Genomic DNA, 110,318 nt, shown 5'->3' on the forward strand with positions numbered 1-110,318 from the left:
TTCTTTTTTTTCTAATGCCATTTAGCGTAATGTAAAACTTTACTGACCAAGCGACCCACCGGCTCCACCTCCTGCACCTTGGACCGGCCCAACAGCACCTCCTGCACCTCCTGGAAATCAAATACAAAATATGTTCAGCGATGTAGTATGTCCTCGGTCAGACCTTAAATTGGTCGTCTTGAAAAATCTTAGGACATACCTGGACCTCCAATGACACCTCCTGTACCTGCACCTGCACCAGGAAGCCCTCCTGCGCCACCTGAACATGAACAGGTTGAAGAAGAAAGATTTGTTTTTGGGAAATGACACTTTCCTGCACACTAAGTTTGCATCTAAGACATTTAGCTATCAAACTACCTGCAAAATGCAAATATCATATGGTCATATGATGTCATCTAAGTTTTAAAGGCAAGTGTCAAAAACTTCTTTGATTCATAGGTGTCCGTGAAGAATTTCACCTTGTCTATAGCCGGTTCCTCCCAGCAAAGAGCCATAGCCTGATTTGTAAGGCTTTCTGTTTCCAAGTGCTTGTCCCCCTGGACCATAACCACCAACACCACCAGCTCCATGGCTCCCAGGGCCAATTCCAGTTCCTCCTCCTGGGCCAAAACCACCAATTCCAGCTCCTCCTGGTCCATAGCCACCGGTTCCAGCTCCTCCTGGTCCATAGCCACCGGTTCCCGCACCTCCAGGTCCATAGCCACCGGTTCCAGCTCCTCCTGGTCCATAGCCACCGGTTCCCGCACCTCCAGGTCCATATCCACCAGTTCCAGCACCTCCAGGCCCGTATCCACCAGTTCCAGCACCTGCAGGCCCAAAACCAGAGGGGCCTACGCCTGTTCCAGTTGGGCCATATCCTCCAACTCCACCAGAACCTCCTGTTGTGTGTCCAAGTACTCCTCCTGCATAATATATGAATATGATTCAATATCACCATAATGGTAGTATAAAGAAGTCCAGTTGTATTTCATATGTTTCACACATTACCTAATTGTCCAGTGCTTCCATAACCTTGAAATTGAAGTTCCGTGAAGAGGAAGTGCAAATTAATAACGTACTCTTTATTTCAGCTAAAAAATACCAATAAAAACCTAAAAAATGTATATTGCAAAATCAATACTTACCAGATTTAGGCTTTACTTTTCCTAAACGCTGGCCTCCTGGTCCAAAGCCTCCAGTTCCTGCACCAGCACCTCCTGGTCCAAAGCCTCCAGGTCCTGTGCCAGCACCACCCGGTCCAAAACCTCCTGTTCCTGCACCAGCACCACCTGGTCCAAAGCCTCCAGGTCCTGAACCAGCACCACCTGGTCCAAAGCCTCCAGGTCCCGTGCCAGCACCACCTGGTCCAAAGCCTCCCGTTCCTGCGCTAGCACCACCTGGTCCAAAGCCTCCAGGTCCCGTGCCAGCACCACCTGGTCCAAAGCCTCCTGTTCCTGCACCAGCACCACCTGGTCCAAAGCCGCCCGTTCCTGTGCCAGCTCCACCAGGTCCAAAGCCTCCTGTCCCAAACCCACCAGGACCATATCTTCCAGGTCCAGTTCCTATTCCACCAGGTCCAACTCCTGTACCTAGAAAACAGCATAAAGCAGGCACAGAATCCCAGGTTGGTGCAGGAATATTTAGCTGGTTTAACATTAACTGAGATTGATCATAAACTGGAGGAAGATGTCCAGGAATTTTCCAATTGAACATTGAATTTAAAACATAGCTATTGTACCTGATTTGGGTGGTTTTCTTGCACCCAGTCCTTGGCCACCGGCAGTATAAACACCAGGACCACCTTGTCCATAACCAAGTGGTCCTGTGCCAACTCCACCTGGTCCAAAGCCGCCTGGTCTGGTTCCAACACCACCTAGTCCTGTCCCAGTAGAGCCAGGTCCATAGCCAACCTGTCCTGTGCCACCAGTGCCGTAATTACCAGCACCAGGACCGCCAAGCCCACCCGGACCAAAACCCCCAGGTCCAGAACCAGTGCCTCCTGTACCAGTCCCATAGCCACCAGGTCCAACCCCAGCGCCTCCAGCTGCTGCTCCATAACCTGGAAGATGTTACTTGACATTATGTAAATGCATAATGGTTAGAACTTAGAACTTTAGATCTGTCAGATTTATCCTACTTTTTGGTGGTTTGATGTTTCCCAGACCTAAGCCAAGTCTTGAGCCTGAAATATAAAAATGAACAGTAATTAAACTATCAATTATTGTCACGTATTTTAACATTAGTTATTATGTTGTATTTATTAATTGTTTTATTTATAACAAAAAAGGACGTACCACCTGGACCAACTCCTCCACTATATGCCCCAAGTCCACCAGTGGCGCCACCTGGACCTGCTCCTGCTCCAAGTCCTCCACTGACAGACCCAGGACCAACACCAACACCACCCCTAGTTCCATAGCCTCCTGGTCCAGCTCCATACCCACCGGGCCCGACTCCATAGCCACCTGGACCAGTTCCATACCCTAATGGTCCTGTGCCATAACTTCCAGGACCGGCACCATAGCCTCCACGACCAACTCCGTAACTGCCAGGTCCGACTCCACTTTGGCCTCCTGCTCCAAGGGACCCATACACTGACAGAAACACAATAATTTAAAATTATGTTTTCTTTTTCATTGTTGGGTCAAAGAAAAAAACAAAAAACTTTTAGAACCTTTTCCAGGTTTTCCTGCTCCCTGTCCTACTCCAGCTCCAGTTGAGTATCGTATGCCTGACAAATCAAAGATGATATGTTATTAACAGCTACAGCATTCACATATTTTGTCACCACCTTGTTGTAACTTCTTCTTCTTCTTTTTACATACCTCCACCTGGTAAAACTCCAAATCCACCAGCACCGTAACCTGTTGAGCACACACAAGATGTGTCATTATATTTTGGGCTGACGGACTGAGTCTATTAAAAATGTCCTAACAACATACTTTTTCCAGGTTTAATGGCTCCTGTTCCAACTCCACCGGGTCCACCAATCCCAGGTACCAGACCTGCTCCTCCTGGACCCACTCCAGTAGCCCCACCAACCCCGCCAGTTCCTCCACTTACACCTCCTCTGACAGTTCCATCAGTGCCATCTGCTGTGTTTGGTTATTTTCAAATACAAACATAGTTCAGACGGTGGATGAACATTAAACTGAACTGCAGATGTAGACTGAAACATTACTTTTGGGTGGTTTTGGTGTTCCTCCTACTCCTCCTGGTACTCCACGATCTCTCTCTCCATCAGGACCTCCTTCTCCATCTCCTTCACCGGGTGTGTCACCTCTGGGGACACCTGCAAGTGGGGCGCAAAGACAAGAGTTACTCTAGCAAGAATTAAGAATGGAGCCAACTGCAAAGTCAGCATATGCAAAGAATCTCGTACTCCAGCAACATTTATTGTCACAGTGTTAGATACCTGCTTATTTCTGTACTTATATATTTGAATGGGGTGCTCACAAAAAACACCAAGTCCAGGAACGTTACAGTACACACACTAATTTCTTCCTTCTTCTCACTTTTGAATGAACATGTGCTAATGAAAAAAGAAAAATGAATCACCGGTACCAACCTACCACTCCCGTAGGTTGCAACACTATCAACAATTTGAGAACAATTCACCTGGGGGTTTGAGAGGTTTGGCTCCAGGCAGTGTCCCACTGGCAACATCTCCATCTGAACCTGCAAAATCAACTTGAGGTTAGCGCCAATCTTATTTTATCCATATATTTTTAAATACGGTTAACCTACCGCTCGGCTGTACAGCTCCACCGCCAACTACAGTGACAGAAACACAAATCATTCATTAATAGTTTTGCAATATTTTAAACGTATAAGTTTGCATGCATTTATAAGTGGTTTCAGTCATTTTAAGAGATTGGTGGGCCATGCAGTTTACTCTGATGCCAAATGGGTGATTGGAAGTGCACTTCGAAAACACTCACGCTCAGGTACAGGTAAACCAGTGATAACTGTAAAAGCATTTGAGTGAAAACAGAACTGTGATCTCAAAAGTGAAAGCATTTGTGATAGATTTAAAGTGCTAGTCTCATTTTAGATTTAAAGTTCATAATGTTGCCATGCCAGGTTTTCTTTAAGCCTGCCCTTTGGTATAAAATAAGTTGGGAAGTGATAACCTAGTGTTAACTTACCACGTGAATCTCCTGTAGGACCTGTGGCAGTGGACAATAAAATATGTTTGCTTACATGCCTGTCAAGCACTTTCAAATTAATAATAAATATGTTCCCCTTGACACTGACCTGGAATCTCTGTCCCATTGATTCCTGTTTTGACAGAAAATTATGGGAAGGGAAAGAACAAAGCTAAATAATCGAGTTATTTTTCCAGTCTTATATTTTTTGTTCTTCAATATTTCAAAAACCCTGGTAAATTAACTAGCTGCATAATTAGAAGAAATGTGGACATCTGTATTTAACATTTATTTATTTGTTGTTGAAAAAGAAAAACCTGGTTTTGCTCCAATGATGGGGATTCCTGTCCCGGCCAGGCCTCCATCTCCACCTCCTGCACCAACTGGCCTGCCACCAATGCCTCCTGTTTTAAACAGTGAAGGACATATAGTTTAATAAGGATTTGACCTGTGACCATCAGATTCTTGCAATATGAAATGTAAGTGCTGTACAGTGTGTGGAAATGTTATTATCCATGCAAAAAAAAAAAAAAAAATTCTGTGGCCCTCAGATGCATCACTGCGATAACGGAAAAGGCATTTCAAGAATCTACAAAATAAACCTTCTCCTCCAGAGGTTCCAGAACCTTCAATGATGCTGCCATCACCTGGAAAAAGAGCGAGATATTAATAATTGCATGGTATGCTTAGTATTCAAAATACCAAAACTAATTAACACATTTAAATCTATGATTGGAAATTGAACATGGCCAAACACAAGAGTTACAAAGAAAGTTATTAACTATTAGTTATAGCAACAGTTTTACTATGCTCAATACGTACCTTCTGATGCTGGAGCTGGTGTTCCTCTTCCTCCTGTTACTCCGGTTCCTCCTGGTACAGCAGAAAAACATGCACACAAAGATCATTTTTTCAACAGTTTGATACAAATGCTAATTTTGAAGCCGGAGCTCACCACTGGGTCCAGCTGTTCCACCTGCACCGCTGCCAATGATTGTGCCGTTTCCTGCCACACCTGTCCCTGTCCCACCAGCAGTTCCTGTCCCTGCTCCTGCTCCTGTTCCTGCTCCAGGTACAGCTCCTCCGGGTACAGCTCCTCCTGGGGTTCCTGTAGTTAAAAAAAGAGCAAAAATACAATAAGCAAAAGAGTCTCTCATAATCACTTTTGCCTGGAGGCACAAAGTCAGAGTACACCTTACCGTACTTTGCAGCTTTTGATCCAGCTGTGCCATAGCCTGAAGATCACAAAAATAAAAACAAACAAGAAGTGGATGAAATAATAAATGATAATAAGTTTAATATGGTAATAACTTTTTTATTTAATTAGTTCAATGATAATATATATTTCTAATAACTGGCAATACGGTAGTTTTTAGGTTAGTGCTGTCGCCTTGCAGAAAGAAGGTTGTGGGTTCAATCCTGGGCCTGGGGCCTTCCTGCGTGGAGTTTGCATGTTCTCCCTGTGTCTACGTGGGTTCTCTCCGAGGTGTCTAACTTCTTCCCACAGTCAAAAAACATGCATGTGAGGCGAATTGGAAACTCTGAACTTTAGGTGTAAGTGTGTGTGTGAGTGTGACAGCGTGTATGTTTGTTTGTCATTCTGTGTGGCCCTGTGACAACCTGGTGACTTGTCCAGGGTGTCACCCTGCCTTTACCCCATGACAGCTGGCATAGGCTGCGGCAGAACTGCAACCTTAAGTGTAGGAGCGTGTACAGAAAATGGATGGATCAATCAATCAACTTTTACTTGTACAGTGCGAAATCACAACCAAAGGCGTCTCAAAGCGCTTTGTACAATCAGAGAGAAAAAAAAACTGGGCTGGGATGGGATTGGATCGGTTGGATTTCGAATGACTTGCCTCAAGTCTTCTTTGTAATTGTGCCCCCTTGTGGTGCAATGGGAGAGAGTCAGTAAGTAGTCTGTGTTCAGGGACATTATGTTGTTGTTCCTACTAACCATCAGCAGAGGTCAGTAAAGGAAATGTTCAAACCAAAGTGGTATGATATGATAATAATAATATAATAATAGCCTTATTTTCTTTCACCATGTTAAAATACAAACCTAGACCTCCAGTGCCAGTCCCAAAGCCACCTGGATAAAAAAAGATAAAAAAAAATAATGTGTGAGTGTTGCAATTTCTCAATGTATGTTGATGATTTGCAAAAGAAATATACAGAGCAACCATATACCAATACAAAAAGCAGTAATTGACAAAAACAATTACAATTACAATACCTCGTGAAATTCCACCTCCTAGTACACCACCTGATCCTGCTGGTCCATAACCTATATTATGATTGTATTAAATTATTTCAGTTTCACTAGAAACAATCTGTGGCATGTTTTTCAAAAAGAAGAACTGGAATCAAATACCATATTTAGCAGGTTTTAATCCAGCTCCATAACCTGTGGGTGAGAAATTTCAAGGGACTGAATAAGTGCAATAAGTGAAAAAACAACAACTGTATAATAATAGATTCAACTTATCTGACTGCAGCACCTGTTCCATATCCAGCCCCTGGTCCTGCAGCATAGCCTCTTCCTGGCCCATAACCAACTCCAGGCCCATATCCACCAGGTCCATATCCGGTCCTGCCTGTGCCACCACCACCACCAGGAAGTCCTGCATACACATATTGGAAGGATTTAAGAATGAATCTTAACTTGTCAGAAAACAAATAAAATAAGTGGAGGCTGAGGAATGGTGTTTTCATCTGTACCTGGTCCAAAACCAGCTGGTCCACCACCTGTTGCGACACCAGCACCGGGTACTCCCCCAGTGCCTAGTCCTGCTCCCAGTCCACCACCAGTTGACAGTCCAACACCTTGCCCAGGCAGCCCAAATCCACCACCCAGTCCTCCTGCACCTCCGGGCAGTCCTACCAAAGCAGTATGTAGAGCTCATAATCTATTATTAAACAAAAGACTGCTGTTTGGCAAACTAAGGGGGTTAGTATAAGTTGTTTTAAAGTTGTGCTATATCTACTAATTGCAAATATATGAAATTTGAGGTTTATTGTGAGATGTATTTTTGTTAACACCCCTTAATAATTGTTTCCTACCATATTTCCGTGCTTTAGCAGCTGCATAACCTGTAAAACGTCAAGTGAAGATTTAGAGAAACATGTCATCTTAAATATGTGACAAATGTTATATTTTTAAAGTGTGATAAAGTGTTAAATATGTGAGCATGTGATGTAATGCTCAGTACCTGATCCGCCTGGTCCAATTCCCCCTGGTCCATAGCCTGTACCAGCACCACCCGGTCCATAACCAGTTCCTGCACCTGCTGGTCTAAAACCTGTACCAGCACCGGCACCACCTGGTCCGAAGCCAGTGCCAGCACCAGCACCACCTGGTCCAACTCCTCCAGGTCCATAGCCTGTACCAGTACTACCAGGTCTATAACCGGTTCCTGCACCTCCTGGTCCAAAGCCAGTGGCAGTACCAGCACCACCTGGTCCAACTCCACCACCTGGTCCAAAGCCAGTGCCTGCACCACCTGGTCCAAAACCTGTGCCTGCACCACCTGGTCCAACTCCACCACCTGGTCCAAAACCAGTGCCTGCGCCTCCTGTTCCAACTCCACCTCCTGGTCCATAGCCCGTGCCTGCACCTGTGCGACCACTCAACATGCCTGTGAGAAGTAAAAGCAGTACCATTTTTTGGTTTAGACATTGTTTACCAAGACAGTAATAGTGCAACACAGTATGAATATATATTCTTACCATATTTCCGAGCCTTGGCATTGGCATCATATCCTAAAATACAAACAAATGAATTACACATTTGTACTTACTGATGCCTGAAAACACAGAAACTAAAACTTGAAATGTTATCGCTGTATAAAAACTGGATTTGATAAGTTACCTGCAGGCCCTGTTCCCACTCCGGCAGGGCCAGTACCGGCACCTCCTGGGCCGTAACCAACACCTCCTGGAATGGTTCCGGCACCACCTGGGCCGTAACCTACACCTCCTGGACCAGTTCCGGCACCACCAGGGCCGTAGCCTACACCTCCTGGACCGGTTCCAGCACCACCGGGGCCATAACCAACACCTCCTGGACCAGTTCCGGCACCACCTGGGCCGTAGCCTACACCTCCTGGACCAGTTCCAGCACCACCGGGGCCGTAACCAACACCTCCTGGACCAGTGCCGGCACCACCCGGGACGTAGCCTGCACCTCCTGGACCAGTTCCGGCACCACCGGGGCCGTAACCAACACCTCCTGGACCAGTGCCGGCACCACCGGGGCCGTAACCCACACCCCCTGGACCAGTGCCGGCACCACCGGGGCCGTAACCAACTCCAGTTCCTGGTCCAACTCCAGTGCCAGGGCCAACACCTCCAATGCCTCCAGAGGGACCAGTACCTGCACCACGTGGAGAAATAAAAGGTATTTTGAGTAAGCTTTATTTATAGATGGTTTGTCCAAACCTTCAGAGGAATTATCTAATACCAGGGCCAAGTCCGCCTCCAAATCCAGGAGTAAGCCCAGTTCCAACTCCCAAAGCGCCCCCTTGACCAAGTGCACCTCCTCCACCTGGTCAAAAAAACATAAACATTTTCAAACAACATAATGTGCCACTAGCTTGAGCACCTGCTTTTGTTTTAGTCAATACAAAGTTAAGCATCGTATTACCATAACTTGTTTACATATGTTATTACCGTATTTAGCTGCAGCTTTGGCTGGGTTTTTCTTAGATTTTCCCACCCCTGTAATAGAATTGAATAGATACATATTTTCCATTGTTGGAGATATCTTTTGAATTATTATGGTTTAATTTAATGTTTATCTATCATTGTTGTGTACCTGATTTTGGTGATATGAGAGGATATCCACGGAAAACACCAGGCAGCTGTTGCCCATGACCAGCTGAAATAAGAAATCACATTGGTTTTAACTGAGTAAAAATACAGTTTTGCTTTAGAGAACTTACTGTCTGTTACTTATGACACTCACTGCCTGGTCCTCCTGGTCCGACACCACCCTGACCAAGGACTCCAGCTCCTGTTAAGAGAAAGACACATTTTTTCGCCATCATTTTCCAACATTTCATCGTAATCATTAACGCATCAGCCCACACACCTGTTTGAGGTCCAAGTCCTGTTCCTGTGGCAACACCTGGGAGAACACCACGACCTCCAAAACCTCACCATGAAATATTAGACAGATTGTTGTTGTTTAATGCTCAAAATCTTGTTAGAAAAGTTTAACATTATTAAAAACAAATATTTTTAGGCAATTGAACATACCTTGGCCTGGCACATAGCCTCCTTGATAAAGTCCAGGTATCCCAACTCCTGCAAATAAAAAGGTGTTTTTTTTTATATTAAATGATATTCCAACAGAATTATGGAAATAATTTTGTATAAAACAAAACAAAAATAAACTAAAAGTCATGTGCTGGAGTTTACCTGGAACCTGTTTTGAGGCTTTGCCCGCAGTCTTCCCACCAACTCCAATTCCAGTGCCAGTATGCGGCAGAACTACAATTTTAACATGAAAATTGTTTTATTTATTCTGTGTTTCTTAAAGATACCTTCAACAAAAATGCAAAAAAAGAAAATAAAACATTTTGATCCTTAAAATAGGAAACTGATGTGAACAAAACTTTTAGGTTATCTCGGGTCAGGTCAGATTAAGTGATAATATAATACGTTTTGCTATAGTACAGCAAGATATTCAATCAAATTTGACCCAGTTTATGTATCTACCTCCAGGTACAGCAGCTCCACCTGGACCAGCGCCTGTCCCTCCAGGTCCAACCCCTGCTCCACCTGGGCCAAATCCAGTTCCACCAGGTCCAACACCAGCTCCACCTGGCCCAAATCCAGTCCCACTGGTTCCAACCCCGGTTCCACTAGGACCAAATCCAGTTCCACCGGGTCCAACCCCAGCTCCACCTGGACCAAATCCAGTTCCACCAGGACCAACCCCAGCACCACCTTGCCCAAATCCGGTACCACTAGGACCAAACCCTCCAGGCCCAACCCCAACACCACCTGGCCCAACCCCTGACGCACCAGGTCCAAATCCTGCACCTCCAGGCCAAAAACCAGTTCCACCAAGGGCAGTTCCTACCCCACCTACAGTATTGAGAGACAAGGATAGCTGTATAAATAAAAGAAATGCTTTAAACCATGTGCCGTTAATTAATCAAACAAATACCTGTTTTTGGAGGTTTAGGGCCAGTTCCTCCTGGGTATTGGCCAACACCACCTGCTCCATATCCACCTAAAAATATTTAAATGTTAGTATGTGGTTTGTCAAGGCAGCAATTTCCTTGTGGTTTTTATGAAAGTCTGTCAACGAAACCCCCTGCCCAAAGGCACAGAGAAGCAGATAAAGAGCAATACTGCACCCCACACTTGCTCTGGTGATTACAGCACACTACATCATGCATTAATGAATCCAGTGTGTCCCTGTGCAACCCCACCCTTTGGTAATATTATACCTATATGCTGATAGCCTGAGAGGAATCTTGCAAGGATTAAGTCATTCTTACAAAATGTTTTTGGTCTTGTGTTTCGAAGTGAACAAGTCTGACATTTAAATCTCCTATAGGGCTAAGCTAATAGCTCATAAAAGCTTTTGCTGAGGAGATGAACTGCTGCGACATAGAACAATGAATTAAATTCAGTCCCTTTTTTAAATTAGGACAGATGCACATAATCATGTATCATATCATGACATCCTCAAAATCTGAAACAAGTGTGTCTCTGGCTGTTTAAATCAATCATTTTTTTCCTCAACTCATTTCGGCTCACTGCGCACATGCAATGGTCAGTATGAACATACCTCATTGGGTTTGTGCATTGTGCATTGTCTTAGCATTCAAAAACATGTTCAACCAGAAGGCCAACCCTAGGGCAAAGTGGAAAATTTGACGAGTGACTCATAGTTGATTTGCTTATGCTGACCCCATTTTCCACCCACTCACGGGTAAAATTCGAAAGGTTGTATTGTGCCATGGCCTCTTTAACATCATTCGGATATTATCACTGACTTTCCTCATCCTGCAAAGCCAACATGCACATTCAAGGATAAAAAGCAGAGAGGCACTAAAATTCCAAAGCCAATCCGTCTTTTTGACTGATGTGACGACTTCCGCCGCTTATCAGGGAACAGCCATGTCTAATACATTAGCCTTTTTCTTTGTGTGTGTGTGTGTGTGTGTGTGTGTGTGTGTGTGTCTGCCTGTGTGTGTGTGTGTGTGTGTCTGCCTGTGTGTGTGTCTGTTTGTGTGAGTGCGTTGAGTATGTATGTTTTCACAAGGTTGGGTGCCCCCTGAACAATGGCTTATATCCTTGATGTAATGAGGAAATAATGGTATGCACTCTTTACCCAGCTGCTTTAAATCGACCCTTTGAAAAATATTTACAGAAAAGAGGCTGCCTTTAGTACAAAGGAGGGAACTTCCACGTATTCTAAAGGTCTCATTATGTATGTAGATCTCCAAGCATAAGTGCAGGTACCTGGACCAATGCCTCCTGGTCCGAATCCACCGGGACCAACTCCTCCTGGACCAGTTCCATAGCCTCCAGTTCCACCTGGTCCATATCCTCCTGCTCCACCTGGTCCAAAAACTCCTGCTCCAGCCCCACCTGGTCCAAGTCCTGCACCCTGTCCTGTGCCAAACCCACCAGCCACTCCTCCACGACCACCAAAGGCTCCTCAAAAAGACAAATCCAATACAGAAGAGAAAAACAAGATTTAAGTTTGAATTTTATCAACACATTGGCCCTTATGTAGTAAAAGTAGGCACTTCTGACAAAGTTTAATCCTTACAATCAGAATCTGTAGATGGCCTTGGAAGTCTTACCTGTTTTTGGAAGCTTTACGCCTGAAAGAATAAGAACGTAACAGTCAAATTATAGATGAATAGTTTGACCTATAAGCAATTTAGTCATTTGACAATTAAGAGGTTCAATTCAGTAACTTTTACCAGCCAAAACACTTTGGTGGCCATACATACCTGGTCCAAAACCACCTGGTCCAACTCCTCCTGGTCCAACTCCACCAGGTCCAATTCCACCAGGCCCAAATCCTCCTTGTCCAACTCCACCAAGTCCTACTCCACCAGGTCCAAATCCACCTGGTCCTACTCCACCAGGTCCAACTCCTCCAGGTCCAACTCCACCAGGTCCAAATCCTCCAGGTCCAATTCCACCAGGTCCAAATCCACCTGGTCCAACTCCACCAGGTCCAACTCCTCCAGGGCCAACTCCTCCTGGTCCTTGACCACCAAAGCCACCTAATAAACACAGCCGTCAGCCAATTGTAAGTAATTATACACAGTGCATAGTGAGTGTATATATATATATATATATATATATATATATATACATATATATATATATATATATATATATATATATATATATATATATATGTATATATATATATATATATATATGTATATGTATATATGTATGATGTCTCCCAGTTTTATACACACACACACACACACACACACACACACGTATATATACATATATGTACTTTTTTTTTTCGTGAGATGAAAACACTATTTGCTACCACCTCCACCTGCTCCTGCTCCAAAGCCTCCTAGGCCGGTGCCAGCTCCTCCTGCTCCTGGTCCGACTCCTCTCCCAGGTTGAAATCCTGTCCCAGCTCCACCAGGGCCAAATCCTGCACCAGCCCCACCTGCTCCAAATCCAGTTCCTGGTCCTCCTCCAACTCCAACTCCCCCAGCTGCTCCACTAGAGGGTATATACAAACCTAATAAACACAGAAATACATGTATGAGGGTTTTTTTTTTCAATAGTTGTATCTTGAATTAATGACGAAAAACGGTTTGTTGAAGCGTTGTAGGTGTAGATCAGTTCTATAGACAGAACAATTTAATGGTGATAGATTTGTTTCTTGGGTAAAGAATTTATGAGTCACCGTTCAGGGCTAATAGCGTTTAGTTTTCTGCTCTCTGCCATTGCTCTATAAAAAACAATTTCATCTAATACCGTGGTTCACATCTTGCCAGTGGATTCTAAATAACTCTAAATAAATGGTGTGCTGTTGTTTCAATGTGTGTGTGCGTGTGTGTGTGTGTGTGTGTGTGTGTGTGTGTGTACTCTGATTACAAGCTCAAAAGTCATCTGTCCGCGACCATAATTCTCACCCTTTGCTGCACCTACGTCTAGTTTTACAAATCAAAATAGCCAAAAATAGAAATGCATGGAGTGCACAACTATAAAAGGAAAGGTTTTTCAATATCCCACAGTACAGATGTGAAACAAATAGGTCTGTTGGGATTCCTGAGGAATGTAAGTTACTGATCTCACTTAAATGTCATCTAAAGCTGATTAACAGGACACACAGAAAAACAACTTCAACGTTCATTCAGTTTCCTCTGTTGGTAGCTCTATAGAAAAATCCCATCACGGCAAAAAAACAAACAAACTTCTGAGTGTTGACTGCTTTTCAATGATTAACATTTATGCGATTCCAAAATGAGTAGCATTTGTTCAGTGTCTCGCAATAGCGGTTGTATTTAATGTGCACAGTGACTGAGAGAAGATGTGTTGCAGGTTGCGCACCACTTGTGCACTGAATTATCTCAAGTAGATATTACTGAAGTTAATTACTCACTAAAAACTTTAAAGACCTTGTTGAAAAGTTGCAGGCTCGTCTATGATCAATGCATGTTTTTTAAACTCGCCTGTGGACTTTAATTTGGACTTCTGTGTATGTTTGTGTATTTACAAACTGGCAGAAAATGCAGTGAGTCTAACGGCCATGTGAAAGCAATCAATATAAAACAGACGTAAAAGACTTGATTTTTAACTCGTAATAAGGCTTCTAATAAGTTTTCAAGTCTTAAATTTAACTGAGCAAAACTTGCAGGAATTTGTTTTACAAGCATGAAACTGACAAAGTGCTCTGATTGTCAATGTCATGCAGTCTTTAGGAAGCTTTAATGGCTGCATGAGGTTTTATTCCAGTTAAAAAATAAATTCAGAGACAGGTTCCCTGGTTCGGCTGGTTCCCATTACAAATAGCTGCATTACACAATCTGAATGGTACTTTTACAATTTGTTGTGTTCGCTCAGTCCCATTGTAAACTCTGGCTCTATAGTCAAAAGAACACCAGTTGCAAAGATTTATTTAGCCATTAGTAATAATCACACATTGGTTCACTGTTATTAGTAGGAAAAGATTTCTGCATCGCTTTTGTTTATTGGGTCAGTGTCAGACTTTATACAGGGAAGGTAGAAGAGATGTGTGGAGGTCATGTGTGCAACTGTTGGTTTTTTATCTTTGCTTAATTGTTTAATATCTTCTACATCTCACCTCATTGGCAACCTGTTTTTCTTTTCAGAAAGAGGTGTGGTCATAATTTGCCATAATTTGAGTGCAATAAAATTCAAAATACACATTAAACAGCCTGTTTATCACGGGGAGAGCACAAAGTCCAAAGCCAGAAACTCTGAGATTGCAACAACAAAATGTTGTACATCAAGCTTGTGATATCTTTAATCTCAGCTGGGAGGGCCAGAGGCAGTGAAAGTCTGACTTTGTTGAACTTGCTTCACGGACTCCCCTCAGGTGGGCATGAGGTCCGGAGCACACTGTTTGCATCAAAGCCTTTAATAAGGTGCAGCGCCTCGTTAAAGGCTTTAACTATCCTCAGACTCAACTCTTGTCCTGACATCATGCCAAAGGAGGAGGATGCGCAGGAAAACACATCTGGGCTTTGTAAAGTCACTAAGAACATGCAACGCTATTGGCCCGTGATCTCGCATGGGACGCACACTGAAGTGCTTCTATCCAGACAGATACCTGGACGTTGAATGTTAGATCACAGACTGGGAATCAGATGCACAACTGGAATCATTCAGCAATAACACATTTTTTGTTACCAAGGGGATTAAACAAAAAACAACAACAACAACAACAACAACAACAACACCCCGACTGCATCTCCGTCTGAGAGTTGGCAGCGCTGACGGAGGTGTAGGAGCGGTGACAACTTTCCAACATGAGCTCAGTCCACAATCGCCTTCTTAATCAGACAGCGAGACCAGAGGCAAGTTTGACCTTTTGGTGTGGAAACTGCAAACCCACATTTGGGACACACATTATTTCTTCCCCCCTCACTCTTAAACTCTACCCTGGAGACACAGAGAAAATATTAAAAGTTGCATAACAGCAGGGATGAAATGATGCTGTAACTAAGGACCACTCACAGAGCTGGAGGAAACACAGCCTCTTACAAGGATTTCAAGAGAGCTGAGGTTTGTTGTTTTTTTTTAAACAACCCCTTGCAGCATGCATGTTTGAGGCTATCAATTTGCAGCCGCCGATTTCCACCAAGCATGTTACCTCAGTTCGCCGTGCACATCAAACTATCACACAACAGCTGAACAAAAAAAAGACAACGGGTTCACGCTCTCTGCTGCTATCAACAGAGGAGAAGGGAGCTGAGCAAAACATGAACCTAATCTGACACCTGAGACACAGGTGCAACCTGGTTGGATGCTGCAGTATATGTAAAAATTCAAGAAAGGGAAAACCCACCTCCTTGCTTCGATGGCTTCCACAGAGCCAGCAGAAGGACTCCGAGTAGGTATGTGGCCACCATCCCTCTCGCCATCTTGCTCCCAAATGTCCCTCACGTCTCCAAAGCTCCAGGTTTTATCCCCAGCAAGCCTATCAGGGCTCAACCAGGCCTTAAGAAAGAAGGAGGGAAAATGAGTGCAAGGAAAAAAAAGGGGTGGGGGGCAGGATGCAAGACAGGACACTGTATAAGAGGGACGGAGAGAGAGAGAGAGATCAACAGAGAGAGAAAACACACTGGACCACCTCATTAAACAAAACAGGGTTGTTCTACCCCCCCGCTGAGCACTGGCCAGCATTTATTTGCTTCCCGCTGCCAAAAAGTGGGAGTATAAGGGTGGGTGGGCAGCTGAGGGAGAGTTAGTGAAGATGTATGAGAGGGGGGTATCCCTCTACTTTTCATTACTCCTAAAGGAACCGTGAGCCAGAGGTCCCTCATCACTTTCAAAACAGTGTCACAGCAAAGTGGAGGAGAAACACCCAAAAGTCAAAAAATTAATTTCTGGAGGCCACGTATGAAGCGTTTGAAGAGACGGGAAAGCCAGGAGCAACATTTCAAGATCCCTTTGACGCCTCATTTATTTGACCAAATCCGAGTGAAAAACCCCTGATGTGAGCCACATTCATAATATTCAAATCATTTCGACAGACTCGGTTTGTTTTTCTCGCGTCACTCAGCTCCTCAACTCGAGAAAGCTGTTAACACAAGTCTTCTGTGAACGGCGGGGCTTAAAATGAAGTCATACAAACCTAAATAGTGCAGTTGAAATGCTCACTAATGTGTAAATATGGATGATGGAGCCTGCTGTGTGCGTGTGTGCGTCTGGCCAGCGTCCATGTGAGATTACGTCACTCGGAATAAAACGTAAAGTTTCAATCTGTGCTATGCAGACCGTTGAAAGAATGTCTGAAAAACGCAAAAACCCCTTGACAACATGAACAGTGAGACGCCGCAATCCAACCGAGAAACCACGAAAACAAGACGGCGCCGCAGGTAATTTAACGTTGACTTGCACCTGCCATTAATGCCCCCTTTAAGTCCCAGTGACAATAAAGACAATAAAGATCAGCATCCCTGGAAGCAATCAGCGGTATTTTTTTCTTCCTTTTTTCTTTTCCTTTTTCAAAGTGGCGGCAAAGCTGTGCGTTTTCTCCATGTTTGGGCAGTTTGGTTCTGTCCCAGTTCTTGAAGGCTCCCGTCTGATTCTGGCAAGAGTGAACACCCCCCACCTCCCCTTCCTGAACCATGATACAGATGAAATTAATAAGCTGAAGTAACGGCACTTTCATACTGAGTGACCGTGGTCAGAAGAAGCTGACCACGGTTGTAAGTTTTTCTATCAGCTCTTCATACGACGAATGCTAAAGTTAAGCTTAACTTAAAAAAGTTGCACTTAGATGTCAGTGAACGTTCCCACTTGTCCAGGTAAAAAAAAAGCCCTTAGGAGTCGAGTTGCTGGCAACTTTCTGAGTCATCCATCATCCAAAAGGCTTCTTCTCACCAGGGTTGTCCCACCGCGTCAACAGGTTAGATTATTTTTGCGTGTTGATGCAGATTTCTGGCTGAGCATTGGAAAAAAAAACCAACAACTGCTGTGTGAATGTGTATCACTGTGAACACAATCTCCCCCCACTAATGCACGACATGACAAGCGCTGACACGATGTGCATGTTACACACAAGACAAGACAGAGGGACGCGGCGGCAGATGGCGGCGTGAGCCTCGCCGGCATCTGCTCAAAATGTTTCTGGGATGCGGTCATGCAGAAAACATCTTGGCTCCGTCCAAAATGACTCAATTAGAGGCACTGCAGAGCATGTTTGCATTCCTGCGAGCCACGCTGGGTGCAAGCGCTAGCGCGCGTGTCAGCTTGAGACAAAGGGAGGGGGGAAGTGTGTGTGTGTGTGTGTGTGTGTGTGTGTGTGTGGTGGGGGTGCGGGGCAGTGCTACCTGAGCACCCATAATTGGTCCTAAACTGTAGTTTTTATTGCCTGGTTTCCAGACCCGCTGTGCCTTTTTGCGTTTAGCTTTGATTGAACTGCATAGCTATGCAGTGAAACAGCAAGTTTGCATGAAATTTAAGCAACAGCGGCAGCATGTTTGGTTTTGACCCCAGAGGGATGTAACTCTCGCTTACTATCACTTACCCTCACTTAATTTATACCCATGTTTGTCAGGTTCTGTAGTTGATATGTATTTCAGAGGGATTCCATACATCTTGATCATCCCTTCTCCTGTTACACTGTGAGTCTGAAAACAGACTTTTGTTATTTGTTATTTTCCATTTCTGTGTGTCAGCCCAGTCGTCATTTGCTACATATTTTAAAAAACGGTTGCAGACTTTCAGATAGAAAAGGAACAAATTAGTGAAGTATTTTGACAGAAATTATCATTGAACCGATGTTACTTTTCAATTAACCTGAATTTGACTCTCTTGTCGTTGCCATTGAGGACTCACTCTTTGCGCTGCATGTAGCTGTGAACATGAAAAGACAAGAGACCGATGAGATGTGGGGAACGGTGCACATGAAGAGAAGCTGAAAACAATGAGAACAAATTCTGCTTTAGCTGCCGTAAAATCCGCTGGAAGCGTTTAGATGCTTCACCATTTTATATAAAATTCTCTGGGCCGCTGTTCCAGGGGATTCTTGTAGACGTGACATCACATCGTTTGAATTTGGAGATCCAGGAGCAACGGGCAGCTGCTGCTGCTGCCAGCATTCACCCAGACAAGGTTCCGGCCTCTCTAAATAGCTGCTACATGCGTTGTGGTGATGTTTGTTTGTAAATAATGTAGGTCGTGCACACACTCATCCACCCGCTGTCTGCTTGCCCCACCCCCCCCCACACACACTCACACACTCACACATACACTTGTCCGCCAGCTCTGAAATGCCAATCAGTGCTGAAAATAAAGCAACTGACCGCATCACAGCCTGTTTTGCGTTTACCTAACGTCTACCTAGCGTTTACCTAACGTCTGCTGCCTATATATGGGCGTACTTGTTCTTAACCCCACCACACTGTTAATGTATCCCTCTGGGTGGGAGGGAGAGCCAGTGATGGACAGTCAGGCAGAGGAGGTGGAGGGGAGGGGCGACGCAACCATTCAGACGGACAGACAGACAGAAGTGCACTCGCTCAACTCAGCAAGCTGGCTCACTGTGTATCTGGTGAATGTCTGTGTGTTGCACGGCAGTGCAGCATCAGCTCGCGCTGCGATATCTGCAAGACACACACACACACACACACACACATACACACACACACTAACATGGAGTTGACATGGAAATTATTGCCCTCCCCTTCTCAATAACCCCCCCCCCCCTCCCCCCAACTCGTTTGGCATTGCAGCCAGGTGATCTGAGTGGGAGCGCAACTCACTTAGTAAAACTAAAGTCAAGCACATGTTAGACAAGTAAAACAGCAAACACTCATGTTTATATAAGGCTTTGCATAAGTACTTTAAAATAATTGCTTTAGCACCTCAACTTGCACAAAAAATGCACATATTAATGACCAAAGAGCAAAACCTTCTATCTTGTTGCATTCTTTTTTGGGGATGATGTCGCTATAGTGTGTGTTAACAACACTGACTTTGTATTTGTGACTTGGCAAAGTGCAGATAAGAGATTTTTCCTGTCCGCTTTTCCTGCATCATTTTGCACATTTGCGTTTTGGCCATTGATTTGAATAATGTTTTTGTCCAGCATAATGATCTGGAACTGAAATAGAACCAGTTACTGTCAGCTACATCAAGAATATCTTGCAGGGAACCGACCAGAGGTAAGCCATTGCATAGTGGGCCAAGTTCACAACTTTTCTAAGGACATATAAAACTGAAATGCTAATGCAAGCTTGGCTCCGGCAAGCAATAGGCTGTATCAGCAGTGCAAAACCCAAATGCCGATGTTGATCTTGTTTGCGAAACACTGCAAAAAAAAACTTTTGCTGGGTTTCTCTTTTTAGTGCGGCGCAAGCGAGCTGAGTCACCGCTGCTCCGCTAGCAGCTGCTCGCAACATGGGCCTCGATGCTGCGCAGTGCCGCGTCGTGCCGGACGGCGTGAGCGGCCTGACGTGAGAACCTGCCAGGAACAGAATTCCTCCGTCCTCCAAGCTGTTGTGTGCCGTGTCAGATGTTTTTTACCACTTTCTGGCTGCCCCACAAAAAACAAACTAATTACATGCTTCCATTCACGTTTCAGGTTGCCGCATTAAAAAGGAAGAGAGGGAAAGGTGCCAAAGTCCCCAGTCTGTGCTTTCAGTTCCTCGTCGGAAATCATGCACTTCCATCTCGAGGAGCAATCGAAAGCATTTATATGTTCATGCTCATATTAAAGAGCCAATCATCTTCAATGGTTATGAAACTCAGAAGCGACTGCTGCAAACCTTCTCAAATCCCATAATAGGAGACTAAACATGGGAAACAGCAGTTTTATCAGGATCCTATGCCGTTTTGAATCAAAGGAAGAAACGGAGAACGACACTGAAGATATTTTTTTTTCCGGTGGGAACGATGTTTGCTTCTTACTCCTGACCTTCTTTGGAGAGAGTTTAGTGAAGCAGTGTGGTTGGCTGTCTGGGACTTTCATTGCTAAAAGGCCTCAAGCTGTTGGCGACCCTGCACCATCGTCAGTATGGCCTGGCTGGTTAACTTTAAATGTGATAACAGGTGCAGGGGGTTGGCCAATAGCCTTCCAGGTGTGATTCATGGGCTCTTTGCCAGATGAACCTGTGCAAAAAAGAGGCAGCAGAATGATGGCAGAATGACACTGAAATAGAGGAGTCAATGACTCGTCCCGGTCTACGACGGTCCCACATGAGAGCCACCACTTAACGTGAAGACGGTAAGCATTTTGCAAAAGTGGCTTAATTAAGTCAGTGAGGGAGAGTTACATCAGGCTCGCATGGGAGCACTTACGGTCGCCCCTCCATCCCCACCCAGGTGTCGTGTCCTCTGCCTTGTAGATACAGAGTGCCTTTGGAAAAAGCGCACTGGCTGAAATGCACGGCAAAAGATTTTAGCGGCTAAGGAGCTGGACGTCAGATGAGTTATGCGGTACGATGTCGGCCGTTACACACTGGCCCTCTTCCCATGACTCATAGCATGGAGGGGCTGGAGGAGGGAAGGGAGGAGGAGGAGGAGGGCAGGTTTTCTCATTCTCAGGAGGGTTGAAACATTTCCAAACAAGCGGTGCCTCAGAATAACATGGCGGCGCTGTGACACACAGAGGAGGCCATCCATCAGTGGGTGGGTGGGTGTATGTGGGGCAATAACGTGAGTTAAAGGCGAACAGGAAAAAGCAGAGTTGGGAGGTCCGTCAGAGCGGAGTCAGAGAGGTCAGCGTCCACCGTGAGCACCTTTAGATGAAACGAAGTTTGCACAGGAACGCGACTGACCGATGCTCTCCGTGTTTTCTTTTCATGCACGAAAGCGACAAGAAATTTTCCACAAATCAATTGTTAACATTGTGTATTTGCCTTTACGTGTGTGTGCATGTGTGTGTGTGTGTGTCACTCGCACGTCAGGTTTCTCGAGACAAACTGATGTAATTGGAACGATGAGGTCAGTGTTTTACTTCTTGCCAGACAGGATGCACGTACACACACACACACACACACACACACACACACACACACACACACACAGACGCACGCGCGCACACACCGCCCGCACGCACACGATAATGTAAACCCTCACTTTATTCAGACAGCACTTATGCAAACGAACGTGTGTCTGCACGCGTCACAGCAATTATGACTTTATAAATATTGAAAATGCTCAACAGATTTCAGGGGCCTTGTTTCAGCACCGTTATTGGCCTCCACTTTGGGTCTGATACCGTCTAAAGCCGAGTTGACGCCCAGCGAATCCTCAAGTCTGTCAATTGCAAACACAATTGCTGAATGAAATTGATGTTTCGCAAATCAGTCACTGTGTAAGCCTGCTTTAGCAGCTGGCATGTGATGGTCCCTCTCTGAGGAGAAAAAGAGTTCCAACAGGTCAAAGAAGAGTGTTGATAATCACATTTGTACTGCTCATAATCTCTAACGGGCCTTTCGGGGTTCGTCAAGGCAGCTCCCACAAAGACAGGCTGTCTGTCTCCATGCACCCCTCAGGTCGTTGCTTTCAAAAGCAATGATCTCATAATCGAGAGGACTCATCACACAAATCCCTCTTATTGAAAACACAATAAGAACTATGGGACGTAATGCATTTAATGATTCTTTAGAATCCAGTCCTCCTTATCCTACACAGCACCCCACCCCCCACCCCCCAACACCCTAAAATAACCAGGAGGCTACAAAGAACGATGGCAAAAGAATAAAGAAAAAAATAAAGCATTTGAAATTTGTTTGTGGTTCATTCAGGGATGTGTGTGGATCATGCACATCATGCATGCAGTCCCAGCTGAAATCTAACACTCCTGAGCAACCCCATCATGCGATCTGAGGTCATCCGGCTCCCTGTAAGCGAAGATCACCCATTAACTGTGATTGTGCTGATGGTCCTGTGTCTGTCATCACCACAGTATCATGACCAGGCCAACCACATGGAGGCAATTGGGGCAAGGAAGTCGCCCCAATCCCCTGATGACATCACTACAGGGGACATGTTTCAGGGTGCTCAGCTGTCGTGTTGCCATATCACACTCATTTCTGCAAGCTATAATAATCATAATAATCATAATAATAATAAAAATAACAATAATAATAATAATAATAATATGATTTTGCATGATCTTGTCTTCCTTGTCTTGCACACTTGTTGTAGATTCTTTATTCTTTAAGTATTGGATTGTCTGAAATTACATCAGGGTTGCCAGCCTCCGGCCGAAACATTTTCAGCCCGCCTTAAAAATGGAACCGGATTCTGACTGATCTGCTTGCTTTTAATTGTGCTGCAACTGAAGCAACCGACATATAAAACCGCCAGAAGGCGATGAAAAATGTTTCACACTTTTTCATGCGCTTTTTACCAGATGGAGGCAGGAAATAAATCTAAAGGATTTAGAAAAGGTTCTGTCGAGTTCAATCCAGCAGTTCAGACAGAAACTAGTAAAGTTCACATCCATCCATGATATTGTTGTCTTGTGGCGATGGTAGATAATAACCAAGGTAATAACGAAGTCATAATCAAATGTTTTTTGTCAGTGTTAACAAACCAAGTGTGTTTGAATTACAGTTCTCCCCCTCAGTGTTTTTTTTTTTTTTTTTCGAATCTGCATTTGGTCAGGGGCTTAAAATACCACTCAGTGTGCATCCACCCCACCTGAGAGCACAGCTCGTGGTCTCAGCTCGTGGTTCCCATCTGAGTGACCAGTGGGAGCGTGTCGCACAGTCGCAGGCAATTGGCCTCAAATGTGCCGTTGAACAGATGTCGAGAGGCAGCGTGACATGTGATAGCCAGGTATTACTCACACTTGGAAAGTCCTGCGTAAAATGACTCATGATGCTTGTGTTACTTTTATGTGAGAACACCAAGCAAGGTAAAATATCAGAGGGAGGTCAAAGGGTGACTGACGCCGTGAAGTGATGGGTTAATCCGTAGGCTTCAAATTCCAAAGCATGAAATGGAACAACCAAATTACGTGTTTATATCGTCACAGCCAGTCCAATGCTGTCAAGCAGTGAAAAAAAATAAACAGAAACACACTCATATGGTTTTGAAATGTCCTGCAGAATTCAGCCAAGTTTAGGATATCCTGGAAGTTTTGCATAGACACTCCTGAAGTACATAGAGTCAAAATCAAGGAACTGCTTTGTCGAGTTTTCCATAATGTAAGTGCAAGTGTTTTTTTGAACACAGAGTTGACATAAGTCAACTCACCAACATTTTTGAGGATTCCATTGCTTCCCAAAGCTCTTTTATTTATATAGCATTTATTATCTAATGGACATTTATTTATTTCTCAAGCCTCTTTATCACAATAAAATCTCATAAAAGTTTCAAAACAGGCCAAAGCGTCAAATGAGACGTCTCAGCTGTTGTGACCTGCCGATGGAAAATAAGCCATGTGTTCAGTTTTGGCCGGCTGGTTGCGATACGGCGAGAGGGTTGCGCGACTGTGCAACGTCACATGCGACAGGCCCGCAGGCACCGCCACCTGTGTGGTGCTGCTGCAGCGGCGTGCGCGATTCTCAGCATTAATCATGGCGATAAGAGGCTGAGACTGGAGGTCACAGAGGCCACACTGCGCCGGAACAGAGGAGGGAACGATTGGGTTTCTGTGGAAGGACTCGCGGAAGAACCTCCGAGGTTTCAGTGTGAACATGTAAAAGTTCTGATTTGATTTGTCCTGATGAGCTGCGTGGACCCCTGGTGATGAACTCTAATAGGTTTATGAATTCCTGGACCTTCTTCAGTCTGGCAATATGCTGCCAGTTTTTTAGGACTGCTCACACTTTGTTAGAATCAGCAGCTAAAGTGAATCTAATCAAATGCTTTGCAGTTCTTGGGAAAGGATGTATGTGATTATGCCGCTGCAAACAGAGTAATTAGAGCCATTACTGAGGCTGCACAGAGCAGCGCGCTGCGTTTTCAAGTGCTGTGTGGTCTCTGCTGAAGCATCTGCCAGCAACGTGAGAGGACGCTGAAAGAGAGCATTAAAGATGGCTTTAAAGATTTGAAAAAAAGGCCGCGTAAGGTCGTGACGATGACCTACATTTTGAATTTAAAACAAGTGCAAAAACCTTGAAGCAGAAGTGATAAAAGAAAATGTCTAATAATTAGTACCTCTGTTTCTCTGCAATGAATACGTCTGATGAGGGCAAAACACAATAAAATAAAATCTGACACACATTGCAGCTGTGAAATTTTCATTAACTCATGCGCCAAAGGGGGAGGGGGGGTTGGCACGCAGAGAACACAACAACGCATGAATGTTCATGAAATGTGATTCGATAAACAACAAATCTGCCTTGCAGATGTGAACAGGTGAGGAACACCGAAGGAATCTCAGCACATTTTCTTCCCATTTGTCTGAGAGTTCAGTTCATGTGTCTTTTCCCCAGAGGGGCCAAATGCAAATACAGACGTGTAAATTCTGACGTCATTTAATAGTGGGTTACGTTCCTGTCGGCTAAAATAGATTAATTGCTAGTCAGATGACTTAATGCGGCAATTACAATTATCTCTTCCCACTCTGATTGCCTGCGTTGCACTATAAGAAGGCTGAGAGTGCAAACAAGGACCTCGCTTGTCTTCGGCACTCTGGTGTGTGTGTGTGTGTGTGTGTGTGTGTGTGCAGCCCTATCTGAAGTCCCTCCAGCCTGCAACACAAGAACTTAATCAGTTTTTGTGCAGACGTTTAAATGGGCACAGAGAGTGCGAGCCGCCACTCAAACTCTGGCAGCAGGATTAATGAGCTGTGTACTTGTGAAACACACCTACAACGTGTCCTTCCCTCATGACCATACATAGAATCAGCTGCAATCGGACCAGTCGCGATATAAATATTCGGCTTGAGATGTTTTGGCAGCTCGAGTCGTGATCTAAATGTTGAAACCATGAGCAACGCCGGCGGGTGTTGCCTGGAGGCGAGCAAAACCAAAGAAGTTAGGGTAATCTTTTTATAGACTGTCTGGTCTGGGCCAGTCTGGTGCTGGTCTGGGCCGTCAGTCAACAGGGGACACGAGGCCTGCAGCAGCAGTGTATGGAGATGGTTTGCTGCTGTTTCTTTGGGTGTTTGTTGCGTGTGGAGAGATTCATGCATTTTCTGCGATCAACCTGCTGGAGGTGAAATTGTTGCTGGAAGCTTCGCTTTCATGGTCTGTAATGGGCACAAAGACTTTACGGGGATGTCATGATGTCGAGATGCTCTGATGAGTGACAAAATCATGGATTTGACTAGTTTGGTTTCCACCCTGGTGCTGCTTATTTGGGCTTGTGTGAGGGCAGTAATCGAACTTGGATTCGAGCCCAAACTGTTTGACAGCAGTTTTTCCATAGGAATTCCATGTGAATGGAATCGTAAGTTGTCATCATAAGCTACCCGACATACCTCTCAAGTCTGAGTGAAGGCGGCTCTCTGCACTCTCATTGTAACGGCCTCACAGAACCTTATTTAGTGAAGTCAACGGTGTCTCCACGCCGCACAGCGGCCCTCATCTGTCAGGGGAACATGGAATCGGGTGAAATGCTTGTGGCAGAATATCAAGAGTCAAGTTCAGCAACGCCTTTCTAAACAATATTATTGAAATAGGAGCTAAGATTTGGCCTTTGTGTCGTTAATCTTAAAAGTAAGTTAACGCTGGTTCATCAAATTAACTAAGCTCAAATTAACTAAACTGTTGACGTGACCTGGTTAAATAACCAGGTCACGTCAACAGCTCAGACTGATCAGTCTAACAAGCAGGCTAAAATACATTTTAGATTCCATGTTGAATGAATCTAAAATCTGATGAAACTAATAAATGTCAGCCTGTAATCTTTGCTGTCAGGCCAGGAGGAGTGAGTGGGAGGCAGCTTTATAAAAACGAATTCTAACACCTAACACCTAAAGCAGAACTCAAATTCTGCTTCAGGTGTCTAATGCTGTTTTTTTTCCCGTTGAAAACTTTTTGAAATTTGAATATATACTTTGTGTATGTGTCAAGGATTAGTAATTTTCCATACTAATGTGACAACAGACCAATAATGAATTATCATGTAGTTGTCAATGACTCCCTTCACAAAGCCATAATAAAGAAAGAAATGCAACAGAGAAATAAGTCGTCTTGTCCTTCATACACTTTTTTATTTTTTATTTTAGCACTCTTTGTATTGGAGTTGAAAAGGCTGCCTCCATAAATGCACTTAATATTTTCTTCAGCGGGTTTGGGCTGGGGTTCATAGCTGGTGGAGACCACAGGCTTTTCATCATGTGTTCAAGAGACCGAACCCAATTATCTGCGGAGGTCCCGACAGAATCGGGCCAAGAACCATGAGCTCACTGCACTGTGGGAAATGTTCCTGCCCTACCTCCATCACTGTTTAATTCAATAATGTTGTTTCTCTGTTGGGGTGCAGCGACAGAGATTCAAATGGCTGGATGGATGGATGGATGGATGGATGGATGGATGGATGGATGGACGCTGGAGTTCCAGGTGACCCGTCATGGAATGCACAGCATAAAACTGATCAAGCAGCCGTTTAAGGTTCACAGGGATGTTTCTTATATTGATTAGAAAAACAAAAAACATAGGGACCAAAGATGAGAAGTACAAGTGCTGCACTAATCAGATTAAAGCCCTTCTGGAATTTGATTAATCTTTTCCATCCTATTAATTTGGCATCTTAGAATTAGGATCTTTGGGTCTCTAAGGCCGTTGTGTAAGGACTGTGGCTGGAAATTCAGAGCCAGAATCATGATCATTTAAAAAACAAAAAACAAAAAAACAAACCTGTTGAATATCAAAATACAATGGAAAGCTCAATAAAATTAAACTTTTCTCCAGATAATTCCTTGGTAAAATGAGTAAAATTAAACTGCAACTATAATTTTGCCTGTGTACAGGTACAGAACAATTGCAGCATGAATGCTTTGGGATTTTTTTTCAATGTGCAATATTTTTGCATATAAGAAGTTGTACTTCATTCACACTGTTTGTGTTATGCAGACATTACCCAGATCACTTGGCGGCGGGGGCTTAATAAACCAAATCAAATTGTTGGACCAAGAGTTATGACTTGCAAATATGAACCACATTGCTGGCACCACATCTTATAGCAGAGGGATTAAAGACAACATGCCTGCCTCACACAGTCAGCAATGTGACACGTCGCTCCAGCGTGGACACCCGCTGTGTTTTTTTTCCCCTGCCAGGTGTCAACAAGACGATCACCTTTGTGTCGTCTCAGAGTCTCGCCGTAAAGCCTGGATACCGGCAAAGTGTTTGATGTTGCATTTTGAAGGAATATTGTCTTACAAAGTGCTCAGCACAAGGTCAGGGGGTTGCCAGCGCAGTCCGGAAGGGATGATGTCACTGTCCAGGGAATATCTCTCAATCCCTCCTGACTTGGATATTTAATTTACGGCACACTGCACAAAGTGATACCACATTGTTACCTATGACCTACTAAAATGTAAAATGCTCGCACTGGGACCAACATTCGGCCCTGGGCATGTCTACGGTGTCTCTATGTCTAGGGTGACATAACTCAGCTGCCCCTGTGTTGCTTCCACTGAAAACCTCAGCTTGTTAGCGTTGGAAGCCCCGTGGACTAAGGAGGCATGACTTGTGTTTACTCAGGTATTTCACGTCATACAACAAGAACAGTTCAGAAGAAAAGCGCAACTCAGACACCTCAGACAACAAAGTTTATATTGTCTGCCCCGTTTGTGGAAGAAAAAAAGTGAATTAATATTGTCATGTCTCAACTCATTGCAGACATTTCACTTTAGAGGAAAGTAAATTTGTGAATAATTGGCGCAAAAGTGGAAGGAGACCCAGTATGGTTTTAGGAATTGTCTCCACTGGGGAGAACATACAGGGGGAAAAGTATCGGCCCAAGGACAGAACCTTGGGGGACACCACATTTTTGTGGTGCAGATGGAGCAGTCAAGGAAAGTTTGCCAAGTGTCACTGATAAACACCCAGTGTTTTAAGTGAGATCCAAACAAGTGGTGGTAGAAGCTTCAAATTGTCAAACAGCAGAAGCTGTTGAAGGCAACTGAGGTGAAGATCCAGTGTGTGCCCTGCCTTCGCTCCATGACAGCTGGGATAGGCTCAAGGAGAGAGAGGGGATAGAGATTATGGTATAAAGATTGGGAGGGATGGATGGGTGGGAAATTCAAGGTGGTCTTTGTGAATTAATCTTAAATTGCAGGAAACATCTTTGAAATACCTTGTTATCAGTCTTTTCCATTTCTATCCTGCTCTTTGCCTGCAGCTAGACTTTGATGTTATTTTTTTCAAAGATATAACATCGTGCCAACACAAGGAAGCGCAACAAAAAGGAAAAATCCGCTGTGGATCCAAGAACAACTATGACCCAACACACCGACGTTCAACGTACATTGTATTTAGCCCCTCAGTGGAGTATTAGGAGATGTCACATTGTTTTTGTAAATCAGAAACATACACACGCCATCCGCTTATCTATGCAAAAATCACAGATGGGCAGCGGCACAGGACGCATTATTGTTTTCTTAGCGTGTGATCCAGGATCCCTGGATATTATTTTGGATCACTATGATTTATGCTGCTCTCCCTGAGGACGCTGTGGACTATATGTTGATGTCATCACTGCACGTCTGCCACGGCACAGACGGCGGCTTGTGTGCACACGTGCACCCCTTGGCACACAAGCTTCATGTTCGCTCGCAGTCACATTGCAAACCACTCACTTTTAATGTTGTTAAAGGCGGGAGAGTAAGAAAACAGTACCCTTTTAATGATCATCATGTCTGAAGGGCTGACTGGTGGACGGGAAAAAAAAAATGTTGTGGCAGGATCAACTGTAAAAACACGGTGCTCTGTTATGGTTCAATAATAAATAACACCTGACATAAGAATCCACCAGTGTTTGCACCTTCATGCTCAACACTGCACTCCTTTTATAATTCATTTTTAGTCAATAATTGTTATTTGACCAAGGTTTTAACAGCAGCCCCATTTTCCCTCTTTTTTGCAAAGAATTAGTTCAACGTGTTTGAGGAAGAATGGTATTCCAACATTCCTCTGTAATTTGTTTATTTTGAAATCCTCACAACATCCTTTTAACCCTTTATGCATTTACACCAGACTGGGGGCATTGTACAAAGCTTGTGTTTTTTGACCAATCAGATTTGATTTCCAAAACAAGTAAAGATGTCAAAAATATCAAACAAAGCATTGTAAAGCAAGAACAGCAAATGTACCAAATAAAATTGTGCTATTGAAGCATTGATATGGAAACAGACTTGTGAGGACCCAATTAAAATAAAACCCACCAATTTCTGCAATAAAAAAAACGGATTTGAATTGAAAGTTTTTAAGGATTTTAAAAATATGCTGGAAAAATACTTCCAAACCCCTAAGCAGAGACAAAAAATGATTCAAAGAAAGAATATACAGTATGTAAATGAAATGTGTCACATCTGTCCTCTTCTCGTGAAGACACTTAAACCTTTAGAGACTTCAAAATCCTGCATGAGTTAACGTTTCACGCAGCAGGAGATCGCATGGATCCCACTGATACCTTCCAGTTATTCTACTTGACATTTATACCCAGCTCCTCATTCCAAACCAACCTTGTTAAGGTCCAAGAACATGTCTCATGTGTTACTAGCTGGTCATAGATCTCCAAAAAATAGAATATATATAGGATTTAGTTGAAGGCCTTGATATTTCTCTGAGTTCTTTAGATAAATAAAGACTATATTTGCAAAGATCACAATCTAATTGCTTTAACAGTGGTGCATGTGGTGGACGTCTCACATTCAATACATAACAGATACTGTCCTCATATAGAAAGCATTAGTGGAAAAATCTGATGAATTTCGCTCGTGAATTGGCTGTAGTCGGCACGACCCGATCTTAAGTGAGGGTAACTCAACTCTGCAAAACACTTTTTATCAAACCCAGAGTTGAAAAATTCCCAAAAAATATTCATCCAAGCTATTGCCTGATTTTAATTATTTGCCTTTTTCTTCTGCGACACATTAACTGTGGAGAACTGAGCTGCCCCCCCGAGGTGTTTTGTTCTTGATCAGTCAACTCAGAGATGCGAGCTCAGAGCATGAAACGAGGAGTCGACCGTGGTGGTCAGGTAATTTAAATTGTCCCCGATGACGAGTCTGAAGCATGGTTTCAAGAAATCCTCCGGCAAGAACAAATCCTTCCTGCACCATACTAGGAAAAAGGGGGAAGAAAAAAAAAAAAGCTTTGATACCATGAGCAGTTGATGTCGGTTTTCTTACGTAATGCACTAAATATGTCTAATCTTTGTAGGAGACTGATGGACTTCAGAGTGAGTCAGTCACTCAGAGCAATTGTTTAGAAAACTCCGATTAGGAGCATGGTGATATCATGATTCAGTCATGACTTCAGCCTTTTGAGGGATAAAGCACTTCTTTCATTCCTTTCTCTCCGCAGTTTGACTCTGAAGCCTCCAAGATGCTGTAGGGTGGCAACTCAACTTTCTAATCTTATTCAGTGTAATCAGCGGGTTAATTAAAAAAATAAAAATAAAAACTCCCTTACCCCTTAGCATTACGGGGATCACTTCAGAGCAGCTGGCCCAAAATACACATGCTGTATGCTGTGCAGTGTGAATTTGTGGTGAGTGCCTACAAGCATGGGAAACTCACCAGAGCTCACCTGAAAGGAACAGTTACATCAATAATACATTCCAGCATAACATGCTGTTCACTTTTTGTCCACCATTGATTAAAAAAAAAAATACAAATACAAATAAACTAACGAGAACCAAGAGTGGTACATTGGATATTAACATATTTTTATTCACATTCACAATAGCTTTGTCTGAGACCTCCAGGTGGTTTTAGAGTGATTCTTGTTTTTCTCTGAGAAGAAAATGCGTTGCAACAAAGTGCGCTATAGAAGCATTGATATGGAAACAATAGGTCTAGATCAGCATTGTAGGTTCACGTGACACTGAAAATGGGAGCTGTATACTACAGCGTGCATGTGTCCAATGGTGTGTTCAGGACGTTCACGTGCATTGCCAAAAGTTCATGTTTTTTAGCTCATATAAGATGTGTTATTTATTTTATGCATGGCAAAATAATGTATATAATAGTGCGATTATACCTTTTAGTCCCTTTTCATCTAGATTTTTGTGACTTGTGAGTCAGTGGCAAGGCTTAAAGGCCAATAGGATTGAGGTAAAAACGTGAACTGGGATTGGGCTTTAGATGAGCAGAAAGGAGTGATGGAAAGTGGACAGACAGTTGGCGGCAGACTGGGCCTCGAGGATCCTACTCTTTGTCTAATCATAACCAGCTCCATAAGAATGTTGGCTGCAGCCCAAAAGGGGAACACTTACGTTAGCTCTGCAGTCAATCTGCCATGATAACAAACCACCCTCTCGCATTAGCCACGAACGTTAGCGCTGCCAAGTCTTTGTCCTGTTTGCCCTGCCTCGCCCCTTCCTGGATCGGAGGTGCCACCACTGCACTGTCTCGTGTTCAACTTTTAACCCGTGGTGTTGCAGGATAATTGAAGTGGAGAGTGTCGGCCCTTATTGTTTTCACAAAACCAGCTTCAGACTGATACACTTTGTGTAGAGGATGTTTTCATGAATGTCTTTAGTGTGACGTAGCCTTGCCTTCTTTTTTTTTTGCTTGTTATTTTAAGATAATTGACTGTGCTCTAAAATAAAGCCATACTCTTTATAATTGATTTTCCCTTCCTGATTTGATTAGCAGCACATTTCCTACTAATTCTTACCAATATTCCAATCTTGACATACTTACAGGTACTGTAAGTACTTACAATATACAAACAGGGTTTTATCCAAAAGAAGAGAGAAGGTAAGTCCAACGCTTAAAGAATAATGACTTTGACCAGAAACCTGCCGCCCCATCTGCCAGAGGGAAAGTAGGAAAGTAGAGCATTTAAAATGAAAGAACCTTTAAACTTAAAAAATGCAGAACCTGCAATTGGTGGCCCCTGAATTACAGAATTCCTTAGTTTGTTCAACAGCCTCTGAACGTTTCCCAGCTTTATCACTACCCCCCGCGCAGATCCCTGGGGCTGATTTCATTCAGTGATACACTCAGTCACAGCCATACACAAACACTCCAGCCAATCTATTCAAAAATATCTGGAGACTAATAACACACAAAGGAGGATAGAGGCTAACATTATTCCAGCAAGCTAATCTGAGGAATATAAAACTTTCTGATTAAGAGGTCACTGTGTTATCATAGAAAACATGCATGTGTTGTGGCACAGTCTATGTGCTATCAGGCCTGTTTTATATTGCAGCAGCTGCACTTTCACATGCTTCAGAGCTGATAACATTTCAGCTCCATCGTATATAAAAACACTGGCTGCCTTTGCAATTAGGCCTGTGTGTGATTTATCTCTATGGGTAAATATTGTGTCAGTGCCATTGATTTCAATGTGATCTGCACTTGTGAGCCAACACACAGATTTGATGAGTGATGGAAGATATGTTTCTGTACCCTCCCTTTTTTAAGGATTCACTTAAACGCTGTTCACGATTTCTATCTCCTGTTCAATGCACAATCTATAATTTAACTTGTGTATTTTCTTGTTTAATTGCCAAAACTGATTTGAAATGTGCTAAACTTATGCCGCGTTCAGAATAAAATTGGCTTAAGGACTGGAATAGCATGAAACTCAGAGAATATTTTTTCATGTCCAAATCAGCATCCAAATCTGATGTAACTGGTGACTGGATGTGGTTGTGGAATGTTTGCGCTGTCCTATTCAAGCCTCTGGTTTAACAGGTAAGAAGAGAGAAATATCTGAATAAGTTGTCTCACAGACAAAAGTTGGCTGTAGTTAGTATGAATCTGGCAGACGTATGCCAATGCTACACTGCCTTAAATGGGAAACAGAGAACCAGACCTCTGCATTACTGCAGCACGGCTTTGATTAAGAGCAGACCAGTCTGCCTGTGGTTGGTTCTGAGCCACAGCCAAGTCCAATTCGGGGATTACATTGTTAATACTCTGTTATGATGCGTTTTTGTTTTTCCTCACTCTTGCTGCTCCAGCTAAGGGTTTTAATTAACAAAAGGCAGGATGCATTGATAAAAGTGTTGTGTTTTCTCTTACATTTATAAATACATTTACAGTTACATTTTTTGTTAAAGTCAATGGTGAAGTGAGCCAGTCACTCTTTCACCATTTTTCACCCAATCACCATTTCACCATGTCCTGGTGAGATGTTAAATGTACAGTACAAAAAAAACGTGTTTTTCTTCTTTTTTTTCTTTTTGGAACAAAAGTTAATTGGGGCTCTCCCCTAATCTGCTCCTCCTTGTTTAGGTTCACTGCTACCATCTTTTGGCCAAAATAGAAATTGTATTCAAGATTAAAATGTTTTGTTTTGTTTTTTTTGTTTTTTTAATCTTAATCAAAAAGAATGTGCTGCATTACAATTATAATTATTATTATAATATTAACAACAGGTTTGATAATAGGATTAACTGAAATAAACGTTTTTAGTTTTCACTTAAATTGATCTTTAAAGATTTCTTTTAAAACTACCAAGAAATGATAGAACTTAGTCTCATAAAATTAAAAAAATAATAATAATTAAAAAATAATAATCAAGATTTCGTTAATGTTCGGCTATCAGCATCAAATTGCTAAAAAAAAACAAAAAAAAAAACAACAAAAAAACACGTCCGTTTTCTGAAAACACGAAGAGGGTGAACGGCGAGACAAATTGTCCTTCTTTACTAGCCGTAAGTGACGTCATCAAAACAAGCCAGCCCGAGCAGCATGAAGCTGCTGCCACATTGGGAGTCTTGACCTTCTCAAATAATTCCTTTAAAATTGTGTTGGTGAGCATTTTATGCACGTACTATCTTTGATGGCCACTTGCGTAACTGTCAGTTAAATCTGATCGTCTGTTTAATTCTATATATATTTTAAATCTACAGTAAAGTTAGAACTATCGTTAGCATCAGTTAGCTAACTGAAGCCCCCGGTGAATTCACATTTACTCTGTTTGCCTCCTGATTGAGAGAGATTTTTTTTTTATCTTCTATAATACAAATTTTATGGATAAATTGATGCTGACATAACACACACCAGGGAGACACTGTTATTATGCGAACATTTGTTCAGTTCAGTGTACACGCGCTCACTTTTACACAGTTAATTTACTAATTAAGTCTTATCCGCAGTTTTGGATATTAACTTGCAATTACAATTGCATTAATGCCTGTTTGTTTTTCCTTCTCAGACTTTAGACGACTCAGTATGTCAGTCAAACACGCGTCAGTCCATGCGAAATGGATCATCGGCAGAGTAATAGGGACCAAAATGTGCAAGACTGCCAAAGTGCGAGTTACCAGACTGGTTTTGGATCCTTACCTGCTCAAGGTAAAGTTTTATCTGCGAACGTCCACCGCTAATGAAGTATAAAAATTAAACTAAAGTGTTCGTTCTGCTCATTCTTGATAGTGATTAAAAATCTTAGAAAGATTCTAAATTTGTCCTTGGACGATCATTTTACAAAGCAGGTTTACCATAGACATATGTTTCAATGAATAATCTGCCATTTTAAAATACATCAAGTTTTCATTCTGAGAATATGCTTCAGGGTGCCAGGTTAGTCGGTATATATTTATAACACCTGCCTGTTACTTTGATAGTAACAAAGTATGTAATTGATAAATTTCACCCTGAAAAGACAGGCAATATTTTACTTTCAAATTAAAGTTTTTAAAATATTAAGTTGAAAACGGTGTTGTTTGCGCTATGATTTTGCAAATTTACAAGTTTTTCGGGACTTGATGGTTCTTTCCCCGTATCTTGTGTTATCTTTTCCACTCAATTGTGTTTTGCTAACAATATTATTTACTACTTGTACAGTACTACAACAAGAGGAAGACGTACTTTGCACATGATGCTCTGCAACACTGCACCGTGGGAGATATTGTCCTTCTCAAGGCTCTGCCTGAGCCAAGGTCCAAACACGTCAAGCATGAACTTGCAGAGATAGTCCACAAAGTTGGTCAGGTGGTCGACCCGCTCACAGGAAAACGAGTGGCAGGAACTGAGTTTGTGGAGTCTTTGACCGACTTTCCACTCAGCCCCAAAGAAGATATGAGTTTATCTGAAAAACTGCAGGAACTCAACATCTCTGCTGGGTCCAGTGACCTTGATGGCCCTGCAGCACAAAACCCCTGATCGTCATGGACCAGTAGCTTGTGTTATTTTTTTCTGTACATATGCTTTTTTTTGGTGTAAATTAACCACCCATCCATATGCACAGACAGCCAGAACGTGTTTGCCTCACACAGAATACTTCCGCAGTTTCATATTCATGACAAGAACTGTACAATTAAAGAAAAGAAGTGCTGTGATTAATAAACTATATACGTGCATTGTTTTCATTTTTTATTATGGTCAAACCATCTTAATGCTTCACTAAATCATTTTCGATATTGCAAGTGATGAGAAACTTTTTAATTAATTTAACAAGGTAGTCCATCATTTATCTGGCTTTTTTTTTTTCTCTTTGTTTTCCCAAGTTAGCAGAGAACATATGCTATTCGAATATGGCCAACCTGTATGTGTTTACTGAGTAATGGGACCACTTTTCCCCCACGCAAATGAATAAGTTAAAAGGTAATTTAATGCATATTTTATTCTGATTTAATCATGTAAAAACAATTGTTGAAAACGAACGGGTGTTTTTACTCACACTATAAGAATTTAAACTGACGTACGCTGTGGATATGATAGTAAAACACACGGTAGGTGACATTCACAAAGAGCCGCAACCCGTGCTAAGTTATCACGGACGTACGTCAGCTCCACCAGGAACTGCCTGGCTGGTCCTGCAGACCTTTCAAACAACCTTAGCCTAAGCTGACAGCGGCTAACTGGGGAAAGATGGCGACCCGGGTCCTTCAGAGAGTAGGCACTGGCCTCAAACACATGAAAAATGGGCTTCAGGCGGACGGACAAGTTATGGTGCTCACAAGGTCAGGATGACACGTCATGAACATCTACGGCCCGTGGAGGGGAAAGTGTAACCGAAAAGTATTGGAATCGCTACGCGGCTAATGCTAACGCTAAAGCTGACGCCAGCGTCAGGACGCTGGCTACGTTCACACCTCGGGGTAAATAACACAGCTAGCCTTTAGCTGTTTTGCACTGAACTCGCTAACTTTTCATCCACACTGACGGACCAGGGAAACAAAAACTAGACGTGACGCAACTTGTTTTTGACCCTCGTCCTGCCTGCGTGCCTCGAATTCGTGCGTGTTTTAATTGTGGTTGCAGCGTGCACTTATGGATTGTACAGATTTAACTAAGTTTCTGCATGAATAAAACTTGAAGGTCAAGTTGTCATGAAATACAGCCGAAGAGCGATGCTTTGTGTTTTGATTAGCGTCACACCCTGCGACTGTGTCGTATTATGTTGCATGAGACGGAACAGTTCAAGTGCTGCAAGTATAGCGGTAATATGCGGGGATTACGTTTCCAGTTTGAGCCCAAGTGCGATACCAGCATTTAAACTATTTGCAAAGTGACAGTTGCGTCTGCAACCGCATGAATACGAATGACTGCTTGTTTTCGTTTTGGTTGCTGCACCTTTTCTTGAGTTTGTCTGGTGAGACCTATTTCCAGTTCATGTAGGCGCGTCGTCTGTCTGCTAATCCTCGGGTTATGTGCTGTTAACAAATCTCACAGCCCTCTTTGTTGTAAACCCCCCCAAGCTAAGTTTTCTATGCAATGAGTCTTGGTTAGATATAACAAGGTGGTGGTGGGGGGGGGGCGCTCGTCTTCGGAAATACACACAGTCGAAAAAAGGTGACTCAATTTGCTCTGCATGTAGCAAAGAAATTGGTGTAATTGGACTAGAGAGACTTATTGAAGTACACATTGTAAGGCAACGAGGGGGAATTGTGTCCAACCTCTTGTTTCTCCTCTGCCTCTCTCTTCTGATTGCAACAGGGGCCTTGTGGCGTTCCGTGAAGACAGCTGGTTCAAGTCTCTGTTTGTCAGGAAGGTCGACCCCAGGAAAGACGCTCACTCGCATCTGCTCGCCAAGAAGGAGGACAACAATCTTTACAAAATACAATGTTGGTATCGATCCAGCTGTTTGTACCAGTGTTATAATGCTACACTGGAACTGTGACTGTTTACACTTTTCATAAGGGTACAGATGTTTGTTGCCCTTCTTCAACATTTTCCAAGGCAAAGTTTAATGGTGTATTTCTTCTTTGTACTTGTATCGGTCCAGTTCACAATGTCAAGCCAGAGTGCCTTGATGCCTACAATGAACTTTGGTGAGATTTGCTTGTTTAAAAAAAACCTAAAGAACTTCATTCGGACACCAGGAACTTTTGTTGGTGACTTGTGTGTGGCTGTGTTTTCCTTCTTTAGTGAGGATGTTTTGCCTTCAATTCACGCTGACCCTGAATACCCCTGTGAGCTTGTGGGCACATGGAACACATGGTACGGAGAACAGGATCAAGCAGGTGAGACTAAAAATCCAGAAAAAAAGAAATTGCAGCTCGACTATACAGTGGTTGTTATTGTACCTTCCTGGTTTATTTTACAATAAATATGTGCTTTCCAAATTTAAAGTATAATAGTATTTGTATAGCATTTATTATCCAAAGTAATCCTTCTTTTGCAGTTTAAATCTTTATTGTAACATGAGCCATAGTCCATCATAGTTAATTATAGCCGCGTTGCCTTTTTTCCTGGCTGCTGTCCATTTTGTCCCTGTGGTGACATTTATCTGTCCTCATTTGTAAAGTGAGTCCAATGTTTCATCCTGGTAATATTAGAAGCCTCCGTAAAAAGAATCTTAAATACCCACATGTACAGCTCACACGTATTGAATCATACAACATTCTGTATTAGTGACCACACATCAGAAGGTTTACAGTACACATCCACCAGATGATGTTTGAGAAATTAGTTCAGTTCTTCCTCATCTGTTACAGTGCACTTGTGGAGATATCGGGGAGGATATCCGGCTCTCACTGAAGTCATGAACAAACTCAGGCAGAATAAGGTAGCGCCTGATGACATGGGTTTTTGATTCACACATTATCTGACACGGCATCTCATTCATTGTCATTCATCATTGTTTCTTTGGGACTGAACTCGCTTAATAAAGCATTGATGTTGTCCTTGTAGAAGTTCATGGACTACCGAACTGAGAGAGGGAAGATGCTGCTGTCTCGTAGGAACCAGCTGCTGCTAGAGTTCAGTTTCTGGGACGAGCCGGTCCCTCGCTCAGGATCAAACATCTACGAACTGCGCTCCTACCAACTCAGGGTAAGGTTGTTCTTGTGTAGTTTATATTTGGTATATAAAATTGATTTAATTGCACTTTTGATGTGAATAATGTCCTTCTCTGCATTAAACAATTCCTTTGCATCTTTTTTTTTTTTATCATTCATTTCCCAGCCAGGGACAATGATTGAGTGGGGAAATTACTGGTGAGCTACATTTTGTTTTTATTTAAAGTGTAACAATAATTTTGTGGTGTTTATTTTGTCATTCATTAGGTCTTATTATTCTTTCTTTTTTTATTAACTTTGAAGCAACCATTTTAAATTTCCTCTCAATTACGTTATTGGTTTTGCAGAATGTATCGAGAGAATATGTCAACTGTATGCCTCTATCTGATTACTTTTAATGAATGGGAATTTATTTGTGTTGATGAACTCATACCAAACCTGCTCTGAGGATTAAAGTATATACAGGTTGAACTTGAAAAATTAAATATATTCTAATTTCAACAAAATTATTCTGCCAATAAATTTCAGTTTCACTTTAATTTGCTGCTTTGTTTTAAATAGCGAACGCTACGTTATCCACGGTTTGTTGACCTATTAGTTTAACACAATTTTTTTGTTGCTGTGCTGTGCAGGGCGCGTGCCATTGAAATTCGACAGCAGAACCAAGAGGCTGTGGGAGGCTTTTTCTCCCAGATTGGAAGTCTGTACACGGTTCACCATTTATGGGGTGAGAAATTCTTCCACCTTTTTATTGAGTTGTGAGTGTCAGTTTCTTCTCAAACTCTAATCCACGTCATTTAATGCATGTGATTTTTTTTTTTTCCTCCGATCAAAATGCACCACCACAGCCTACAAAGACCTTCAGTCCAGAGAAGACACCAGAAATGCAGCCTGGCAACGTGATGGCTGGGATGAGATTGTCTATTACACAGGTCAGTGTTTATGTAACTGATGGCTTTTAGGACAATATTGGCATAATGATGCAGCATCATCAATAGCATGATGGCATGAAATGAAGAGGTGCTACACTTAGTTGGTTTTGAAAGGCCACTTATGGAGCAAATACCTCAAGGAAAGATAAGGAATTTAACTCAAGGAAAATAGAGGTGCACAATGCACAGCGCTGCAGGCTTATGTGGGCTGGTTGCCACGGCTTGCAAGAGATCAAGGGCAGTTTGTTTTCATGCCACAAATGAACCACACTACAGTTCATTGTGAGCGCACCATGGCGACCTCTTCTAGGAGGTCTCGACCTGGTTGTTTTGATCCAGGTGCATCTATTGTATTATACTCAAGCCCAAAAAACTATACTGATGTTTAATATGATCCCTTTTAAACCAGACCAAACAGTTTAAAGTTGCATAAAATTAATTTGGTTTTATTTCTGTTTCTTTTTTTCACATTGGTACCTTGAAATGTAAGACTGTTTTCTTGTTATTCATCCCCGCAGTCCCTCTTATTCAGCACATGGAATCTAGAATAATGATTCCCATGAAGAATTCACCCCTGCAGTAACCAGAATCTCCTGAGGACCTTCCTGAACAACTGCAGAGCGTTACCAACCACTAGGGGGCGCACTTACATGGAAAATCTCCATATCAACAAGCTCTTACAGTTTTGGTTTTCTTTCTTTTAGTTTATTTTTTCCTGACTTTCTTTTTGTTTTGGCCTAGATTGATCTGTGTCAGATGATGAGCTTAATGATTCTCCCGACATGCTGCGGTTACTGTGTTACTGATTAATGAATGCAAAGTGTTCAGACGAGCATTTCATTTGTCATGCTCTTACTTGTTACTGTCCATCATTGAGTCAGATTTTAAACGGTTTGGCTTTTTTTTTTTTTTTAGTGTAAGATCAAGACTTCTTTTAGCTGTGGTTAAATGTAGCGATACGAGTTGGAGATGTGGATGAAGCATTTAGCACTACTAGTGCTGGTCACAGGGGGCTAAATGTCATGTGATCAAAGGTTACGAATGAAAACTTCACATGACTCATTTGGCCTGCTGAATTAGCAGTCAAGTCAATCCAAAGGTCCCATTTCATTCAATTTTTCAATTTCATTCTATCAATCAATCGACCAATTAATTTAAAGACAAAACATTTCAAATGTGAAAGGTGATGGTCAGTTTTTCAAAGAGAAACGTGACGTTTACAAGTGTGTGCACAACATGCAATAAAACAGGTTACGGAATTTTTATTTCAACATGATTTGGATGTCGGTGGTGTTATTAACTCAGTTGTGAGGACGCACAAATATTTGCAAGCGTCACGCTGTCAGACCATTTTGAAACAATACGATGAATGTTGTCAACTTACCTTGTGAAGGATCCCTTCAAAGATGAATGCGACTCGTTTGTTTTTTTCCCTTTAGGAAAGTGACCATGCGGCCTCATAGGCAGTGCTTCTGTCTGGGTGATTGTGTACTCTGAGATTCATGTTGGCTTTTGGTTTGGTCGGATTGTAGAGTTAAAACTTATTGGCCAAGCCTGAGCAATTAGTCTTTCATGTCTGTAAATGCAATGAACAGTCTAGCTTATTTCATGTGGATTGGATTGGAGAGGCATAGTATCTCAATGTGGTGAATGTGAATCGCAGAGGTTTAATAATGACTAGTAGCTGTACATAACAAATTAAAACTGATGAAAATGTTTGCCTGTGATTTTTTTTGGTGTGTATTTTTGTTTTTGAAAATGAAAGAGTTGCCTGTCATAATTATTATTATTTTCGTATTTTGCAGTGTGTTTACCTTGACTGGGAATGTATATTGTCTAAATGAAAATCGTGATGTAGCATTACATAGAAGCAGATCATGAATAGGCGCGCTGCGTAGGGCGTGACTTGTTACCTTCATGAAAATCGGTGGCAGTAAACTTTCTGAAGAGGAGACGCAGACGACTTCACACAGTCTTCTTTCCACCGATAAAATATCGTCAAGATCAAGCTGAAATAGAAAAACAAAGGATGTATCTGCCGTGTCCCCAGTCTTTAAATTCTGAACAGCAAAAAATGAAATAAATAAATCTAAATAGTAAATCTACGTGTTCGGGCTAAAGTACAAAGCATGTTCCATTCATTTTTATTATTCCTGAATTATTGCGTCTAAATTCTTTATCTCGCGTTATTAAACTCCAAAAATAGTGGCTAAAATCACACCAGCTATGACTATTTTGTGTATACATAAGCACGGGACGCGGGAAGCTGCGGATACTAGAATGTCCGAGTGTACACGCCTTACGTGAACATATCACGAGAACACGTGTTGGAGCCTTCTGGAAGCGACTTTCTTTCCGGGCCCGACCACAGTGCCGCCGGTACTTTATTCTTTTACTCGGCTGCTCGTGCTGCATCACCATGGCTGCGGTCAAAGCTCTCAACCCGAAAGCGGAGGTAGCCAGGGCCCAGGCTGCCTTGGCAGTGAACATCAGTGCCGCCCGGGGGCTTCAGGATGTGCTGAGAAGTAACCTGGGACCGAAGGGGACCATGAAAATGTGAGCGCCGCTACAGCCCTTTGTGCAGCACGCCTGCTAAGCTAACGCTGCTAATGGCTAACGGGTAGCTGCTGTTACCGCTAGTGTAAATATAGTCACGCTGACGATGCCTTATTCTGCTGCTAGTACGTAGAAGTGTGGGAATGATCATGTTTACCAGTCTCATCGCACCGAACGTGAAAAGAAAAAAAAATCCCTGACTAATAAGACCATAGTTGGATATTGTCTTTTTCCGGTGCACGTTGCCATCCATGCGCAGTCATCGTCGCAGTAGGGTTGACAGCCACCTAGCTAGCGCTAGCTTCTTAGTTTTAGCGAGGCTACCGGATTATGATAATTCTGACACCATTAGAAACCGTTCCATGTATCCCCTTTATCAGATTAATATTCCCTTTGCATTTAATTTGAGTTTACACGACTAGTGGTACGAAGAATGATAAGGCTTTTGACGATCACGTTATTGCTCCGCCTCAGAAAGTTGAGACTGTAGATTCTGTTTTAAAAATAAATATTATTTATATGAATCTTTAAATACAATGTTTCATACTTTTAATACCTATTGTTTGTGGACACGAAATGACGACTTCACCTGTGTATTGATGATGCGCAAGTGATATTTATAGTCTTAACTGTTTTTTTGGGGTGGGGGTCTACAGGCTGGTGTCTGGTGCAGGAGACATAAAGCTGACCAAAGATGGCAATGTCCTGTTACATGAAATGGTAAGAGGGACTTTACAGTCAAATGATCCTTCTTCCTCTTCTGTTCTCTCCTCCATATTGTTGTGGTGGGTTTCTTCTCAAAAAGATGGCCACACCCCTATTTTGTGTCACTGCCATTTAGCCTGAATTATGTTCCAACGTCAGTAAATGAGCCAAAAACTCTACTATTGAAATAAACAAGACAGTTTTGTTGACTGTTGCAACAAAATGGTAATTTGAGTTTTTTTTTCCATATAATTTGCTTTTTGTAATTGTTCTTTCGTCCATTTTTTTTTTCTTCTTTTTTTTTTACAGCAAATCCAGCACCCAACAGCATCTCTCATTGCCAAGGTGGCCACAGCACAGGATGACATCACTGGCGATGGGACCACTTCCAATGTCCTCATCATTGGAGAACTGCTTAAACAGGCTGACCTCTACATATCAGAGGTAAATCATGCACCCCTTACCAGTGATCCATGGGTTTCTCAGATTATCCACTACTGTGTCTTTTAGAATCCAAAACTGACAATTTATTCGACATGGAATTTACATGGCATTAGTGAAGGAGACTTCATATTCGTAAAATAACTTGTTACCTCTCACTGCAGGGCCTCCATCCAAGAATCATTGCCGAGGGTTTTGAGGCAGCAAGCCATAAAGCCGCAGCTGCTCTTGAGGAGCTGAAGGTGGCTCGGGAAATGGACAGAGAGACACTCATCAGTGTAGCACGCACCTCCCTCAGGACCAAGGTCCACAAAGAGCTGGCCGACCTGCTTACTGAGGTGAGACATGAGAAAACGGCTCGGTGAATGTAGATCTTAGAGTTAACATCTGGTCATGTTGTTCCGAAATATTTAGTCTTAAATGTTTTTTCCCCCAAATGAATGTACTTTTAAATCTTACATAATTCTGTGGAAGCCAGTTGCAGTTGATTATTTTTTTGATTTTGAATTCTGTTTCAATAGGGAGCTCATTTCTAAGTCATTCTAATGGTTGTTAATGTGACACATTTGTCTGCAGGCTGTAGTGGATGCTGTGATGGCCATTGCTAAACCCAATGAGGACATTGACTTGTACATGGTTGAAATCATGATGATGAAGCATAAGACCGACTGCGATACACAGTGAGTCACACAGTGAACGCTTAAACCAAGGCATAAATATATTTTCTGGTTAAGTTCTCAGGAGGAATGTTTTGGTCCCAGTGCGTTAAACTTTGCTCCTCTTCTCACCTTTTCTCTTAAGACTGATAAAAGGCCTGGTGTTGGATCATGGTGCCCGACACCCAGACATGAAGAAGAGGGTTGAGGATGCCTACGTGTTGACCTGCAACGTCTCTCTGGAGTATGAAAAGACGGAGGTCAACTCTGGCTTCTTCTACAAGAGTGCCAACGAGAGGGAGAAGCTTGTGAGTGCAGAGAGGAAGTTCATTGAGGATCGCGTGCAGAAGATCATCGCACTGAAAAACAAAGTCTGTCCAAATGACGATAAAGGGTTTGTCGTCATTAACCAGAAGGTATGTCTGACAAATAAAGTCAAACAACAACAGTGGACATTGCTGAGCGCTGCCTTTTCTTTTAATTGATTAAGATTGTAAAATGCGCTGCATCCTCCACATTTGCACAGTGAACACCCAAGGATGCCAGTGTGGCTCCCCCTGGTCACTTTGATCTGTGCCAGATTAAATCAGATTTGTACCTCTGCATGAGGGGAGTTCTTTCCTCCGTTCACGTATTCAACAAATCAGGATAGACATTGCACAGAAAAATGCAATAAATAGTTTATGTTGTTTGAACGGATTATAAATAAGAGGTGCCTTTGTCTTTATCATCCAGGGTATCGACCCATTTTCCTTGGATGCGCTTGCCAAGGCAGGCATTGTTGCTCTGCGCAGGGCCAAGAGGAGGAACATGGAAAGGTAAAAAAACGGATTAAATGGTCACAGGTTTTCAGCTCAAAGGTGTCGCTTGCAGTTTTGAGGAAGCTGAAATGAGTTTCTTTACTGTTGATCTGCTCATCAAAATGTTAAGCAAAATTAAAACACACCTAAGTTGAATGAAGATGTTACTCAAACCTGGCTACATATCAAGGATGAAGTGCAGTTCTCCGAGAGCGCTGAAAATGAGTCAGGAAGCACCAATTAGAAAATGTTTAAAATTAAAAAAATAAATAATTTTCATTTGTTTATAAAATAACATAGATATGGGGGAATGTGGTTGTGATGTGTGCACAGAGAACACCCAGGGATGCTACTGTGGCTCTCTCTGGTCTTTAATGTCTGTGCAACAGTAATTCTGGTCATTTCCTCTGCATTATGAGAGCTTCAGTCTCTCCTACATGTATTCAGATGACCAGAACAAGTTGCGTCTCTTTCCTCAGTTTGGTTCTAAAACGTTACAATAATGAGACTAATGGATTCCTCTGCTACTACTTGCCAGGCTCTCCCTCGCCTGTGGAGGCATCGCCATGAATTCTGTTGAGGACCTCACACCAGAGTGTTTGGGGAAAGCTGGTTTAGTCTACGAACACACACTGGTGGGTTTGCCAGTAGACGCAACCGATGAGCACTTTGTATTTACAGTGTCTTCAGAATGTTTGAATGCATTATTGTCAAAAATGCCAAGGAAGAATTGTTCATTTTCTCTAAACCGTTTTACAGGGAGAGGAAAAGTTCACATTCATTGAGAAGTGTGGGAACCCTCGTTCAGTCACCCTGCTGGTGAAGGGACCCAACAAACACACCCTCATGCAGATCAAAGATGCCATCAGGGATGGTTTACGGGCAGTCAAGAACGCCATTGAAGATGGTGAGAGCAGTGATAATGGCTCATATATTGCTTTTTATTTTATGTTGTCCTTCCTTCCTTAATATCCATTTTTACATTTTAATATTTTTTTTGTAGATGACCGACTCGGATTATTATATATATATTATATTATTTTTTCTTTTGTAAAATAGAACACCGAGGCACACTAGTGTGGCTCTCTGGCCTCTCTTGTTGAATCTGGTCTTTTCCTCCGCATTTTGGGAGTCTCCCTCATATATATTCAGTTAATAAGAACGACATCTACTGAGTAAACTTTTGAAAGTTAGTGTCATAGGCCTTGTTCTACTCTACGCTGCCTGTGTTGTGTTCTTACCATCCCTGTTTTTCATGTCGTCAGGTTGCGTTGTGCCTGGAGCAGGAGCTTTCGAGGTGGCCGTGGCAGATGCTCTGGTAAAACACAAGCCCAACGTCAAAGGCAGAGCTCAGCTGGGAGTCCAAGCATTTGCAGATGCTCTCCTAGTTATTCCCAAGGTTAGAGCATTTTCCAGCCTATGTTAACCTGATGTATTCTCTGTAACCAATGTATCTTGTAAAAAAATTAGGATCCTCTAAACTAACAAATCGACTTCCTTGTTATTTTTTTTCAGGTTTTAGCCCAGAACTCTGGCTATGACCCACAAGAGACACTGCTAAAACTGCAGACGGAGTACAAAGAGTCTGGTCAGCTGGTCGGCGTTGACCTTAGCACAGGTCTGAACCTTTGCACAAACACACAACATTAACAGGTTTATGCGCCATATGCATTGATGCTTTAAGTTGAAATTTCCTGTTTTTCAGCCTCAACACAAGTAAAAGTTTTTTCTTATGTCTGTGATTTTCAGGAGAGCCCATGGTGGCAGGAGAAGCAGGTGTGTGGGACAATTACAGCGTCAAGAAACAGCTCCTCCATTCATGGTAGGTTTTGGCATTGACTAGAGGTGGAAGTCGTCTTTTTCTTTTTCATGAGTTTTAAGAGACGGTTGATTTCTCTTACAGCACGGTGATCGCCAGCAACGTCCTGTTGGTAGATGAGATCCTGCGAGCTGGAATGTCCTCACTGAAAGGCTAAGTGAAGAAGCTGTAGCTGTCATCATACTTACTCCTTGGGATTGTTGTTACCTGGAGATTTGGTCAACATGCTCCCACCGTCGCAACTCCGAAGCACCCCAGTCCGATCGAGAGACTGCTGTGAACACCTTGCCATCATTCACAGCATTTGTCAGAAACCATTGTCATCCATTGTTCGTCATGGTTTTTTCATGGATTTGTCATTGCCTCCCTCTGATTGGTTTATTTATACCCTTTGTTAAAAGCACTGACCTCTGCAACTTAGTTTTGTTTCTACCATTAAAAGGGTTTCTTGGCTTCTGAAGTATTCCACTTTGTCTTTTTCTCTGCAAACACTGCACCCCCTATTAAGTCATGTTAATGTTACTTAAACTATAAGTAGACTGTCTACATAAAAGCAATTTTGAGTCTTGCGTTTGTGAAGAAAATACTATCAAGATTTGCAAATATATATTTGGGCAGATTTTACTAATATGCGAAACAGTCATGTAAGGTAATTATAATTTGTAGTTAATTATTTAACATAAACAACTTCTGTACCAATAAGTAGGAACTCAAGTGAATTATTTGCTTAATCTTTCGAAGACGTACTGTCTTTTAAAGGTGATAAAAAAAAATCACAGCATTAAGTGGCAGTAATTTAATATTCTTTTACAACAAAGTTGTCTTCGTGTTTGCTTTTGCTACGTCTGCATTTCCGTCACTTTAGTTGACACTAAATTGTGGTAGAGATATAATTTGTCTAACCTTTGATAAACTACTGGATTTTAGAAACGATGTACAAAGACGATAGGGGAGCGGTCGGGCAAAAGCGGAACTAATGTTATCGCCCGGAACCTTTCTTTCATCGGACATTTCCGTTGCAACGAAAAACTATGTATCCTAGAAACAGTAGTAAATTTCGCCCTTTTGGCTGTCAGAAGGTATGAAATGTGTCTCCTTAAGTAGCTCACAAACGTATATTTGTTAGTTGTGTTGAGTTCGTTGTTGTTGAACTTTGCTAGTCAAAAATGAACGTTGAACTGGTCACCCTGCTGTGCACTACGTGCTTAGTGGCAGCAACGGGTAAGAAATCCCGACTTTTTAAACTCATTAATACTTGATGGTCATGAAAACGTTTCACCGTGTCACTGTGTTAAACATGTTCCTTCCTGTTGAGCAGCAGCAGATGAGATGGTGAACATACCGGGTGGAAAGATGTTAATGGGAACCAGTGCAGCCGATGGAAAAGATGGGGAGTCCCCCACCAAGGAAGTGAAAATAAAGCCTTTTAAAATTGACAAATACCCTGTCACAAATGCTGATTTCAGGTAAAATAAAGTAAACATCTGATCGGTCCTGGAATGTGCTTTACAATACATATCCCATGAGTTCTCTCATAGAGCTTTCTTCTCCTTTACACCACAGGGAGTTTGTGAGGGACCAAAAATACAAAACAGAAGCCGAGAAGTTTGGTTGGAGTTTTGTGTTTCAAGACTTCGTGTCAGATGAGCTGAAGAGCAAAGTCACACAGACGATTCAGGTTCTGGGATTTTGGAAAAATTAATCAAAAAAAAAAATATATCATCAGTTAGTAGCTCCTGTTAGTGTATTTACATGAGCATTAACTTAATTATACAACACTGTATTTGTAATTGTTTTGCTAATTTTCCAGTGTTTCTAACTTTCAGTCTGCTCCATGGTGGTTGCCTGTAGAGCGGGTGTTTTGGCGACAGGTGAGTTCTTTTTTTTTGTTTTTTTATTTTTATTTTTATCTCTTCCATCTCTCCCAGCATGTTATCCACTGATCTTGCTTTCCTTTGACCTCCAACTGCTCAGCCGGCAGGACCTGGTTCAGGAATCCGGGAGCGGCTGAACTTCCCCGTGGTTCAGGTGAGCTGGAACGATGCTCAGGCCTTTTGTGGCTGGAAGGGCAAGAGACTACCCACGGAGGAAGAGTGGGAGTGGGCTGCACGTGGCGGCCTGCAAGGTAGAAATCATACACACTAAACTCACAAAACACACATGAAATCATCAAACATCTGTGCCACCATTAAAAATTATTTAACGTTTAATTTTAATGTCGACTGGTCTCTCACTGTGTAGTCTTGCCTTTTTTTCTTTTCTTTTGTTGCCTGTGTGTCTTGAAACTTCTGCATTTCAGGTAGGATTTACCCTTGGGGAAACAAGTTCCAGGTCAACAGAAGCAATCTGTGGCAGGTCAGGCTTCTGTGGCATGTGGCTTCATCATTTGCTAAGCTTATTTTCCCATGTAAAAGCCTCTAAATAAGGAGTAACATAGGTTGATTGGCTGGTTATGCCTGAGATATCTCTCGTCACACACTGACGGTTCTTTTACTTTTATCCACCCACTAGGGATCATTTCCAGAAAAAGACGGTGCTGGTGATGGATTCCATGGCGTTGCTCCTGTCACAGCATTTCCTCCACAGAATAGTTATGGTATTTATTTTTTGGTAAATGAATATCGTATTTAGAGGATTAAGAAGATGTGAGAAATGCATGGAGTGAAAAGCATGTTGAAGAAAAGTATTGAGACATAGTACAAGTAGTGGCTGCGATCTCTTCAATCCAAACTGGATCAAACTAAATGGTGGGATTCTTAATATGATGTAAAAAGTGATTATTATTTCTCCAGGACTTTATGACATGATGGGTAACACGTGGGAATGGACCTCCACGTCATTTCCAGGATCACAACCAATGTATGTACTGCGCGGTGCTTCTTGGATTGACACAGCTGATGGTTCAGCCAATCATAAGGCTCGTGTGACAACCAGGTAATTGGGTCCTACTTTTGAAATAGAGAAATGTAAGGGAGAGTAAAGAGCACCGTGCTCCTGACTGACTTCTGTGTGATTTGTTTCCTCCAGGATGGGGAACACCCCTGATTCCGCCTCTGATAACCTGGGCTTCAGGTGTGCTGCCAGTGATGGACAGACAGACAGAAAGAAAAAAGACAAAACAGAACTGTAGCAAGTCATCAGAGGTCAGATTTTTTTGGGGAAAGTGACATTAGTTTTCCACCTAAACAAAGGTGGTTCACTTCTTCTTATTTACATTGGAATACTTCTCTGTTGATGGTATTGATTGAAGAAAGGGGCCAGTAAAATTGCTATTACTTAGTATTGACAGTAAGTATTGATCTTAGCCGAGCACAATTTCTCCTGTGGAGAACGTCTTGAAATGCCTTGATAATGAATAAATATACTCATTCTGATTCTTAAAAATGAAGATTATTGTTTTTGCACAAAACAAAACAGAACATGCTAATAATTTTAAAGAAGCTAAAGAAGCTTGTTTAGAGCATTTAATGCCACAAACCAGTGGTACATAAATGAGTCCATCAGCCCCAATAGGTCTCCATCAATATTCTGTGAAGTGTCTTTTGCCCAGAGATCCAAATGTGACCAGAGAGTAAATCAAGTAATTTCTTTAGTCACAGCCTCCTCTAATCCCATCTTTGTGTTTTTGCTCTAGTTCTCATCACCACTGGCGACTTAAACTGATTCTGGAAACAAACACATGAAAATTCAAATTCAAAGTATGTTGAAACTTGAACTTATCTGTATGCCAGTAAAAGAGCATTTTGCGTTTTTTTTTTAATTCTCCTTAGCTTTCTCCTCTTTTTGCTCAATTATTTGATTTGCCTATTTATCCAGAATAACAAAACAAATGTATTTGAGTTCTGCCAAACATGACAGAACAGAGAGATCCATACCTTTATTTTTTTTTTATTTGTTTTTTGAGAAACAGTTGTGCTCCAGAGGTAGGCCTAAACAGAAATGATAACATCAAACAGTTGGTTTCTCACTAGGTAGATAAACTGGTTTACATCACAATTTTGGACTGCAGCTAATCACCTTAGAAGAGTGACAATCTAGGTCATTATTGCAAATCAGTTCTGCTCGGGGGAAAAACAATAAATAGTCCTATTTGAATACTTTCCTCGCTAGTGTGTCATTAAGTGGTGACCTACTTCTAGGACAAGTGTCTAAATACTTCAGCACAAAAGGTTTGAGTACACAACCTTTAAAGCAGCTATGCTAAAAAGAGCTTGCACAAATGCACACAGGGCATGTGAACCACTTCCTCTCGTTGCATTTGCAAAAAAAAACAGGTCTTGAGGGTTAACTAGTTCATATCAGACCACGTGAAAAATCAATGGCGGTAGTAAGAGTATCAGTTACTGTCTTTATTTCGGAAATGACGAGATTAGAGCAGATACACGTCTATTTTTACCCTGTGACATGTATAGAGACAGCATTTATTTCTGACTCAACCTCAGGATTACTGAGGTACAAAAAGGGTCAAGAAGAGGCTCTAAAAATGTCAAAAAAGAAACAAACAAAAGAGAACAAGTTTACTCAAGTGGATGAAAAATCTAATTCTAATACTTCTTCGTAAATGTGTTTCTCAGACTTGTGAGGATGTGACAGAGTCACTGAGTCATCTCTGCACATGCGTGGGTGGTGCTTAGGTGCCATAAATATTCTCTTCATTTAACTGAAAGAAACTATGAAATTTGGTGCTTCCCCCAAGTTGATTTCCGTTAGTTGATGAGTCAGCGTGATTGGTTTTGACTCGAGACACGAAAACTCATTAAAAATGACAAGAAAAAAATGTTTTCTTTTGTTCCTTTTCCTCACCATTGTACAAGTATTCAAGTATGTTATTTTTATAACTTCTGCTCCCAACCAGCGCCGGGCATGTCGTATATGAAGGATCTCTTGCAGGGATGATTTTCATACTTTTCCCGCCCACTGTGGGAAATGTTTATCTCGCAAGTGAATTGGAGGGGGAATTTTTGTCATTTCTCCAAAGAACGTTTTTTTCTTTGACACCTTAAAGAAAAATGTGTTAACAGAATGAAACTCAACCTTCTTCTATATAGTAGTGGCGCGGGCGTGATCCATAATCAGTGGAAACCTTTTTAATTTTTAGCATCGCTACTGTATTTAATTTTAGTGGCAGCAAAGCTGTTGGCTTTGCTGTAAGGCTGAGCTAAATAGTTTCTCTTGAGCTGCCCTGCCTGTAAATCCTCATGTTTGCTTTTCCCCTGCTCTTCACATGTGAGTGGCTCGATAAAAGCACAGGTGTCGTGCGTCACACTCGATTTATCCAGTTGGGTTCGCAGGATCCTCCCTTTTTGTCAGCGGAACAGCTGTGGTCTGTTTGCTCGTCATGTGTTTTGGGTGGCGACCTGAAAAGGAGGAAGAGGAGAAAAAGAAACCCAGCCTGGCCACATGCGGCGGCAGCAGCGGTGACATCACATCGAGCCACGACGTGACTCTGAGAGGACGTGTTTCACTTCAGGAAAAACCAGTTTGGAGACATTCTGCCGTCATCCTCCCTGTACCTTTGTTTTTTCTTCCCTCCTGCCGTTGTTCTTGCTCATACCCTGACTGAGTCTCGGGGACGGTGGACCTGATTCTGCGGCTCCTCCAGCACAGATCATGGCCTACTACATGACTTTCTCTGCGCTCAATGAGAAGCTGAGACCTCGGGTCAACACCAGCGACCGGCTGTACTCCACCCTCAACAGGATGGAGGAGAGGCAGGTCGGGTCGCTGAGAAGCTTCCCGCTCTCGTACCGGCCGACCATCCTGACCGACATGAAAGGTTCTGGGAATACGGCAGAACCGAAGGTCCAGCAGCAGCTTGAAGACCATGTCCAGCAGCAGGCAGAGGATCTGGCCTCTGACCATCAAGATGAAGGCTCAAAATCTTCTCCCTTCGGTGCCCCTGTGCAGCTCACCGAGCTGAGTCTGAGCGATGGAGAGGAGCAGCTGGTGGACGAGGAGGGCAGCCTCTCGCTGGCCGAGGAGAAGGACGTTCCCAGGGAGCTCAGCTCCAGTGCGGCAGGCGGCCCCTCGCAGTCGTCGACCAGCGAGGACGGGAGCCCCCTGCGGCGGAGCTACGATGACGGGACGCTGCCAGACCTGATCAGGAGCGGCAGGCCGCTGGGCCGGCGCCGGACCCTGGGACACGTCTCAGAGACGGTAGGACAACACAATTTGTACGTTAGCCCGAAACAGACGGAGCAGCGTGTGTGGTTTTTAAAATCTGTTTGACCAACAAACGGGCTCAACCAACAGTAAAACCTGTCACACAGGGAGCAAACTGTCCGAACAGTCGTCCTGGATACGCCCAGAACATCCAAACTCCACTTGACAGAAAGATTCTGAGGTTCATAAAGAAGTTTGAACACAGAAGCACAGTTTTACACTGTGGGCTCTTTGACCATCTGATAAGTGTTGAGGTGGAATGCTATTGGCAAATGTCTTGTGACTTGCACATTATCGTTTCAATCTCGAGTCACATCTCCGTGCCTGTCCTGGCTGCCCTTGTGAACGAGTTCGCCTGCTCTCGTTTGTCTGAATGTTTGTGTAGCGTCTCAGTTTCAGCCAGGACACTTGCTCAGCAGTTTCTGTGTACACAAAGAAAGAATAAAGTCATGATCTGGTCCTATATGACATATTTACCCACAAATAATGTAAAGAGGTGCCGTTAAGCCAAGTTGTTGATGCTCTGCAGCTGAAAGAAGTGCGTCGAGAGGTGGAGCTGTCTCGCAGACGGAGCATCAAGCTCAAGGCCCAGGTGGACAAACTGCAGGAGAGTCGTGAGGGGCAGGGATGGAGCCAGCACCGAGAGAGGGTAAACCGCTGGCTAAATGCCTGTCTGCACAACCTTGCAGGTTTGTTGAGATTTTTGACCCCTGCGCTTCTTCTGTGCCAGGTGACGGAGGAAGTTCTGTCCATTCTGCGTCTGCTGAGCCCTCTGACAGAACCCGACTCCCGCTCAGCTCAACTCCCTCCTGACGGAGAGAAGCAGCTGGATGCCACCCTGGCCCAGCTGCAGAACGTGGCCCGGCAGCTGGCCATCAGCAACACCAAGCAGGTAAATGTCCACCCACTCTCCAATAAAGTGCGCTGCTCTTATCACATCACATCACAGCCGCCTCGGAGAAGGTTTGTTTTACAGGGCGTTTCCAGGGGGAGTGTGTGAGTGTTTGCTTTTCACATTCCTGCCAAAGAAATCCCACAGTGTCCTTCTTTTTAACGCACTTTTGAAAGAAATATCAGACTAATTTTTAACCAGTCCGCATTCCAGCGTCAGTCTTTCCATTCCTGTGGCACCTACCTCATTGTGTCTCTGACGCAAAAAAAAAGGCAGAGTTATGTGGCACGGCAAGTTCACAAGTGACGTTATCAGTGTTCAGAGTCTCTCTGGTATTCACTGTGCGAACGTCATGGTCGCAAGGTGTGTGGTTTACAGTGGCAGCGAACCAGGATTGTGCTAAAAGACAGAGAAACGAGTGAACAAAGAGCACTTATACAAGAGCCCTGATGCCTAATAACTTGTTCATCTTGTTTTGTTTTTCCTTTCAAAGCATAAATCAGGAAACCGATCAGAGGAGAGCGCTGTTCTCCAGCAGGCACTTTACGACAGGGATGAAGCCATAGAGAAGTGAGTGCGTGCGTACACACACACCTCTCCTTGAAATAATGCTAACGCGTTGGAGCTGCGCAAGAGAGGAAGTTGCAAGACACCGATCTATTTTGACTTATGTGTCACACTCGCTTCTGTTTCCTTTGTGCAGGAAGAAGGCGATGGAGGCCGAGCTGCTGCGCAGCAAAACAGAGATGATGCTGCTGAACAACCAGCTGCTGGAGGCCGTGCAGAAACGTTTGGAGTTGTCGCTGGAGCTGGAGGCCTGGAAGGTAAACCTGAGGAAATGCACAAAAAGTGCATACATAAAAAAACCCAAAATGTGTTCATTTATTTTAAAGGGAAAGGGAAATTGTGCTTTGAATGCCCTAAATGGGAAGCAGGTAATTGTAGAGTAGGAACATTTGAATGCGTCTGAGTCAGACAGAGGTAGGACACAGACGGCAGAAACACCCACACAGAAAAAAAATCCACACGCAGTAATTAGTGACGTGCACTCGCATGCACCTTCCTGCTGCAGAATGCACCCTGTTACGAGACGGACAATTAAAATTAGCGTGAATTGTGAACATTGTGTGTGTGTGTGTGTGTGTGTGTGTGTGTGTGTGTGTGTGTGTGTGTGTGTGTGTGTGTGTGTGTGTGTGTGTGTGTGTGTGTGTGTGTGTGTGTGTGTGTGTGTGTGTGTGTGTGTGTGTGGTCGGATTTTTAGCTTCAATTCTTTTGTATGAACGCCACCTCTGTGAGTTTAAACGGGTACCTTTCGTAACACAGTGGCATTTACAGATCATTGGGTTTGTACTTTTGCTTTTCAAAATTTCAGTGACTGGAAAGATTAAACAGCGCAGCAGGGCCCAATATTCTCTCAAAAGGAAAATGTGATAGTCAATGGGGAAAAGACATCCAGTCCTGGCCGGTGTGACGCATCGCCCACTGGGACGGTGCCTGGTGTTCCAGATGGCCACTTGACCTCTGGCCACCAGTTAGTCTGGACAGGAAATGCATACATATTTCTTAATCATTTCCACCATGTGAACCATCCTTTTCTTTAAATCCTCACATTTAACATCATTTTAACGTCGGGCGTCCGTCGGGTATCCCATCGTGGTCAACCAGCATTGCTGATAGATTTTGCTTGCAGGAGGACTTTCAGCTGATCCTGCAGCAGCAGGTGCAGAGTCAGCAGCAGGCGGAGCAGAACCAGAAGAAGTCCTCTCGCATGGGAATCCTGCGGAGGAACAACCGACCGCCCATCCAGCGGCCAGCCACCGTCCCTGCGGCTGCGCCGGCTCCGGCGCCGGCTGCCAGCAGCGCCCCGCAAATCTTCATCTCCAAATCTGCCCTCTCCGCTCCTCCGACGCCCAGCACGCCTCCGACTTCCCACTCCGCCACTCATCGCACCTGGAGGGACAAGCTGAGGAGAGGCCGGACCAGCCGCCAGCTGGACCTGGACGCAGCGGGGCAGGACTCGGAGGCTGACAACGGCTTCCATGTCGTGTCACTGGACTGAACTTAAAACTTTGCCCTCCTAATGTGGAGGCCCTGAAATGTAAATTTAACAATGTTTGTTCATATTTGATCATTTTTGTTTTTCATTGTTGGTTATGTTGAGACGTGTTCCTGGAGGGCGATCTTCTTTTGTTTTCTATCTTTTGTGCCTTATTTCATGGGATTGTGACCAATGCATACATACATACATATATTCTTTGCACTTTATATCCTGAATTTTGTTTTTTTGATATTGTTACAAATATATCTATCTATCTATCTATCTATCTATCTATCTAGATACATATATATATATATAGATATACATATATATATAGATATATATACATATATATATATAGATATAGATATACATACATATATAGATATATGTATGTGTGTGGCAAGACGCAGAGGGCCCAGGCGGGCTTCGAAGCCCAGACTCCATTCGGCCAAAGGGATATCCCTGTGGCCAAGTAGCCAGGGCGCATGATCAATTGGAGGAACTGTGACAGGACCGCCACTGTCACATATATATACATACATAAATATATTTATGTCAACTCTGGAAAAGTCATAAAAAAAAGAATGATGGACATTTACTTGGATTTTTGACATTTTATTGTACAATATTAGTTTGTTCAATAATATATAATATGACTCCATATGCATCTGAGTTACATTTAAAATGTACACACAGCCATGAAGAGAGTGAGCGCCGCGGCTGTGGCAGCACATTTGACAAACGGAAACACTCAAACACAGCAAACATCAACACTTGGTGACAATCAGTGACTGGAGAAAGGCATGCTCAGTGAAACCATGAACAATCATCGAGAACGCAAGAGTTCAACCTCACATACTTTAGTTGACATATTAACACATTGGATTTGTTCTTGCTCCTCTGAAACACTGTGTAAGCTAAAGCAGAACCCCCGACCAAATTCCAACAAACCAACCACAGCCCCCCCCCCCCCCCAACAAACTATTTATATTGAGCAGCAGGTTTAAATCTGCATGTGACAGTTGCTCCTTCTCTTCCGACTGGAACTTCCTTTTGAGGTGTAGGAGAGAGTTTTACTCAAATGCTTTCTGGTTCTTTCAAAAACCTTTTCAATTTCTGAATTCACATCAAACAAACACAAAAAACACTGACTGCAATAAACATCAGGTGCCATGAAGGGGTACAATCTCATCTTTGTGAGAAAATTAACACAAAACTGGCAACCGAGCTGCCAATCTAAAGTCTAGTTTATTTATACATACATATATCTATATATAGATCTATATGTATATATATATATATATATATATATATATATATATATATATATATATATATATATATATGTATATATATATATGTATATATATATATATATATATATATATATATATATATGTATATGTATATATATATATATATATATATATGTATATATATATATATATATATGTATACACACATATATATATACATATACATACACATATATACATATATCTATATATATATATATATATATATGTATATATATATATATATATATATCTTTACATATACACATATACATATACATATATATATACACATACATATATACACATACATATATATACATATACACATATATATACATATACATCTATATATACATATATAGATATGAAATCAATTTAAAATCAATTTGTTTAACTTTTTTTTTTCCAAAAGAAATGGGAGAGCAGCTCTTGACAAAAGAGGCACATACACACATTCACAACACCCTGCTCATTCAAACGGATGGGAGTTTTGCCACCGTGGGCCAAAATGTCGAAACCCTCAGTAACAGTTAAGATAGCAAGACCATGACGATTTTAAATAGTAATGTACATTTCTGCAGCATATAGTTGTGAAACATCCACACAGTTTTGTTCCTATAACGATAAGTGAGATATACAGGTAGTAACTGGGTAAAACGGTTTCCTCTAAACACAAATCAGTCGCACTGAGCGGGCACAATGACAAAACGACACCACTTTGTCACTGCTTGACACAGGAGACACACAAGAACAGCGTAATTGTATAGTAACGAGCAAACGCAGTTGTTACCTGAGAAATTCAGGAAACCTCTTGTAAATACTGAGTCTTAGTCTTCTGACTAAGTGTCTTTCTGAGAGGATTATCTTGGCTTACAAATAGAACCGGCGCTCCCAGTGGCCTGGAGATAAAAGCACACAGCAGACAGGCCCACATTAAGATATTAAATATGTCACCGCTTACTTACGCAATAAAACAGGTACCTAAAACAAACACTAGGAACGTATTACAGTCATTCCCCCAGCACAAAACACTAAACTGTCTCATTTAAATGAACAATATTCACTCTGCATGTATTTTTCAGCTCCTCTCAAGAGGAAAACTTCAGAAAGAGAACAGTGCAGAACAACATGCGTCTGTTTTACTGCTGGTAAGACATCCCGAGTTGTTCTGTTTTTTTGTTTCTTTTTGTCTAACACTGGCATAACTGTTTCAACGGAAAGATTGCATTGTGCAAATACAAGTTTCTTTGGGTTAGTACATCACCACCAAAAAAACAGCCCTGTATTGTTACATTGGAGATGTTTCCTACTTCCTATCTACAGAACCTCCAAATGAAAATACCTAAAAGAATCTGCCAGTCAAGTGCGACTATGTGCATGGCAGTGCAACTACACGAGAGAGGCTGACCCATACTGCACTAGACTACGATTATCTGATATAGGAAGGAACTGGCTGCTGAGTTTGGTCCGATCAATGAGCATCGTCGGTGACGCTCTTCAGTCTGGCTGCAGCTGCTGAATTGTAACTTAAACTCTCTCAGCGTTGAGGTGCTTCATCAGCACCGAGAGGGAAGAGGTCCCCAGGAGCAGAGGAGCGGGCAGCGGGCGGCGGGTAGCTAGGAATGAAGGAAGGAGATGATGGAGCTGATGAAGTCTAAGGGTTTATCCGCATGGATCCAGTGACTCGCGTCTGGGATGAACTGGATGTCGGCGGCAGGAAACCGCTTCTGTATTTCTGGGTAATCATCGGAACTGGGGGTGAGAGGAAAAAAAATTAAGACATAAAATGTGGAAGATAATGAAAATCAGGATAACAGATAATCCGATAATGCTGTATTACAAACATGTAATTACAAAATGTAATTTGCTAGTCAGTATTTTGTTTTGTGTTTCAAATCACTGAATATTCTATTGTCTTATGTGTTAGTCCTTCAGTCATTCACTGGTAGTATTCTTGTTATTGTGCAACTTGAGTGACTTTGGAATTCTCTGACCAGCTCTGACCAACATTGGTTTTAAGGACACAGCACCCTGCAGCATTTCTGGTGCCGCTATAATCAAGATTCAATATTTTTTATTGCCATTATGCCAGCATAACGAAATTTTGAGGAACCTCTAAGCTTTCACACAAAAAGGAAAAATTGGAATACAGCACACAAAGTACAAATATATAGTACAGGTAACAGAGGTGTAGTGCACATGAATGAGTTCAAAAGATATAGAATATTAAAGGTATAAAACACCTCCATATTTACATACATGAAATGAAATAATTCCAGTGTAATAATGCAAGTAGTATACCTGATGTAATCAGAACTGGCGCCACCCAGGAATAGTGTCGGTCCCTCATAGGTGTTGTTAAAGCTGGGGAAGCTCATGATGTGGTCAAGGTGAGCCGAGATGGCCTCCAGATTGACCCTCCAAGCGTAGTGGCCGTTCTGCTCCACCAGGTTGGTGAGCAGGAACTGACGCACTGAACGATTCTGAGGGAGGCAACCAAAAAAAGGACCAAAGACTAAACTGCCAGAGAATCGAAGATTAAAACGCAAAACGCCACTTAAACATCGCGGGTTTGATTTCATAAAAGAACGCAGCCACAGTCCAACGTGGGGCACTGACCTCAACCAGGCTGCGCAACTGGTCCTCAGCCATCCGTCTGGCAGTGGAGCGAGGGATGTCGCTGGAGATCGTCACTTCCTGCATGGCCTGGATGTAGGAGCGGAAGTCTGTGAAGGTGGAAGTTTGTGCTGGGCTTATGTCCACCACCACCAGCCGGTCTATTAAACTAGACTGTGAACAATGGGAGAGGCCAACAGACATGGTCATGAGATGTTTATGAGACAAAAAAAACAAACAAAAACAAGTGCTGAAATTAAACATATCAAGACGAGGCAGCTGATAAAAGGAGTTATCGGCAAGGACATCTCAGAGTCGTGAAACTCCGTGAGATTCCTCAGCCACGAACCTGCGTCAGGGCCGTCACCATGGCTGTTTTCCCTCCCATGCTGTGGCCGACGAGAACGCACTTCTCGATGCGCAGCTGAGCGAGGAGATGTTTCAAGTCTTCAGCCATGGCTTCATAGGTCAGCACAGGGCTGTGGGGGCTGTTGCCATGATTACGGGCATCTACAGTCAGCACCTAACTGGACAAAGGAGAGTTAGGGCACTTGGAGTGGAGTGAAAGGAGCAGCGGAGCAGGAAACAAGCTGTATTCTCTTCCTGGCCGCAGTTCAAGCGGGCGCCAGCACAAAGGATGCACTGTGCAAGGGCCGAGTTGATCAATCAGCATTAACGTACTTTGACATGCATCGAAACGATGTATGCGTGCATGTTTAAATAAGATCGCTGAAAACAAAGTGAAAGCAAGTATTTTCAACGAGCAGGAATGTGCAGGTCTTCATCACTGCAGTACCTTTCGACCAGTTCGCTGCACCAAGGACTTTGCTATCGAGTGGAAGTTTGATTTGCTGCCAAACAGTCCATGAAGAAACACCAAGGGAGTGCTCTCACCCTTCCCGTCAAAGACATCATAGGTCAGGCTGACTGGACTGTGGAGGGGAAACAGAGAAATTGATCATCTATGCAGTTTCGGTTTCTTTTTCTCAACAGCGTCTGATCATCATGATCATCACAATACCAAAGCTTTATGTATTTTCAATGAATTTGCTTTAGTAACAACTGCTAAACACGATCGTGCAAACTAGTTAGCTTCAGGTGAGCAATTTGGTCTCCGGACCAAATTGCTCGTTTTGGACGGTGTGATTTGGGTTGTTATTTACGGACAGTCCCCAAAGACAAACGACTGGCGTGAAGGCTCAGCCAGCTGCTCACACAGCAAGTTTATTCAATAAAGGTATTTTTTTTTTTTTTTTTTTAAACGATTACAGCATCCATCTCTGCCAAAACCACTACTCTCTATAATTGAAATTTAACTGGGGACTAAAACGCTCAACAATGTTTGAGATTAAAACTGCTTCGTGCATAAATTTCCTCGTCATGATATAGGAACTACTGAGGGCATGCTGGACACCACGGACTTCAGCCAGGTAGACAAATTAGTGACTTAGCATTAGCAGCATAGCATGGCACAAGAATCAAGAGCAGTGGATGGAAGTTTGAATTTCAGAGCTGTATTGAAGAAACTATCAAGTCGAAGGTCGATGTTATGAGTGCCGATGCCTCTGCTCTGCTCTGCTGTGGTGTGATAGCATCAATGCTAACTGGACACATGAATGTCATTGACTACAATTTTGAAGCATTTATGAGTGCTGACAATTTGTGAACACATTGACGACGTGGTCAGGCAGGGCGCAGGAATGAGGGTGACTGTTAGAAATTCATAATGTCTGTTAACGACGTGCAGCAACCGAGAGAGAATAAGAACCCGAGCAGCTCCGCGTTGGTTCCCATTCATCCGTTCGCTAGCAAGCAAGGGGGGAACGTTACCTGGACGAGCTGGCTGCCCGGATCGTATAAGCCGACCGACCAACGTCCTGCCGTCTCGGGAATAGACGACACGGCGTCCGGACACTCGACACTCCTCTCTTGATCAGGCGACACAACGCACTCATGGCAGCATGCGGTCCAATATAAAGCAGTCCAACAACAGCATGGGCTGAATCTCAAGCACCGAGGATGACAGCGGCAGAGGACTGTTACATTAGCGCCTGTCAACAGCTGCTGTGACGTCACCACGTCAGACGTACAGTATCGCCGTGCAGTGTGCACTCTCCCGAGTGTGGCCTCCCAGGTAGCTATGACGAGAGAGAGCAGCCTGTGTGTCCGTGAAGAGAGAACTCCTTTCTGGCGAGAATTGCTCTCTATTATCTGTTACTTTAGCCTTAGAGTATTTGAACAAAGGCCCCCCACTGATAATTAATGAGTGAAATCTTTTCCGGGTTAGTGTTGAGGTCGTTCATGCCTTATCTGGGTTGCATTAAATCTGTAAAGGAATACGTTGTTCAGACGCTAGGCGGCGTCAAAGTACCACATTTATGGAAATATTTGTTCCACTACAAGGATGTGGGTCAGTGTCAAATCCCCAACACGTTTTCAAAGAACTGTTGTAGAAAAGATTAGACCTAAGATAAGGAGGTAAGCCTTTTAGGGTGGCACACTAAGGCAAACAATCTTTGATGTCAGTCTGATCCGTGTGTGTGTGTGTGTGTGTGTGTGTGTGTGTGTGTGTGTGTGTGTGTGTGTGTGTGTGTGTGTGTGTGTGTTATTCCAACAAAGTTTTTTTTCTCTTTAATATCCTGTTGTTAATATGATACTGACTGTGATAACGTTACAAACCTATGTAGGTTAATGCTTATGTTGTTGTTTGTTTGCAATTCAGGAACACAGTATAAAGAAACGTTTTTTTTTCAGTGGTAATCATTTCTAAAGTTATACACATATATCCTCTCCTCCACAGTAACCAGAAGACAAATCATTGGCGAGCATGGTCTCCCTTGCTCTGTCTCCAAACATAACTAATTGGACTCATTGCTATGGGAGACACGTTCGCTGGGGGAAAACACGCAGTGAGACGTCACCATAGGGATGGCACAAGGAAGAGGCCCAAGGGATGGCAACTGCTGCAGCCTGGCTGAGAGACAAGGAGACAAATGAAAAGTGGTAAATGTGCTCTGTCCTGCAACTACAATTACAATGTTATTATTATTATTATTATTATTATTATTATTATTATTATTATTATTATTATTATTATTATTTATTTATTTATTTTTATAATGCAAACAACAATATTTGATTTGGAATCAATATACTGTGGATATCACAACTGCCATAGATAATAAATAACATGCCTTTATGAGTAAATTATTTTTCTTATTAATTTTCTATTTGCAATCAAATGGAGAAGCACTTAAGTGGATGTCTAATTACCAGATACTGGTTTCTTTACTTTCACAGCGATCATGTATATTAAAGGCCATTAAAGGCCTGCTCTAAACACTTGATAGATTCATGATAAATTATACCAAAAGAGAAATCGAGTACACAAAAAAAAGTCTTGATTGATAAATTAAGATGGAAGTCACAAGTGAAGTACAATTAAATACAAAACTGCTAAATCAAATGCTATTTTATGTACAGTAAAAATAAATCACTTGTCACCACACACTCGTCATTCATTCTTCAACACACTACCTACGATGTGGAGGTGTGGAACACAACATGCAAAAACAAACAGACACAATTTTCATCCCTCCAAAAAATATTGAAGTGAATTGTAAAGAAAACTGCACAGTGTTGAGGCGTTGTTCCAATGGAAGTAAAACAAACATGATCTATGAGGAAATGTATATTTAAAAAAAAAAATGCAGGCTAGAAAAAACTCCAAGCGGCACTGCATCTCGGTCAAAGAGTGGCGTTGTAGAGTAACTGGCGAGGAAACGAGGACATGCAAATCATTGATTAAACTCGAGCAAAAAATGTGATTTGGCTTACACTGCACTACATTGCAGATGTTTCAATTAAAACTTGTCATCTTCCGACCTTTTGGTCGTAATACGTAATCTATTTTGATTTGTATTTTCTGGTCTTTTTGTTTTTGTTTCGGTGTATCTCTTAACCTTACTTCTTGTTTTTTTTTAAAACTGTATTCCAAAGAAATCAATCAAATCAATAATGTCATAGACATAAAGAGAAAGGTAGTCACGCATCCATTGTGACAGCATCGCTATCAGAGACTAGAAGCATTTTTGTCCAGTTAGTTGCTATTTCAGTCTTTCTCAACAGTTCAGTTTTTATCTGTATTTACAGATTTTAATGGTTTCATGGCTCATTAAGTCATAAACCCCAGCGAAAAAGCTCCCTGATAAGCATGCTCACTGCAAGATTGCCAGAAAAATATGGATGGAGAGCATAATGTTCATCTGTCAGGGTCAGAAGTGTCAGAAGTCAGAGAACAGAAGTCAAACGCAACAAATGTCCTGAAATAACCCTTTTGCATACAAAACTCACTGCTGCCAAGTGAGAGGTTTTATTGATCTGTAATGTTGAGGAAACTGCAGCAGAAAACAGAAACATTTGATTGTGTCCCTCCTTTTCCTCTCAACAACAGAAAAATGAGTTGGCAAAGAAACTCAAAGGACCTTTATGGAGAAATGTGGATGAACTGATGCGCTAACAGAGACGATGTACCCAGAATAAAAGAAAGTAAAAATGAGAATGAAGCACTTGCAGAGGTTTGTCATTTAACACCGCTTTGTAGCACAACATGAGCTCACTGCCGATGGGGAACTTTAATGTTTCAGCTGTCAACCTCCACGTGTTAATGCTTCAACGCTAACGCTAAGACGGTGACACGTTGGTCACCTTTGCGGAATTTAGAAAGGTCATAGGCATTGACTCCCATCCTGTTCTGTTGCCTGCACAATACCAATGTGTAGAGGCAAAAATAATGGTTAAAAAAAACAACTTCCCTCAGTTTTCTATTGTTATTCTTCTTTTTTACTGCCTTTTTTTTTTCTTTTAACTCACGCACACGCAACCATGTGGGCTTTTTTTTTTTTTTTTGAGGCCTTGTGCCATTAGATCCAAGAGCCTATTTAAAAGTGCAAAATGTTCACTCATAACCCATGGACCCACATTTAAATTCATGAAACTAAGAAAAGGGGAAAACCTGTTCCACATCAAAGCCTTCCCAGAAGGGCAAAACGCAGCACTTCACCCCAGCAAAAACATTAGCAACGGCGAGAACAACTAATTATTACTGTTTTAATACAGCTGTAATAATACTTGGATCATCCCTCTCTGTATTTTCACATATTAAGGTATTTTTTTTCTCATTTTTCCACTGAATTGGTCAAATTCCACTCACTGACCTTCTGAGATTACAGGGGTATGCGTGCGTGTGTGTGTGTGTGCGTGCCTGTGTGCGTCTCTTGTAAAAACCTGGTGGCAGCGAACGTTTCACAGCTGATAAACCACCTTTGCTTCCATTTTTTTTTTTTTTTACTGATAAGTTGTGAAATTTTATGGAAAAGTAGTTTTAAGCCCCCGTGAGGCTCACATTTCCTGACATGGCATTAGCAAAGATAATACCCACCTTACTTATCATTTTATCAGTGCGTGTCCTATCTTTCCTGATAGAGCGTAAAGAAAATAATGCTTTGGATCTGAATATTAATGAACATACACATTTCAATGTATTGTCATGTGAAAGGTTTGATCAGAAAACGCCAAACAATTAAATGAATCATGTGTTTTTGTCCACTCTTTATCAATAGACAACAGAATGTCCTGTTTCACTTTATCAATCTGTTTTGTGTCACTGACTTTACAACAGATAATTGCTGTTTCTGCAGATTGTGCGTTTCGTCGATATTTAGCCAGATTACAGCTCATGGGTCTTTTTTTTTTTTTTTAAGTCTTTCACACACAGGACACAAAGTCTTCCGCGCTGGTATTGTGAGATGAAAAGACAGCTGAGGCAACAGCGATTAAAACCGATCTCATCCAAACCTTTTTTTACTTCGAGGACGGATAGTAGAAGTTGGCAGGCGGATTTCAGGTTGATCAGTGAGACCTCGCTGACCGCTGTTCGCTCTTAGTGTGTCAATATGCCAGTTTGTGGCATGTTCATGTATGAGTGTGTGCACGAGAATGTATACGAAGGCGATATTGTTAAAAAGGTGTGTCTGATTATTGGAAGCTCACAGGGAATTTATAGAGCTTGAATGGACTTCAACAATTAAAAAGTTCAAATGATTTTTAAGGCAGGAATCCTGTTGTTAGAAAACCTAGAACGAGAGAGAAACGTTACGTCACTGTCACAATTATGGCTTTTAATACCACGTAGGTCACAGGTTCAACTTATTCTGCTTAAATCCAGTAGTTTCCGCAACATGTCTTGGTCACCCCAGAGGTCCGACTTCTGAACTGTAATGAACGTGTTGCAGCGGTTTTTCGCAACCGTCTACAAGTTCAATAAAATATAAACAAAGTCTGATTTCCAGCAAAGTCCCCAGTTGACAGCAATATGTCGTGTGGACTGATTGCTCAGTAGCTTTACCAATAGTAATAATAATGATGATTTTTACATTTCTTTTTTTCTTGTTTCAGTGATGTGCCTTTCTCCTCTCAACGGGCCACTTCATCCTCCCCCACAGCGCAGAACGGCCACAGCTTGAGAGGCCACGCCTTTGCACGGTTTGACTTCGACTTAACAGAATTAACCGCTGTGCCACTGGCTAAACAAAGACATCCAACCCTTAAACACTATTGATTAATGATTGTGTTTGACGCCCGCCTCTTGTTTCTGTGCCAAGTGTTCTTAGCGCAGTTGAATTAAAATATATTTTTAAAACAGTGAAACAACACGCTCCGAGTCGTTGACAAAGAAAGCAAACATGACTATCAGTCGTGACTTTGACATGTTCAACCAAGCATTTTATTATATAAATTAGCATTTTAAGCATCAGCATGTATAAAACGGATGACATTTTTTAAAGCATTTGGTAACAAAATGTAAAGAAAAAACTAAAATAAAAGCTCCACATCATGCTTGGAGACAGCTGTTGCCATGTTCCCTCAGGGCGAGGCACACTCTCTCTCTCACACACACACAATGAGGAGATCCTTTGGCTCTTTGTTTTAAACAACAGTGTGTTACACAGTTTGTCAAAAAAAAAAAAAAAAAATTCTATCCAAAACATTTCACAAATCTACATGTGACACACAGACACAAAGTTGAATATGCGGCTTAGATATACACAAACTTGCTAAATATGAGGAAATATATTGAAATGAAGAAGAGGTTGTTTGGCCCCTGAAACAGTTTCCTCCACATTTTCAAACTACCAAACCAGGAAGGAGAAGATAAAGTTACCTGGGGTCATACCGACAGGTTTAGTTTCAGTCTCTGCAGAAACTTTCCTAAGCAAATATTCTATGCAAAACTCACACAAACACACGGGATGACACACATACACACACAGCAGCAGAACAATTGCACAAGCAAATCAACTGAAAACGAGAGCAGCCTCCTTCGTCTCATGGTCTGGGAAAAAAATGGTAAAAGCTGTTTTACCCGAAAGTATCAGTGAAATTGGACTTGTGAGAGAAACACATTCACAGCACACACACACACACACACACACACACACACACACACACACACACCACACACACGCGCCTATCTTATCCAGCTGCCTTTTCCACTCTTTAAAAGGTGAAGTGCAGCCGACAGATCAACCAGACACTCTTCTTCATCTCGGAGTCTTTTCCTGGTTTTTTTTTACCTGACGGTTTAAAACCATAGTAATTAAAAAAGAAAAATACCCACACGCACATAGACACGCAACAGCACTCACTTTAAACATTCAATGCACTGGCTCAGAATTCCTTGTCCTATCAGACGTAGTCCTTCCTGTCGTACCCTGCGCTGGCCGTGCGCGGGGCCGAGTAGGCCATCCGCGGCGCCTTGTACTTCTTCTCCCTGGGCGGGCAGCTGCTGCACAGCATGGCGCCGCCAATCAGGAGCAGGGCGGCCGACGCCCAGCCGATGTAGAGCGAGGAGCCGATCTCCCTGCGCTGGGCGTTGTTCAGGATGGGGTTGTAGAAATTCTGGATGATGACGTGCGCCGACCAGGAGACGGGGATGACGACCAGCAGGCCGGCCAGGATGAAGAAGATCCCGGAGATGATCATCACCTTGGCCTTGGCGGCCTCGTCCTCGATGCAGTTGGTGCACTTGGCGCCCACGATGGAGATCAGGACGCCCAGCACGCCCAGTATGATGGAGATGATCATCATGGCCCTGGAGGCCTGCAGGTCCCGCGGCAGCGCCAGCAGCGAGTCGTAGACCTTGCACTGCATCTGGCCCGTGCTCTGGGTGACGCAGTTCATCCACAGGCCCTCCCAGGTGACCTGGGCCGTGATGATGTTGGCACCGATGAACGCCGACACCCTCCACATCGGCAGGGCAGTCGACACGATGGTCAAGAGGAAGCCGAGGACTCCGAGGGCGATGCCCACGATCTCCATGCCCATCGACATGTCGGCTCTGCCTCCCAGCGACAAGCGAGAGATGCGGAAAAAAAAACAACCAGGAAGTTAAGACTTCCTCCTCGCTGTCCTTCGCTGTGCTTCAACTGTCCCTGTGTAAAGTGGCGAGCACCTGCCAGATGGTTGTGATGTGGCTTTGGGATGCTGCCACGGAAACAAGATATCCTTTATACCTCAGGTGAACAAGGAGGAGTCCTCTCCGCCCCCCTGCTCCGTGATGATGTCAGGAGGAGGCTGTCTTTGCAAATATAACGACACCTGTGGAGGAGGGGAGCTGGAGGCAGGTGTGTGTGTGTGTGTGTGTGTGTGTGTTTGTGTGCGTGCACATCTTTGTATGGATGGTGGTGGTTGGATGCTGATAGGATGGCAGCTTCTTGCTGTAAGAAAAAAAAACACCTTGTAGATTCATATATATAGATAAAGACATATACAGTATATATATATATATATATATATATATATATATATATATATATGTATGTCTATGTAAATATATTTGTGTATATAGAGAGACATATATATACTGCATGTATGTTCTCTGTCTATATATATATATATATACTGTGTATACAGTATATATGTGTGTATATATATATACGTATAGAGAGAGAGATTCAGTTCACAAATAGAGCGTCGCTCGGCTACCTTCACCCCCCCCCCCCCACACACACACACCCCCCACCCCACTACCCCCTAGCTCTGGCTTGACCCATGCAATCAGACTCCTTCCAACACGCCGCTTGGGCCTTTTGTTGCTTCCTGGTTGCAGTTGGGATCAAGCGTGAGGAAAAACAATCCCAGAGTGGAAACCGGAATAACTGCACCCAGAGTAAATATGAGCAGAGAGGAAACACAATAGGTCCATTCCCAGACACCTTGAGCACACACACGCTAAGGTCTCCTCAGTATCGGTTAAACCCTCTAATCTGGCCGACGGGTCAGTCTGGAAACAATGTCGGAACATTTTTGGTTTTACCCTTTGAAAAATTGCGCAGCAAATTTATTTTCCTCAAAAGTAAAAGATGGAAAACAATTATTAAACTATTATTACTACTAAATATTTAGTGGTGACCTGTTATTTTTATCAATACATTTTCAGTATTGTATTCCACAGGAACAAGCATTTTAAACAGATTCTTTAAACAATATGTTTAATTCTTAAAGTACTTCCTAATAGAATTCATACAAATTTTCCTTTAAAAGTTGCCGCCGTAGTCAGACTTATGTAAAACCCAAATCCCAAAAGACTTTCACTGTGTCTGCTGAACTGCTGGACAGGCGTTTGGGAACCAATTTCTTTGATTTTTGCACTTATTCACATACCTTTCTATAGTCCTGTCAAGATCCCTTGACTCTCACTTACTGTGTGTTCCGTATTTATTGTTACCCCACCAGGTGCATATTATACACATCACAACCATGTGCAGACTTTACACCTTGGGGGCTCTATTTGTTGTCGTAACACTGTCGTCTCCATCAGTCAGTTACTCGTGTTTACGTAAAAACGTCGGTTGCTGCATCTCTGCTGAGATAAGAGCTGCAACCTGGAGGTGAGCTGCACCTGTTTTGACCTGTGGCATGTGTCAGTGCTGCAACACTCGCCGTCCAACCCTCCGTGTCACATGCCTTGGGTGAAACAATAACAGTGAGCTGAACAGTATGTTTGTCGCCAGTTGGTTTTATTATTTCAGTCTGTGATGTTCGATTTGGATTTTTTTTTAATGCAAACTTGTAATGAATTCCACTCAAAATGTTTTTTTTTTAAACAGTGGCTCCTCTTGCGCATGTAATCAAGTGATTTTGAATTATTATAATGAAGCGGTTAAAACTTGATGAACAACGCACAACAACACACAATGAAACAACACACAACCTTCCTGCCAGGTTGTGTGTTTCCAATATTGGTATCTTTAGTAATGCAATGGTAATGGTTGTCATACTGTTATTCTGTTATTCTAATCTGTACTGCTGCTAAAGTATTTCATTTTGTTTGGGAGAAAATTAGTCATCTTTAAAAAAAAAAAAAAAAAAATCATTCACGGTAAATTTTGTCTATTCTTTAGTTTGTCTTTGTAGTTGTCATTCAAAATATATTTATGTTGCTGTTTTCCTTGATTGTATCTTAACACAGCTGTCAAGAAACGGATGAGTCATTTTACTGATCAAAACAGGCAGGGCTGGTATCAGTGTTGGAGTCATTAGGTCTGACACAGCAGGGGACAAATTCCCTCCCCATCAGGAAATGAGCCGTCACGTGCACTTCGATTGGACTCACAGAAGATCGCCCTACAAAACACTTCTGTCTATACTAGTATTCAAATTTTTCAGTTGTCATCAATGGGGAAAAATAGAGCTCACACTGTGTTTTAGTCAGTAAATTTGTATTTATTTACATGTCCTTCATTATAAGCCATTTCAGTGGTGGATCGATGAAAGAAAAGCATTCAAATAAAGTCAGACTCCCACATTTCAATAAAACTTCAATACATTTAACATTTATACAATAAAAGAACCTTATATAAAAGCATCCACATTCATAGAAAAGTTATTTCTTTTTAAACGCAGCAAGTATCAATGAACATGACCTTGTTTCAGTGAGTGAGCTCAATCTGGCTGGACAGCGTCTGCCAACATGTGTGACTCCACCGACCACCAACACACAAGTATGGTAAAATAAGACAATTAGAACTCACCACAGTCAAAACATTCAGAAAAGTATCACTGCCAGCCTTACATAGCTGTCAGTGTGATATGCAGTATTTACATCATCTTTGGCACAAGAGGAACATTTACAATGTCGAGTCAAAAGTGTCGACAGGGTAAAATCTCTTTCAAAAAACCAACCAATTTATTTAGGTCTTATCTCAACGTCTCTTCAGATCTTAATCCTCACCGGTGTAAAAAAACGAAAAAAACAAAAACAGTTGTGACTGTAAACAGGACCATTCAGCTTTAGGTCCTTTAACTTCATGTTATATATTACTTCACTGATCTCTCAACTCAAACGTATTTTGACCAAACTTGGTAAAAAAAAACAAACAAACAAAAAAAAAACACCAGGTTGGCCTCCTCCACCATTTTGTTTCAGTTCAGACATTGTGATTTGGATGTTTGCCTCAATTTTGCTCACGGAACAAAAAGAACAAGCGTTTAAAAGAAAAATGGCAATGGTATTTTCCGTAGCTCTTCTGTCACACGTAGTCCCTTCTGTTGTAAGAGCTCTGAGCGACGGAGCGCGGCGCGGCCGAGTACGCCATGCGGCTCTGGGCCGGCATGCTGTAGCGCAGCGGCTTCTCCTCCCGCGGCGGGCAGCTGCAGCACAGGATGGAGCCCCCGATCAGCAGCAGCGCCGCCGAGGCCCAGCCGATGTACAGCGCCGCCCCGATCTCCATCTTCTGGCCGGTGAGGACCACGGGGCTGTAGAACTCCACCACGATGGTGTTGGCCGACCAGGACACCGGCACCAGCATGGCCACGCCGGCCGTGATGAAGATGGCGCCGGCGGCGATCATCACTCGCGCCTTGGCCGCCTCCTCCTCAATGCAGTTGGTGCACTTTGCCCCCGACACGGCGATGAGGAGGCCCACCAAGCCCATGATGAGCGCGATGATGGTGAGCGCCCGAGCCGCCTGCAGGTCCTGCGGCAGCGCCAGCATGGAGTCGTAGACTTTGCACTGCATCTGGCCCGTGCTCTGGAACACGCAGTTCATCCACAGACCCTCCCAGAACTTCTGGGCCGTGACGATGTTGGCGCCGATGAAGGCCGACACCCTCCACATGGGCAAGGTGCAGCTGATGATGGACATCACCCATCCCAGCACCGCCAGCCCCAGCCCAGTCAGCTCCAGCCCGAAAGACGCCATGTTCACCCAGATGAGGAGCCTCCCTCTTCGCCTTGCAACCTCCCGCTTCTTCTCCCTCTCGGTTCCACGTCAGTCAAGTCTTTGCTCTTCGTTAGTCCGTCTTTCTCTTATCCAGCGGTGCCTCCTACGTGGGTAGTTTTGCCACCGAATCTTCAGCTGAATGATCCAGACGTGGTCAATCTGTTTGTGTCCTCTCTCTCTCTCTCTCTCTCTCCCCCTCTCTTTCTTTATCTCTCTCTCTCTTTCTCTCTCCCTCTCTCTCTCTCTGCCGAGATGTTGTTGAGCTGCCAAAGAAGTCGGTGACCCTTATGTGTTCATCGCTTTATGAGCGAGGGGCCAGGCCCTCCTTGCAGGCCACGTCACAAACTAAACCAAGCCAATCAGGTGATTGCTGGGCATTGGCCTCATTTACCTTGAAGGGGTGTTGGTTTGCTTTTGTGTGCTTTTTTTTTTTTTTCAAATGGAGGCCTTTTTTTTATGGTTTAAACTTTTGCCCGTGGTAGCGCTGGGTGTGTTTGTTTTATTGCTGTCAGGAGGTAATAAGTGGCCAAGGCAGGGCCTTTTTTATGTGGTTGATAGGTGACCACATGAGAATGTAACACACATTTTTACAAGTATTCTAATAGGTGTGTGTGTGCGTGCGTGCGTGTGTGTGTTGACTGGAAGCGACAGATTGAACCTTGGCACATAACAAACAGCACACTTTTTCAGTTTCTTTTGTGTTGCTGTTCCCTTTTTTAAAAAAAACATTGTTTGCGAGTCCGACTTTTACAGTCTAAATTTCAACATGACAGTTTTTTATAGTCAACACATGTGAACTTGTGCCTTTGTCAGCGAGTCAGTAAGTCTACGGGCGTAGGAACAGTAAAATACAATTGACAAACACAACTAGACCCGCTAGAAAGGAGTTGCTACTTACAAGAGTGGGCTCCCACCTGTTGGCTTTGACAAATTAGATAGACATCTTATATTGAAAGTATAAAGTGAAGTTAATTTCTTGTGTTGCAATGATCTCAACAACCACTGTCTTCAAATTACAATATAAATAAATGATTGAAACTTAATTTGCCAACAGCTTCAATTCACTCGATACCCGACTGCCAATATGGTGACCCAGCAATTTCCCCAGTGGTCACTTAAGGTGCTGTAGCCAAAAATACCATGCAGCCCAAAAAGCATTTTCCTGTAGACTGCAACACAAAAATACACACCTATAGAATGGCTGACAGGACACCTCCAAATACTAGAAACACAGTTAATATTTTTTTCTAGGTTTTTAAGTGGTGAACTTTTAATCTTTCTAAAAGAAACATTTATGAAGACTAGCAAATCCCCGGAAACGGTTTTATTCCCAGCACAACTGCTACATGCTCTATTGGCTTCACACGTTGGAAGTAACTAGGAAGCGTTTTCAAAATGGTGGACTCTGGTGGCGTCACACTGGTTGAACAACTCCATTCGAATGAATGGGCCGCCGTATTGGATTCTGGGAGCCTGGAGTGGACTCAGTAACATTGTAGCAGGATTTTGTTTTGTGTGTGTGGAGTAGCTAAGGAAGTAGCTTAAACTAACTTCATTACGGCGGCCAGTCAGGTTGATGTGTAACTTTCCACTCTGTTAATTTGCTGTTTAAATGCCCATTTGAGACGTTGTGCACTCAAAACACAGGAACACACCAGACTGCTGACAAAGCTCTTCTCAATGTCACGTGTTTCTCTGTATTTAATACAGTTGGATCTGTTGATCAAGGTTGGAACTTTTTAAAATTTCCAGAAGGAAAATTGAGCAGCAAATATTCAGCAAGTTTCCCTGAAGTTCTTAACACAGAACAGTAACTCGGAACAGTGCCCTGCTTAAAAATACTGAAAACACTTCCTAGATATTTTTCTGCTGAGGTATATTTGTGCATGTGTGGGAAGTTTCACTGAATTTCTATATCCCTCCACAGTGGTTGATAAGGGAGTTTCAGTTAGCAGAGGGATTACAAACCTTGCAACTTCCTGGTGCACTTTGGCATATTTGTATCAGACTGATTTCTTCCTCCTCTCCAAACACATGCACGCATGCGCACACATGCATTCACGCACAAGCATTCAGGTGATCCATCAAACTCAGCAGGGTGTGTTTTGACCGCATTTCGATATGCAGTGTGAATAGCGGCTTTATCTTTTAGGGCAGCAGCCAGACGAAGTTCAGCTACAACACAATAGTTCCTGTCTGCCGCCAGCACAGTGAAGCAGCCAACAGGTCAGAACTATAACAGGCATGGATGATAATATAGAAGACTCTCACAGTTTGAGGGCCAAAAGCACAAGATATGTAGATTTATTTTTTAAAGCAGGCAGCTACGTTTGTATTGTTTTGCTGCTCCTGGGCCACCGCGGGCAACATAGTGAACTACTTGCTTCCTCCAAAGATATAAACACACAAAAAAACAAACAAAAAACACTCCCTATCTTCAGCCTCTCCCTTCGCAAACACTGGTAGTCACAAAATTATATTCATCCTTTTATACTGACATCTTGTGCCGTCCTGTGCCAAAGGTTCCCATTAATAATCATTGGCTCCACTACTGCTATTTACCTTGTTTACGCTTATTAATCTGTCACTGTGCATTTTTACCATTGTTCTGTAGTTTTTTTGTTTTGTTACCTGTCCATCCGTCCATTTATTTTTCTATCACCGCTCATCTGATGTTTGGGAACGTGGGGTTGTAACTGAATACCACTGCATGAATATCCTGAGTGGCAGGCCGTAGCTGTTGTGATCATAGTGGCTAAATGGGCCTATTTACAGAATAATCCCAAAATTAATGACTTTGCATGTCGTGGTTGACGCACATGAAGAATCGACTAGCCGATTCATCACCCAGATGGTGATGGATTGCGAATCGAAACCCTGATCTAAGTTATGACTAAGAACAAAAACATGATACTAACAAAGGTATACATTGTGCCAGTGGCCGGCCGAGCATTTCGCACCTTAGCTCTCAGTGTCGTCATATTTAGTCCACCCTAAACTATTGCACCTCATCTTCATGTAGGTGACATAATCGAGCAAAACTTTCTTTTAACATTTAAATTCACAATTAAGAGTAGCAAACCAAGGCCACTGATATCGTCAAACATATTGTCAAATTACCAATAAAAGGTGATTTTAAGAGATTCCTCAACAAAGTTTTAATAAGTCCACCAACATTACTCTTAAACTCTTGTCCAAACATGTCCAATAAACTGGGCATTGTCGCGTTTCATATGATACACCAACAACACGATAATGTAACAAAGTATTAAACTACTAATTAATTAAACAATGTAACACGTTGGTGCAGCTGCTGTGCCAATGCGGCATTTTAGTTACATTGTAAATTGCTGATGATTTGCCGACAAAATCTTTAATTCTCCTTCAGCCGTCTCGGGTTTGCTGTGGTGGCAAACAGATTTCCATGTTGAGGTTAGTCTTAGAAGCTCTCAGGGCTCATCCAATCACAGGACGCGTACGTGTGACGTTCACTGTAGACCTTCTGGTCCTGGCATCGCAGACTCGAGATCTGATTGGCTATTGCAACTGACGGTGGTGCGTTCACTCACAGCGAACAGGAGCCTGCGTTGTCGATTCGGCTTGCTTGCTGAAATGTGATTGGATAAAAACTCTACTGTAATATACAACGGAAGCAGCACCACCAAGTGGGTATAATATGACGCAAAAAGAGCAGACTATGGAGAATAACTTTCTTATCATATTTTTGGAAAAATGTACTTTTCTAAGAATGTTTAGGCCAGCAGAGAAGGCCTTGCTGGCCCTGATGGCCTACCACTGTGTTGTGCAGCGTAGAAACCTTTAGCTGCTTTTAACACCAATGTGGTGACAAGCGTTAAATCCTGTCCTTTGTATGCTGGTTTCAGGTTTGTGCAGCTTGAAGCCGGCAAGGATCGCTACAATTATCTTTGAAAGTGAAAGGGTGTATTTTAGTTGCATGTTTAAGATAATTAATCTTGCGCTCCTTCATGGAGCTGTGTCAGTGGACTTTACTGTACAAAAAGTGGTAGAAGGGTTGATTTCCACACCTGGCTAATAATAGGTACCATCAGGCTTAGCCCCACCCAAACCACCTGGTTGTTAAATACCTGGGACTCTCCAACCCCTTTTCAGAACTGAAGAAGCCTTTTGGATGAGAGGCGAAACGTCTTCAAGGTCACAAGAACAAGTCCAGTTGCCCGAACTCAACCTTTCTACTTTAAGATGACCTGGATGACTGAGAACCTTCACAGACATGTATAAAAAGTGCAAGTACAATGTTTGAGTAGAGTTGTGTGAATATGACCGTCACTGATACTGTCATATCACATCAGCTTAATAGGCCGGGAGGTCCTGCACAGCGATTCCTGCCACCAGCAGGATGAACCTTCAGAATTTTGGAAATTCTGGAGGAAATTGGCACTGTGACAACGTTATAAAGTGAATTGGTCCATCTTCAGTCATTAGAAACTCTTAAAGTGGCAGAGATGACATGTTATGGGCCATAATAGAAACTGCCTGGCCATAAGCAAATAAACAAAACTGGTTGTATTGACCATCAAAATGATGAAAGAAAAGCCACATTTGAAATATATTCAAACCAATCTTGGACCTTTGTCCATGTCACGTGCAGATGGAGCTTTCCAACAGAAGTCCAATCATAATTAGGTCACACGACAATCTGCTCTAAATAAAGAGCCTTAGTTACTGAGTAATCAATTTTTTTTCAGATCGGGAGAGTGAACCTGCTGCTGCGAGATTCATGGTCACTGAGCTGCACTTGAAAGCTCTTTGAGGCGTGTTGATGCAGCAGTTTCACAATTAGGTATCTCATCTCTAGACACTGTATTCAGAGTCTCATTGTGGAGCAAAAAAGCAAGCAGTATTTTTTTGTGTGTAAAAGTTCATTGTTGTTTCTTGAGGAAATTGTTGTTGTTGTTTTTTATTTGTTTACCTTTGCTTCCTTTGAGTCACAACTGAACTTGAGTGAACCCTTCGCGTCCGCAGTGTGTGTGGTACAAGCGAGTAAACAACTCAGCAAATCACAGTCACTCAGCGCACACTGCTGCCCTCTAATGGACAGCGCGGGAAATAGCAGAGTCAAAGGGCGAAACGCTTAAACGTTTCTTCTTTTATGTCAGAGTGACGCCGCGTTTCAAAGATGAAAGTTCTGGAGCTGTCAAGCGCCACTGCACTTGCACACTTCTTTCTGTAGCTTTCCGTCTGCAAGAAGCAATCTTCTGTGATCTTTTCTGAACACAGAACTTGTCTGTTCACAATCACAATCAGCCCTCAGTCTGACCATACAAAGACAGAAAATAGATTCAAAGTGTAGTGTTTGCTTGTGTGTGTGTGTGTGTGTGTGTGTGTGTGTGTGTGTGTGTGTGTGTGTGTGTGATGGTTTTGAGTATAAACGTCTTTAACTCAGTCCACCAATCAGAGTAGAGCAATCAGTTTGAATAAGTCCAATCAGACCCTGCTGTGAGAAACTGACGCTGCCACCTGGCCTTGTTGTCACGTTGAGGCAGGAAGGTGTGTCTGTTTTGGTGACTCATAGTTTTGGTCACTGTGTGTCACAACTAAACAACTAAACGTCGGTTTCAAGAAATCAGCACACACACCCTTCAATTTTGAAGAAATTTAATTTTCATTAATTTGCTTCTTCGGATGACTTAGTCTTGTGATTTTTAACTAGTTTTCCATGCTGAAGAATGGAAAACAACATGTTTCCACAGATTAAAGTTGTTTGGCTCCGTTTACATTATTTTTTTTACTTTGTCTCTTTCCTTTAAAAAAAAAAAAATGCTCTTGGAAAACAATTTTCAACTCCCTCATGAGGATGTTAAAAACCTTTGTTTTATATGCAAATGACCACTAGCAACAAATATGCATTTCTTAATAAACATTTAATATAAGAACAACAAAGTGGACCTAATTTAAAACACAGGGTTTGACAATGATTGATGTAAACACATTCAATCGAAAAAACGAATCGAGACCAAAACATTGCATAACCCGATCTGGTGTTTCACAAAGACCGGCACGACGCTCAGCAACATGTCACCCATAGTTTCCGACAGTGTCACGAGCAGACGGCCATATTTGGTCTGTCGCTCACAGACCCCGAGGACGTCACTCCGCCCTCTGAGTGCTCCAGGTGAAGCTGGGGGGAGGTAAGGGCAGAGTGGGCAGGACAGGAAAACATTTTTTTTTTTAATGAAAAAACAAAATAATCAAAATTGGAACTAACACACAAAACAAAATTTCATCTTTCCAAATTACAATCCTACCCTGCCCGCACAGAGCAACTGTTGGGGAAGGGTTTCACACACGTTTGGCACACATGTTAATTTGCGGCTTTCTGGAGGAGGAGTTGCAAAGCAGGGGCTGATTGCTCCTCCTTTTTCCAGCCAGGAAGTCATATGAATCTGCCCCTCTCCTAATCCTCTCCCATTCGACAAAGTGAACCTGTTTAACTGCCACTGCCTGCAGAGACAAACAGGCCGACAACGCTGAAGAGGTAGGAAGGCGAGGAGTTCTGGTTTAGCTCTTAAAGTTCTATTGAAAGAAACAGTCCTCTGTCAGAGATGGTATCTGCTGGACTTCAAATGCTGGGCACTGCCCTGGGCATCATCGGCTGGATCGGCGCCATCTTGGTGTGCGCCCTTCCCATGTGGAAGGTGACCGCTTTCATCGGGACCAGCATCGTGACCGCCCAGACCACCTGGGAAGGTATCTGGATGACCTGTGTGGTGCAGAGCACGGGCCAGATGCAGTGCAAGGTCTACGACTCCATGCTGGCCCTCAGCTCAGACCTCCAGGCCGCCCGGGCCCTGATCATCATCTCCATCGTGGTGGGGATCCTGGCCATCCTGCTGTCCGTCGCCGGAGGGAAGTGCACCAACTGCGTGGAGGATCCAAATTCCAAGAAGAAGGTGGGCATCGCCTCTGGGGTCACCTTCATCATCGCGGGGGCCCTCTGCCTCATCCCCGTGTGCTGGACGGCCCACACCATCATCCGAGACTTCTACAACCCGCTGGTGATCCAGGCCCAGAAGAAAGAGCTGGGCGCCGCGCTCTACATCGGCTGGGGGGCGTCCGCTCTCATGCTGATCGGAGGAGGCTTGCTCTGCTGCAATTGCCCCTCCAAGGATGAAGACTCCTACACCGCCAGGTACAAAGCTGCCAGATCTGAGGCCTCAGCGCCGGCGTCCGGAAAAGACTACGTCTAATCCAGAAATCAGTGTGAGAAGCTCTCGCAAAAGGGCAAACGAACTGGTGCTACTGGGTTGAGTGTTTGTGAAATTCTGAGGAAACTGATTGAAGTATTCCAGAGTTTTTACTTCTTGAGCTTCTCAAGAAAATACACGGCAAGACAGGAACCACACCCAAAGGAGGACATTTACTCCAATTTGTTAGCACTGTTACCTGCTGTTTTATATGATATATTAGTTATTTTTACCTCTTTTTTTCTCTTTAAAGTGTTTTATATCGCAATATAATTTCAATTAACTGTATGTGGGTTGTTGTAAAAAGAAAACAACAAAAATGTGTGCAAATGATGTATGTTATTCCTTTAACTCTAAGTAAATATTTTCTATTCAAACCTGAGATAGTTGTCTCTATTTTTGTTGTTGGTTGCATTTTCCCTGAACCTGATTCATTTCACACCACCAGCATGACAAGTAAACAAATTCTTTATTACACTAATATTAGTCTTAACCATTTCTCGAAATCACAATGAAACACTTTATATATTCTTTATATCAACATTATATCAGAGCCAGACAAGTTAGAAAGAACTGAGACACCCTAACTTGTCCATTTGAGAAGGACCTTTTGTTTGAGTGTCTTGTTCAGCAGGTTTAGGTGTGGCTGAGGAAACCGGCCCGTCAGCCAGAAACCAGTCTTTGAGCAAACTTTCGCCAAGGTGCAGGTGTTCCTCCACACTCTCAAGTTAGCAAGTTCTTTAATGATTCCAAAGGTCACAGTAAATGGATAACTTCTAAAAAAAAAAAAAAAGAAACTAAAAGATCTAAAATAAATTGCAACGTTCTTTTGCTGCGGCTTAATTCCTTAATGGCTACTAATATCGTCAATGACGTCAGTCCCTCTAATTCCCCGACTGAAAAACACCACTTCCAATTTCTGCTGAACTTCTCCAAGCCATGACGTTGGTGTTTGCCCCCGGGGGATTTGCTTTGTGTAGCTGTGTGTTTGTGTGCGCACACAGGTGGGATGTGGAGCCATTGTCTCCAGCCTGGAAGCAGACTCCAGGTTAGCCCAGCTTGAATTGCGCTGGGGAAACAATGGGCAGAGACAGAACAAGGCAGGTAGATATCAGGTGTCTGATATCGTAGGCCTCCTTACTTTTGTTCGAAGCTCCACCCTGAAAGTTGGAACCACAATGGGAAAGGGGTTTCCTTCCCACAGTGGCACCTTGCAGCATCTAAGCACCACAAACACTTCTTGGAGCTGCTGGATCATGCTGCCGTGCTCCTCTGCTCTCAGAATCTAACAACACAACTAGCCCATTACTTCTTTGGAGCGACCTTCTCCTCTTCTCATCTCTAACATGGCCTCTCAGGGCCTTCAGATCTTGGGAGTGCTTCTGGCCTTCATCGGCTGGTTGGGCACCATTATCACCTGCGCTCTGCCCATGTGGAGAGTCACCGCTTTCGTGGGGGCCAACATCGTCACGGCGCAAGTGATCTGGGAAGGCTTGTGGATGACCTGCGTGGTCCAAAGCACGGGCCAGATGCAGTGCAAGGTCTACGACTCCATGCTGGCGCTGCCTCAAGACCTGCAGGCGGCTCGGGCCATGGTGATCATCTCTGTGATCGTGGGGATATTTGGCATCCTCATGGCTTTGGTTGGCGGGAAGTGCACCAACTGTATGGAGGACGAGGGGGCCAAGGCCAAAGCCTGCGTAGTGTCTGGAGTGATGTTTGTCGTGGCTGCCTTCTTGATCCTGATCCCGGTCTCATGGTCGGCTCACGCGGTGATCAGGGACTTCTACAATCCTCTGGTACTGGCGGCACAGAGAAGGGAGCTGGGCTCGGCACTCTACCTGGGCTGGGGCTCTGCAGGGTTGCTGCTGCTGGGGGGAGGCCTCCTCTGCCACAACTGCCCGTCCAGAGTGGAGCGACCCTACATCCCGGCCAAGTTCGCCCCAGCAAGAGCCGCGTCTTCCAATGCCGATTACGTGTAAGTGTTCAGGTCAGGCTGGAGCTACACCTAAAGCTAGCAGCAGAATTTTTAAAATAAAATTTTGATGATGTTCTTCAAGATATGTTTTCCACGAGGATGCTTTTTTATTATAAAGAGAACAAAAGACAAATAATTCATGTATTTGACAACAAATGCTGCCTCTTTGAACTTTGTTGTTGTATAATTTCATGGACTGTTTTTTTTTTTTTTTTTTGAGGCTTTCAGATTAGCATCTCTACAAACAAGAGAGACCAATGTTTAACTTTTTGTCTTTTTATTTTTTTATTTTTTCACTTGAAACATTTGTCAGAAGTTGGACTGAGACCATGGATGTGAAGACAAAATATTTAGAAACACATTCATATCAAATAAAAAATAATCAAAATATGTTTTCAGACCCCTAAAACATGTCAAATACTGCGTCCTTCATTTCTAGCGGAAAACATTGACTTATGAAAACTGATGCATTTTATTTGTATGAAATGCCTGTAATTGATCACCAGAAAGAGGCTTTTATTGGTTTTATTTTAGAAAAGGTAACAATGAGGGTCTTTTCTGTTCATGTAAATAATCAAAATCAAAAATCACGTTACAATTGTTAATTAATCACTGGTAGACTGAAATAAAGCTGCATCCCAACCAACATCTCCCCTTTGTCTTCTTTGTGCGCTTGCTACAAAACCAGATCTTGCCTCCTGAATAAAGACATCCAGGATTTCAGGGCCCAGAATTTACTGTATCAGGCCGAAATGTTTGCCCTACTGTAATGTGGCTCCCTTGTGTTGGGACAGTAATTTACGGTTTCTGTCTGTAGTGAGATAGATGTCACCCGCCGAGACAACAGTGCTTTGCATGCGCTTGGATCCATGTTGCCAAGGAACACTTTTATATCTCCAGAGAATGGATATTTACACTATGCTCAGTGACAACACATCTGCCAGGGCTGGTTGGGTTGAAATACAGCCCCATCTGTTTTAACGGTTCTCTTTCCTTCCTTTTTTTTTCTTCTTTTTTACAGACATTTGTAGTAACACACAAAAAGGCAGACCAGAAAGAAAAAAAAAAATTCAATTAAAATTGAATAAATAATTATTATGTTTTGGAGGGGGGGTTCTTTGAAAAAGACATACAGCATATATGAAAATAGGTGATTTGAACAATTACTTTCAGCTATCAATGAATGAACAGAAGAGAAATGTTGATGCCATAAATCTAAAAACAGTTTAAAACGGTTAGAATAACAATCAAGGGGGTTAGTGGCATTCCTTTAACAAGAAAAATAATGTTGTTTAAATGATTGTCTACAGTCTTTCTACAGCTACATCATAAGACTAAGAGGAAAAATCACCTTATGTGTTCTCTACTAAAAAAAACAAAAAAGCCTAGCAGTTTTCTGTACTTTGCAGCAACTCAGACAAATTCCTTCCCTGGCGTCGTGGATTTGGGTGCAGAGTACTTTGCGGCGCTGTAGCGTTCGCCTCCTGATGGACACTGGCAGCAGAGGAGGGCGCCGCCGACGAGCAGCAGTCCCGAAGAGCCCCAGCCCATGTACAGACACGCTCCCAACTCCCTGCGCTGGGCGTCCGGCACCATGGGGTTGTAGAAGTCCTTGATGATTGTGTTGGCAGGCAGAGTGACGGTCACCAGGCACAGAGCTCCACTCAGCAGGAAGAAGACACCGGCCGAGATGGCCACCCTCGCCTTGGCTCCCTTTTCCCCGATGCATGTGGTGCATTTGCCGCCCACCACGGAGAGCAGCACGCCGAACAGCGAGAAGAGGATGGCGATGACCACCATGGCCCGGGCCGCCTGGAGGTCCGGCGGCAGGGCCAGCAGGGAGTCGTAGACCTTGCACTGCATCTGGCCGGTGCTCTGCACCACGCAGGTCATCCACAGGCCCTCCCAGATGGTCTGTGCCACCACGATGTTGTTGCCGATGAAGGCCGACACCTTCCACAGGGGCAGCATGCAGATCAGTATGTTTCCGATCCACCCGAGGACGGCCAGCCCCACGCCGAGTATCTGCAGCCCCAGAGACGCCATCGTCCTTCTGCTTGAGCTCCTGTGTGTGCTGTCTTTTTTTGCTGTTGTGGGGGAGCTTTTATCACCTCCGGACTCCCTCCGCTGGGTGGCTTTTGGCTTCGCTGGTCAGATATAAACATTCATCATGCTGCCTTTGAGCTCACAAGTGTTTCTCCCAGACAAAGAGGCCCCTCTGTTTCACCAGTGGAGCAGACAAATAAAGGGAAAAAAGTAGAAAGTTTGATTGTGCAGCCACATAGCTACAAGGTCGGGAATTTAAAAGAAGACCTTTTTTTTGTAAAATATAAAAAACGTTATATTTTGATTTCATACATTTTTAAGAGAAAGAAACTACACTTGTTGAATTATGTTTACTTATTTATTTTCAGCAGCTACTTTTGGACAAAAAAATATTTTTAGTGCCTAAATGAATACATTTTAATTATTTCCATCCTCATCAAGTTTCTTTATCAGTAAATATTTCTTTGTTCTGATAGTTCTGAAATATCATATAACTGATACCATTCTATGTCTACAAACTTCTTTGGGAACTCCTCTTTTGCAACAGTGGGTGTGGCAGCGATGGCCATCAAACTGATCTGCCTGTGAACAGATACACACAGAACAGCTGTGGCTCATTGGCTGGAGCTCAGGTGAAAATGATTTTTTCTAATTGCTGCTCTGGTCACGCAACATGACAAGAACAAAGCAGTAAGAGCTCCAACTCATAGACGTAGAAGTGGGAGAAGAGAGAAAAACACATCTGAGTTTGTCCCTTTGTTCCACCGTCACTCACACACACACACACATCATCTGGAAAAAATGATCAAAGGCATAAGGAGAGTGCAAAGTGCACATTTTTGCTTTCATGGAGAGATTTACAGTTCTCTAAGAGGGAATTAAGATTTGAAAAGAAACATGTTGAATGGTGTGGAGAGCACATGCAAGCAGACAGGGAAAAGGAAATGAGTCTTATAGTGAGAGATTTATCAAAAAAGAGAAAAAGGCTCTCTGTAGTCAGTGTGAAGTGTGAAAGGAATTTAGAAAGACATTTCAGTCTTATACATTTTGGAGTATTTGTTTTTATAAAAACAAAGCTATTGCTAATATTTATCTGAGAAAAGCCAGTTTTAAAAAGTTTAATATGCAAATTAAATGCAGATCTTTGAGGATCTTTGAGCCTTTACGATGGCAGGTGCTGTGCATTTGACCAATTTTAATCAACCAATCAGGAGAAGCGCCGCCCACCACCGTGTCAGTACAAAAACCTGCAGGTAGGAAAGGAAGTTGAATTCACTCCACAAGGAAGAAACCCCTGGGCTGTGTTGATAAGGTGTGGTGCACGCAAACCTCAGGACAGGAAGAAAAAGAAAATTGGAAAATGCCTTCTGCAGGTCTCCAGATCCTTGGCGTCTTCCTGGCGACCATCGGATTCCTGGGTGACATCATCATCTGCGCGCTGCCCATGTGGAGGGTCTCGGCCTTCATTGGCAACAACATTGTGACGGCACAGATCTTCTGGGAGGGCTTGTGGATGAACTGCGTGAAGCAGAGCACAGGCCAGATGCAGTGCAAGGTCTACGACTCCATGCTGGCGCTGCCCCGGGACCTGCAGGCGGCCCGGGCCCTGGTGGTCATCTCCATCCTGGTTGTCCTCATGGGGCTCCTGCTGGCCATCGCAGGGGGGAAGTGCACCAACTGTATCGAGGACGAGCAGGCCAAGAGCAGGACAGCCATCGGCGCCGGCGTCTTCTTCATCGTGGGCGGCATCCTCTGCATCATCCCCGTGTCCTGGTCTGCTCATGAGGTCATCAGGAACTTCTACAACCCCATCCTCAACGACGCCCAGCGGCGGGAGCTTGGCGCCTCGCTGTTCATCGGTTGGGGGTCAGCCGGGCTGCTGCTCATCGGAGGGGCGCTGCTCTGCTGCCAGTGTCCCAGGAACAAGGACGGCAGGTACTCCATCAAGTATTCCGCCCCTCGGTCTGCAGCCAGCGGTGGAGCTTATGTTTAAAATACCTGCAAGACTGGACTGAGCACGTTCTCTTCGCAAAAGGAAACTGGACTGGACTGGATTCTGTTTTATTTTTTTAATTTCCAATATGTCAGGCTTTTTATGATTTTTAATAAATTAAATGTTTGCTCACTGATATTGTTGCTGTATTTAGTTCATGGCTTTGTCTCCACTGGCAGACATTTTACAAGGGAGCTTTCTGGTTTATTCAGAAAGCTCCTCCCACTCCCCAACTGTGGTGCTGAATGGGATCGCTGGGGCAAGAACCTTGTAAAAGGTGCTCTAATATGCTCTAGCGCATTTTGTTAAAAACCTGCAAGAAGCTGCTCCGTTCGGGAGCAGTGAGGTTCCATAGTCGCCCCTGCTAAACCTCAACACTCTGAAGCCCAGTGTTCAATGACTGCACTGTCTCAAAATCAACTGCTGTCACTTCAATTTGACTATCACTGCAGCAGGCCACTCCAACGGTAGCTAGCTGAGGTGGTGGTGGGGGGGGAATCAAGATTCCACTGAACAAACTGCAGTGTTTAGATGAGCAGTAGCTTGAACCTTTCCAACTTTTTCTTTGGTCAGCCGTTCGCACTATGGCATTTAGTTAAAAGGTTAACGCTTGCGCATCTTCTAGACTTGGGATAATGTTGCTGAGGGGGTGTTTTTGATAATCTGTGGTATTGAAACTGCAATTACAAAAGCTGCTGAGTGTGAATCTCAGTGACGGTCCAAAAAATTTGAAAAATCAACCCTTGAAATATACTAGTCTTTGGGAAAAAAAAAGTGATAAACGTTTAGTTTCTTTCCCCCGCTTCAGTACTTGTAGGCCAAAGCCTTTAACTGACAGATCTGTTGTCACAAGGTTGCTCCGCCTACCCTATTCAGTGTGCAGGAATCAGGACAAGCAGGAAACCGGAGCCAGAAACTAGCACAGGACCCTCCCTGTTCCTCATGCTGGTGCAATGCGACTCTAGAAAAAAAACAAAACCAGTAGCGTTTACCTGAAAAGCGGCTGCTTCAGAAAATGATCCTCGGCTGAAGGTGGACTCTTGCTGCCTTCTTGAAGTTAAAAAGGCAAGAAAGAAAACCCTTCCTGCGGGACGGAATGCATACTCAGCTGGTCGGCGTGTGTCTGGCGATCATCGGCTTCCTCGGCACCATTCTTATCTGCGGACTGCCCATGTGGAAGGTGACGGCCTTCGTGGGAGCCAACATCGTCACCTCGCAGGTGTTCTGGGAGGGCCTGTGGATGAACTGCGTGATCCAGAGCACGGGCCAGTCTCAGTGCAAGGCCTACGACTCCATCCTGGCCCTGCCGCAGGAGCTGCAAGCGTCCAGGGCTCTGATCTGCGTCTCGGTGGCCGTCAGCGTGCTGGCCATTGGGCTGACGGTGGTGGGCGCCCGCTGCACCAACTTCTACCGCCATGACGGGCTGACCAAAGCCAACGTGGGCCTGGCTGGCGGCGTGGTCTTCATGGTGGCTGGACTCCTGTGTATCATCCCGGTCAGCTGGTCTGCACACAGTATCATCACGGGCTTCTACAACCCTCTGCCCACCTCGGAGAGGAGAGGGGAGCTGGGAGCCTCCATCTATGTGGGCTGGGCCTCCGGAGCGCTGCTCGTGATTGGAGGAGCCGTGCTGTGCAGCACCTACAGATGCTGAAGATGAGGAGATGACTCCTGTCTGGAGTTTTGGGTGTTGACTTCAAAGGACGTTAACCCAGTTTTTCCTTTGTGCTCCTTTCAGCAGAATTGGACTATTTTCATAGACAGAGGGATGATTGATAGTGAATTTATCCCCAATGGAATAATTTTTTTATTTTCAACTTGCGTAACCTGCGCAAAAAGCTTTAAATTTTTAGCACATTAAAGTAATCATGACACTGAAAAATGAGTTGTAAATCAATGAAGTTTTGCAGAATGTTTACTGCATAGAAATGAAGAAAGATGTTGTTTTACCGTCCAATGCAAATGTTGATAGTAGTTTTTTATATGCCAATAATTTCTTCTTCCCTTTTTCCTTTTTATAATATACATAATTGATATTAATCTGTAATTGTTTTTTCAGAGACGACTTTTTAAAATGATAGTGTCACATCCAAAAAATAAAACGGATGTCTATTGTCCTGTCTGTCTTTTTTCCTCTGCACTGCACAGGTGGAGCAAACACTTTCCTTACCAAATTAAATGCAAATACTGGTGCAAAAACGAACCCACTAATTGCTGCACAAATTTACATTTAAAAGTTTAAAATATGATTATTATTTATTTTTTTACCAACTCCAGAATTACAGCATCTCTTACGTCATCTGAAAAACCTCTTTTTTTGCATTATGGACAAAAAAAAGTGGTGAGTAAGAGATACATTCACACTAAAGCCTGACAAAGTCAGTTGGTAGCTCAGAGGTGTTTACTGACACGTCGCATACTCTTTCTTCAAACTTTGCACGTCTGTTGATCTTTGTGTCATCTGACTATTTAACATAACAGCAAAAAAACATGGCAGGAGGATCTTCACTGTTCCAACAGACACAAGACAGCAGGCACACTGGCTACTTCTTCTTCTGTATCCCGATATTCTTTTTTTAATTTGTCTTGGGCTTTTCTTTTTCTCTTTCGCTCTCTTCAATGGAGGGACAGGGCAGACTGATCGGGGGTCTCGTTTTGGTCCTGGCGGGGGTTTTGGGAGTGTGTCTGACGTGTGGACTGCCAATGTGGCGAGAAACGTCATTTGTCGGAGCAAATATTGTGACTGCACAATCGGTGAGTTTCTTTTTAGATTGACTCAGCTTTAAATACTGCAAGTTTGGTCCTCAAGTGTCAAGCGTAAAAAATGATGTTTAATATCTCTGAAAACTCTCTGTACATTATGCAAATGAGTGCTGTCACTATATAGCCGTTTTTTTCTCTTTACTGAAGCTCCAGTTTTGGTTTGGGCTACAGGTATATTATTGACTTTTTGTGAATTTTTCTTTTTTTTTTATATATCAAAGTGTGTAACATTTGTATACGTTTTGCTCAAATACACAATTATAAATGAATGTCTATGAAAACGGAAGAGTAAAATTCCAAACTTTGTGCTGCAAATGAAACACCAAAATAATTCATGTTTTTGCCATCTATTTTATACTTAACTAGAAATAGATAATCAACGAATGCAGCAGCTGATTCCCGTTGAATAAACAGGGTGTTGTTTTTGGTTGTTTTTTGGTCGTCCTCACTGACACTGTGTGTTTGTGTGTTTTGTGCAGGTGTGGGATGGTCTGTGGCTGCACTGCATCCTGCAGTCCACAGGTCAGATGCAGTGCAAGACACACACGACGCCCACCACCATGACGTCGGACATCCAGGCGGGTCGCGCCCTCACGCTGCTCTCCATCCTCGCCGGCCTCCTCGGCTTCGTCGTAACTCTGCTGGGGGGAGGCGTGGTCAACTGCAGCGGGGCTCCGCCTGACCCCTTCGAGCCTCCGTCCGCCTCCACGTCCCACAAGAAGGTACACGAGTTCTGAATCGAACGATCTGAATCAAGCCAAAGAACACTGATGGTGGATTTTAAAAAGCCTTTTAATCCCGTGCGCTCATTTGATAGTTAATCAAGTGAAAATGTGTCTAGAGTTAGTATGTAGTATGAAGTAATTCATCAAATTGGCAAAAGCATTTTGATTATTTTAATACACTCAAGTAACAAAAAAAATAAAGTGGGAATTGTTGGTTACTTTCTACTTTCTTTCTACTGAAATAATTAAATCAAGTTTTTTTTTGAAAAACTGATTAATAGTCATTCTTGGTTTTCAATGATTAATGTAAAAATATTTTTAACTGTAGATGGGAGGGGAAAAAAGCGTTTTTTTAAGCACCCTGTTCGCTGTTCTCGCCAAGTCGTGCTCCACCGACTTGAGAAGTCATGTTAGTGATTGATTTCCAGGCGTCCCTGCTGGGCGGCGCCCTGTGCATCCTGTCTGCCATCCTGTGCCTGGTGCCCGTCAGCTGGTCGGCAGCAGTGACCAGCTCGGTCTACAATGACCCCCTGGTGACGGCGGCCCTGAAGAGGGAGGTGGGCACCTCCATCTACGTGGGCTTGGTCTCTGGCCTGCTGCTGCTGCTTGGCGGTGCCCTCATCTGCTTTGTCTGCGGGCCGGAGGAGAGGCGGCCGCCTCCTCGCTACTACACCTACAGGCCACCCAGCATCTACAGCCCGTACGGCGGCGACTCCGCCCGCCCGCTGGCTTTGCGGTCAGACGAGGGCTCCAGCAGCGCATACGATCGCTATCCACCCAGGAGGGAGGTGGAGCACGTGGCCCAGGTGCACGCCTACGACTCCCTGAAAGGCTCTTTGAGTGGCAGCAGGATGTACGATCAGCACCAGCGGAGACCGGCAGACTACTGGCCGCAGTCTGCCTGACCACAGCCGAGGTCACTTCAGGTCAGGTGCGTGATGGAAGAAGTGCAGCAGCGATGATAATAGTGTCGACCCCAAACTTTCAGAATTGAAAAACATTGTGCGGTGATGCCGATCACATCCTGAATGTTTTTCTCTCTCTCTCTTCAAGCCGTTTCCAAGCGTACCAAACACCTTTGTTGTTTTTTGGGACACTGGGGACAAAATCCCAGGTTTTGGTGTTTTTGTAGAAATATCTCACATCACCACAGTCAAATTGTCTTTATACTGTTTTTAAAAGAGGAAAAGGGTTTCATGCTAAATCCTATGTGTGCTATTTATCGTAATATGTTGAGAAGTACATGATGAGCTCTGTATCATACTGGCTTGCACAGTCCAAAAACCTGCATCTGAGATGAACTGGAAACTCTAAATTGTCTGTAGGTGTGTATGTGAGTGCAAATGGTTGTTTGTCTCGCTGTGGCCCTGCGATGAACTGGCCAGTTGTCCAGGGTGTCACCCTGCCTTTGCCCTATGACCACTGAGAGAGGCTCCAGCAGACCCCCGTGACCCTAAACTCAGGAAGAAACGGGTATGGAAAATGGATGCATGGATGTTTAGGGGTTTTTATTTACGCCTTCTTTTAAACTACTTTTTTTTGTTGTTGCCAATTTGTGCTTTTTCAGGACTTGGTCAAAGTTCCACATTAGATTTTTCCCTCTCAGTTGAAACACTGAGACTGATACTGAGCATTTTTAGGTCCTTGCATTATTGTAGTATTGTCCTAATCAAAGGCCACTAAAAGTCACTTGTATTTTTGATATCCTCTGTAACAGGCCCCCTTGTGTCAGTCAGACCATGGGCATGTACTTGTCTGCTACTTCCTCTTTAAAACCGGGTTGGGGGTGAGAGGGGATCTCTGTGAAACTGCAGCGAGAAGAAGCAATCTGGTCCAGTGAGATTTCTCTTCAAACTAGTTTCGAGGAGGCGGCGGGCGACTCCTCCTCCAGCTCCTGTTGCAGCAAACGCTCAGTGTGCGAGAACGCTGCCGTCTGCCTCCGAGAGTGGACAACAGACTCCCTTACTGCTACCAGACGCGGCACAGGGGCTCAGGATGGTGTCCAGCGGGCGGCAGCTGCTGGGTCTGGCCCTGGCGATCGTGGGCTTCATTGGAAGCATCATCATCTGCGCTCTGCCCACCTGGAAGGTCACGGCCTTCATTGGCGCCAACATCGTCACCTCCCAGGTTATCTGGGAGGGCCTGTGGATGAACTGCGTGACCCAGAGCACCGGCCAGATGCAGTGCAAGGTCTACGACTCCCTGCTGGCGCTGCCGCAGGACCTGCAGGCGGCCCGGGCACTGGTGGTCATCGCCATCATCGTCGGCGTCTTCGGCATCCTGCTGGGCGTGGTGGGCGGCAAGTGCACCAACTTTGTGGAGGACGAGAGGCAGAAGAGCAAGGTGGCCATCGCCGCCGGCATCATCTTCATCATCGCCGGCTTGCTGGTGCTCATCCCCGTCTGCTGGACGGCCAACACCATCATCCGCGACTTCTACAACCCCGTCCTGACCAACGCCCAGAGGAGGGAGCTGGGGGCCTCGCTGTACATCGGCTGGGGGGCCGCCGGGCTGCTGTTCCTGGGCGGGGGTCTCCTCTGCAGCTCCTGCCCCCCGAAAGAGAACAATTACGATGTGAAGTACGTCAAGGCTCGCTCCGTGGAGACCAGCAAAGCCTACGTCTAGCAACTGCTGCCGCCAGGACTCGGAGAGCTCCTGAATGTTTGATTGGCGATGAACCTGATGTCATTATCAAACTGGAACCTCTGTAGTGTGGATGTGTTGCTCAAAAATGTTGTTTTTTTTGTCAGAGTAATGATTCACTTGTCTGAAAAATAAAAGCTCCCAAACGATGTGACAGATGAGAACTTAGTAAGTTGCGTAATTGCTTGATTTCCGTGCTATGTTAAGGTCTGTGTGGCACCAGGTGTTTGTGGCTTTGGATTTGTGTTTTTTCTTGACATTTTGTAATTTGGCTTCTCTTTAACACTAAATGGCTTTGGGGGAAAAGTGGGTCAGTTGTAAACAGCATTGTTATTATCTAGCCGTACTCAACCTGTTTAGAGTAGAGCCCTTCAAATGACGACAAATAACAAAGCTCTGAGTCTAGAAACAATCCGGTTTTTCAAGTGTGTCAGTATCTGAACAAACTGGTTCTGTGGAAGTTTGCTTCCTGACTGCCTGGGAGACATCAGCAAAATAAATAGACTGAGTGTTATCTTTATCTACGTGCGAATGAGTTTTCTTTTTTTATATATATATTTCAAAGTACGTACACAATCACTCTACACATATCCAGTCTTGAATTAATCCAATCCAATCCATTAATCTGGTTTTGTGGGACTCTTTTAAATACATATCCGAGAGTATCTTGTAAACCAGTGTATTTTTTTTTTCGGTTTCTGAAGCTTATTTAAAAAAAAAAATCCAAATTTCCAAAATGTTTCCAAATAATCTTGTCAGGTGAAGACAATGAGTCAGGGAGCTGAATGACGTCACAGTTTCACAGCTACTGCTCTCTCTCTCTTTCCCTTTGTCTCTCTCCCTCCCTCTCTTTCTTTGTTGTTGTGTCAACCTCCTCCCCTCCTCCTTTTTTTGGTTTCCAAAGAGGTGTGGTGCTCGTGCACCTGGCCAGTAGCGCTCAGGGAGCCGCCCAGATGGCTGAAAGGAAGGCTGCACTGGCAGGTAGATGAGAGTAACAACAGAACACAAGGAGAGAGAAAGGAGGGAGGAGGACGGCCAGGCGAGCAGCAGCAGGTGGAAAACAAATGTAAACGACAGAGGCGTCTGCTGCTGCTGCTACTGCTGCTGGAAGCGACACCTGAAGCCACCAGGACCCTGGATGGACAGCTGAGATGGCCAGATTCCCACAATACATTTCAGCTGCATGTGACAGTGACGGATGACAGTTGGTACTTAGACAGAGGAGAAGAGCAAGAAAGAAAGACTCGGAGGCGGAGGGATCAAGGAAACTCCTACAGACTGAGACTCCAAAGAACCCTGTGAAGGACTTTTCATCTCCAACCACCTCGGCGTCATGGCCTCTCTGGGGATGCAGATGCTGGCCAGCGCGCTCTGCCTCCTCGGCTGGGTGGGCGTCATCATCAGCTGCGTGCTGCCCATGTGGCGGGTCACGGCCTTCGTGGGCAGCACCATCGTCACCTCACAGACGATATGGGAGGGCATCTGGATGTCGTGCGTGGTGCAGAGCACCGGGCAGATCCAGTGCAAGCCCTACGAGTCGCTGCTGGCTCTCAGCGCGGACCTGCAGGCCGCCCGGGCCCTCACCGTCCTGGCCATCGCCGTGGGCGGCCTGGGTCTCATCCTGGCCTTTGTGGGGGGAAAGTGCACTCGCTTCCTGGACGAGGAACGAGGTGCAGCTAAAGGGAAAGTGGCGGTGGCGGCGGGGGCGGTGCTGATCGCCACTGGGGTCCTCTGTTTGATCCCAACCTCGTGGGCAGCAGGGGCAGTAGTGAGGAGGTTCTACAGCGCCTCCATCGACGCCCAGCGCAGAGAGATCGGAGCCTGCCTGTACATCGGCTGGGGGGCTTCCATCCTGCTCGTCCTGGGAGGGGGCTTGTTCATCAGCTCCACGTGCCCGCTCCAGGCCCACGACAAAGACAAGAGCCCGTCTGTCCGCTACATGGTGGTACGCTCATCCAATGGGTCCACCCAGGCAGGTCGCACCCCGTCCAAAACTCAGCCTGTCTTCTCCAGGTCACAGGGTCAAGATGGAGCATTGGCCAGGCCTCCGCTGTATACAAGGCAGCCCAGGGAGGACGAGTCATTGCAGGGTGCGAGGCAGCCGTCAGAGGCATCGTGGGCACCATCAGCAAAGTCACGGGTGAAAAGTCCCGAGTCGGTCAAGTCTGAGTACAGCGAGGCTCCCTCGACCAAGTCGCAACTGAAGCGGCTGGAAATGGAGGAGAATGAATCCATCCAGAGTGGGGAAGCGGACGCAAACGCAGATGCGGACGCATCAACAAACCCGGCCAGAACATACCTGTAACGCGCTTGTGCGCGCGCGCACTAACAAACACACACAGTCAGGTAACTGTGTATATGGTTTTGTGACTGTTTACAAGCTATCCGAATGAAGTTTGAGCTGAGTTTGAGTGAAGTAGTAGTAGCCTTTATTGTCATTGTATGACCGTGCACACAACGAAATTAGGAGTACTTCCCTGCTTGCTTTTCAATTGTTCTGACAAGGCAGAAGAAGAAAAAGGAAAAAAACTCGGAACTTTATTTATCAATATGGAAGAAAATAGCAACTTTAACATGTTGCTCTCTAAATGTGAACTTTGAAATGAAGGAAGACAAAGCAAATTGAAGTATTTTGTTTTTCTTCTTTTCATATATAAATCTTTCAAATTATTTGTGCTGTAACTGTGTTTGTTTTGCAGGGTTTAAAATGAGATGCTGTTTTTAAAGTTTTTTTTGTTGAACTGACATGTAACAGAAACATATAATGTAAAAGGCTGTTTCTTCTACCACGTCAGGCTTAGGGTGTGAAAAATACTGTAAAGCAGTTCATTTGGAAAATGTTAGGATAATCCTCACCTTCCATTGAACAACATGGTGACTCTAAGATGAAAATAAAAGCAATTACAGTGCACATTTTAAATATGCTTGTTGTTGATTTTTTTTTTTTTTTGTGTGTGTGTGTGTGTGAAATGTGACTGTTTGTGCACCAGATGTTTTTTGCACGTTGGAAACATTTGCATGTTTAGCGTAAAAAATAAATAAAGGTAACTTAGACGAGGTAGTCGGCTTCCTTCCTTTCTTTCCTCTTCTATTTCTTCCTTTTCATTGCTCTTTGTGTCTGGCTGGCTAATATGTCTGACATGTGAGCTAAAAAGAAAAAAAAAAGAAAAGAAAACGTAGAAAGAAAGAAAAGCCCCTCAACTCTCACTCTTCCTGAGAATTTAAGACAGGACCAACTGGTTTGACAGAGAGTGCTGTTGCAGCGACATTATGTTCTCTTTGTCAGGACGGCAGGGTAGTGTTTGTTCAGACCTTAAACCTGGTTTCAGTGATTAGTGAGTGTAGCTCGGGAGTCTTTCTGGTGGCTACCAGTGATGTATCACAAACAGATTTTCTCTTACTTTTGTCTGTGAAGTAGTGTTTACCATCTTAATCCAGGTATTGATAAGACCAAAAAAGAAGTGATGATGAAGACAAAGCAATTCCCAGACGAGATACGTTTTTGTTTCGTTTTTTTAACTCAAGAACATCAATCCATCGATCTCTAACCACTTCCTCCTGCACTCAGGGTTGCGGTCTGTTGGAGCCTCTCCCAGCTGTCAAGGGGTGACGTCAGGCAGCTTGGACCGGTTGCCAGTTCATCGCAGGGCCACATAGAAAGACACACACCAACTAATTGCGGTACCTCCATGTTGTCCACTCCATAACATGGACATGGTGCTTTTATTTACACATTGTAGTAAAACTGATAAGTAATAGTGATAACGGCAATATTTTTTTGTTGTCTGTTTACGAATGCTGTTGGAAGAACACTTTATATACTGTTTATAATACAACCTGAACCTGCTTCCTGAAGCTCTTGTTCACCCAGTTTGTGTACAACACTGCCATCTAGTGATCGGTCTAGCTCCTCTTTGTTTGGTGACTTGAAGTTTTAGATGTTTTGATCTATTTGAATATTTTCAGTATCAAATGTTTATTTATTTTTTTTTACATGTGACTTACAAAAATGTATCTAATGTTATCAGGGAAATAAAGTCCTGTTTGCTATCCTCAAACTTCAGCTATTACCGTGACGCTGCCTCTACCCAAATACGGTGGCCCTGAAGTTCAAAACGCAAAGACAAAATACATTACAGCTGATGCTTCTTGGCAAAAGGCTCTAGAAGATAAGTGAATGCAGATAGAGCGCTTAGATACAGTCAAAAAGATGAATGCGGCAAAGGCTAGACTGCAAGTCTATACACAAGAGGTAGACTCAGATCAAGAGATATCACAATTGCTCGATGAGCCTAGGCAAAGGAAACCTGCATCTAAATCAAGAGATTTTACAGTGCATCATAAATCACAAACTAGTGCACCTGTACAACCTGTGTTAAAAGCTTACAAGCTGTGTTAAAGCAAACTGCCACAAGGGAGCAGCCTGCTATTAACAGCCAAGAACATAGCACTGCACCACTCGCCATTGCGATTGCAGAATCAATCAATGCAAGTCGTCCGCCTGTACCAGAGCCCTCAGTGTTCAGTGGAGACCCACTAAGGTACAAGGACTGGAAGATGTCCTTTCAAACTCTGATAGGCAGGAAGAACATTTCAGCTCTACTACCTCCGCAAATATGTCGTTGGACCTGCAAAGAAAGCTATTGAGAGTTATTTTCTGATAACTCTCAATAGTTATCATAAACGATAACGGATGCAGCTTACCATTCAGCATGGGACGTCTTTGAAGAAAGATACGGAAGCTCATTCATGATTGCTACAGCTTTCAGAGATAAGCTCACTTCATGTCCGAAGATAGGATCTAAGGATAGTATTGAACATAAGCCCCTGCTCCACTTGCCAAAAAACATGATGTCCCGCTACTAATCTGCATTTGGTGGCAGTGGAACTCCAAAGATCCGAAGTGTTGGTGCAAAGGTGCTGGCAAGCAGTTCTGAAGAGAACCCAGATGTTAAGGGTTGTGTATTTTGTGAGAAGCTGAACCATAGCATTCACACATGTCGGAGATTCATGGATAAGTCAATTTCAGAAAGAGTCAAATTTGTGCAAACAAATAAAATGTGTTTTGGATGTCTTAAAACAGGACATCTTTCAAAGAACTGTGAAAGGAGGAGTGTCTGCGACACATGCAAACGAAAGCATCCAACGTGTCTGCACGAAGATCGAGCCAAGGAGGACAGAAAGAAAGAACATCGTGATGATGAAAGAAAGGAGAGTGGAAAACACTCAAAGGAAAAGGAAAGGTCAAAAGAAAGAACAGTGTCCAAAGCAACTGACGCAACATTAAGTGAGGCAACCTACATACAGTACCCATTCCTCCTCAGTTATACCAGTATGGTTATTAGGGGTGGGGAAATTTCAGATTCTTAGATTAATCGCGATTCGGACGTGAACAATTCTGAATCGATTCACAAACGTCCAAATTTCGATTATTCAAATACGTTTAATAAAGAGGCGTAAAAAAACATGGCCGAACGCTACCCACACCGCCGTGAGATCAGATCTGCTCCGTCTAATTTGACGTCGGGGATTTGAGCACTGCTGCATACCTTGGAGCCCAGATACACCATCCCAACCCGACGCTATTTCACTGACACGGCAATCCCGACTCTCTACGACCGAGCGAGCGAGAACGAGTTTTTTCGACGGCAGGGAATATCGTCACTGCACAGCGCAGCACACTAGCATCTGAGCATATTGAATGCTATACTGCACAAATTTGTTCTTAAATGTGTGTAAAGGACACATTTTACTTTGGTGATTCAAGATATCTATTACTTTTGGGTCTGTACAACAAAGTTTTAACGCGCCATGTACCTTTGGCACTATTTAAATAAAATATAACAGAAATGAAATCAACTCTTGCTTTTATGTTAAACGCACAATTGCTTCAAAAATTTGAAAAAGTGCGTGAATTAAAGATGCATCAATAATCGTTTTATAATCGAATCGTAGCCACTGAATGAGAATCGAATCGTGAGGTATCCAAAGATTCCCAACCCTAATGGTTATCCACAACAAGTAACCCAGAGAATGGAGTTCTCTTATATGCACTTCTGGACAATCAAAGTGACACCACCTTTGTTTTGCAAGAAAAGGCCGACATTCTGGACACACAGAAAGAGCCTGTGCAGAAGAAACTCTGGCATCCAGAAGTACAGTCATTCTTAGTCAAAAGTTAACTGGGTTGCAAGTCAGAGGCTTTTATTCATTGAGGAAGATTCCTCTCCCAGTAATTTACACAAGACAGTTTATTCCTGTCAATCCAATTCATATTCCTACACCGAAGACAGCAAGAGCATGGCCTCACCTAGTGCACCTTGCTGAAGATATTGCTCCTTTAATTGAATGTGACATTGGCCTGCTCATAGGTTACAATTGTTCTCAAGCTCTGCTACCTAGAGAGGTTGTGGCCGGCAAAGACAATGAGCCATTTGCCCAAAGAACAGACCTTGGCTGGAGTATCGTTGGCTGTGCAAATCCCTGTGTCGACTATGGGGATGCGATTGGAAGCAGCCACAAGATTGTTGTGAGACAAGTGACACTTTATCAGCAGTAGCCTGCTCATCTGACCAGTGAAGTCCAATACATATGTCGAACACAAGTAAAGGAAGTCGTCACTCCACCGGATGTGATAAAATCACCTCAAATCAATAATGGAGAAGGGAATCAGAATCAAGAAAAATGGACACTGTGAAATGCCCTTGCCATTTAAAGAAGGCAGGCCGAATCTGCCAGATAGCAAGAAATGTGCAGAGCATTGTCTCAAATGTCTGAGAAGGAGATTTGAAAAGGACAAACAATACCATAAAGACTACGTAGCCTTCATGAGCGAAACAATATCTCGTGGAGATGCGGTGAAGGTTTCAGAGGAAGATGTCCATGATAACCCTGCTTGGTACATCCCACACCATGGGGTGTACCACCCACAGAAACCAGGGAAGATACGTGTCGTGTTCGACTGTTCAGCGAAGTATGAAGGCGTGTCATTGAACGATCATCTGCTTACGGGGCCAGAGCTAACGAAAAATTTGATTAGTGTTCTCTGCCGGTTTCGCAAAGGTCCTGTAGCAATGATGTGTGACATTGAACGCATGTTCCATCAGTTTCATGTCAGAAGAGAAGACCAAGATTATGAGCCACTGATTGAGAGAGCTCTAGGTGTTAAATGGTGCATCTCTTCAGATCAGTTCCTCTTCAGAGCAGTTGTGAATGATCGTCCACTTTCTATAAGAGGCGTTTTGTCAACAGTAGCGTCGATCTACGACCCACTTGGCTTTGTAGCACCTTTTATTCTAGTGGGGAAGCAAATACTCCAACAGATGTGCCGAGAGAAGACCGACTGGGATGAACCACTGTCCGATGATCTCCGGTCACAGTGGGAATCCTGACTTTTGGACCTACAGAATCTAGCAGATGTTAAGATTCAGCGATGTTACCTTCCAGCAAAGTTCGGTCAAGTCCAAAGACAAGAACTCCATAATTTCTCGGACGCGAGTGTCACCGGGTATGGAGAATGCACTTACCTCAGAACAGTCAGTGGAGTGGGACAAATCCACTGTGCACTCATGATGGGTAAGGCCAGAGTGGCGCCCACGAAGGTCACTACAATACCAAGACTTGAGCTCTCAGCAGCTGTTGTTGCCGTTTGCACCAGTGACATACTTAGAAAGGAGCTGGAGCTAGAAGGAGCCCAGGAAATCTTTTGGACAGACTTAAGAGTCGTCCTTGGATATGTCAACAACGATGCCAGAAGATTCCACGTATTCGTGGCAAATCGTGTTCAGAGGAGCGAGGAAAGTACCAGTCCGAGTCAGCGGAGATACGTGGCATCTGAAGAAAATCCTGCCGACCATGCATCACGGGGTCTTAAAGTGAAGGAGCTCATTGCTTCCAACTGGTTTAGCTTCCGAGTGGACAAGGTGGGAGACATTGCAGTTGAAGATCCAGAAGTACGTAAAGCTTTTGTGTACAAGACTTCAACAACAGAAGGTTCACTGCTTGATCGCTTCCTGAAGTTTTCCAGTTGGACGAGATTGGTCCAAGCCATCGCCAGGCTTGTGCGGTGGGTCAAGGAGCTCAAAGGTTTGGTATCCAGAACCAATGAAGCCACAAGTCTCAAAGAGAGAAAGGAGGCAGAACTTACCATCGTTGGCATTGTCCAACAGGCAGCTTTCTCAGAGGAAATCCAAAATCTTCAATGCAAGAAGGAAATCACAGCTAAGAATAAGATCAGCAAGCTGCACCGATTGAATCCTTTCTTGGATGAACGGGGCATCCTGAGGGTTGGAGGCCGGCTTGAGCATGCTGCTTTACATCCTCACATCAAGCATCCAGCAACCATGCCAATGGCTAGCCAGATGTCGACCTTATTGATCAAGCACTATCATCAACAAGTGCAACACCAAGGGCGTGGCATAACGTACGCATAATGAATGTGCTGTGATCGAACGGCATCTGGACAATTTAATGTAATCATGCTGTGTCATCCTACATAGTGTGTCAAGCGTAGAAAGTTCAGACGTTGCACCGAAGAACAGAAAATGTCTGATTTACTACGTGAACGCATGGAGACAACTCCACCCTTTACTTATTGTGGGATTGACTGTTTTGGTCCATTCTATGTCAAGGAGAGAAGGACAGAGCTGAAGCGTTACGGGTTGCTGTTCACTTGTATGTGTTCTTGTGCTGTGCACATTGATCTACTTGATGACATGAAGATTAATTTTATTAATCAGTCGTTTTATTAACTTTTATGAATGCACTTCGGACCTTCATTGCTGTACGTGGAAACGTGCGACAACTTCGATGAGACCAAGGAACCAATTTTATTGGTGCAAAACGAGAGTTCCTAGAAGCTGTAAAGGAGATGAACCAAGAGTGCTTGAAGCAACTAGGTTGTGAGTTTGTGATTAACCCGCCATCAGCCAGTCATATGGGGGCAGCCTGGGAAAGGCAAATCAGAACAGTACGAAGTGTGTTGACATCCTTTCTGGATCAGTCATCCAAGAGACTTGACAGTTCATCTTTGAGAACTTACCTGTATGAAGTTATGGCAAACATGACAATAGATATAGATATTTTTTTACTGTCTAATTTCTATTTTTTGATTTACATATACTTGTTTGCAGTGCTTCTTATTGTGTGTCACTACATAGCGGAACTTATGTTCACCGGTATTAGCGGTGTCAGGTGTCAGGTGTCCCTGAGACTGGTAGATTGTGGGTGCAATTCGAGTTCATACCAAAGACTGTAAAAATGGTACCCAAAGCCTCCCTGCTTGGCACTCAGTATTTGGGGTTGGACTTGGGGGGTTAGATCACCCAATGATTCCCGGGTGCAGCACTGCTGCTGCCCACCGCTCTCTCAGGGGGTGGTCAAATGCGGAGGAAAAATTTCACATCCTACCCACACAACACAATCAGCTATGGGAGTGAATAGGACTTTAACCTTTTAACAGGAAACGGTGGTGGTAGCATCCTGTCAAGATGCATACATTAAATTGGTCAATGAGGCAGCCTGAACTGAGCTGTTTATATTAATAAGCATTGTGTGGTCTTATCTTGAGACATAAATGTGAAAGGCCATATTAATTCAAGAGTAACTCGTTTTTCTGCTTTAAACTGAAATAGACTCCAGCAGAACCCCACAACCCTGAGTGCAGGAAGTGGGTATAGAAAATGGATGGATGGATGGATGGATGGATATCACATGTTGCAGTCTTGAATTCACCCCATTCTTGTCTATGTGTGTATTACAAGTTAAGATGTATATGAAATACATATATTTAGTTAATCTTTTGTCTGTGGCTGGATTGTGTGCATGAATTATTCAAATTCAGTAACATTAAAGCCCCCTGCTCCCCACCCACACAACACAATCAGCTATGGGAGTGAATGGTTTTTGAAAGTCTGGAAGTCACATCACCCACCGTCGAACTTTGTTTTTGTGTTTGAGTCAACTCCTATCAAAGTTTAATCATTAAAGGTGCAATTTGTGATATCAGCGTGTAGCCACCGCAGCTGTATACTCCATAATGTCAAGGCCATGAAGGAGACATTTTGTGGGAGAGCTGATACAGCGAAGTAGCAAATGTTAATTTATTTTTTATATCATGCGGTTTGCAGGCTTTGCATGTCACTGTGGCACAATTTATACTGACAAGATCTGGGCACTGCACACCAAATATTAAAACTATATTACATAATGCTGCAAAGAGGAGTGCAAAAACAGTATTGTCATGGTGCATAACAATTATTATGCAATAGCATGCTGCCAGATGATTGGGCAGTATTATCTGACATACTATAAAGCTAATAATATTCCAGTCTGTGAGTTTTACTGTTTGACCTAAGTTGACAAGAGGCCAAAGTTGTTTTTTTCTTTCAGCATTAAACAAAGTTATATCTGGCTTCAAGCAGTTGGTTAATGTTTCCCAACACGAAGGAGACGAGCTGGTGCCTGAAGTGCAGGTGTTGGTGTTAGCGGCAATAGTGGTGGACCCTGTGGAGAAGGTGAGGAAGGGAGGAGCTTGTGCCATTCCACATATATATAGACGCAGACTATCAGGAATCCGTCATAGTTAGATTGCCTTGTCTGACAGGTAGCGTAATGGCATCCGCAGACCGGACGTATGACGATGTGAAAAAAAATCCTGCCTTGATCTCTGTGACTACGGCAAAGGAAAAAATTGCTCTTTATGATGGGTGGACAGCGTACCAACAGGTGGGTTTAACTTCAAAATATCCATATTAATGCTTTCATGACGCATTGCCTTAATTGCATGGGTGGGAAAAGGCAGCTCAGACAAAAGCATTGATCAGTCATTTCTAAAAAAAAAGAAATAAAGGAAAAAAAATTCCACAAAATAAGAATAACTGGGCTACTTGCTCCAAATAGGATATGGATATTCTGGACTACAAAGGGCCGTGTTATGCCGCCAACAGCATCGCCAAGCATTTCAGCGGTGACCATGAAACAGCCATTGTACTGGACGTGGCCTGTGGGACGGGAGAGGTGGCCAAGGAGGTGAAACAATGTTATTGCTATGATATCTTAACCAGGAAATCCTGACAAAGGGCAATTTGAGTCATAAATCTATATGGGAAGTGTGTGTACCTGCTGAACACAACAGTGTCACATTGTTTGCTCCCCACAGATGAAAAAGATAGGTTTCAACCATTTTGTGGGTGTTGACGGAAGCAAATCTATGATGGAGGGGGCCCAGAAGACAGGACTGTACCGAGACCTTAAACTGTGTGTTCTAGGAGAACAAGATCTACCCGTGGAAAAAGGTGTTGGTGTTGTTTTTTGTTTCCTTAATATGTATATATATATATGTAAATTAACATGTATATATTTGTATGTATGTGTGTTGTATGTATGTATGTATGCATATATATATATATATATATATATATATATATATACATACATATATATATATATATATATACGTATGTATATATTCTTCCTCTGAAATTCTGCTTGGGGATTGCTCTGTTCAGAAGAATATACTTACACTGCTCAAAAAAGTTTTTGATATTTGGCTGTTGCAAAAATAAAATAAATAACAACAGCAATAATAACAAAAAAGGCATTCAGGTTCAGGCAAGTGTCAAGGTTTTGCTCTTGTTAGAGGGAGACAATTCACACATGTGTGCAAAATGAACCACTCGATAGCGAAGCTCATGGAGGTGATTTGTCAAAAACAAAGAAAAAGAAGAACTAATTCTAAGAATGCAGCTGCACCTCTTGTGTGTTATCGTCCATCGATACAGCTCTACAAACGCTGAGGCCTTTACAATAGCTTTCACGTCAGTTGACACGCGATGTTTGGGTCAGATTGCGTGTTCCAACATGAGAGAGGTCACTGAGACGTTGGGATAAGATATTCTCCCTAATCATCGACTTCCGGGTGAAATTTCAGAGAATACCTAAAATGACCCGAAAAGTTGAGCATCCCCAACATTCTGTGACTAGTGTGTTTACATTTTAACACAAAAAGCAAACCATAACTTTGTCCTAGCAGTTTAATTTCAATTATCACTACAGAACACTGACTTCGCTGCCTTCAAACTTGTTCCTACAGGATCATTTGATCTTGCTTTAATGATTGGTGCACTCAGTGTGGACATGGTCTGTGTCCGTGTTCTCAGGCAAATATGCGAGGCGTGCAAGACAGGTAATTAAAAAAAAATAATAATAATTTTTTTTTTTTTTTATTTAAAACTTTATTGTTGCCTTGTTTGGGAAACGTGCGGCCTCACTAGGTTTCTTTTTTTATTCCCTTCAGGTGGCTTCATAGTAATGACCACCCGCCACGGCCCTGACGATCTTGTCTACACGGCTGAGCTGCATCGTGAGCAGAAGCAGATGGAGGCCGACGGGCTGTGGAGCTGTGTGAACATCACCCGGGTGGAAAACTGGCTGAAATCGATCACGGCTGAGCCAGGCTTCATACCAGGATCTGTGTACATCTACAGAAAGCTGTAACATGAACGATGACGTCACAGGAGATTTGACGTCACCGCCCTCACAGATCTACTTTATGTGATTGTGCACATCTTGGATCTGTGCATGCCCCCTAGTGGCACTTGTAGGTACAGGATACTGCAGCCGTTCCTGAAGTATAATTCACTGTAATGTTTCACTGTTATTTCTTCTGTAATTTACAGTAGTTTACAGTGCACATTAAAGCCATTCTGTATGAACATTATTATTACCTAACTGTTGTCGTCGTGTGTGAGCGAGCGAGCAAGAGAGCATTTCCAGTATGGTCAACGAATGACAAGAATTTTGTAGAGCAGAAATATGTACAGCATTTTTTCCACACAGGTTCGACTCTCAGTCTTAGGGCCTTTCTGGGTTCATCTTTGACAACTCCGGATTCCTCCCACAGTCTAATCGCTGCGCTGTTGTGTATCGCACAGAAATAATGCCGTCGAAAACATTGTCCCGCTTTACCGCGTCGACCCCGCCCACGGTCTCGTGAACCGGGGGCCAATGAGAACACAATCGAACCGTGGCCAGGCGAGGCGAGGCCAGGCGAGGCCAGGCGAGGCTATGAGAACACGCCCTTTGTGTTCGTTCATAGTCCTGTCATCAAGCGGCGACTTGTCCCAGATATAACCCTGCCAAAAACAGCTGGGATAGGCTCCTGGCTCGGCACCCCAGTGGTAAAAAACAGACTACATCCATTGAGCATTACTGAAAAATACAGCCATTGAAATCATAGCATTAATGATTGACTTTTGTATTTTACCATTGGACATTTTTTTTTTTTTTTTTTAACGTAGACAAGTGTGTTTGTAGTTTTTGTTCTCGATTAAAAAAAAAGGAAATACAGATGTGTCTTGAAGTACTGGTTGGCCATGACCAAGAAGAATAGAATATTAGATTACAAGTAGTTTACCGTGTAGATGACAATAAAACTTATGGAGAAGTTCTATCCTGACAGTACTTGTGCATAAAAGCTAAACGAGTGAAGAAAAATCTGCATATTGTTTTCCTTTTGAGTAGATCATCAGGGCATCTCCGTTCTTCGTCTCATCCATCACCAGCTCCAGGAAGGACTCTGCAACCTCGTCCACACTGAAGAAGCAGGCCAAAGAGCAATAATGTAAATGGTAAATGGACTGCACTTATATAGCGCTTTCCAGCACCTTCACGGTAACATAAACTTTGTGGAGTTTTAGTAGGCAACTTCTACATTGCACTGCTACAGTGCTGCTTTTTATTAGCAGATTAAACAACATAACAGGGCTACAACATATCCCAGACTTTTCAACCTCACCTGCCATTGATGCCGTGTTGACGATGACCCCACCGCGACCTCCACTCAGCTTGCTCATGTGCTCCAGCGCAAGGTAGCTCCCTCTGATAGCGCCCACCTGCAGCACAAAAAGTTGTATGAGGTGAGAAGGCAGCCCCCAAGGCTGCAGCACTAATGGAAGGGAGCAGAGCAGAGGCTGGAGCTCAGTAGTTTCATCATGATCTCTGTTCAAACAGAAGGAGGATTCCTCACCAGGTTGACGGAGACTGTCCTCTCCCATGCTGCTTCGTCCATGATGCCGGCATTGTTGCTCAGGATGTCTATTCCTCCAAATGTGTCCACAGTTGTTTGAAAGGAAGCTTGAGGACAAATAGATGCAGTGAGCATTTGGCCAGGTTGTTTATTGGGCCGCGTTGCTAAAGAGTCAGTGGACCAGCTACTTGCCTGCTGTGTCGTTGAAGTCCAGGAGAGCCACCTGCATGTGCGTAAGGCCCATCAGAAACACAACCTTGCAATACAATGAGACACTCTTCTGCTGCTAGTATCAATGATTGCAAATAAATAATGTGGTTAAATATAGCAAGTGGGATTTTTAGAATGCCTCGACGCGGAAAGCCATTTTTCAACTTATCTTCTGTTAGGATTTTCAATGATTCTTGCAGATGGAGGAAAGAAACATTTTTTCTTTTCATGTAAACAAAGGAATTTTACTGGTTACAAGAAGAAAATACTTTACCTTTGCGCCGTTCTTCAGGAGTATCTCCATTATTGCTTTTCCAATCCCAATTGCCGCTCCAGTCACAATAGCAATCTTATTATATAGGGCCATATCGATTTGTGCAGCGAGCAATTGTTGCTTTGCAGAGACGTTAACAGGGACAGGCAAAGTTACATGGAAAAAAAAAGAAGAACAAAACACTGGGCCTGGCAAGACTAAACACGTTGTGGCTGCAAGACTGACTAGGCTCCTCCCTGCACCCAGCAGCTAAGCGTTGCAACCACTAACCCAATTGCAACAGTTGTCTTAAAATAGCCTTAAAATAACAGACTAATAGTGAAACTAATTCATCATTTATCAATGCAGAAAGCAGTGGCTATATGGGCACTTCGTGTAGACATGATGTGTTGTGGATTTGTTTCTGTCATATATATGTATATATATATATATATAAAGAGAGCGAGAGAGAGAGAGAGAGAGGTACTAAATTGAAAGATAGATTTAAAAACTGGTTGTTTGTTGTTGTTGTTGTTGTTGTTGTTGTTGTTGTTGTTTTAAATGCCCGCTCTGAGACATTTTTAAAGCTCACTTTTTGGATGACCTACTGAATGAGGTCAGTGTTTGTCCACTCATGGGAGCACAATTTAAATTACAATAATAAATCAGTGCCCTTTGTGTTCTGGCGCTTGCATGACACATTAATCTACCCGCTCTCTCTCTCCCAATATTTGCATTTGCTGGACTTCTTAACGAACTGTACTTTGTGTCATTTCGGTTTAGGAACGTCTGCAGACCGCAGCAGTGCCACTAGAGGGCGTGGAGACACTCCTTTTCAAAGGTTGTGCCCTCGCTGAGCTCGATTGGTAGACAAGTTGGGTCTATCGCTAGGTGACAGTGTTGTGCTCTTGCTCTTATGTATTCATATATACTCTCATAACGTTAGTAGCATGTCACAGAGAACCTTTTGTTATAAAAATCTGTAAAAATTGATAAGACACATACAATCAATCAAGCATAAACGTGTTCCTCTTGTAATTTAGGTTTTGTCTCCATGATTAGTCAATTTTTTGTCATCTTAAACTTTTTTCTGAATGAAAATGGTGTGCAAAATTTTCAAGGATTAGCTTTATTAGAGCAACTGACCAAACATTCTTGTTGCTTTACTTTGGAACAATCATTTGAATGACTTGCGTGTCTCAACGCTTAATCACTGAAACTAGGTGTGAACAAACATAGATAGATAGATAGATAGATAGATAGATAGATAGATAGATTCGAAAAAGACTCCGCCTCCAGCCAAGCGCTCTCACAAAATAGGTCGACAAAGCTCACAACCATCCCATCCTGCTTACCGGGCATTTCCACCATGGGACGGCTTTCAAGTGTGATTTGCTGACCAGCTGCTGACTTGTGTTTTCATCCCAGTGGCCCACTGCCATTTCATTGGTGATTACACGGCCAAAGAAGTCCACAGAGCCAGACAATGCCAGAGAGCTTTACATGTCACTGGTGTCATCGCCCGCAAAGAATAGGACATCGCCACTGAGCGAAATATCAGCCTGTTTACAGTGAAGGGGCCACCGTGGTCCACTGTGTGTATACGTGTGTATGTGCGTGCCTACATATAGTAGACTGTGAATTTGCAATCAAAGGCTTTGCTTGTGCTGTGTGTTTGTAAGTTTATTTGCAGGGACAAAGATATACCATACCACGAACACTCTGAAAAACACAATTAGTAATTCATCTTAAATGTTTGTTTGTTCTTCCGATGGTCAACCTCCCATGAATGTCTTTATTATGACCCTTTCAAAATTAACACTCCGGGCTGCCTGCTGGATACGGTGTCCATAACGGAGTAAAGGTTTTTACCGATGACACAGAAACCAAGACATGAGCAACAGAGCCAGAGTCTCTGGAATATTTCAAATGATCTGGTATCTTGCTGTACTTCACCAGTATGTACTAACTACAAGCGCAGGGATGAGGAAGAACTGTAGAGGATGTGTGAATGTTGTGATGGGAATTTGATGGGGGTTCAGAGCTGCAAGCCCTCTTTCTAAGCCAACAGTTTGACTACTGTGTACATGCCTAGACAGGCCCATCATTCTGTCACAGCCACTGCTGCACCCTGCTTAATGCAATCATCTACAGAATGCTGAGAGAAATTACACACAATGTTTACTGACTGACGCCATTTTTGAGGGTTTGGTCGTCAGGACTTCCAGAAGAATCCTTCAGGCCGTGTGCCAACAGTCCCAACAACCTTTATGTGAGGAAGCACTACAGCACCATTTGTCACAACATGTCGAGTTCTAGGCTTTTCATATGACAAACCTCACGTTTCCCAAAGGATAATGACAGGTTTAAAAGATATTTAATCTGATAATGACAAACTATCTGACTTCTGTTGCTCGACGTAATTTTAAAGGTAAGTAATGTTAACAGCGTAACAGGCATATATTTATTTTTGACACAGTGTCTTCATTTACTAGCATTGGTTCATTCCTGCAAAAAGCCTATTGGACATTTGCTTGCTAAACTGTCAACCATTTTAGCATATGAAAAACCAATCATATGGTGATCAACATGTAACTCATAACTCCATTACAGTGGGTGTTTCCTGTCTGTGTCCGCCCATTCCTCGTGCACACCCGAAGCTGTAACATGCCTGCTTACTTTTGCATTCCCACCGCAAAATGAAATATCCACTGCATCGTGCCAAAGTTTGTAATTTAAAATGATATAGATAAAATTTTGTGGTCTTTACTTATTTGACAGGGCAGGGTCTTTGAACCATATTGGTTATTATTTAAGAAATTTACTTTTCACTACACATAAAGTACTTTGCACAAGTGTGGAATACATGATATGTGGAATCAGTGTTAAGAAAATAACTTCCTCTTTTTCAAAAAAAAAAAGAAAAAGAAAACAGTTGTGCAGTTTGACACTTCTACAGAAACCAAACCAGTTCTTACCAAAAAAGGTTAAAAGTTTGTCTCTCCCTTTTCCCACACAGAGAGAGTGAGAGAGAGAGAGAGAGAGAGAGAGAGAGAGAGAGAGAGAGAGAGAGAGAGTAGACAGTTCTGCAGAACACGATTAGTAGGCTTGCTACGTTTCTCCTGGCTATTACGTAATAATCCGCCCCCCATCTTAAAAAAGCCATTGTATGTAGCGAGAAGACAGAATAGAAAACACACACAGATACTTGCATCACAAATACAGACAATCTTACACTCGATGAGATTGCAAATGAGGGGTAACAAAACTTAACGGGTGGGGGGCATTTTCAGAAAAACAAGACTCCACAGTCGAGCACACGTGCTCCTCCTGTGCGGACACGTGTGTAGAGTCAAGGAACAGTAGAGCAGGGTCGGGCTGCTTGTTCCACCTTCAGAAAAGTATCTCACAAATAAATCTAATCTAAAAAAGAAAACACTACATCTGACACAGAACTGAAGTTTATGAAGGTGTAGGTACGACGAAAAAGACACGATTAAGGGCAGACGTTGAGCGTGATTACGGTGATTTGTAGACACGCTCGAGAGCAGGATAGACGTCATCCAGGACTCCGAGTGGCATTCGGGGTGTAGGAAAAAGCAGTTTCAGCCAGTCTTGACAACGTGTGCAAATGTTTATACGTGGATCGTTTAAATTAGAATTACCTTACCAATCTAATCCAATTAGAGAGAATTGTTAAACATTAGAAGCCAAAATGTTGGATTTACACTTTTTTAAAACGGTTTTTAATGTTTATTTAAATATTGCTGTATCATTTTACTGCATTTTGAAGCACAATAGACAGCAAGATAGAAAGAAATTTGTACAATTATATATATGTATATATATATATATATATATATATGTGTGTATATATATATATATATATATATATATATAGATAGATAGATAGATAGATAGATAGATAGATAGATAGACACATACATATATACATATATAAATGTACAACATAAACATAAATACACCTAATAACTTATATAAAACAAAATGTATATACAATAAAAAAAAAACGTGAAATAGTAACAACAATGTTCAAGAGTATGTTACAGCGATATTCACCATCGAGTCCCAGCATAGTCCAAAATGTCATCTGCCATACCGAGGAGAAAAGTTGTACAGTCTCATGGCAGAAGAAATTTTAGACATCCTCAACACAATTAAGCTGTCAAGAGTCTTTTGGAGAAGACGCTTTGCTGTCAGCACAGTATGTTTTGCAGTGCTCACAGCCCGCTTGAACCCCTTCTTGTACACGAGTGAAGGGTAAAGAAATGGCTGGAGAAGGTGCTCAGGATCCACAGTCTGATGCATTGGCCGTCTTTCCAGGTGTCTCATCACCTGGCTGGTGGTCTCGGTGAGTTGGGTAGTTTCTGTGGGAGCAGGCATCTAGAACTGAATCTGGTTCAGTGGGCTCATGTGGAGAAGACAATGGCAAAACCTGTTAGAACAAGTATTGTTGTTGTTGATTTTTGTAGTAGTAGTTGTTGTTGGCTCTCTCCAGGGAGCCACTTGTCTGTCTACCTCTCCCACCACATCCTGTAACCTCCAAACTTTGTTTAAATGTATGATAAACTTGTGTATTTACTGACCATTCATAGTGTTCTTTTTTGTTTTTCAGGG

At 43.2% G+C, this 110,318-nt stretch overlaps 16 protein-coding genes, 3 long non-coding RNA genes, 1 other non-coding gene and 1 pseudogene across 24 annotated transcripts in view; 13 read left to right on the forward strand and 8 right to left on the reverse strand.

The window, feature by feature from the left end:
• The window catches only part of LOC142891921 (uncharacterized), a 3,320-nt gene extending 2,314 nt beyond the window's left edge, over nt 1-1,006 (reverse strand). The window contains exons 1-5 of one of the 3 annotated variants that reach the window (XM_076031855.1): nt 988-1,006; nt 807-902; nt 459-776; nt 200-259; nt 48-110 (exon numbers count right to left, since the gene is read on the reverse strand). In XM_076031855.1, coding sequence (XP_075887970.1) covers nt 48-110; nt 200-259; nt 459-758 — 423 coding nt within the window. In that variant the 5' untranslated portion in view covers nt 759-776; nt 807-902; nt 988-1,006. Of the gene's footprint in view, nt 1-47; nt 111-199; nt 260-458; nt 903-987 lie in introns of those variants that run through there. The other 2 variants (XM_076031857.1, XM_076031858.1) reach the window with 2 other exon arrangements.
• A 535-nt stretch (nt 1,007-1,541) lies between these two features.
• On the reverse strand, nt 1,542-8,189 carry LOC142892107 (uncharacterized). The gene is made up of 28 exons (XM_076032161.1): nt 7,999-8,189; nt 7,857-7,889; nt 7,340-7,765; nt 7,191-7,220; nt 6,849-7,007; nt 6,629-6,751; nt 6,502-6,534; nt 6,364-6,414; nt 6,190-6,219; nt 5,327-5,362; nt 5,083-5,235; nt 4,950-5,000; nt 4,730-4,774; nt 4,445-4,531; nt 4,237-4,260; nt 4,128-4,148; nt 3,921-3,947; nt 3,727-3,753; nt 3,598-3,657; nt 3,161-3,271; nt 2,922-3,074; nt 2,805-2,843; nt 2,654-2,710; nt 2,274-2,573; nt 2,117-2,161; nt 1,985-2,038; nt 1,718-1,836; nt 1,542-1,568 (listed from the first exon to the last, which is right to left on the reverse strand). Exons 3-28 carry the CDS (start codon nt 7,761-7,763, stop codon nt 1,542-1,544), a joined length of 2,286 nt encoding a protein of 761 aa, XP_075888276.1. The 5' UTR covers nt 7,764-7,765; nt 7,857-7,889; nt 7,999-8,189.
• A 1,877-nt stretch (nt 8,190-10,066) lies between these two features.
• Nucleotides 10,067-11,803, reverse strand: LOC142891922 (uncharacterized). The gene is made up of 3 exons (XR_012927338.1): nt 11,610-11,803; nt 10,303-10,368; nt 10,067-10,220 (listed from the first exon to the last, which is right to left on the reverse strand). It is a non-coding gene; the product is annotated as an uncharacterized LOC142891922 (long non-coding RNA).
• Nucleotides 11,804-12,238: 435 nt separating this feature from the next.
• On the reverse strand, nt 12,239-15,889 carry LOC142891611 (uncharacterized). Its single transcript, XR_012927295.1, has 3 exons — nt 15,673-15,889; nt 12,676-12,876; nt 12,239-12,388 (listed from the first exon to the last, which is right to left on the reverse strand). It is a non-coding gene; the product is annotated as an uncharacterized LOC142891611 (long non-coding RNA).
• Nucleotides 15,890-35,976: 20,087 nt separating this feature from the next.
• On the forward strand, nt 35,977-41,265 carry LOC142891924 (protein NipSnap homolog 2-like). Its single transcript, XM_076031861.1, has 10 exons — nt 35,977-36,335; nt 37,312-37,439; nt 37,601-37,646; nt 37,744-37,838; nt 38,313-38,383; nt 38,509-38,649; nt 38,782-38,813; nt 39,248-39,342; nt 39,464-39,547; nt 40,066-41,265. Exons 1-10 carry the CDS (start codon nt 36,244-36,246, stop codon nt 40,128-40,130), a joined length of 849 nt encoding a protein of 282 aa, XP_075887976.1. The 5' UTR covers nt 35,977-36,243; the 3' UTR covers nt 40,131-41,265.
• A 620-nt stretch (nt 41,266-41,885) lies between these two features.
• cct6a (chaperonin containing TCP1, subunit 6A (zeta 1)) lies at nt 41,886-46,984 on the forward strand. The gene is made up of 13 exons (XM_076031859.1): nt 41,886-42,103; nt 42,760-42,823; nt 43,118-43,252; nt 43,414-43,587; nt 43,826-43,929; nt 44,051-44,321; nt 44,641-44,723; nt 45,244-45,340; nt 45,465-45,612; nt 45,971-46,104; nt 46,221-46,323; nt 46,455-46,527; nt 46,609-46,984. Exons 1-13 carry the CDS (start codon nt 41,967-41,969, stop codon nt 46,679-46,681), a joined length of 1,596 nt encoding a protein of 531 aa, XP_075887974.1. The 5' UTR covers nt 41,886-41,966; the 3' UTR covers nt 46,682-46,984.
• On the forward strand, nt 45,031-45,167 carry LOC142892119 (small nucleolar RNA SNORA22). The gene has a single exon (XR_012927369.1). It is a non-coding gene; the product is annotated as a small nucleolar RNA SNORA22 (small nucleolar RNA).
• A 535-nt stretch (nt 46,985-47,519) lies between the features above and the next one.
• sumf2 (sulfatase modifying factor 2) lies at nt 47,520-50,279 on the forward strand. 2 transcript variants are annotated; one of them, XM_076031866.1, is made up of 9 exons: nt 47,520-47,745; nt 47,843-47,990; nt 48,088-48,202; nt 48,351-48,395; nt 48,499-48,649; nt 48,824-48,879; nt 49,036-49,120; nt 49,317-49,458; nt 49,552-50,279. In XM_076031866.1, exons 1-9 carry the CDS (start codon nt 47,691-47,693, stop codon nt 49,652-49,654), a joined length of 900 nt encoding a protein of 299 aa, XP_075887981.1. In that variant the 5' UTR covers nt 47,520-47,690; the 3' UTR covers nt 49,655-50,279. The 2 variants fall into 2 exon arrangements, with proteins under 2 accessions (XP_075887981.1, XP_075887982.1); XM_076031867.1 differs by having other exon boundaries at nt 47,846-47,990.
• A 1,628-nt stretch (nt 50,280-51,907) lies between these two features.
• Nucleotides 51,908-56,584, forward strand: bicdl2l (bicaudal-D-related protein 2-like). The gene is made up of 6 exons (XM_076031862.1): nt 51,908-52,680; nt 53,216-53,335; nt 53,417-53,578; nt 54,072-54,148; nt 54,282-54,402; nt 55,269-56,584. Exons 1-6 carry the CDS (start codon nt 52,135-52,137, stop codon nt 55,635-55,637), a joined length of 1,395 nt encoding a protein of 464 aa, XP_075887977.1. The 5' UTR covers nt 51,908-52,134; the 3' UTR covers nt 55,638-56,584.
• On the reverse strand, nt 56,214-61,488 carry abhd11 (abhydrolase domain containing 11). 2 transcript variants are annotated; one of them, XR_012927339.1, is made up of 7 exons: nt 61,364-61,488; nt 60,330-60,465; nt 59,883-60,056; nt 59,537-59,707; nt 59,219-59,400; nt 57,272-58,669; nt 56,214-56,887 (listed from the first exon to the last, which is right to left on the reverse strand). XR_012927339.1 is itself a non-coding variant. In XM_076031864.1 (6 exons), the coding sequence occupies exons 1-6, from the start codon at nt 61,486-61,488 to the stop codon at nt 58,534-58,536; spliced, it is 924 nt and encodes a 307-aa protein (XP_075887979.1). In that variant the 3' UTR covers nt 57,227-58,533. The 2 variants fall into 2 exon arrangements, 1 of the variants encoding a protein (XP_075887979.1); XM_076031864.1 differs by lacking the exon at nt 56,214-56,887 and having other exon boundaries at nt 57,227-58,669.
• A 39-nt stretch (nt 61,489-61,527) lies between these two features.
• Nucleotides 61,528-66,244, forward strand: LOC142891937 (uncharacterized). Its single transcript, XR_012927340.1, has 3 exons — nt 61,528-61,667; nt 62,334-62,536; nt 65,990-66,244. It is a non-coding gene; the product is annotated as an uncharacterized LOC142891937 (long non-coding RNA).
• A 43-nt stretch (nt 66,245-66,287) lies between these two features.
• Nucleotides 66,288-72,112, reverse strand: LOC142891936 (claudin-4-like). The gene is made up of 2 exons (XM_076031874.1): nt 71,164-72,112; nt 66,288-67,693 (listed from the first exon to the last, which is right to left on the reverse strand). The coding sequence occupies exons 1-2, from the start codon at nt 71,794-71,796 to the stop codon at nt 67,280-67,282; spliced, it is 1,047 nt and encodes a 348-aa protein (XP_075887989.1). The 5' UTR covers nt 71,797-72,112; the 3' UTR covers nt 66,288-67,279.
• A 6,135-nt stretch (nt 72,113-78,247) lies between these two features.
• On the forward strand, nt 78,248-81,428 carry LOC142891935 (claudin-4-like). Its single transcript, XM_076031873.1, has 2 exons — nt 78,248-78,908; nt 80,411-81,428. The coding sequence occupies exons 1-2, from the start codon at nt 78,402-78,404 to the stop codon at nt 81,023-81,025; spliced, it is 1,122 nt and encodes a 373-aa protein (XP_075887988.1). The 5' UTR covers nt 78,248-78,401; the 3' UTR covers nt 81,026-81,428.
• Nucleotides 81,429-81,491: 63 nt separating this feature from the next.
• On the reverse strand, nt 81,492-83,849 carry cldn29 (claudin 29). The gene has a single exon (XM_076031870.1). It carries the CDS (start codon nt 83,065-83,067, stop codon nt 82,435-82,437), a length of 633 nt encoding a protein of 210 aa, XP_075887985.1. The 5' UTR covers nt 83,068-83,849; the 3' UTR covers nt 81,492-82,434.
• A 474-nt stretch (nt 83,850-84,323) lies between these two features.
• On the forward strand, nt 84,324-85,196 carry LOC142891930 (claudin-like protein ZF-A89). The gene has a single exon (XM_076031869.1). It carries the CDS (start codon nt 84,428-84,430, stop codon nt 85,058-85,060), a length of 633 nt encoding a protein of 210 aa, XP_075887984.1. The 5' UTR covers nt 84,324-84,427; the 3' UTR covers nt 85,061-85,196.
• Nucleotides 85,197-85,775: 579 nt separating this feature from the next.
• Nucleotides 85,776-87,174, forward strand: LOC142891933 (claudin-4-like). Its single transcript, XM_076031872.1, has one exon. It carries the CDS (start codon nt 86,157-86,159, stop codon nt 86,712-86,714), a length of 558 nt encoding a protein of 185 aa, XP_075887987.1. The 5' UTR covers nt 85,776-86,156; the 3' UTR covers nt 86,715-87,174.
• Nucleotides 87,175-87,338: 164 nt separating this feature from the next.
• LOC142891929 (claudin-4-like) lies at nt 87,339-89,453 on the forward strand. The gene is made up of 3 exons (XM_076031868.1): nt 87,339-87,814; nt 88,303-88,545; nt 88,977-89,453. Exons 1-3 carry the CDS (start codon nt 87,680-87,682, stop codon nt 89,451-89,453), a joined length of 855 nt encoding a protein of 284 aa, XP_075887983.1. The 5' UTR covers nt 87,339-87,679.
• A 1,089-nt stretch (nt 89,454-90,542) lies between these two features.
• Nucleotides 90,543-91,711, forward strand: LOC142891932 (claudin-4-like). Its single transcript, XM_076031871.1, has one exon. The coding sequence runs from the start codon at nt 90,544-90,546 to the stop codon at nt 91,171-91,173; it is 630 nt and encodes a 209-aa protein (XP_075887986.1). The 5' UTR covers nt 90,543; the 3' UTR covers nt 91,174-91,711.
• A 399-nt stretch (nt 91,712-92,110) lies between these two features.
• LOC142891926 (claudin-4-like) lies at nt 92,111-94,245 on the forward strand. Its single transcript, XM_076031863.1, has one exon. It carries the CDS (start codon nt 92,525-92,527, stop codon nt 93,494-93,496), a length of 972 nt encoding a protein of 323 aa, XP_075887978.1. The 5' UTR covers nt 92,111-92,524; the 3' UTR covers nt 93,497-94,245.
• A 7,516-nt stretch (nt 94,246-101,761) lies between these two features.
• LOC142891940 (methyltransferase-like protein 27) lies at nt 101,762-103,920 on the forward strand. The gene is made up of 5 exons (XM_076031882.1): nt 101,762-101,916; nt 102,091-102,219; nt 102,350-102,485; nt 103,283-103,375; nt 103,487-103,920. Exons 1-5 carry the CDS (start codon nt 101,803-101,805, stop codon nt 103,684-103,686), a joined length of 672 nt encoding a protein of 223 aa, XP_075887997.1. The 5' UTR covers nt 101,762-101,802; the 3' UTR covers nt 103,687-103,920.
• Nucleotides 103,921-104,074: 154 nt separating this feature from the next.
• On the reverse strand, nt 104,075-105,859 carry LOC142892108 (15-hydroxyprostaglandin dehydrogenase [NAD(+)]-like; annotated as a pseudogene).
• Between the last annotated feature and the right edge of the window lie 4,459 nt (nt 105,860-110,318).

This window comes from Nelusetta ayraudi, unplaced genomic scaffold (assembly GCF_046127955.1).
Source record: "Nelusetta ayraudi isolate G7.1 ecotype Tasmania unplaced genomic scaffold, CSIRO-AGI_Nayr_v1 ptg000033l, whole genome shotgun sequence".
Taxonomy (NCBI): Eukaryota; Metazoa; Chordata; class Actinopteri; order Tetraodontiformes; family Monacanthidae; genus Nelusetta; species Nelusetta ayraudi.

Excerpts from the sequence above, each read along its gene's own strand:
- LOC142891935 (XM_076031873.1), top strand. The coding sequence starts at position 78,402 with ATGGTATCTGCTGGACTTCAAATGCTGGGCACTGCCCTGGGCATCATC. Across the intron at positions 78,909-80,410 it reads CGCTCTACATCGGCTGGGGG|ATCTTGGGAGTGCTTCTGGC; the intron begins GCGTCCGCTCTC and ends CAGGGCCTTCAG.
- LOC142891924 (XM_076031861.1), top strand. The coding sequence starts at position 36,244 with ATGGCGACCCGGGTCCTTCAGAGAGTAGGCACTGGCCTCAAACACATG. Across the intron at positions 37,839-38,312 it reads CGGAGAACAGGATCAAGCAG|TGCACTTGTGGAGATATCGG; the intron begins GTGAGACTAAAA and ends CATCTGTTACAG. Across the intron at positions 38,650-38,781 it reads TGCGCTCCTACCAACTCAGG|CCAGGGACAATGATTGAGTG; the intron begins GTAAGGTTGTTC and ends TTCATTTCCCAG.
- LOC142891932 (XM_076031871.1), top strand. The coding sequence starts at position 90,544 with ATGGTGTCCAGCGGGCGGCAGCTGCTGGGTCTGGCCCTGGCGATCGTG.
- LOC142891940 (XM_076031882.1), top strand. The coding sequence starts at position 101,803 with ATGGCATCCGCAGACCGGACGTATGACGATGTGAAAAAAAATCCTGCC. Across the intron at positions 102,220-102,349 it reads CGGGAGAGGTGGCCAAGGAG|ATGAAAAAGATAGGTTTCAA; the intron begins GTGAAACAATGT and ends TGCTCCCCACAG. Across the intron at positions 102,486-103,282 it reads AGATCTACCCGTGGAAAAAG|GATCATTTGATCTTGCTTTA; the intron begins GTGTTGGTGTTG and ends TTGTTCCTACAG.
- cct6a (XM_076031859.1), top strand. The coding sequence starts at position 41,967 with ATGGCTGCGGTCAAAGCTCTCAACCCGAAAGCGGAGGTAGCCAGGGCC. Across the intron at positions 45,613-45,970 it reads CAAGAACGCCATTGAAGATG|GTTGCGTTGTGCCTGGAGCA; the intron begins GTGAGAGCAGTG and ends TCATGTCGTCAG. Across the intron at positions 46,324-46,454 it reads CGGCGTTGACCTTAGCACAG|GAGAGCCCATGGTGGCAGGA; the intron begins GTCTGAACCTTT and ends TGTGATTTTCAG.
- LOC142891936 (XM_076031874.1), bottom strand. The coding sequence starts at position 71,796 with ATGGCGTCTTTCGGGCTGGAGCTGACTGGGCTGGGGCTGGCGGTGCTG. Across the intron at positions 67,694-71,163 it reads ACTCGGCCGCGCCGCGCTCC|GCCTCCAGGGCCATGATGAT; the intron begins GTCGCTCAGAGC and ends CGGGACCTGCAG.
- LOC142891933 (XM_076031872.1), top strand. The coding sequence starts at position 86,157 with ATGCATACTCAGCTGGTCGGCGTGTGTCTGGCGATCATCGGCTTCCTC.
- cldn29 (XM_076031870.1), bottom strand. The coding sequence starts at position 83,067 with ATGGCGTCTCTGGGGCTGCAGATACTCGGCGTGGGGCTGGCCGTCCTC.
- abhd11 (XM_076031864.1), bottom strand. The coding sequence starts at position 61,488 with ATGAGTGCGTTGTGTCGCCTGATCAAGAGAGGAGTGTCGAGTGTCCGG. Across the intron at positions 59,401-59,536 it reads AGTTGCGCAGCCTGGTTGAG|AATCGTTCAGTGCGTCAGTT; the intron begins GTCAGTGCCCCA and ends TGCCTCCCTCAG. Across the intron at positions 58,670-59,218 it reads GCCAGTTCTGATTACATCAG|TTCCGATGATTACCCAGAAA; the intron begins GTATACTACTTG and ends TCTCACCCCCAG.
- LOC142892107 (XM_076032161.1), bottom strand. The coding sequence starts at position 7,763 with ATGTTGAGTGGTCGCACAGGTGCAGGCACGGGCTATGGACCAGGAGGT. Across the intron at positions 3,658-3,726 it reads TGGAGCTGTACAGCCGAGCG|GTTCAGATGGAGATGTTGCC; the intron begins GTAGGTTAACCG and ends TTGATTTTGCAG. Across the intron at positions 2,574-2,653 it reads AGCAGGAAAACCTGGAAAAG|TGTATGGGTCCCTTGGAGCA; the intron begins GTTCTAAAAGTT and ends TGTTTCTGTCAG.
- sumf2 (XM_076031866.1), top strand. The coding sequence starts at position 47,691 with ATGAACGTTGAACTGGTCACCCTGCTGTGCACTACGTGCTTAGTGGCA. Across the intron at positions 48,880-49,035 it reads ACAGAAGCAATCTGTGGCAG|GGATCATTTCCAGAAAAAGA; the intron begins GTCAGGCTTCTG and ends TCCACCCACTAG. Across the intron at positions 49,121-49,316 it reads TCCTCCACAGAATAGTTATG|GACTTTATGACATGATGGGT; the intron begins GTATTTATTTTT and ends TTATTTCTCCAG.
- bicdl2l (XM_076031862.1), top strand. The coding sequence starts at position 52,135 with ATGGCCTACTACATGACTTTCTCTGCGCTCAATGAGAAGCTGAGACCT. Across the intron at positions 53,336-53,416 it reads GGAGCCAGCACCGAGAGAGG|GTGACGGAGGAAGTTCTGTC; the intron begins GTAAACCGCTGG and ends CTTCTGTGCCAG. Across the intron at positions 54,403-55,268 it reads TGGAGCTGGAGGCCTGGAAG|GAGGACTTTCAGCTGATCCT; the intron begins GTAAACCTGAGG and ends TTTTGCTTGCAG.
- LOC142891929 (XM_076031868.1), top strand. The coding sequence starts at position 87,680 with ATGGAGGGACAGGGCAGACTGATCGGGGGTCTCGTTTTGGTCCTGGCG. Across the intron at positions 87,815-88,302 it reads ATATTGTGACTGCACAATCG|GTGTGGGATGGTCTGTGGCT; the intron begins GTGAGTTTCTTT and ends TGTTTTGTGCAG. Across the intron at positions 88,546-88,976 it reads CCTCCACGTCCCACAAGAAG|GCGTCCCTGCTGGGCGGCGC; the intron begins GTACACGAGTTC and ends ATTGATTTCCAG.
- LOC142891926 (XM_076031863.1), top strand. The coding sequence starts at position 92,525 with ATGGCCTCTCTGGGGATGCAGATGCTGGCCAGCGCGCTCTGCCTCCTC.
- LOC142891930 (XM_076031869.1), top strand. The coding sequence starts at position 84,428 with ATGCCTTCTGCAGGTCTCCAGATCCTTGGCGTCTTCCTGGCGACCATC.